Source organism: Tyto alba, unplaced genomic scaffold (genome assembly GCF_018691265.1).
Source record: "Tyto alba isolate M040663 unplaced genomic scaffold, T.alba_DEE_v4.0 Super-Scaffold_29, whole genome shotgun sequence".
Classification (NCBI taxonomy): Eukaryota; Metazoa; Chordata; class Aves; order Strigiformes; family Tytonidae; genus Tyto; species Tyto alba.
This window is the reverse complement of record NW_024881303.1, coordinates 5,965,643-6,107,138: the sequence shown is the minus strand read 5'-3', so window position 1 is coordinate 6,107,138 and position 141,496 is coordinate 5,965,643. Positions and strand designations below refer to the sequence as shown.

The following is a 141,496-nucleotide window of genomic DNA, read 5'->3' as shown; positions in this document are numbered from 1 at the left end:
AAGAAGAGAGCAGCGCTCAAAATAATTGTGAAGTTCAGTGTTGTCACAAGTTTATATTAATAAAAAAAAATTAAAAAATCTCTGTGATAACCCTTTCAGTTTCATTACCCACTCCAAATGTGTCACTCATCAGCTCTCTCTGTACAATTTGCTAACAATATGGTTGGCTGATTGGAGGGTTTTTTTTTTTGCTTTTTAAAATGTTCTGTGCACCCTACAGTGTGTGCCATTTCTCACTACTCTGAAGAGACTCTGAAGTGGATTAGCATCATTACCCTTTGCCAAATACTTTGATACTATGATAGCAGTCATGTCAGAAGAACTTAATACACTCCAAGCTGCAAATTCATTCCTCTTTTTAAACTCATCCAGAAGTAAGACTGTTTAACTCTAGTTAAAATGCCTAGTCCTAACAAACAGGCAGATTAAAACCTAATAAATTACTGTTGAATAACTTGTACTAATTCTTTGATCATTGCTTAACCAGGTTATTGTTACAACTCCAAATTCTCCAGCAGCAATGCTAGAGGTTGTATTCCGTATCAGGTGTGTTAAAGAGGCAATGAAACAGGAACGGAAGACAGGGCGATATCTCCCCACACACATGTAATGTAGTGATCAAAAGGTGTGTTTACAGTGCCACAACATTTATCTTAGAAGAGGAACTTACAATCCCGTCCTTCCAAAGAAACAAGTATGAGAAAGCAGAAGCCCCATAGGTACTACCATTGCCTCATCTTGTAGCGGGCATGCACTTGTTGAGAAATCAGGGTGTACCAGCTGAGTAGTTAGTAAATGTTTCTGGAAAGGGAATGATACATACTAGCCAGGAACCTACATACTACTATTTAAGAGTCAATATAAGGAAGTAAGAATGATAGAAAAGCAATGTTCCTGCTGGCCGGAGGCCTGCCTTCTAAATACATTGCTTAATGACAAACACCAACAGAAGGGAAAAAATATGACTAAGCAGCACAACCTGGAGGAACAGTCTCTGTTATAATCCTTGTTCTAGTCCCAAGAATGGAGTTCAATATGCTCCATACAAAGCATATTTAAACAGTGAAAATAAAATGGAAATTTTCAGAATTCTGCTGCATCCCAATCTTGTCAAAAGTAACAGGAAAGAAACAGTATTGGGGTTTTTTTCTGTTTGTGGAAGCCTAGGCAAGCTCAAGCTATGACAGAAAAACAAAGCTTCCCAGTGGGAATCAGTGCAATGCTTCCCAAAAGTTAGAAAAAAAAAATCCTCTATTTCATAGCTCGTATCTACAGCACGCCCATATATGCCATTAACAAAAATAATACTAACTCTGTCCTGACAAACACAATCTCAACATTGGTTCTCATTTATTTATATAATATTAACAAGTTGACTGATCAAAATAGTTTTTAGGAACTGCGAAGAAACTTACCACAAAATACTGCAGATCAGTTTAACTACATCTTATTTATAAATATCCCTAGGATTTTAAAAAAAAAAAAAAAGGACAACACAACAGGACACCAGTGATAATATCCTCATAATAGTTACAATATTACTTATACACAATCACAGTTACAAGAACAAAGCAGTCCTGTAACAGACACGTGAATAGGAAAACAACCCTCCAGATTGCATCTGCTTGCTAACTTCAAATCCAACAAGTCATGTCACTGCTGCTGCCCAAAGGAGGAAAGATTCTACAGTGCACAAGTAAACATTTGTTTCTCCTTCTCCATCCCATTCAGAAACTTTTAAACCTACTGAGACAATGAATGTAACTACCAAGAAATAAGAACTGCTCCAGTGTCACTATGCATACTTAATTATTTTCACTAGCTGCCTGTCAAAGTAGTCATTTGTGAACTACCAGAGATGCTATCTATGAATGTCTAGATGAATGTACAGAAGTTTTGCAGATTTTTGGTTTTCTGCTGTGGAAGAAAAATAGAAAGTACTAAGAATCATGCAATACTTGTTGAATGACCTTGTAGACAAGGGACTGTACTAACTACTGATTCATCAATGTATGAGGGCTTAAAAGCAAGATTCTGCAGTGTATTGTGCTAGTGGAGAGCCCACAGAACTTGGGGTTTTTTTTAAAAATCATTTTAAATGAGCCTCAGTTCTGAAAACACACAAGTGCAAACTTTGACTACTCACAGACTATCACCTTACAAACACAAACCTACTGTCTGAAACTGTTTTTTCTGAGATGTTACAGTAACCTTACTATTGTTACATATACAGAGATTAGAGAAAAAAAAAAATCTATCTCCTTCCTTTCCCGACAGTATTGTTTGTACACAATTTAAATTTTTTTTAACAGTCAGTCCACACTGTAACAAAGGTAGCTTTATAATCAAGGGCTCTATCCAGTTGATTTGTAACATGGTTCAGTTAATATACTTTTTCACCATCACATCTGCTACTCTACCTGCAGGTTTGCTAAATACATGTAAGCACAAAATGCAGTGCTATTCTTTTTTTTCTAGATACTCCAGAAAGCAACCAACACAGCTATTGCCCAGTTTTGATGGGCCACAGGTGCACTTAAACAATGATATGTCCCATGGAAGGACCCCATGCAAATACAGGGTTTCCTCAAAAATCACTCAAGCAACATTTTGAAGATGAAAAGGACAAATTTATGGCAGGTCAGGGTGGCACACAGCACCAGCAAAGTGGGGGCAACTGGTGGGTTCCCCTGACACACTTGTGGTTTTGGATTCCTGGATGACACATGCACAGCCTGAAGATGAAGTGATGCTTCTGGGATGTAGAACTCAACAGGATGCTGGGAAGAACTGGTCAAACCAGCCACACAAACATGTCTAGTGCTTTGCACATACTACAAAATGCGTGCTGTTCAAGTTATAAAAAGACAAACCAACAGGCCTCTGGCATGGATGAAATCAACTGACCGCAGTGGCACTGCTAGCTCCTATCACCCTGCACGCAAGAACAAGACATGTTAAGAGCTTAAAGTTGTAACGAAGCCAGAACCAAGTCAATTTTTCCTGTTAGCATAGGTACCTCCATAAAGCATCGGAAGAGGAAAACTTATTTAAAAAATATGGAAATATGATGATAAATAGCTCCTGTTAGCAACTCGGCTCCCAAAAGTCCTAGGACATCACTGTTGGTTCATTTTCTGATAAATAATCTCAGAATTATGAACTGGAATTTTCTAAATCCATGCAACCTGAAAGATGACTAGAACCAAATACTTAACACCTCTCATTTCTGTCACCTGCCCTCCTAAACACAGTACCCCCAAGTGATGCTATACTCCATTTCCAGAACAACTCAAGCAGACTCCCCAAAACTTCACTTGCACAAGGACGAGCACTCAAGTACCGAACTCCTCTCAGCACGCACTCACTCAGAATTCCCTGTAAACTGTCACAGTGACTACGTGAGGGGAGGAAGGTAGCACGACATGAGGCCAGAGAGCACCACAAACAGGGATGGAGCTCACAGAAGTGTCTCAGAAGTAGCATCTGGCTTACAGCACAGCCAAAGCTGGGCTGTGTTGATGTACAACACCATACTGGGGCCAAAGAGGAAAAATTCTGTTGGCTTTGCAACCTCATGCAGCGTTGAGAAGAAGGAGATAAACGAATTCTTTACTATTTATGTTAAAATGTTCTGCCATTTCATGGTAACTTTTTGTAAAAGACGTATCTTCTTTTACATAAAAGTACTAGACGAAGCCTGAAAGCCACGATTCAAAAAATAAGGATTCCTGCTCCCTTTCACACTAAACCATATATGAAGTCCTACTGTTGACAGCAATGTCTGCTAGAAACTGCTAATGCCTCTCACTGTTTTGGGAGTTTTCTCCTTATTTCCTACTCATTTCAGAGGAAAAACTACAGAAAATTAATACATGTTTCTTCTTTCTCTCTTCAGAAACACTTTTCCATGATTTCATCTAGCAAAATACAAGGCACAAGGCTCAATGTATTTGATCTGGTTTTTTCTTTTGTTTAAAGTTATAGATATGATTAAATTACGTACACTTAATGAGATCTGGGCACATACAGACTACTGACCTGAGTTTTGTCAAAAGAGAGATGACACTGGTTTTGATGGGGCAATAAAAAAGGCCATTCCAACAGCAACTCTTCAGATGCTTACTCAACTGAAATACTGTTTCTTACCTTTACATAGACAATACATTGCTTCTAGTTCTGTACAGAAGTGATACAAAAGTGTCTCCTTAAAGAACATAAATGTAAGGATTTCTGTTTTCTGAAATTCTGGTAATGCTTGTAAGATTCCAGAAAGAATGTGAAAGAAGGAAAATACAGCTGTACACTTTGTAACACGTGGTCTAGGTTATGCTTTTTTTTTTTTTTTTTTTTTTTAAGATATTTCAGACATTATTTCAGTAGTTACCTGAAGTATTTCACTAGTCAACAGGGAATCAGGTAGATAGTACACTAAGTAAGCCATAATTCAAACCTGGCTCAGCTGAAATCAGATCTGATGGACCATTCTAATGCTATGCAATTCTCACCCACCAATATATTCAGCACTTCAAAAGCACCAATACAGCACTTTAAAATTTGTAAATTAAGTTCATTTTAAAGATTAAGACATCCAGCTGAGCCATTTGTTGTCCAAAGAACTTATACCACTATTACTGTCACCCCACTTTAGATCCAACTGAGCAGATGAGAGGGCTGACTTGTGCAATACCATCTTCCAGACATTGTTAAACTTCCACTCCAAACAGCTTTTGTTTCTTCACCTACTTATACCTAAAAGCTGACTTTGAAAGGTAATGTCTAAAGTATTTCCAAATCACAGCTGAAAATTTCCATATGACTAAATGGCTACAGTAACATCATTATTATGTAAAAATAGGTGAGAAAGTGATTCCATGGCAGCTACAATAAAAATAAATCTTCATTTCTTTTGGGTACTTGAACATCATTAATAGTCAGGAGATACTGTTAAAATAGACTAACTGATCATCCCTGTGGCTCTTTCATTATGTTGGTGGCAAAGTAGCCTATTGCAGCAAACTCAATACCATTTCTACTGGTTCAACTTACTGAACAAAGCAAAGTTGTTTGAACTGACTTTTCCTCTTTAGATACCTATCTGAAACACAGAACCTGATTTGTAAAAGTGAACATCATTACTCCTCACTAGACAAGCATGCAGTTTGTTTTGGTGTATTTTTTAGGTATTTGCATTTAATACTCAGAAAATGTTTGTCGGTATACATTGCTGGTCTCCCTATCTGTATCAGTCTATTTTAGATCACCAAGAAAGAGATCCTACCTAACACAACGTAAATAGTACAAGAAAAACACATACTACTAAACACAAGCTTTCCCTTGTGCTTTCCGTCTCACGCCTGACCACATACAGCAAGACGTTCTAGAAAACTGAAGGCTATTTAATCCACCTCCCTCTCAACTCTTTAGCTTTTACTGAACCAGTCAAGAAGACTGCCAAGTAGTATGGCCCGCAATCTATTAAAAAGGAACCAATTCAACACTCTGCTTCACAGCAACATGAACTATATACCTAAAACGCATCCAAAACTTTCTGCAAAGATACAACAGAAGCAGCGGGGAAAAGATAAGGCTTATCTTTCACACCTCACTGTTTCTGTACTCATCCTAGGATGTCCCCAATTTTAAGAGGAAAATAACCAATTTTTTTAATGACACAAACTTCACGATCTGCTTACTCTGGTCAATGTTGCTTGCGCTTTCATCAACACCAATAAGCACACCACCACATACAACTCACAAAAATGTTCTTAATACAATTGTGTATTCATAGTCATAGATATATATACTCTACATGCTGTATTACAGTACTGCATGTTAACTTACCATAAGATTACTTAAATCTCACACAGACCCCCAGCTCCAAATTTTTTCAAAATCCTAGCAGTCTTAATACATTTGCATATGGAAAACATATGAATTTATTTTCCCTATTCCGCCTGTCAAAAAATATTTTTGGGGGAAAGAAAATTACAATAATAAATTAATGCATTGGTTCAAGTTTCTGAGGAAATGCACTTTAATAAATGTATAAAGTAAAAATCATTGCATGCACGATTTATCTCTCACATTATCAGCAAAAGTTCAACAACTTGTTAAATCTAAACAACAATCCACTAATACAGGGCAGAGCATGTATTCACCATTCAAATTACATGCTCATCAAGTTAAAATTTTTGACAGAAGTATACTGCTCAAAAGGAAAAAAACAAAACAAAAACAAGCAAACAAAAAAACCCCAGACAAAACTCACCCCCAAAACAGGGGATTTAAAGTTCACCTGTCAAATGCAAGAAGACAAATATGCTTGTTTTAACAATTAATAGTTTAAAGCCCTTTTTAATCACTGAAGCAGGAATATGTAGAGTTGGTTTACTGATATAAATATTCTGGTCCAAATTCAAACAGAATTAGCTAAAAATGATATTTTAAAACTGAAATAAATAAGAGTTTAAAAATGGAAGTGCTAATTCATAAACCATGAAATTGTTAGTGCAGGACTGTGTTTCCTATCTCTTCTGTATCAGAAAGTGAACCTCTAAGTCAGTACAAAGCAAAGTTGAAGGTCCAGTGTTCTTCACTGAGTAGTCACATCATAGTGCTAAACCAAGTTGATTTTAAATCTTCTGCACTCCAAAATAATCCTGCCTTTCCTCCCTGACCTGACATATGCTACAATTTTACAGCTAAATCTACAGTTCTACAGCAATGCTATAATCTTGAAGAAAATTGCAAAGAGCAATAAGCTTTGTCAACTGCTAAGTCAACTGGCTTATATTTAAAGCACGCAGCAACAGTAGTAATCATAAAGCAATAAATCCTTCCAAATGATCTGCAGTGAGAGCTTTATCCTGATCCCACCAAAGATGACATGACCTCACCTAACCGCAATGGAAATGTTAGATTACTTAAAGTATCTTCCTTATATCATAAAAAAAGGGTTAATGAATCAAAATATTTGACACTTCATGTGATAGACTCCTCAAGAGTAAAGATAAATACATGTGGTATACAAGGCAGTTAGGAACAGTCAGCTTAAATTTAAAAGTACTATCTCAAAAGCAATGCCAAAGAGTAGCATGTACAGTACAACTACAAGAAGCATGTTCCCCCCATGCTACTATTCATGAAAATAACACTCCACTGCCGTAAGAACGTTGTGCAAAAAAGGACAGGTACTTGCAAAGCTCTCTGATTCAAACACTGCGGGTTTTTATTTGCTTATCTAGTATCACTTCAATGTTGCTGGGTCTTGTCATTCTCCTGTGAAAGCTTTTTCAGAAAAGCCTAGACATCAGAATGAGCAATTCTAATAATTCAAAATAAATAAATTTATCTTGCAATGAATTCTTGTTCAACAGTGAAATTTTGCTGACCCTGCACTGAGGTTTGTATTTCAATAACTGAAAAACACATAAGCCTCCAATATGAGAAACAAAATAGTTTTCTATTTCACTTAATATAATCTTTAATTGAAAACTATTTTAAAGCAAACAGTTATTCATGCTATAAATTAACACCCCCTCTTTTCTTTTTAAGGTGTGACATGTCATTTCTTCTCTTAAAAAAAAAAAAAAAATTAAATCCTGTCTTCTATTATTTCATACAAAACATGACGCTCAACTCTACACAAAACAGAGGAATAACTTCAGATTCCATAGTGGTACTACCAATGTTTTTCTTGTGTACAAGACTGCATACAGTGAAAGAAGGCTTGCATTTCAGTCATTACATGCCTCAGGTTTTCAGCTAGAAGTGCAACTGCAAGCTTTGTCTTAAGAACTGCAAAAATTATCCGAAATTCCACTAAGCAAAATTGACATCAGAATATATACACTGTGCCAAATAAAACTTCGTTGTTCAGCCCTGCGATTACCTGTGCAACAGCTTCCCTGAACATCAAATAATCATCATCCATTTTTAAGTGGAAAAGAAAACAAGGCCTACAAGACTAAGAAGTCCCCTCCAAAATTTATCTCAGGTCTTACAATACAAGATATAATTACTTACATTATTACCTATAATTAAAAATATATTGTGCAAAGATTACAGACCGTAAACGAAAGCTGCTCACCTACAGTATACCAACTGGCATCTGTCAACTTGCTGATAACAGCTTCTTGAAAGGATCCATCAGGCATTTTGGTTTCAACCATTGCACCGACCTGCAAAAAGGAGTATGTCAAGGTTACATGTAATCCCAAACTCATATAATGGAGAAAAATACACGAAGGCATTAATTCTTCCAGCAAGCTAAACTTATGACTTTTTAGACCCATTTTAGCTAAATGTTACTTTAAAATTTAGTTACTTAGCTTCTAAGAACAAAGTTCCTTAACTATAATGGTTGAACTGCAAGTAGACAGTAAAGCAGTAGAAGACTCAGAACATCTAATTTCAGCATGACTTATCAGAAGAAATATAGAAGGCTAATTGGAAATAAATATTCAAAGAAATTATTACTTTATTACTGATATGCATGCAACTACTACTACTCCTTTTAAACACTGTTAAACTGTCAGCTATATCAGAACTACAGTAGCAGCCTACAGCATGCATTGGTGTTCTTGCAGTGGCTACAGACAAAAGACAAATACAAAAAAGACAACTTCCTCTAAAGAGCTCTATCTGTGTTCAGTGTTTAATAATACAGCTATGTATTTTAGCAGACAACCGTTACATATCACAAAAAGACAAATCATCACATATTTTTATACAAAATACACCAACTATTTCAGAACACTGTTAGAGCAATCGTACTTACTATTGTCTAATGGGCTTGAACTTAGCTTTGTAGTCAAGTTCTCGATTACTTATAAGAAGTTTCAAAGCTTCATGACTTATAAGGAGTTTTGTATCTTATAGGAAGATACAAAAATCATCGTGCATGCAGAACTGCATAAGTGTACTACATGGAAAAGCATAAACAGACTCTACAAGCTACAAGAGTTAAGACTAATTACTCAGAATCAATCTGATCTAAAGCAATGAGAGCGTCCTTCTGTTGATGCAAATTCTGCAGAACAGGTACCCATGTAAACAACATCAAAATTTAGAATTTTACAAATAAATTATGTGATTTCAAGAAAAAAAAAAAAAGGCATGCAATATACATACTCTCAGAGGTCCTTTCACTTGGTCATCTTGCACTAACTGAGTTGAGTTATCCCCCTTCAGGACCACCTGAAAGATATTAAAGAGCTTTTTTACATGTATATCTTTTTCAAAATATATTTTCTATCTTCTTTTTAAGAGCATACAAAAAGCGAATGAAAGTGTATTTATAATACTAATCTGGAAAATAAGATCTTTATCAATCAAACTGACTCCAACATTATTGAATGCAAAATACTTGGCATAGACAGTTTTACAGACAGGAAGCCCCAGGCATAACACTTAATATTTAATCTGAAACATCATAATTAAAGAACGGGGCAAATCAAACAGCAGCCATCCCAGGGCAAAGAAAATACATTTTGACTTGAGTTTGGATATTAATGCAAACCAGGACATACCAGGAGTTTGGTCATATCAGAAAATTAAGCAGCTTTTTGTCTCTCTACTTTAACCGTAGCACTTTATTGACAACAAATTGAGTACTATACTACAACCAAAATAAAAAGCTATTAAATACATATAAAAAAAAAAAATCACCAAGCTGATCACAATACCACCACTTCTACTACCTTGAACAAGTTTTTATGGTAAAGATGTACAAGTGTAATGAAAACAAGGATCAGTTACAGTGTAAGTAAACTATGTTTCTCCCTTTAAAATCCTGTTTAAGAAGGTAACACTGATGAGACAGCGTGAATGTGAGCCTACGCAATTTGAATTCCTGAGTTTGCAGAGACCCAGTTTAAAAACATAAAACATGAATATTGAGACGTCAACAGTTAACTGTTCCACTGCTGTCTGTTATAGCAAAACCACCTATGGTGTTTTAATAAAAAATGCCATAATTCCTATTTCTTTTCAGGAAACAAAAGTTCCAGGAGCTTCCTTTCCACCTTTAAAGATGTTCAGTTTTCTGGCTCCCCCAATTATCCCCCAACCATAGTCTACATTGTAGCTGTATTTATAAATTCAACACTAGTGGCATGCTAAAATAGTATTGGTATATTCAGGTTAATAATGCACTTTATGGATTTTTAATTTAAGATTTTACATTAGGATTGAGATGAACAGAGGTTGTCCTGCTATTCAGGAAAATACTGGACTTTTTGGACTCTTTGCACTCTTGGCAAGCATACTGGGGTGTGCCTACACACTCTTAATTACAATATCAGGCTTAGCTTGTTAAAACTTCAATTGTTATAATTGAGATACAGTGACAGGCATTTCCACCAAGTCACAGCAGTCTCATATACTTCCAAATCTTATCATGGAGTAACACAGCATATGATTCTAATGAGAAAAAAACCCTCACACCTATTAACAGTCTTGATACTCTATCAGACCAAAGATACAGATAGAAAATTAAGGACGTCAGACCAGGAAGGGCAGCACAATGCTTCCTACGGAGCTTCTCATTAACACAGATTTCAAAGAACATCACAAATTTCTGTAAGTACTCATTAAGAACAGCAAAAAAGACTCCAATATCTGAATCGGGTGGTTTGGTTTGGTTTTTTGTTTTTGTTTTTTTTTTCTCTTAATGAAAAGCAGTCTGATACAGTGATATATAATCTATATATGTAACTGAAGAGGCTGATAGCTTGCTCTGCTTGGTCTAAGCACCAAAGCACACAAAAACATAGATGTGTAGTTATAAAAAGCAGCTTTCATCTCTATTTACTAGGGGGTTTTGGGTCACTAATGTCCTATTTACATATCCTGGACAGTAGACAAGAAAGTAGGAAGTGAGAAGATTTTGACAAAACAAAGCAGAAGAAAAATTTCTGTACTTACTTTGAATACTTAACTTTTATTTAATTATATTTTATTCTTGTTTTCCCACAGTAGCATTTACAACAGTACTGCAACACCAAAATAATTACTTTCTTTTTTTGGCTGTTTTGGCATAAGACCTATAAATGTGGATGAATCTAATGGGCCAGTATTATGCACGTGTAGAATCTCAGCTACAGCCAAAGCATGCCATTTTAGAAGCAACAGCAAGATGCTCAGAACTTAACAAACATTATCCTGGACATTTCTAAAACCTCGTCTAAGAAAATAATTATTGCCATCTTTTTTGCTGCTACATTGATTTATCCTGGCACTGCCTCTTAAGTTCCAAGCTATAAAATTGAGAACATCAGTTGGAATGAAATTAAACTTCTGCTTCTTATGAGGCTGCTCTTATTCCTTATTGCTCATGTAAAGCCATAATCTTCTATGTGTGACACCAAAACCAATTGCTGTGGAACTGATGCATTCACAAATGTAAGACAACTGTGTTCAGGAAAGAAGTAGAAAGAATAGGTAATCAGAAAGCTCATTCTTGTTCCAGCATCCTCCTTTTAAAAAAAAAATAAAAATCTGAAAACAAACACCACAGCCCTCCATAAAAAAAGAACAAAAGAACCCTCAAACTCAACACCGAAATATGAAAAACAACATTCAAGTGTTCTCTAAAATTCATACAGTGAGGCGATGGAACATTTCCTAGTCTTCAGAACCAGGATCTTCTCTGACAGTCCTTTCAACACAATGCTTTAATAAAACCAGCAATGACCACAGTATACTACCTTGACTTTCACAAGCCTTTTCACTGTCTTAATCTTTGCCTCACAGAAGGCACCACGGTACTTGGCACTGACATCAGTTCCCACTGTCAGGTAGGCAGGCTCATCTGCTGCCTATTAAGAAACAAAAAATAAGAACAAAGTTTAGTTCTTCTTATTTATTTTTACAGCTACATCATTAAGTATTCAATTTTACATCTAAACTTTTAGACCTACTGACTTTCAAGTGATAAGCAATGTCTGCACTTGGAATTGCAATCAGACTGTTCTTTAAAAGAAAAGAAAAAAAAAAAAAAAAAAAAAAAGAAACCAACAAACAAGTTACAGGAAGTTTTGTTTTACCAGACATATTGACCCCCCCATATTCCCGCTCAATACAGCTAGCTTAATTACTCTCCCAGAATTAACTCAGAGTATTGAACAGGTATTTGGAACATCTCCTTATAAAAATGGTAGTAACATCTAGGAGCAATTATTAATTCAAGACATTCCTATACAGCATACAAAAGGAAAGTATTTCAACTTCAAAAAGGCAGTATAAAAGATAGTTGCACTTTTTTCAGCTATAAACAATCCAATGACACTGATTATTTAAAACGTTTTACATTGCTATTATCCCAATACTTACAATTAAGTCTGTAACATGCTATATACAGGATTTTTTTTTCCAGTTGACTAAAGGAAGCATCCATAGAAATCTGCTGTAATCTTTCAAACAGCTGTTAACTAGTATTTTTCTTTCCTGAAAAGCCTTTATCAAATCCTAATTGCTTATGCATTTTAAGAGAGAGAAATATTTCTCATCATGCTTTCCTTAGTCTGGACTTTATTACTCAACATTTCACTTTATTGTGCTTGTAGCAACTGATAAACAGGGTCAAAATTACCACGTTGAAAATGCCTATCAAGACAGAAAATCAGCACAGAATATAAAATAACTGGTGCTTTTTGTTCTTTGGTTTTTTTTTCTTTATTGTTATTTCTTCAACTCTGAAGGTAAAAAAAGTTTTTCTCTCTTTTGTAAATGATACAGCAATTGTTGAGCCTTTGTACTGAAAAAAAAAAAAACGGCAACTAAGGCAGGACAAAAGCTGTGGTTTTGCAAACTTGCAATAGCAGCTGCTGATACAGGAAGCATTTAAAGACAGTAGCCCAAAGGACAACAACTCAAAGACATTGTGAATTTTCAGACTACTACAGCAAGACGATAAGAGCTTAGCTCACCCAGACCTCCGCTGGAAAGCAGAAAGAGGATTTACAGCATGCACCGCAACCCCGGCCAGCGTTACCTACTGTTGCTCAGCCGAGATATGCGATTAAAAAAAATGAAATCGCCAGAGCAGCGAGCGAGGGGGGGAAAGGGAGCCGTTCCCCACTTCGGAGTCAGCTTACCTTCATCTTTAAAGGTTATTTGAGGGATTCCAGCTCAAAGATTTCTCCTCCCCGCGAGCACACGGGAAAACACTGCAAAACAAGATGGGGGGGGGGGGGGGGGGGGGGGGAAGGCTGAAGGCTCAGCCCTGCGAGCGTGGGTCTCCCCGTGCGGGGGAGGCCGGGCTGCGCGGGGAGCAGAGCGCGGGCGGGCGGGAGCCACCGCCTGTCCCAGCCCCGCCGGGCCGCGGCCGCCGCCCGCCGCTTCCCGCCCGGCGGCCCCTCGGTTGTGTCACGTCGCCATTGCTCCCGCTCCCCGCCTCAGGGCGGAGGGGGCCGGGGCGCGCGTTCAACCCCTCCCGGGGTTGGGGAGGAAACCCACCGGCCCCACACGGGGCAGCTCCTCGCCGGGGATGGGGATTGGGAGGGGGGGGGAAGGGGCGGCGGGGCCCGCCGCCGCCGCCTTCCCCCGCCCCTTCCCCGGCCCTCGCAACTTTCTGCGGCCCGCGGAGGGACGCGCCGCTGAGCCCCTCCTCCCCGCTCCCCTCACCCGCCGGCCGGGCGGACTTCTTGCTCCCCCCCTCACCCCCGCTTCTTCCCGGGACACCCGCCCAGGCAGCCCCCGGCCCGGGGAGCTGAAGGAGCGGGGGGGGGGGGGGGTTGGTGGTGCGACGGGGGCGGGCCGGCTCCGCGCGGCTGAGGCGGCGGGGGGGGGGGGGGGGGGGGGGGGGCGGGTTAAGGATGGAGGTCGGCGCGGACGGGCGGTCCCCACCGCCAAGCATCGGGGCAGCCCCGGGGCGCTCGGAGGGGACACGGGGTGGAGTTCGGCGGGGAAGGGAGTCCCGTTCCCCACCCCCCCCCGGCCCCGGCCCCATCGTGAGGGGAGCGGCGGGCGTCCCCGCTCCCTCCCGGGGTGGAAGGGCGCGCTGGTGCGAGGGGAGGATACAAGCGGGGGGGGGGTGTGGGAGGAAACGCCGCTTCGCACCCCCTTTCCCCCCGGGGCCAGGGGGGGACCGGCGGCGGAGTTGCCCGCCACCTTCGCCGCCTCCCTACCTGCAAACCAGGAGCAGAATCGCGCAGCCCCCCAGCGCCGCCCGGCCCGGCCCGGCCCCAGCGCCGCGGCCCCCTCCGAGACGACGACAGCCCCCGCGAGCGGCGGCAGCGGCGGCGGCGGCTGAGCGCGGCCCCGCTCCGCCCCCCGCCAGCCCGGACTCGCACCGAATCACCAGCGCCGAGCCCAATAACAAGCTGTTGAGCAGAATCGGTCCTGCTTGAGCTCCCATTGGCCCTTTCCTGACGCCCCGGGGGCTCTGCCCCGCCCGGATTGGGCGCCGCGGACAGCACCCCCATTGGTCACAGGGAGGCCGGCGGAGGCCATTGGCCGGCCGGCGGCGCAGGTAGCGCCACGGAGACTTTTGATTGGCGCTCCTCCGGATTGGCGGAGGTTGAAGTGAAGTCAGCGTTCCCCCCCTGCCCACCACCCCCGCCGGCTGATTGGTCGGAGCTGCATCCGGATGGAGATTTGAGCGCGGCGATTGGCTGAGACCTGGGGGGGAGGGACGACAGGCCGGGACAGGAAGAAGAGCGGCGCGGTGTGATTGGTACGGGCCGTCTCCTGGAGACGCGGCGGGGCGGGGACGAAGGAGAAGGGGACGAAGGCGAAGGGAGGGAGGCGGTGGCCGGAGGGGAGGGGGGCACGGAGCGCGCATGCGCCGCAGCGCGGCGCGGCCTCCCGGCGCCATTTTGTGTGAGGCTCTTTCCCATTTTAGGCCGCGGGAGGACGGCGGCGAGAGCGGTCGGTACCCACCCCGCGGGCGGAATCATCCTTCCTGAAGCGGCCGCGCCTCGGTTTCTTCTCTGTCAGCGCCATCCCCGCCTTGGCTCGGGGGGCGTCAGCCGCGTCGCCCTCTCTCCGGCTTCGGCGATGGCGCAGGAGCGGCCCCGGAAGCGAAGCGGCGGCCATGGCGGGGCGGCGGCGGCGCCTCAGGGGGAGCCCGCCCCGCCGGGAGGTAGCGGGGGAGCCGGCCGCTCCCCGCCGAGGGGCCGCCCGCCCGCCGCGGTCGCTGCCGAGCGCCCCAGTAGAGACACCGCCGGGGCTGCAGGTAGGGGCTGCCCGCGCCGCCCATTCCCTCCGCCGGTGCGGGCGGGACGCGGGTGGCTGCGCTTCCCCCGGAGGAAGGCGTTGCTCCGGCGCCATTAACCGCCTGCCCGTGACGCATTTGGGGTGAAGCCCGGGGGAGGGGGACGTGCCCGTCTCCCGCCGCCCGGTCGCTTTCTCCACGTGTTGGCGGGGGCCGCCTGGCCTCGCTCCAGGCGGCTGAGGTCATCTCTTCGCAGGAGGATGCAGCAAGGACGGGGGAAGCCTAGCGTTGACGGGGCTCAGCGGTTTTCGGGGCATGTGGGGCGGATTGTAGTCTTGTCCGGTCCTTCCGTACCTGCGATGGATGCTTTCGGAAGGCGCAGTCTTATGAGGCGGGGTGTCTGTGCCTGTTAGAGGTCCTCTAAGAGAATTTGGCCTTAGAGGGTAGCTTTGGCACTACGAAATAGGAGTTACTGACTGACGCTTCTAATAAAATAATGATTTTAACGTCAGTTTCACGTTTTGACTTCTGACAGAAAATATGCCCCATGGTTGACTGTAATGCAGATCTATTATTCTTCTACAAAGTAATGAGCATCTGTTTGTCAGTGCTGCAAGACATATCTTAGTTTTATCTAAAGCAGCAGTGGAGGGACCTACCAATATAGTTGAGCAATCCATTGTGCTAACTTGACAGAAATGGATTGTTAGTTTAGGTATAGTTTCCGTGTAAGTTCTGTTTTGAAGGTGGGTTTTTGGTTTTGTATTTTTATTTTTTGAATTAAATCTGATGCTTTGGAAAACAGCAAGCAAAGGGATGGCTCTCTGGAGAGTTAAATGAGCAGCAGTCTATAGTATAGATAAGTCCCCAAGGTTTAGTAAGGCATAATGCACAGAAGGCATGTTTAGAATTGGCTGTGTGAGATGTCTTCTGGTATTTGGACCTCAGTTGTATATGTAAAGATTCTTGAGTATGTATACAAAACGTTTAAAGGTTTGAGGCATTTAGTGCTGAGGGAACTTTGATTCTGTGCTGTAGTTCCATTTTTTGCAGTGGATAAACTGAAGAGCAAGTTGTTGTCTAGACCATATTAAATCTAACCCAAATGTTAACAAAGTTGCAAAAATTCACTTTGAATGTGACCTTCTGATCTCTCCATGTAATGTATTAGCCAAATCATTACTTAGATTGTGAGCTTTTTTTGAGGCACGATTTGTATTTCTGTACTAAGTGTAGTACCATTCAATAAATAAGTTTGTGATAAAACTAATCAGTCTTGTTTCTGATTTCTAGCAGAAAAAGCCTGTCTACCTGAATGTATCTGTTATAGCTGGCATGCTTATGAATTTCTTGGCACATCACCCATCTGGCTGTTGTGAGCAAAAGGACTCTTTCTGTATAGCCAGTCAGCAGGAGAAGTGACTTGTTCTTTTATGGTATTTAAAGCACCTAAGAATGCTAGCTAGGCAGCTCAACAAAGAGCATAAACACTCTCGCACAACTTGGGGATGATGTCTAGTATAATGGAATGAAAAAGCTCTGCTTTTGGCAAGCCTTGAGAAGGGGTCTAATTTTGGTTTAAAATAACTTTTCAGTGGAAAATGAGCTTCAGGACTCGGAGTTACACCACAATATTGAAATTTTACGTCCTAAATGTATGTCAGTGTTAACTAGCCCTGAGACTTCAAGACAGCTTGGCTATACAGGATCCTTACAGCTGTGCCCCATTCCCCAGTGCAGTTCCTTATAGGGAAACGGTTGGAATGAGTGGAAGAAATGAGTAGTGGACTTTGCAATGAGCCACTCTGTTTAGTTTACAAGGTTCATGCTTCAGAAGTTCTAGAATGAGACAATCATAGTAAGTCCTTTTAGTACCTAATCTCCCTGTAAATAGACATGCAATAAGGTAGAAAATTTTGTAACATCATTGTTCAAAGCAGCAGTACTTGTATTATGTGTACATTCTTGGTACCAAAAGTCTTGTAAATGCAGTACGGGAGGTTCACGTGGGATAGGCATTTTGGTATTAGCTTGTGCAAATCAGTGCAAGGCTTCTTAATTTAGAAACTTCACACGAAAGCATCAGGGCACTCTTAAGTGTGACACGGGTCTTTGGTCATGTATAATTCTAGAGCTTAGGTGATGGCTGCAAGTGACTTAGAAAAAATAATGTACTTTAAAATGTTTTTGGTGTATTAGTTGCAGAATATACAGAAATTTTGCCCAAAGTCTCCCATATATATGGCATTCAATAGGAAAAGGCAAGTGTAGGAATGTCTGTATCTTACAGTATTCTTTGTAAGAATAGCAGAATAAGTAGCAGCCAGATAAAACTGTTGATGTATCATGTGGCTTCCTTCGAGAGACAAGAGATTGTGGGATAAAATGTTTTAGTTCTGTTCAGTAGTCACATGTTGCTCTTGATATACTGTATTTAAATGTAGATTAAAAACAGACTACACATACAGTCACAGCTAAAATATTATAGAAATATTAATATCAATTCTTGTTCTAACACTGAACTTCTTTCTAGGTAATAAAATACTATGCAAGTCTATGTCAGACTTCAGATGTTCAGGAGACTTTTAGCTGCTTTTATTTTTGTCTTGGGTGTTTAGGTTTGTTTTTTTTTTTTTTTTTTAATGCTCTTCCCCTTGGTGTTTCTGTTCCCTAAGTAAATAGGCAGCGTTTTTCCAGTGGTGGTTGAGCAAGCATCTGCCTCGTGGTTCAGAACTTCAGTCTGTGTGGAACTGCTGTATTTCTGTACAGATGAAGGTCAGATGTATGCTTCCCACAAAGCCTTATTATCTAAGTGATTGCAAACTGCTCAGACAATGTGGTAAAAGGTTGTGAAGTACTTAGCGTGCAAGTATAAAGGAAAAAAAATCCCCAAAAATGTGAAGTTGACAACAAAAAAGTTCAGTCAGTAATAGATGGATTATAAAAATGAAAGGTCAATCCTTCTTTCCTAGTCATGGAGAAAACTCTGCTTTGCTGTTAACTATCAGGAGTACCCTCCTTCATATTTATTATGTGTGTGAGAGAAACAAAAACCGGTAGGTATTCTTACCTACCGTTTCCCCAGCTCTGGTACATTTCTGTCCCCACCTTCAGAAAAATGGCTATTTAGTTATTCAAATGTAACTGTGCATGCTAGTGCTCATCATTTCCTTGTGAGTGTTGCTGCTGGAGAAGATAGAAAATTTAGCAACCCTTAGGAAGCCTGAACTAGTGCATTATATCCACTGATGTTTAGTAGTGGTTTCTTGAATCGGGTATGGCTGTGTTCTGCAGCAGTGCAGTATCTCTTCTGGATATGAATAATCACAAAAATATTTATGACATGGAGTACTCTGTTGTAAATATTTATGTGAGAAAAATCTCAGAATTGGGTTTCCTGTTAGCTCTACAGCTGACAATAATACTCACTTTGTCGTTACTTTTTCCACTAACACTAGTAAAATGATGTGCTCAGCTTGTCAGACTAGCTCTTGTTAGCGGCTCCAGAGATCTCTAGGGAGTAGTAGTCCCATTTTTACTGAATAAACTATGTCCAGACTTTGTTGTGCTTTGTGGCTGCAGATCTTAACTACAATCCCATGTGTTATAAAGTGTGTGCAGAAATCAGTGATGCATTAACTGATGTGTGTTATTAGCAGCCTAGTGCCAAGAAAAGAGGTTTTAGTTCTCAACTGATGTAACTGCTGCTTTCATCCTAGCCTGTGTGGGGGTGGTTTGGCATGTATCATGCAATCCTTTAATTCCAAATGTAAAATGTTCCTTTTTTTAAGACTGATTTGGTAATCTTGTGTTTGGACAGAATAAGAGCTGTGTTGTAAGAGACTATTTTTTATTCTTGCTGGTATGTAATTTTCTATTATGATAGCTAACACATTTGTATCAAATGTTAATGTTAACTAATTTAGTCACTATGGAAGAAAGGTGCCCATTGCCAGGGTTTACTTAAGATTGGATTCTAAAACCAGCTTTTTGCATGTTTTGTCATGTACTGTTAAATTATCCGAATACAGACCTTTAATTTCTCTCCTGTTGCCTAGCAAAGGGATGCAAGATAGAGAATTTGATTACAAATGCACTTAAATTTTTGTGTTATTTCTAAGGACTACAAGTTCACATTGGTGACAATAGTGGGGTGGGAAGTCATGCAGTGTTGCAAAACAATAGCACACAGTACTACAGAGGAGCTGAAGCTTTAATTTAGAGGTTGCAAAGGACTTGAGCTGTCATCATCTGCAATCAAGTGATCAGTCTGGTTTTCAAAACTCGAAGTGGTTGAAGTCAAAGGAAAATTTAGTTACCGTTCTGGGTAGTGATGTTCCTTCATGTGACTGCTGAAGGAGAGCATCTTTACATATTTTTCAGAATAACAGTTTGTCTCTGAATGCCAGCAGTAAAGGCAAAGGATTAGTTCTGCCTGTTGTTGGTGGGTAATCAAACCTTCTGACTATGGCATTAGCAATAACTCTGTGACAGGTACAAGACACTATTTAGTACTAGAAATGTATCCCGTGCATGTACACGTACGGGCTGTGTTAGTGCATCAGCCGTTCAGGGTTGTAAGCTTTCATTTTTAAAACTCTCTGTACTTTTTAACTGGCTTCCAAATTATCTCTGCAGCATGCAGATTTTTTTCCTGGCTTCTGGTCTGTAGACATTATTACTGACGTAAACGTTTTATCTGTGGAAGTTTTGATCTTTCAAGGTGAGAAGAGATGGGTTTTCTGCAGGGTTGGGGACGTGGTTTTCTGTGTCAATATAGTCAGTCACCAGTCTACAGAGCAAATACAGGTTTAGTGTTCCTGAAATAAGTTGAAAACATTGAAACTTGCATCTGAATCTCTAAATAGTCTATATTCTTCCTAAGAGTCACAACTTGTTTATAACTTCTCATCTAAATCAAACATACAGTGTAAAACTTGAATGCAAAAAACATGTGTTTTGAGGAGTGGCAATTACATATTCCATTCCTATAAAAACTAACAGAAGAAAAAGTCTTTAAAGTTTTTACATTTAAATGAGGTTGCATGTTGTATTTGAAGAACCTTACTGCAATCTTCTGAATAAGTTAAGCTTCTGAAATAGAAGGTATTCCTCCTTAAATATTTAACTTCGCATACCTACTCTGGAACAACACTGTGGTCACTTTTTCAGCCTTTTGTGATTCCAGACTCTGTTAAATGTATACTCAGTAGGTGTCTAATGATATCCATATCTAAGATGTTGATTGCTGCTGACGTTGGGTACCTGAAAGAGGCTGTTGTTTCACTTTGGCAAAGAGAAGTAACTCGGGTTGGATTAATTTCTCAATATCTGTGTTAGTAGATTCAGGGTTTTCTTGTGTTTCAGAAGTAGCTTTGAGTGATCAGTTGTGGCCAATCTGAAGTAAGCATCTTCCTCGCTTATGCTACCTGCTGCACATTTATATCTTGGAAGGCTTTTTCTTTTCTCCTTCCTGATAAGACTTCTTGCTGCAGAAGTAGCCATGTTAAAAAGTACAAGAAGGAAATAAAGTTGTTAAGAGCTATGTTATCATATACACAAGCTTTTTCAGACACTGGTAAGTGGCATGCTCAGTTTGGATTTTTACTAAAATACATCTTTCCATACTTGTAGAGATAAAAGACAGGGTTCTTATGGTGAGTCCTTGGATGTGGTCCACCTGCCAGCATAGGTGTTACTCTCAAGCTTGTCAGCACTGATAAGCTGTTGATTACAATAACAGATTATTACAGATGCAGGTTGTAGAACAACAGGATCCAACTGAATTGGGACTACAGATGATCGGTCTTTCCTTGTAACTAGTCTCCAGAAAACAATGTGTAGGCCACTAATAGTATGCAGGCTAGCACAAAGAAGCAATCACTACTTCTGCAAAGCATGGTTGCTCAGCAAAAGAAAGCTTGTGAAGCCAGTGGTGACGTGGTCTTTCTTTTAGGGCTTTTGCTTGTCCAAATTACTGTAATCACTTAAGGTTAACTTACTTTTCAGCCTCAGCTAACAAGACTGCAGTTGGTCAGTATTGATTCCTTTTAAAATGTATTGATGTCCTCAGTCTTTTGATTTAAATGTTTTTAGCTATAAGTAGCTGCTGTTAGGGAGAATCTACAGTTTGGCCAGTGATTAAATTCTGATTTTTTTCCCTACTTAGCCGCCTTTTTCAAAAGATACTTTGTGTGTATTGTTTGGAGAATATTACTACAGTAGCTAATTGTCAGGTGGCCAGGGAGTCAGCAGACCAGTCAACACAGTATAATGCACAATTAACCTGTGAATTAATTGCAAGACTGTACTGTTTCCAGGAGGTTTGTCCCTTCAGGGATGTGCTTTCCCCTGCAGTGCTTCTGTGTAGTCTGTCACCCCATTACTGTCACCAGTACAGCTGTAAACAGAACCACAGAAACAAGCTGTGTTGTGTGACATCCAGAATTCTGAATGAACAAAATATATGTCCTTTTAGAGAGTTTAATTATTTGGGATCAATGAAAGATCTTTTATTACTGTGGGAGAGATCTCTTCCTTGCAAGTGGCACAGCGGGGAACAAACTGGTATGAGCATTTGGCTGGAAAAGTAGTTGCTTTTTAAACTGACTGACAGGAAACACATTAAGCTACAACTTGATTTTGCCTCCTAAAACAGTGTTTCAGATTTATTTCTATGCCTGATGCATACAGAAAGGTATTTAGGAAAAATGGCCTTGCAGGTGGTGTGCTTTTAGACTGTGGCAACACCTAGAACTAGAGCTGAAATTGAGCTTTATGTAAGCGTTCTGTTAAAGTCATCTAGCACTTCCTTTGCTGCTCTTGACACTTGTTAATGAAGTCTAATGTAATAGGTCTCTGTCCTTCCCTGAAATAATGAAATTAGCAGATTTCCTGTGTTTCTAAAAGCCCTGTAAACCGGATAAATTTTACTTCTAAAAACTTAGGCATCACTTGGGTGGGGTTTCGGGTTTTCTGTGTGTTAGGAATGTATCAGTTTCTGGGTGAATCTACTATAATTGAACCTACTATTAATCTGGTGAAATTGGAATTTTAACTAATGGATTTTGGATATGTAGACAATACATACACCAAATGATACCTAACTTTATGCAGCAATAAATCACCCCATGTTCCTTCTAAACTCTTACTTTGCTTATCTTACTACATCACCTAAAATGGTATTTTCAGTGGGTAGTTCATATACTGGGACTTTCATTTTTTCCTGTATCTGATTATACACGTGTTTGGACTATAAACTATGTGATGCTGCTGCTTGCTTTATTCTAGTTGTCCATTTTTGGCTGGCACAGCAACTTGTAAGGACCATTTTTAAACAACTATTTCACAGTCCTTTAATAGCAACGTACCGAAGATGAAAGAACACTGCATTGGTGGTTGCTTAGTCCATCTGGAAATGGGAGACTTGCTTCGAGCTTGGTTCTAGATCCCATTCTCAAATACTGGAATGTATTTACTGGACAAACAGTAAGGCTACACTCTTACCTCTTCTGCCACCTGTTTTCTGCTACTGTATAATTAGACTTAATAGATAGCAAGATTTTCTGTGATGGAAAGTTACAAGCAGTTGTGTCTCAAAATAGCTCTCAATTCTTAAGTAAAAGTAACTTCCTTGCTGCATGTAACTTGAAAAACTGGTGGGTGGAGGAAAAGCTAGTTCTTGTCTTATAGGCATACACAACTGAAGAAAATGAGGGGGAGAGAACAGTCTCCGTACTATATTTTTGGTGCTATTACAGTCTCAAAATTGTCATGACAACTAATACTATTTTTCTCTTCGGAATCTTGAAACTCTGCAGTTTATTTTAAGGTTGTCATTATCTTCCAGATGATAAAAGCTTACGACGCACTGTTGAATTCAATGTTTTGTGTTCCCTTGTATGGTTACAGTTTTATCTTTAGGAAGAGACTTGCAAAACAGCACATGTAGTTATTCCACATCTCCTTCCTTAAGGGTGACTTGGACTATATAGCCAAGATAGTATCTCAAGCAGTGTTGTGTCTGTACGGACAGTCACACGTTCAGCATGTGGGGCTTCTAACCTCAGGCCATCAAGCTATTTTTGGTTAGGAGAAGGAAGTAACAAATAACCTGATGCTTGGCATACTTCAGATTTGCATGAGACAAATTGTTTTAAATGTTTCCTTTCTGAGAGTCAGCACCAAATACAGATTAGTATTTCTTTTAGAGATATCCTTATGGATATCAGCCACACAGGAAATTTTACATATAGGTTACTTCTGTGAACTTCTAACAGCTCAGTCTTACCATAATTTCATCAGCAGTACTAGTCAGTTGCAATGAAGATGATACATGGCCATAAAAACTACTAGCTGGGGTAAAATTAGTACAAACAATGAAAATTTACTATTATGATGTAATAGCCTAAACTTAATTTTTGAACTCTGCAATCCAGTTGCATATTCTAAAAATCTGTGCCAGTGCAGTCATAGAGATGCTTGGAAGTAAAGTAGGCACTGGAGCCTATTTTTTAAAATTTGTTATCTGTGGTTAATGATAGCCTCTGCCTTAATTCTCTTGAACAATGCTTCTGTACGTGGACTTGCTGACTGAATAATTGCAACAGGGAATGTGAAATATCCAGCCTTACTAAATATCAGAGCAGTGATTCATCAGGTGCTGAGTAACAGTCAGAGGATGTATGAGACTTAAGGGGAGACGAAGTATCTTGCTGTAGAGCCTACTCTTGTGTCACTGCTGGATGTCTAAGATGCTCCTTGGTGGAGGGATGACTTTACGCTAAGAGATGAGTTGGTCTGTACAGTTTCCCTTTCTGGTGTTCTGTTAAAGCCTGTGTTTTGTGTCTTAAGCAACAGAAGATGCCATCAAAACTCTGAGCTTGAAGTGTTTCAGCATGGCAAGAACTACAGTTATGCATTCCAAGTGGGTATTTGACTTTCTGCGCTATTACGCTATTCCCATAAATGGCCAGTCTGGACTAAGTAGGTTACTTGTGGAGCCTGAAGCAAAACGTGCTGCTTGGTAGGTGTTTTTTTTTCATCTCTTCAAAACTGAAACTTCCCAGTACTTTGGCAGAAATAATCAAAATAAGACTATTAAGAACCACCTCTTGCTCAGATCTCTAATCCGGAAATGTTTACCCTGCCCATCTGTTAGGCCTGCAATGCATTTTTACATTTCAGTGTTACGCTGAAGTTATAGTTGACTGTTTTCAAGCCAATTATAAAAGCGAGTTTTAATTTTAGGGAAGAGGATCCAAGCTCTACTTTGGCAGGACAGCATGCTGTCTCTGCTAGTGATGGCTGGTTCTGGGAGCCTTTGGAGGCCACTGTCACAGGCTGCTGGTAGGGCTGTCACTCTGGGCCATTGTACTGGGCCTGCAGCTCTGAATTGAGTCAGCCAGCTGGGCTGCCCTAGTCCCTTGGCATGTTCTGACACTGTCTGCTCTCACAGTGAGCTTACTCAAAAGCAGTAGGGTTTAGTTAAGTGCATTTGATATTGTCTCAAGGAACGGCTCTTCCAGAGCTGCTACTCTGCAGGCTGAGCACACATACTTTCTCCAGACGTACCCCCACAGCTGAAGCTACAGGAGACTGGCTGGTGGAAGCTTTCAAATCTTTGTTTTGGCTACCTGATCAGTTGTTGTCCTCTGGGCTTAAAGCAAGCTCATCCTCCTAGAGACTATTTAAGACTGAAGGGTAAAAAAGTAAGCTTTTGTTGTTGTTGAGATTAATACTATTTTTTCTAGTTCTGTAACAGATCTAGTCCTCACTTAAATAATCATCTCAGATCCAGCTTGAGCCCTGCTGGAGCTTAGCTTTCACCAAGCATTTTGCCTCAGACAGCTCTCTATATTCAGCAAAAAACCCATGGTCTTCAACATTTCATCAAAGTTCAATGATACTGTGCTGTCCCGCTGCATTTTTAAGTCTTTGTGGTCAGTGTTGCCTTAAGTAGCCACTTCGCTCTTCTTGGAAGATTTCTTCCCCTGCTCAATTTCTACTGTTCGACACAGGAACAAGTAAATCCTAATTCTCAGACACAAAATTCATTAAAGTTGGCATTTAACCCATCAGGTGTGGACTAAATCAGTGAAACATTAGGATGGCTACTGCACAATCATACAATTAAGCATTCTTTAAGTAACTAGCTTCAGATTAGTAAGTGGCTTGTTAAATGCAATGTCATTGCCTCATTGGTTATCCCAGTTGGAACTGCAACTATGCTAAGGCTACAACAATAGTTATAATGGGGAGCTTGCAGTAGTTTTTCTGCTGAAGAGAGAGTCATTATGGACTAGGAATCTCTACTAATGTTCCCTGGGGCTTATTGTTAAAAGGTAGCAATGCTTAATTTCAGATCAAATAGATGCTTGCTAGCTTCCTGATTCTAAAGTTATAGGAAATTTTCAGTATTAAAATAACATACTCAGTGTTTTCTTGCTTTATTCTTTGACCCCACACCCCATCTCCCGAATAAATGCAAGTATTTTTTCCTTGCCTTCTAATGCTCACTTTTTTCTTTTTTCCACAGCTGCAGTCAGTAGAAGTGGAAGTAATAGATTTTTTTTCTTTACCCTAGACAAAGATCAGTTTTCATAAACAGGTTGAGCCTATAGTCTTAGTGATTTGATGTGGAAAAGGCTCCAACAGTAATCATCACATCAGTATTGTTTAACTAAAAGTTGCCATGACAGGCAAGACTGCTGTGTGGCACTTAATGTGCTGCTATCCACTGCAAAACACACACTCTTGAATCGCTTCTCCTTGGACTTCACTCTACATCTTTCCACAGCAAGCAAAAACTCCAAGCATGGCTTTTCAAAGGAGCTCTTTAGATAGCTACTTACTAGGGAACATGGCAACTTGGAAATTCTGAATAAGCAAGCAAGTGGCTTTGTTCTTACCTATATCTTCCTTCTACTTTATCTTGTAAATATACAAGACTGATTTTGCTCTTCTCACTTAACCCTGAAACCTGGCTTGTATAACTTGTTATACTTCCTGTCCCTAATCCCACATGGCTGTCACTGAAAGGATGGGTTGTAGCCATGAGGATGGCTTTTAACTTTGGTTTAGCAGTTTGTCAGCAACACTTTATTCTGTACTTAAAGACAAAGAGAATCAAGTAGTTCTGTCATATACATGAGTGAAAGATCAGCCCTCAGCTAATGCTTAGAATGCTGATTAGTTTCCTGACTGGCACTCACTAATGATGCAAACAGCTGAATCAGCAGTAAGCTTCAGTTGTAAATTCAGTTTGGAGAAATGCACCACAGAATGAAAGGCTGACTCAGGGTAACTGCTCTGCTGTTGCCTCAGGAGGAGACACTGAAGGAGGCCATCTGTCATGGTCATGATTCATGTTAGCTCAGGCAGGCCTGACCAAGAGTTCCAGCAGTCTTTGAAAGCTATGCTCAGCTGGAGAGGCAAGAGTAGCTTGACTCCAGCTAAGGCTTAAGCTTGAAACAGTCACTAAGTACTGAGGCAGACCCATCTATCTATTGATTTTCCTTTGTCACAAAAAGGAAGTAGACCCTGTATCTTGTAATCCCCTTAGAAGGGAGACTGTAGAAGGCCAGATATTTTTTCAAAAGGTCTATATAAAAATAAATAAACCTGTAAGGAAAAGCTTTTCTTTTAAGGGCTGGTGCTCACTGTGTAGTACTAAAGCTGAGAAGTTTGATTCATTGGAAAAGTATGCCTTTTAGATTAAGATGACCATTAGAATTTTAACTGTGGGTACAAATGAGACTTGAATTGAAGACAGGTGTCCTTGTTTTCAGTTCCTGGGAAGGTCAGCAATTGATAAAGCTGATTCATAAGTGATTTAAGAAACTAAACCTGAATGAAGCTGTTTAAAAATAGTTCAGCTCTTTGAGCGTTAATGCCAGTTACAGTGCTTAACAGATTTCACAGCTTTAGAACTTAACACAAGCACTGTTTGAAATAGAATGTGGTTTTAATATTTCCTACTCTTCAAATAAACCCAGGATTAATATTTCAGATTAAAATTCCTTTTCCTGAATTCTTGCTTGTTATGTAGGCTGTTGGGAGTTGTAAGCAGTGCACATCACCTTCACCTGTAACTTCACTGTAAAACAGCTGATACATTCTCATCTCTTCTGCCAAGAGCAAGCACAGACTGGGGCCAGGAATGAATTGCACATTGTTTCAGTACCTAGCCTGGCTCGGAGCGCTGTAGTAAGAGGAAGCAACACCAGCCTGGTAGTATCTTTCCTTCTTAATGTCTGTTTTGGTTTTGATACAGAGTACAGTTGCATCTTGTTGACGCTGGCCTATACTCCTTTGAAATAAAAGCTAACAGACCGTAAAATGGAAAATTTATTAGTGCAAGTTGGTCACTCAGTTTCTTTCAACAAGTACATAACAGCATCCCATGCTTAATACATTATAAACAAACCTGGTCTAACTTAAGAAAAGTTGAACTTGTCTTGAAGTAACAATGTGTTACATATTGTCATCATCTGATTCATCTTCCTCTTTCAAAGATTCCTATTTAAAAAAAAAAAAGTTTAATTAAAAAAATACTTGTAACAGTTGTCTTATAATTTGGTGTATAATAATCAAACCAAGTTTTGCCATAGCTTCACCATCCTCTCAGTCTGTCCAAAGCCTTGTATTCAGCAGGCTAGGTTACATCTTTAGGACATAATGCTAAGCACCACAGTTACTTTTACAACAAAAGCAAAGGTCTTAAATGCTGGAAGTGTAACTTTTTCCAGCTGGCTATCTTTAAGAACTGTGGTTATGGCAACATGACTTACTACCTCTCCTGCTCACTTCTACCACAAAAGAGTTAATACTTTTGAAGGAGAAACATGCCACCGGTGCAAGCTTGCTGAATTACACTGCTTTTGAAAGCAAGAACTAGCCCTAGATTACACTGTAAAACTTCACTATTCTCCCTTCAGAATAACATCAGTTAATGCTGAAGTGGTGGGTGTTGTAACTATACATTTTCCAGTCATCACAACAGTAGAAGCCTAATCTTCACTTAGTTTGTCAAGCAAAGCACTGAAACACCACCAAAGTCAGGCCTTACCTTGGCATATTTTTCTGCTTCTTCCCTAATGTCTTTGGGAACAATTTCATGTTTTCCGTTTGTTACTGCCAATAAAAAGAAGACATCTTAAGTAGAATGTCACAGAAAGACCTTGACATACAGAGAGAATTTAAGAAGTGATGTTTTACTTTAGTTACAAAAAGTTATAAATTTGCTATGGTGTTTACAGAAATTACAGAAATGCATTTACTTTCTCCAACCCAGCTGAGTTCCAGCTCAAAAGCTTTATCCTTTACTTCATCGTGAACTATGTAGATTCTGGAAGGAACAGAGAAAGGACAGATTAGAACACATTCATCAATAGACTAAATATATTTTCTTCTTTTCACAGATTTCTGTTTGAGGTACCCTTCTTGTGGCTAATACAAGCTGCCCTGCCCACACACACAAAAACCATGAGAGAATTTTCCAGGCTGAATTGCTAGTATAACAATACATTAAATGATTACAGCTAAGATGCACATTGAGATGTTCAAGTTACCCTAATTAGAACATTAAAATTCAAATACTGCAGAACCAATGCTACATCATCATCGTCTGCTTCTGCTAGATTAGTTATAATACAGCTAGGAATGTCCTGTATTTCTCCTGTAAATCTTATTTCAGTTTACACTTAAGACTAAATCCCAACACTGTAATATCTTGTGTCTGATTAGAAGCCTGTATATAAATCTCCATCTAGGCTGCCATGCTTATGGCAAACATGCTGGTAATCAGAATTTAAACAACAAATGGTACTACAGCACAGAGAGTATCATCCAGACTAGTAACATCACTCCTTAGTCTGGGGGATGAAGATGTTACACTAGAATAGCCGTAGTGATCTGAATGCATCACAGAATTTAGTCCTCAGTGGCAGAACATGTGAACAAACTATAACACCCCTGAGTTCAGACATACACTCAAAGCAATAGTAGAACTTACAGCCACCTGTGGCTTTGCACATTAATGCTGTATTCCTTAGTTTGTTTCAGAAAGCATTAAGTCAAAAGCTGAAAAGTACCAGCTGCTTCTAGCTAAAATAGAAAGCCTGGAGATAGCAGAATACCTTCAGCACCACACTGAGTACTTCCAGTTACAGTTTGATAAAAATATTGTGAAACAAATAAATGTTGGTGTCCAGGGAAATACTACTGTATGCTTATGTTCTTCAGACACCCTTCTGTCACTGTAAGACTGGACTTACTGATCAGTGCCTATAGTAATCTATAGACCTTTCTTATGTGTTCAGCTAGTTACAAGCATTTTGCAAAGTGTACCATTACAAGCTCTTGAAATCATCATTACTCTGGACTCTGGCTAGAAGTTTAGGCTTAAAAACTTTATTAAAATCTTTGCTAGCTTGCCAGATGATACTAAGGAGCTGAATTTGAGCTGAGAAACAGAACTATAGCTGGAGCTGCTGTTAAGTTTTGAGCTGAGGCAGTATTAAAGGACAGAAGTGTTTTAATTATTTGAAAATCTGTGCCTTATTTGTGCCATTTTAGAACTACTTTGAGGTCCTTGCTAGGTTTTAACAGAGATCTTACAAATTCTTTGCTCTAGCTGCTGCCATGACAGACTGACACACTCTGCAATCAAGCTCACATGCTGCAACACCAACGATAGAAGCATATTTATTACTTCTTTATAACCTTCTAAGCAACAGCCATAAAGTGCTGGAGATTACAGTTTGGCAGCTGCAGATTATTAAACCTGTGACAAGCATAGAACACGTCCCTAAAGCATTAAAATGAAGTGTTGTAGATACCTGAAAGGGTACTTGTTCAAATGAGATACTAATTCACAAAGTACTTTCAAGATAGTTTACTACTGCCCTACCTAGCAGAAAGTCTTCTCTCTTCCTGGTATCGTTTTTCCCCTCACTAATAAATGACTTACTGAATGGTACCTTTTTTCCCCCCTGTAAGCACACTGTCCTCACACACAGTCTGTGGGGTAACAGTAGTGACTACAGGAGGTTCTATCACTATCTTGTTCTAAATTGCATCAGTAAATGGCAAATTAAATACTTCCAGTCTCTTCATGTGGTATCAAGATTTGTCATTTAAATGAGACCAGCTATACCCTATATACATCTTCAGACAAGGAGTTATACTTTGCTTCCTTCCTAAGTGCCTGAGTCTTCTTTCAGGCAGGTAGGAAGGCAGAGTCAAAGACCTCAGCTCTATTTCTGGACTGCTACTTAACATCCGAAGCATCAGTTTGTGGTTCAATCTGCATAACAAAGTGTACAGCTCTTTCTTCAGAACCAGGATGTCAAGAAGTTTCCCCCATCTGTCACCTGTCATATATTTTAAAAGCAGTGACTGTATTCAGACAGTTTAATCCACTGCCACTACAAGTTATACCTATAAGAAAAAGTAGATGACATCAAAAGGCTTATTTTTCACATCCTTCAGCATTTTTTTCAGTGCTGAGTAGCATATCCCATCTGACGAGAAAAAATATTAATAGCAGAAGATACTAGAGTCAGCATGAGCACTAGTAGAAATGAAACCTGGTACCCAATTTAAAAGGAATAGCCTCAGTTTGAAACCACAGTAAGCTCACCAGTACGGTTTTTTGTCGAGTTGGAAAAACAGGTTGGAGACTTACATTTTCGCAACCTCTTTAACAACATCACGGCAGGTCATTTCCTTCATCTGTAGGCAAAAAAAATTAAATACACAGCTTAAGAGAAGATACTGTTTTCCATTTCCACAAGGCCAGAACACGAGTGGCTGTGCACATGCCTAATGAGCTTAGTGTTCAGTGGTGATAAAAGCGACAAAAAGTTAAGACTAGAACCAGATTTACTCTCTAGGATGAGTCTTTCAGCCTGCTATATGCAATTCCATTACAGAATTTTACAACTGAAAGATTCTGTGAAGAAAATGTTACGTGGAAACTTGCCCATTTTAAAGCACTCACCAGCTGGAAAGTTAGAAACTGAACAGATAAACCTTAGCATTGTAAAAGTTCGACTTGTTCTTAAATGCTTTATGATTGACTGACATAAAATCACCACATGTGCAATATGGGGGAAGCACCATATTTTTTTCTATAATTACTATACTACCTAGAAAGAATATGAATATATTTTCAATCTTACCAGCATTTTATGCAAGCCATTTTGACTTTTAAGTAATGTCCTAAGAGGAGAATATTGTTACAGTGTTAACAACCCACTGCATGCCTGAGCAAGGTATCAGCATCTCATTTTCCATTTTCTCACTGTTATATCAGAGTCTTTTGACAGTTTCACAGTTAATCAAAACAAAGTCTTGTGCCAATTTCCATGGCATAATAAACTGTCATGTTTTTTAGGTCAAACCTCATGCCAGTCAACTCTTCTAGACTATGAAGTAGTAATACATTCCACTGTATTTCATTAATGCAGTTTACCATCTCTTCCAATTCTCAAAATGTTTTCAGAACCGTGGCATGGAAGCTGGTTTTGAGACACTGGTGAAGGAATTAAGATGACAACAGTTCTTTGTTCATGCTGAGTGCCACGGCACCTTCTGGGGTGAAGGACACAGAAGCAACTGGGCAGAGAAGCGATGCCCTGTTAGACAGACGTGCCATCACAGTCCCATCCCAAAAAGTTTCCTAAACAGAGAGAGACCGATTGCCCCAGCCCTTGCATTTATGACACTCCATCCGTAGCACACACAGCACTGGCTGCTGTCTACAAATACAACTTGTGTCACACAAACATTTAAATTACTATGTGTCTTGATGCATCTAAAGTTAGTAAACAGTAGACCTTTTGGTCTTCCTATCATGCATATTTACAAGAGAGAAAACTGAAGTAAATTTATTTTTTGCCATTACCCTTTTCCCATCCCGGGTATGTTAATTCAGCTGACAATAAGAGCAAATAAACACTGTAACAGTTTACACAGGAGTTAGTTACAATTATGTCCATATCTCAGAAAGTTGTATGTAGCATTGGAGTGCATGGGAAACACTGTAGAAGAGATTCAAGTACTTTCCACAGGACTGCAGGTTTTCCCACAGCTGAGGATACCAGACATTCACGTAAGATGCAACAGACGTGATCAGTGCAGTGTTTTCTGTTTGCACCCTCAGACACGTACGAGGGTTTCGCACTCTGTCCCCTCCCAGATACAGCATCTGCTCTGCAGTACCTGAAAGGCAGGTTTGAAGTTTTGGCTACCTGCTTGCCTCTTACTTTCCACCTGTAGTCACCTCTTCCACAGGAACAATTCTTAGTTGACAGGCTACTGTAGGTGGTATCACCCCACAAAAGCCTTTGTGCTTCTTTTTTCCCATTTCAGTTTTGACAAATTCATCTCATCAAAATTAACTCTGACCTGGAAACCTGCCCAGTCAACAGTTAACAAAAAGTATCGGCATGCAAGACTGGACTTGCTTCACATTGCTGTGACAAGATCATATGCGTTACTGAAGACACTCTGCAAACAAGCCTTTAAATAACTAAATGCAGTTAGGCTGTATGGCACACCACTGTTCCCATGTACTAAATTTTACAGGCTCTACTGTAAAGTTCAAGCCATATGCATACTTAATAGCTGTACAAAAGTCAGTCAATAAGCCAGAAGTTTTTGAAAATCCCAGCACTGCACAGGAGAGTATTTTTGGGGGTAAATTATACATTATCCAACATCATCTTCCTGCCAATTTGCACACATGGAAATTGAAATTATGATTTCTCAGAGGCCAAGATACCTGTATGATCAGGTGATCTTGTAGGCTTCCTAATTCTGATTTGGTATTCAAGCATCTGACCAGATTCAAGACTGAATGAATCAAGTCTAGAAACACTAATTTTTCTTGTAATTTTTCAGTTGTGATGCTGCAGCACCATAAACAGACTACTCTTAAAAATGTAACAACTGTGCAAACTCTGAGCCTTGCCATGAACAGCTGCAATGTACTTCTGCAGACCAAAACCACAAATAAGATGCTAGCAGAGTATCAAATAAGAATTACACGAGACAGACTAGGAGTAGGATTTTGTCCTGTGTTAACTGTCTCCAATTCCAAGGGTGTCAGATATTAAAACACAAGAGGAGGACAGAAATCTTAGGATTCTAACAGTTCTAAATTAGCTTAAGGCACATTTCAGTACCTTTCAGTCACCTTCTCTCCACAGATTCATCTTACACAGCCAACTGTTTGTACGTTCCTTCAGAACGCTACAAAAAACTTCTTGCTGTGCACCTGCAGAACCTCTTTGTGCCACTTCACAGCTTACAGTATTGTGAAAGCAGGAAATGCTGAACAGAACCAGCTCTTTTTGGTATCAATGGTGTGCTGTACAGTTGTACTCTTCCTAGTGTTCACAGCACTGAAGTCCTTCTCATCAAACACGTAAAGTTGCTTTGAAATGTATATTACAGTCAGCAACAAGCTGACAGATCTTTTGAAAAAAGACACTACCTCAGCACTAGCCAGCTGGGAAGCACTGTCTTACCTGCCAAGGATTTTATTGTTCTCCATTACATTTTTAGAGTCACAACATTCCAGTGGTTCAGTATTCTGCAGTTCTACTCACTGTCCTTAAGACCAATTTTTTTCAACTTTTTAAACAAAAGGTTCCTCTAAAACCTTAGGAAAAAAATAGATACACCACCCTGTAAAATGCTGCCCTCGGGTTTTAATTCAGAACAAAAAACTCAGTTACACTTTTATATTCACTCAATTACTTTGCTCACTGGCATGCACGAGAGTGTATGTTTATGCTTCCTGTTTTAAACATGCACTCCCCATGAACTGCCCGTTGCCCAGGGGCAAGACTTGAGAAATTACAGAGGGTAAAATATCTCCTAGAACGTACAAGGAAGCATTCCATCTGCTTCTTCTTTATTTTGTATATTTTAGACATCCAGAAAGGTAACACAATAAGCTCCGAATATTTGTCTTGAAACAGCAGAACAAAACTGTAACATCATACCTGAAGTTTTTCTATCTCCGTTTTTGCAGCCTGCCTGGCTTTACCAATGGCACACCCCCAATAACCCTAAAAACAAACAAAAAACATGCAAATTTAATTAAATACTTAGCCCTCTACAGTTCTTATTGTCACCTAGCATATGCCAGCCCTCCCCCCCCCCCCTCAAAGAGCAAGAAGGCTAACATACAGTAAACCTTGTTATTGCTCTCTCTCAGAGCACATTTCCAAATTGTTGAACAGAAACCCATTCCTAGATTAAGTACTACCACTGTTGATAGAAAACAGAAGTGCTCACTAGTTCCCAGACAGAAACATACCTGCTCAATTTGTTGCAAGAGATTTTTTTTTTTAATTGTTAATACAGTAAACTGAAAAGCAAACTAGATTTAGAGAAGTTCTACAGGATCAAAACACACCCAAGCCCACTATCATGAAAATGTACTGAAGTGTAAGCACATAAAAATTAAGCACTTCTGTTTCCCTCAAAGGCTATGGTATTGGATATACTGAAAGAAAATTTAAAAAAAAATCAGAACAGTATGAGCGTGTATCGTCCTGTGTGTAATATGCAGCTGAAGAGGCAGCACTAACAACAAATAACAGAAGTATCTTTTGATTGACTTGCTGTTAGCAGCCGGTGTCAGAGTAGCAGCCCTCTTATCCGAAGCGCTTCCTTACCTGAAGTATTTAATGAATGGGGTATCACTACAAAACTTGCCCCTTTTGGGCAGCACGTGGGACTCTTCATTGGATATAACCAGGTGGAATGAACCCCCAAATTTATGAGAGACAAGCTTAAAAACTCATCACATGGAGACAATACTTCCAAGATACACAACACATGTTTAACAAGGACATGCAAATGAGCAAATCCCCACCTCTGTTTATTTTAAGCAGTGATTCACCAGAGATATTCCCAAGAAAAAAGGGAAAAAAAATAACAGTTCTTTTGGAGTGACACTTAATATTTTCCTAATTAGGAACTTTTACATGGGGAACTGAAGCCAAGACGAAATATTTTTGACACACTCACGTATGAAACTCCTGATGGATCAATCATGTACAGTTGTGCACCATCATCATCATCATAGGACCCCAACATGAAACTGGAGGGGAAAAGTGAAATTAGAAACATTTTTTCTACCAGTCCACACTGAATTACAGACTGCACCAACTCAGGTTTCCTCCTTTATTCTTGGAGCAAAACTCCTACTGTCCTGCTACACACTATTAAGCAATTTGTCTGAAGTTTAGTATTGCCATGACAGCCCAGCAGCACCTGCAAGTTACAGATAAGTAAAATGTCTTTGGCAACTAGACAGCAGATTTCAGTTTATTAGTCCCTTTGTACTAAAACTGCATAGTAGTTTTAACCTACTCTTTAGCTACCCGAGCAAGCTGGATGGCTGCAGAGTAAAGTTCTGCTTTCCTCACTGTCACATACTTAATAGCATCAACTCTTCAACTTGAACATTCAGGGACAAGCTAGCAATCATGCAGAAGCCTGCCATACTGCTACGTAAATCTGAATTCACTGCCTAAGGTTTTACACACACAAAAAAAAGAAAGGGGAAGGGAATCTGTTTGTGAGGTGAACTGTAAGTTACTAATTCCAAGTTTAAAAAAAAGACCTTAGAGAACCTAAATTAATTCCAACAATTGTGAAGCAAAACATCCTTACAAATAAGGGTGTGTTTGAAACACTCACCTGCAACCAAAAGGTCTGACAGCACTGTAGAGTGTGTACGCATGCACATACATAGCCACTCTATCAGCAAGATGCTAGGCAGGAAAAAGAAATACAAATTGAAAACTTTGTTTACAGGAGTAAATAAGTGTCAAGTAATAAAATTTAATTCTCCGTGTCAAGACTAAGAAAACCAGAAAATCTGAGTGAACTGCACCAATTTCTTACCTTCAGTGGAATATCATAGCCATAGTTAGATCTAAAGTTAGAAGCCTCTTCTCTGGCTATGTCTGCCAAAGAACGAGCATCGGCCAGAAGTCCTGCTACTGCCTGAAATGAGAATTGTCACCAGCTACGCCACACATACCTTGCAATAACTTATTGACATAATCAGTGTACAGAAGTCTAATTATGTGACCTAACAGTGATCTTTACTGAACTCTATGTACAACTACAAGTGAATTCAATCAAGCTATTAATCTGCTAACAAGCTCAAAACATGGCAATATGATTATATATTAATACAGTATAGAATTTTTCTCTAGGAAAAGTCAATAACAAAAATTATCTTCATGTTAGATAGGGTCTTACGATTTGCCACCCCTACACTAACCCAAACAATACCTCCTATTAAAAATATTCATATTATGTGTGAAGTATTGTTTATTATAAAACTTAATCTAATACTTCAAAAGACAACCATAGCAATATACTTTTTTTTTTCCTGTTTTGTATAACTACTTGTATTAAAAGCAAATCCAACTCTATGCCTGTTACTGACGATGCCACCAGCAGACAGTTTCAGGCATTTCTGTCACACAATAACAACTACTTAGTATCATCCCAACATCACTATTATGGATGAGCCAGTAATCTATCCGCCAGTCTTTACAGATTTCAGCCAACTCCCACTGCTGAGAAGAGAATCTTGTATGCAGCATCTTTTCCCCTCAGCACCTTATCTGTTAATTGCATAAAGTACCACTTTAACACTTGTGTTTATATTTAAAGTTTGAATAACTGCAATGCTGAAAAGCATTTCAAAAAATTTACAACAGCCTCAAAATATACTTATCTTCTATTTTAAATTTGTATTTTGTTTATATAAGTGTGGGCAATTAACAATTACAGAAAACTGTCCAAAAGGCCCACTACCATTTCTGATTCTGTACGCAGAAACATTAACATTACTTTATCTACTTATTATTAATCTCTGATTAATAGTTTCCTACTTTTGAGAGGTGTCCCTTTCAATTTATGAAAAACTAAAATTAAGTAGCACCTTACCATTCCAACATGTCGATCGACGTTAAAGAGACGTTTATTGGAACCCTCTTCGTAAAGCTTGGACAGAACTAGTTTTTCTACTCCAAAGACAACACCATCTTTGCATCTTATCCCAATTGCTGTACTGAAAGACAAGATAAATGTAAGTTCCTCACAGAAAACCATAATGTAAAATACATAGCAGAGAATTATTAACAAAGTACTAGAAACAATGACATAATTTCCCCAGAAGCAGATCTGTTACAGCTCCACTTTAGCCTTTAGCACTGAACACAAAGGGGTTAAAAAAAGCCAAAACTCACTAAACCTACAAATATTTTCATAAATAAAGGAGGAGGGGGCTGCCAAAAGCCCCTACCCAAATAGTTCTTAGCAGACTATATGCGGTGGTGGCACTGCTTGGAGCAATGACATTGCTGCTGCCCCATCTCTGGGCTGAACCACCCTAGTGTGAGAACCACTGACTGCTTAACCTCTCCTTTTAGTAAATTCGCCGTTGATCTAAATGTGACAACTCTTTCTCTAACCCTCAAAAAGTGCATCATCAGGTATAAATTACCAACCATGGCATGAACAGCTACACAAAATACTTCCACTCATCCTTATCTGGCAGCCTGTGGCTACCATCAGACACTTGGGTGATCCAGTCCATGCCTTGCTAATTGATGATCATGCTGCTGCCAGAGCACAGTTTGGGTTTTCACTCTAAAGCATTCCTTTGCAGATACTTGAGGGAAGACAGATACTCTGAGAAGCTGATGTGGCTTCACCAAGAACTCGGATGTCCTCATTTTCTTGAAGAATATGCATGAAGTACATCATCTACCTGGACCTGTGCAAAAGCATTTGACACTGTCCCACATGACATCCTTGTCTTTAACCTGGAGACGTGGTTTTGATGGATGGACCACTCCGTGGATAAGGACTTGGCTAGGTGGTGGCACTCAGAGTTGTGGTCAATGGCTCAATGTCCAACCAGAGAGCACGGACAAGTGGTGTTCCTCAGGTTGATATTGGGACCATCACTGTTTAACATCTTTGTTGGCAACGTGGACAGTGGGATTGAGGGTTCACCAACACCGAGCTGTGTGGTGCGGTGACGTGCTGGGGGGCAGGGATGGCATCCAGAGGGGCCTGGGCAGGCTGGAGAAGGGGGCCTGTGCAAATCTCATGGAGTTCAACAAGGCCAAGGGCAAGGTCCTGCCCATGGGTCGGGGCAATCCCCAGCACAAACCCAGGCTGGACGAGGAGTGGCTGGAGAGCAGCCCCAAGGAGAGGGACTGGGGGTGCTGGTGGGGGGAAAACTGCCCGTGAGCCAGCCCCGTGCGCTCACAGCCCAGAACCCACCCGTGCCCTGGGCTGCAGCCAGAGCAGGGGGGGCAGCAGGGCCAGGGAGGGGATTGTCCCCCTCTGATCCGCTCTGGGGAGACCCCCCTGCAGTGCTGGGGCCAGCTCGGGGGCCCCCAACAGCAGAAGGACCCGGAGCTGCTCGAGCGGGGCCAGAGGAGGCCACGGAGATGCTGGGGGGGCTGGAGCAGCTCCCCTGGGGGGCCGGGCTGAGAGAGTTGGGGGGGTTCAGCCTGGAGAAGAGAAGGCTCCGGGGGGACCTTCGAGCGGCCTCCCAGGGCTTAAAGGGGGGACAGGAAAGGTGGGGAGGGACTCTGTCAGGGAGTGATAGGGCAAGGGGCAAGAGCCGTAAAATGGAAGATTAAAGAAAGATTTAGCTTTGATACAAGGAAGAAATTCTCCCCTGTGCGGGGGGTGAGGTGCTGGCCCAGGGTGCCCAGAGCAGCTGTGGCTGCCCCCTCCCTGGAAGGGTTCAAGGCCAGGTTGGACAGGGCTGGGAGCACCCTGGGCTGGGATCTTTAAGGTCCCTTCCAACACAAGCCATTCTATGATTCTAAGATATTAAAAATTCATGAGGCCCTGAGCACGTCAGTCTTTCAGTGGCTCAATTCACATCCATAAAATGGGCTTTTAGAAACTGCTACAGCAGCTCTGCTATCATAACAGCTAAGCACCTTATCCACATTGGTGAGACTTGCAATCAGATTCTGCCCCAAAGCATAAAATTTTTATTGCCCTTAACACACATGAGTAATTTTATGGCCTTCCTGTGCATTCTCCACAACTTACCTGTTTCTAGCAAACAAAAGTGATTTCTGGCAAGTGTGAAAACTGATTTCTAGCAAGCAAAAGTGATTCTACAACTTTTACACTTAATTTGAAGCCTCCTAAAATGAACCTAGAGACACAGTTGCTCAGAACTAATTTTAACAACATAATTTTATCTGTAATGCCATCATGCTTGTCTAGTCCAATTAAACTGCTTTAAGAGAGGCCAAGAAACAGATACAGATATTTGTATCTTACCTACTATTCTCCACAGCTTTCATAGCATACTCAACTTGAAACACTCTGCCATCTGGGGAAAACGTGGAAGCTGACAGGTCGTACTGAAGAAAAAAACACATTACTCAGAAAAAACAAAACAAAACAAAACACATTATCTGCTAATATTTTCATAAGTTTATTTATTTAAAGATGCAAGGCTGTCAACCGCATGACACCACTGTGTATCAAGTGCCCGAAGCCGGCTGCCCCCCTAACAAAAGGTGCAGGAGCAGCAGCAGCACACACACACACGAACAACTGCAAGAAGCGATCGCATGGGCGCTGGACAGACCCCCAGTTCCACCCCTGCCAATCCAGATGTCGCAGGGTTCCGAAATCGCTGCGCGTTATACAACACCTAAAAACCTGTGGGGCCTCCTTGTGTGCCTTTTACATTTACTGGAGTCGTAGCTCTTCATTAACAGGAATACCTTATTTTAAAGCGTACGACGTGCCGAATCTGCCCACCCCGGCGCTGGAAGCGGCTCAGCCGCCCCCCCCCACCCTCCCTCGCAGGCGGCAGAGCCCCCCGCCCTGCCCCTGTCCCCCCGCCTTTTCCCTCCTGGGCCTAACGGGCCGCGGTGACTCAGCAGCGGCTCCCGGGCCCCGCTGCGGCCCCAACGGCGGCGGCCGCGCTCCCCGGTGGGGGCGAGCCTGTGTGTGTGTGTGTGTGTGTGTGTGTGTGTGTGTGAGGGTGCTCGCCCCGCGCCCCCCGCCCTGCCGCACTCACCCCGGTGCCGATGGAGCTCATGGCGGCGGCGGCGGCGCCCTCAGCCACGGCCGGACCTGAACCACCCCTCCCCCCCCCCCGCCCCTTCCCTCCCTCACGCTCCCGACCGCCCAACAACGCGCGTTTCCATTGGCTGCCGCGCAGCCAGCGGCGAGGCGCAGTCCCAGTGGGCGGGGCGCTGACGTCAGCGCGTCGCCGGGTGAAGGGCACGTGGCGGAAAAACCTGTGAGAAGCGCCCGGCTAGCTCAGTCGGTAGAGCATGGGACTCTTAATCCCAGGGTCGTGGGTTCGAGCCCCACGTTGGGCGGAGGTGCTTTTTCTTGTGCCCCTCCGCCTTCGCGAAGGGGTTTGGGCGGGAAAACACCGCCGCTGCCCCGACCACCTGAGGGAAAGGCCCCCCCCGCTCCGGAGGCACCAGCGGGAGTCCTGAAACAAACGTCCCTGCTGCAGCTGTGGGCTGGAAAATTTTGGTAGTCCCTGTAATAAACATTGTATTGCTAGGGAGGAAAAAAAAAAAAAAAGTTTTTATAAAAAATGCAGGAATTGAATGTACATTCATAAACTAGGAGGAGCTACGGACTGCCTCGAGAGTAGCCAGGTCTTACAGAGAGATCTGGATAGATGAGAGATCTGGGCAATCACCAGCCACATGAAATTTAAGAAGAGCAAGAAAGGGATGCTCCACCTGGGCCGGGGTGATCCCAGTTACGCACACAAACTGGGAGGCAAGAGGCTGGGGAGCAGTGTCCCACAGAAAGAGAGCTGCGGGTTGGGGTTGATGGCAAATTGGAGTCAACAGTGTGTCCTGGCAGCCAAAAGGGCCAACCGTGTCCTGGGGTGCCTCTGGCACGGCACCGCCAGCCGGTCCAGGGGGGCGATTGTCCCACACTGCGCTGGCGTGGGCCCACCTTGGGAACTGGGTGCAGTTTTGGGTGCCTCGATAGAAGGAGGACGTTAAACTATTATTAGAGTGTCCAGAGGAGGGCAACCAAAATGGTGAAAGGCCCCAAGGGCAAGGCTCAGGAGGAACGGCCATGGCCACTTGGCTTGTTCTGCTCGGAGAAGGCTGATGGGTGACCTCAGCAGCCTACAACTTGCCCAAAGGGGACAGCAGAGGGGGAGGTGATGATCTCCCCTCTCCGGTGACCTGAGACAGGACACGAGCAAATGGGATGAAGCTGCACCAGGGAAAGTTCAGGTCGGACATCAGAAAAAGGCTCTTCACGGAGTGGGTGGTCAGGCCCTGAGCAGGCTCCCCAGGGAAGCAGTCACAGTCCCAAGCCTGTCACAGTTCAAGGAGTGTCTGGACACCACCTTTAGTCATATGGTTTAGTTTTAGGTAATCCTGTAAGCAGGGAATTGAACTTGATGATCTTTATGGGTCCCTTCCAACTTGAGATATTCTAATTCAATACAAAGAGAGTGAGGGGAACGAGTTAAATCCCTTTCCCTCAGAGACGAGCTCCCACTGATGCAGCACAGACACCGAGCAGACTGCAACAGTCCATACTCACGAATATTCCAAAATATTCCTCCTGTAAGCAGGGAATTGAACTTGGTGATCTTTATGGGTCCCTTCCAACTTGAGATATTCTAATTCAATACAAAGAGAGTGAGGGGAATGAGTTAAATCCCCTTCCCTCAGAGACAAGCTCCCACTGATGCAGCACAGACACCGGGCAGACTGCAACAGTCCATACTCACGAATATTCCAAAATATTCCTCCTGTCAGCAGGACTCAGCTCAGCTGGAGCTCTCTGCAGCTGGCTAACACCAACCTGAAGGAACTGTACCCGGTCCAGAATCAGGAACTTCAGAGGAAAAAACTCCAGTTACTGTAGGGATTTGTATCTGTCACTGTCCCTCCCGATAAAACATTTGAGTTCACTGTGAACTTGTCTGCTGCAAGGATCCATGGATCCCTGCCAGACCAGGGAAGGAAGAACTACAACGTTTAGGCTGAATGAAAATAAGCCAAATCCCTTTCTACACAGTAACACGTTTAAGGTGTGATCTCTAAGGGCTTTCCAGGGCTAGTCATTTTGAAAAGCAGGTAATAGTCTTTCCTCACCCCTTCAGTGAAGTAAGAATTCTGTTTCTGTCTTTAACAGGTCATGGGACTCTACCCTTAAACTCGCCAGTAACATCGCAGTTAGGATTTCTGGTCATGCAGTGTGGAACAGCAGCTGTTGAAGCTGTTCAGTGTATGCAGAAATGCCACAGAAGAGCGGGCAGAACACACCGGGCTTGTGAAAGATCCCAGAGTACACCCACACGTCAGTACAGAAATACTGCTGAAAAGGGAAAGGCTAAGAACATTCTCAATTTCCTCAGCTGCAGTCTGCTGCAGTTCAGGAAAATGACATCACTGCACCACCATGAACACAGGCTCCGTAGGAGTTTAATCTGCCCTGCATATCCTTCCCACTGAGAACTACTTACAGACATGAGTAATCCCTCCCAGCTCCACAGGACTCGTGCCGATAGCAAACTCTTCTCTCAGGAGCAAGCTTTAGTAGGCTCTGGCTCAGTTCTTACTGAGGCAAGACAATCTGGGTCACCGAGCTGCATCCCAATTATTCACATTATAAATTAAAATGAGCAGCAGAGCTTGGGTCTGAATGTTCTTCACCCAGACCTAAAGCTAGCTCTTGGTGCTTTGCAATGAAACTGCATCTATTTAGCAAGTCTGTAATGGCATCACAGATTGGGAACAAGTTAAGAACCGAGATGTAGCAGGCTGGTCCCCAAAGAGCGTGGTTTTATCCATTTTGCTTTATTAAGCATAACTGTTGCCATCATATATACTTTCTGAAGTCATTCAGAAAACTACTAATACCCCAAATCCTTGCCAAAGACTGCTCCAGATGGGTCAACCTCATGCACTGAGTTTTAGATTCCACCACTCCTCCCCTGCTCAGCCCTGTAAGGAGACCCAGACCTCACCCACAGGTTTTTTTGCCAGAAGCAGTTGGATTCTGGAGCCTCCAAGCCCAGCCCTGTAGATGTTTATGCCTTGGGAGAAAGGCTACGGCAGGGCAGGGCGGCCAAGCACCGGGCCTGCTGGAGGGGGCACTCTCGACTTGCACACAAACCCCATGGTCCTTGGTCTTGCTGCAGGGGAGATAAAAAGGAGTTGGTAAGGGGGAACAAGCGCAGTCAGAGTGAAGGTCCTGAACACTCAAGAAAACAAGAAGAATGATGGTATTTGATGAATCTTCTGGAAAATTACCATCTCAAAGGAAATTAAAGCGTTAATAGTAGGCTTACAGAAGCAATCAAGCACAAGAAGAACCCTAAGATGTAAAAGAATGCAAACAACCAGACACATTGGGAATAGAGGTATCGAGCTATAGCGTTTAATCCGTTTTTCCAAGTCCAGGCCTGACCAATAGAACACAACATTACATTTTGAAGAACCTGTTTCTGTCTCACAGCACACCATTCTCATACTCGGGCTGCCGCAGAAAAACTCTTGTGCATGGTAACTGCGACGTGTTTGACCAGGAAACCCAGAAAGTGTTTGGACTGGAGACTCTCACACCAGGGCAAAGGGGCATTGTCCAAGCCCCACTGTGATTTGAGGACTAAGAAATGATCTCTAAAAGAGCAACCTCATCCCAGGACTAGAAGATCACCATTAACAACTACTCGCAGTTATGCCTGACTGTTTTTCTGTGTAACAGCCACACAGCTCACTTGAGGTAGGAAGAAGGTAATTTAAAAATACACCTGCCAGTACCTCCAGAGAGAAATCATCTGTGTCAATACTATCAGACCACTGTTACCAACAAGCAAAGTCTGGCCTATGACAGACTTTAACACTTTAAGCAGCGATTCTTGTTTTCTGTGTTTTTTTTTTAATCTGAAAACCAGTAAGATAAAAAGGGAGTATCTCCTACCATGTGCCAACTAATGCCATATGTTAAGGTAAAGCACATATAGAATGACAAAATCGTGCAGAAGCTTACTTAAATGCTGCAACACATTGCCCTGTATTAAGTTTCACCACAAGAACATTTCTTTGAATATGTGTTTAACTTCAAGAAATGTGCTTCAGGAACCACGGTGGGTAGTTAGCAGACAGCAAGGGGAAATCAGCCACAGAAAGAATGTTTGTGGCATCAGAAGACTCCACCACCCCCAAGAATTTTTTGTATCTATATATATATGTATGTATATCTCCCCGAATCTGAGATAAACTATTACTCCTCAGAGTAGGATTTAAACATCAGTAACCAGTAGATACCAGCAGAATCACCATTTAGCCAGCAAGTCAACTTCTGCATGTTGGCACCAAGTTTAGCAGTATTTGAGGCCCAGGGAAACCCCTCTCCCAAGACGTGGTGTTGCTGAGATGCACCGGCGCTGCCTGGAGTGCTCACCGGGAGCCACAGCTCTGCACGCAAAGTTAATTCACAGCAGCTGTATGGAAGGATAGAGAGAATCCTGACAAACCAAAACCAGCAGCACTACCAGCAGAATGGCAGTGTATCTCTTTGTCTTCCCACAGGAGCACTCCTTCTCCTTCAATATGAAAAGTTACAGCATTGCTAAGAGCTTATTAACAAGCAACAATTCCAAAATACAGCATTAATACCCAAATGTACTTTTTTTTTTTTTTTTACTAAGCAATGAACTTGGCATTGCATTTTCATTTAATACATATTGTTGCGGGGCAATGAAGTTTAATATTTCTGATGGGGAGAAGGAAGGTGAATAAGTGACTTCTGAACTTGACATTTCAGTAAGAGATTCAAGATTTCCTTGCAACCCTGTTTGTAATTCTTACGTGGTTGAATTCTTTCTTGGAGGAGAGGTACTGGGAGAGTTTTTAGCTCAGCACTATGTGTGAATTACCGGCAGAAGAGTCCTCTGCTAAAACTCTCAAAATAGGACTGTGTCCAGGGAAAATACTGCTCCAGCACCTTTGCTAAAGAGCCCCAAATAATTTCCTCACATATGATTCAAGGGTGTAATATTTTAATATAGAACTTGGCAGAAGAGCTTCCATAGATGTTTCTCATAGTAGTCTGTCCTTCGTTCTTCTAAGCATATTTAAAACCAAAATATCTTAAATTCTCTCAACAATGTCATTAACTGTACAGATAAATAACAAACGACTCAGTAGGCTGCACCCCATGACAGTGCCGAATTTCTTCAGAAGTGGACAAAATAGCATAGTAGTTGCCAGAGTTAAGTTTTTAAACTGGACACGGGTTTAAATAGTCTCAGTACCCACCACAATACTCTCCCAAAACATCCATATTGTTCGTATTTAAGCGTTACACACAAATTACTCAATGCAAAAAAACAAAACAAACAAACAAACAAACAAACAAAAAAAAAAAAACAAAAAAACAAAAAAACAAACCCCAATTCATATATATCTACTTGAAATAGATGAGGAGAATCCTTCTGTAGAATTCCGGTGCTTATTTCTCAGTAGAAAAAGCCCTCTTCATCAACGGTGGGGGTGCTTTTCCAACATCAAACATCATTTCCAGTGGAGGATTATTAAGACAGCACCAGTCAGGTATGCGGCCTGTCTGGCTGTAATATTCTTTGGACACAGACCGGCTCCCAAGTATGTCCTGAAGTGCTCCAAAAATAGCTCCTATATTATTGGGGGGGGGGGGGAAAGTTGCATTAATTTGATGTACTGAATTTCTTTTTCTACTTCTTCCCATCAGGAATCTCAACTATTCTTTTTCAGCTCTATCCCAAAAATTAAAGGAATTAAAGGATCTCGGCACTTTCCTTTCCAGCAGCTGAGCTAGTTCCAAACTCCTTCCATTTATGTCCCTTGAAAGTAACTGAAAAACAATCATCTAGTCTCTGCTGAGAACAAAACTGGCCTAGCCAACCTGCTTCTTACAACAAAGTTTCTTAGAAGTTTCGATTTTTAAGCACTTCAAACAAACCACCTTGCATTTAAGGAAATTTCTTCTCCCCAGAAAGGGTGTCACACAATACCCGTAAGAAGTTTACACAAGCTGTGAGAAGATTCAGACTGCAGCAGCTGACTAGCGTCACCAGTGAAGAAAAGTACCAGAGAACTCGGTGCATATAAATCATTCTTGTTTGCTGATCCTAAAAGCAGACTCAAATGGTTTTAAAACTAAAATTTTACAAACATTTACATTTCAAAGGATATGGAAATAAAATCTACCTTTAAAGTTAGTTCATCATACACACCAGATGGGCTCAAGCTTATAAACTGAAAGTTTAGAAAAGCACAAATTCTTATCTACCTCAGAACCTCCCTTAAGAAATGCTAGCAACAGAAAGCCCTTCTTCCCTAACAGCAGCCAAAATCCACTGCAGAGCTGCCGTTTTCATTATTGGCACTTGCAAACAGCACAGGGAGTTAGCAGCCTCTGGCCTCCCCATAGCTCACAGCTCCACAGACAGTAATTAAACTTGTTTTTTTTCAATAAGCAGATCTTCCTATACCCAGGTCTCTGCTCTGCCTAATTACCTTCCTGGTGCCACCATATGGCAGTAGCCCTGTACTGCACTTGAGTCAGCATCTCCCCTTCCACACAAAGCTCGCATAACCTGCAGTGCCATTCTGCCCTCCAAATGTCCCTGAGGGAGCTTTACTCCATACAATTTCTTCCAGGAGGGCATAACAATTCCACAGAGCTCCAATGCAGTTTGATTTCAATAGTTCACCTGATGTTTACTGCTATTTATTCATTACAAATCCCACCTGGAAGGTTTGTTTTCCACTTTGTACCTTTGCTTAACAGTTTTCATTCTTACCTCCCAGCCAGGCCACACAGTTGGGTTTGGCAGGTGGAGTATGAATTCGGAAGGTTTTAGTAGCAAGTGTTTCCTTGTATTTTGGTTTCTCTACCAGGTATCTGATTTCAGCCATGAGCCTGTGAAGGAATCCTGGCAACATAGCGGTGCCGCCAATAACTACCAAGTTCTCTGCCAGCTGCTTCCTGGTGTCTATGGGACACTAATGCAAACAGGAATAAAAAACCCCAAATACTTAACTGAAGTTGCATGAACAAGCATTCAAAGATCTGCTAGGAACTCAGTATTTCTATGCACTTCAATTGCTGTTTTCTCATATTTAGCTGAAACATAATCAACGTAAGTTTTCCCTCCCTGACTTCCCAAGAAAACCAGGCTTAAGGAACTGCCCAGTTGAGGCTTTTATGGGCACAATGTGAGTCCCTGTGAAGCCCTTCAGCTGAGACAGGCCAAGACAACAGAGGACAGAGGTATCAGTGACAATAATTCCCGTGAGTGCTGGGAGAGGATGTCCCAGAGAGAGGTGAAGCCTCAACCTGGGCTCTCAGAGAGGGAAAACTGTTATATATGACACTGACTCTTTTTAGCTCCATGGGGGAGAAGGGTGCTAGAAAAGTCTCAGTGGCAGAAAAGGTTTCTGCTGGAGCTTGCCTTAGGCATTGGATAATCCAACCAGAAGACACAAAGGCATGAGAAGACCAAGCTTTGTCAGTTCTGCCCCCCACAAACAGATCTGTGCTATCCCTTTGGAAAAAATCCCAGGCTGCTGTGGTCCTCCTGTCCAGAGGAAATAACTGGACACTATTTGACACTCGGAAACTTAACAATGTCTTTCCTTCAGCCAGAGTGATGCAAAGTAAATGTCCAGAGGTACACAGGTGAGGGATCCAGGCACAGATCTTATTAAATAATTTGTTTTCATAAGGAATTCTAATTGAAATGTTTGTCATGTCATTCAAGCCTATAGCTCTCCAATAAATTATGTCTCAGCAAACTAATTTAAATGGCATCAATAACTACAGGAAGTCAGCTTTAATTAACATACATACACCACCACATAATGAAAATTTCCATTTATAGTGGTTTTCTAATGCACTTTTTCACTAAATATAATAAGAAATTAAGTATTTGTATATGCCAAGAAAATCTTCCACAATAAATCTAATATACTGCCTGTAATAGAGCTGTCCAAATTAATTTTTCTCTATCTGAGATAAGCCAGCAGTCTGCAAGACTCAAAGTCTAACTCTGAGCAAAACACCTTGGAAAAAGAAGAAACAGAAATACCTGCATCATTTCAGGTTAAGCAGTGTAATTCCTACAACTCTCAAGTATTAGCTGCTCCTTCATCATCACATATGTAGAGCCCCACCTCCAAATAAATGCAAGCTAGCTTACTACTTTTGGTAAGGGGTGAGCACTATGTTTCTTCTAAAACTGTCCTAGACACATTGCAGTACACCAGAGTAAGAAAACAATCACAGAGTGGATGACACACGGTGACTTGCTACCACACAGAAATGCCTCACATGGTGGCACCCTAGGAGTCATGCTCTGCTTTTCAACCAATCGCAACCTGCAGTCACAAGGGTGTTACTCTATCTAGAACTATTTATAACAGCAGGTTCTCTAAGGCTGGAGGCATTCAATAAATTGTTTCTAATATAAAGATACCTGGATAAGTGAATCTAAGATCAAAGTGGCAACAGATGTCTCTTCATTATCCTGTTCAAACAGTATTTCGACAACAGAGTCTCTGTTGAAAAGACAGGAAATGAGCGTTAAGGAGAAGCAATATTACACTATGAGCTAACACTCATCAACAGCAGAGCTGGAAATTACAGACTTCCTGCTGACAACACATCATCACCACCTCTGCCATGCAGTCCCTGCACCAGGCAGTGCCAGCGGGGAGGGGACAATGCCCTGTTCACCTCACTAAACCTGTCTCACTCTCATGCATTAACATTTCATTTCTGTTTTCCCCCCATCCCTCCAATCTGTTTGCTCTCAGCTTCAACTGTGAGTGCTCTGGCGAGTCTGACACCCCTTCTCACGGGCTTGCACTGTGCCCAGCACAAAGCCTTCACTTAGGAGACATTAAAAGCATATGCAAGTGTTCATTAAAATTCAATTTTAATTGAAAATTTATGTGCTTTTAGAGTTGAAAATACATCCTCCTAAAGATAAATACTCTGCTATGGCATTTCTCACCTGATGGGGCCAACTACATGGAGAATCTTTTCTCCATCTAAGGGATAGTCCACATCTGGAGGCGGTGAAGGACGCTAGAAATAAAAACATACGTGCATTATTTTAGACACCAAAAAGGCTCTATCTACCTCAGAAGACTAGGATAAGCTTCATCATCCACCCACCTCAGCACTGCCATCAATGTTGAACTTTGCTGCTTGGATTTTCAGTCCACGCTGGAGATCACTCACAAAACAAGTGCGGACTTTATAAAAGAAAAGAAAAAGGCAGAAGAGAGACTTCGTTGGATCCTTTCATCACCAATAAGGACAATCATTTTGCTTAATTTAGAGAAGAACACACACTTTTAGGCCCTTGCTGTTCAAAGACACTATAAAATAAATGCAAATTAAAATGGTCTTTACACTTCAGCAGCGGTCAGGTGCCACCTAGACCATGGGTTTAAATGAAGCTGGCACAAAACTATGCTAGGACAAGCAAGATTTCTTTCTCAGACAAGCTACATAAGATTTAAAGACAGACGGATCTTACTAATTGTGGCTGTAGTTACCACAAGGTGCCAGTGGTTGTATTCTGCTGTCAAACACACCACTGCAGGTCTTGCACCGTGGCTTCAAATGAGACATTGCTCATTTTTCAAACAAGCTGTAATCATGCAGTATTTTAACTAGCGCAACTCTTCAGCACCCAAAGAACTCCAGAGGTTTCTTTTTTTTCCTCCAGGCAACACTGACAGAGCACAATTTCATTTGTATCCCAGCTGTTAGTGATATATGCTTAATTATTTGTATCTGGCACAAATGAGTATCTTCTTCATAAATGGCTGTCACAAAGAAAAACCCTGCAACACACAGGCCATGATAATTTCAACCCTAGCACATTGTATCTGGTTCCAAAAGACTGCATAAAAACCAAAACTGATCAGTAAATTGTGTTCAAGCCCAGGAATTAAAAAAGCAACTTCCATTTGACAAAGCACCAGCTGCATTTAAGTTATTTTACATTTGACTGATGGATTTCTTCCGAATTTGTCCCAAGAGATATATACTAGTTTCTATTTTCTACAATTACATATAGTTTTGTATCTGTTGCACATGAAACATTACATCAGAATTCATCCAAGTTCTGCCCAAAGACAGACTATTTTTTCTGGTGTAAAATGTAGTCCTTGACTCATCTAGGTACCTGATTAACACACCAAACTGTCTTTTATACATACTTTTTTTTTTTTTTTTTTTCAAAATTGACTTTAAGGAAAACTGAGCCTTCCTAGTTAATTTATAAACAAAATTAACTTAAAATATTCTTATGACATGATATCAAGACTGCTTAAATGCTGCATTTGCAACCAAAATGCATCTATGATAACAGGTTTTGAACATTAGATCTAAGTCCCATGCAAAGTACACACTGTACACATTCACATGCAGCAAACCAAATGTCAATAGTTAAAAAGCACAGCACAAAGTTAACCTGACCTGCTGATCAGAGGACACAGGCAATAGTGCAATTGTCTTTCTGCCCTAGTCTATCAAATGTATCTATCTACAAGTTACATCTTAATACTCAGGCCAAACCTGAAACTGAACATAGTTTTGGTTTTGTGTTTAAAGAGGAAGAACACTGCAAGTTCTTTCAGTAGGTAAGAACTATGGTAAACACAGAAGAGAAAATAAATTGCTAAATGTAAAGTACTGCACACTTATTATGATATTCTACTGCCCAATTTAATAAACTAGGGTTTCATGAAGCAGAAAATTTTACCTTTTATATCCTCTACTATGTCTTCTGGAACTGAGCCTAAAATAAAAAAATAACTTAGAATAAAAGCTTTTTAAGTAGAAAGAGAATTTAGGAATTAAACTAAGTTGGAATTACATTTAGTGCATTAAAGTTCCAATGAGAGCAGCTTTTAAAGATTTCTAAGGAAGATAGAATATTAAGAACAGAAAGAAAAAGTTTGTCTTCTGTCAAAAGAAACTGAAAAACTACTGCAGAACTTTTATCTCAGCCTTCATTCAAACCTGCTGTTAAGAGTGGCTTATCATAAAAGTAATATACTTGTGAAATACAGAGAAAGAAATCATGAAGGCAGATCACGTAAGAACAGTGAATACTGAACTCATTTCATTCACTGTCAGCATTAATCCACTCTCCCCAGTGCAAGTTCACAGCACATATGCTACATCAATCAGACCTTACCCATCACAGATGGAAGGCTTTGTCCTTTGGCTAATCCTGTATCAACTGTGCACTGCTCCAACAACTGATATTCCAGCTCCCTAAAACATTGCACATTAAGTTAGTCAAACACCGTTATTAACTCAGGCCGATTCTCTATATTATGCTGAAGCAACACTATTTAGTTCCTTCAGTTACATTCTAAATATAAACTGAAGCAGATCTGATTTTCTGCTTTTACTACATCAACAAAAGCCAAACAGTGGTAACTTTAAAAATTGGATGCTGTCACAGCAACAGTTATGATTTAAAGTCATGTTCAACAGGAATCTCTGCTCATTAGTCAGAGACGAACTTTCACAAATAAATCATCAGTAACCTGGTATGTGTAACTGTGAACTTACTTGTGGATTGCCTTTCCTCCCAGAGGAAGAGAACCCCAGCAGCTCAGAATCGGAATTCCCTCATATATCTACATGAAGATCAGGAAATTCTCCTTTTTTGTTACGAGTTTTCAGTCTGCTGGAACTAAATGCTTTTTCCCCTCAACAATCTCTTGCATTAGCTACTGGAAACACTTTCTAACTTTTTTTCCAAAACTAATTTCTAGTGTATAAAGGCTGAAGTTATGAACCACCCTTCCCAAGTTTTAAGAGAGCACAATTTTAGCATGTCAGCTATGAAGAGACTCCCCAGGTCACGATACCTTATAGTCAAAAGCCAGACTGGCTGATCTGTTCCTATTACTGTTTAGCACACTTGAAGTCTATAAAAACATCACCTTGTCACAACAGCTATATTGCTGAAAACTTTGTTTGTGTATTATTAAAGGATACAGGCAGAACCAAGCTTTCTGTATATCCACAGTCTAGCACCATGGCAGAATTGATCCCAAGTGTCAGGAGAGACATCAGATGACTTGGAGCAAACAAAACAGAAGGTACCTACATGGAAACCAAAAGGACAACTGACAGAAAGAGGAAAAGAAACAAACCACCCAAAACACTGATGCTTTCCCTGAATGTCATATTAAAAGGAAAACCCAATCAACTGTATCTTGAGGTGTCCATTGTTAATTTAGTTTTTGAGGTAGCATAGTAACGAACAAAATACAACAGGATTCCAAATCCTACATTTATCTTATTTGGAGTTACTTCAATAATAATCTTGGAATGGACTTGTAAGAAAAGCAACTGTTAACTACAGAGCTCATCTTAAGTTATCGATCAGGTTTCTCATTGTCATTGAAAAGAAATTAAAGAAACTAAAACACAGCTACTTGATATGTTGTATCAAGACTTGAAGATGAGAACAAAGGTGCCAGAAAACCCCTAAAAGCGTGCCCTACGACAACATACTGTTGCACACAAACTCACAGAAGAGGCTATTTAAAACACTCTCCCCAAAGCAATGTGGAAACTCGAGTCAAAATTACATGAGAATTACTTCCTTCTCCCAGAATTCCATAAATCAAGTTTCCTAAACAGTGACAGTTCCTTTAATGGAACACCTTGATGTGTGAATTAAATGAGCAATTTCAATAAATCCTGCATTTAAGGGCAACATTACTGATGCTTAGCCCAAAGACACAAGTTATAATATTGACCCTGTATTAATATGCTGCTCTTATTCTTTGCACCAAATGGTAATACTAGCCAGAGAGAATTAACCTCACATCAGTATTAGCTGGCTTCTTAACAAGTTACAAAATCTCTCCATCAAAATATGACTTTCCAAGTCATTAGTCATTTCCAACAACCAGTTCTGCATGGGAGTGCTTTATTAGATGTTATTTTTTTCCTGTAAAGGAATTAGGAAAAAAAAAAAAAACAAAAAAACAACAAACCAACAAATCACTCAAATCTTTCAGCAATTTCAAGTCATCAGAAAATTTTATCAATAGTAAGAAATAATTAAGCAGAAGTTTAAGATTAGTTGGTAAACTGTTTTGTGGAAGCACAGTGAAGAAGTACTGCAGACAAACTAGTTTCACTACTTCTTATAAATCCTTCACCTTTGTTCTATCTGAATTGAAGTACGGATTCACCTTCCAAAACATTTTCCATTAGAACTAAGGAAGAATTAGGTTCAGACTTTTCTTCAAAAAGACTCGTTAAGCACAGAAGATAATAAATTTCAGGTAAGCTCTTATCTAAATGAGTACAGTCAGAGGTTAGGTCATGTGCTAGGCAAGGATATTGACTCTGGCAGAAGTCATGAGATTTGCTGACAGAGCACTAAAAAGTGTTTAAATATAAATTCTGGCTTCAGGCAGTGCTCAATGGGGATTATTGGATCTGTCTGGAACACCACAACGTGAGCTGTATTTTCCTACAAGCCAGAGAAACCTTTCAGATTCTTGTTAATAGCTCCTGTTTTGTAGCCTCATGAAGAGTCAGAATGGAACAAGAATGGCTTTTAGTCCAATCTCCAAGCCTTACTTCCCCAGGTGACCATCAGCTTTTTTCACCTTCTTTCTGCCTCTCTCATTCTTTTGGCATTATTTTAATTTCTTTGTCCACATCTGATAGTGACTGTAAGTAAATTTCTACCAGTGAGTGCAATGCTGATCACATACAGTAGTTACAGAAAACACGTACCTCAAAATGCTTGAAAAGGACTCTTGTGAGTGTGTCTCTGAAGTGTGTAGGGCACAAGACAGATTCTATGATCACAACACGACGGTCTCTGGGATTCACCAACAGATGTCTAAAAATACCAAAACGTGTAAAACAAAACTGGTAAGTTCAAGTACACATTGTGAGACCTACCTTATCTTCATATTCCATTCTCCTCAAAAACCCTAAAAATTTGCACTCAGATAGCATTTTTTACAGCAGATCCCAAAGTCTTTTCCCCAAATTTAAAAAAAAACACTTTCAGGAAAGAAAGTTAGGAAACTGAGTTACAGAAAACAAGTTATAGAGCTATCTGCCAGTAGGCTGTAGTTCTGAATAGCCATTATGCATTTCTAAATCAATATAAGGAAATGCAAAAATAGGCACGCATAATAGGCATTAATGGCTTGTCCAGTGTCATACAGCATGTCCATAAGAGGAAGAATGATGATACAGTTGTCCTGATTTCAGTGGAAGAGGATAGAATTGTCCTGATTTCAATTACAAAGTGATGAATGAGGACAAGAAATAAAACCAACCACCCACACCAGAAGATCTGAGACACAGGAATTAAGTACTTGTTTCCTTGTGTCAAGTGATGATTTTTACTGTGTAAAAATAAGGATTGGAAGTGAAAAGACTAAGTCCAACTTCACTATTCTCTAATGGTAGTAAAAATACAATTAAAAGATGTATTACTGAGGTAAAAATATTCCACAGGTTAACGTGGAATTTTTCTCAAACCACTGTCACATGCAGGGAGCTCTGCACTGATATAAGGTGAGCTTCAGCCCTATCAGAATCAGTGTAACTTCTTAAATAATGACTTTCCCCTATCAAGTCCTTTATGAGTGCCACAGATAAAAGGCACCTTGCCAAATACTTTTTATTTCTAGAGAGCAACTGATGCTGCAGGACACTACCACTTTGTTATACAACCTGAACCTCAGCACCACTGAGTTTCTTCTGCAAGAACACAGCTAGGCAGTCACCTGCAGAACCTTGTTTCTGTTTTCTTAAGCTGCTAGAGAGCAGACTCCAGTCACATGTGCAATACCTCCTGAAGTACTGGGAAAAGAGCCACAGAAGGACTGAATAACTAACATCCAAGTATCTCTTACCTGAAATACAGCATATGGATAAATTCCTTCAGATATGAATATAGCTCTTCTGTATTAATATTATACTGAACAACTTTGACAGGCTGTAAAGTAAAATATCCAGTCAGCTTAAATACTAGGCAGTGAGTATATATAAAGAAATATATACACGATACATAAAGAAATATATCTATAATAATATATATCTGAACATACATAATCTGACACATATAAAGGAATACATACTCTTGCCTGATTTGCTCTATGTTCTTAACAATGCGTATCAAACTCACTGTATAACTAAACTCCAGAGTTTATTCATGCTAATTTTTCCTACTGGTAACTTAACATTAGTTTCCCAAAACTGCCATCTTCTACTAAAATTAAAAAAAAAAAAAAAAAAAGCACAGCTAGGCTAAGAAATTTCTCAGTAAGTGCCCCAAATATAAGCTGCATAGGTAATAAGTACCAATAAGCATCAACACTGGTATCACACTTAATTACATTCAGTTACAGTCTTTCAATAGCAGCAGTTCCAAGATTGTGAAAAATAGCTTACGATGGACAGGAAACTTATCTGCAAATTCTCTCTATACCATAACACAACAAACATTATAAAGGCAAAACATTTCAGGTAAAATAGTTTACCTTTGCGACATCAGGTTTCTTTATTTCACTAGGAATGATGCATCTTGGTCCTGTTTCTCCTGCAAAACCACACCTAAAAGAAATGTTGAAAACCTTATTATTTGAAGTCGCTATTTAACATACTGGGCCAAGGAATCATTGAAGAGTACTTAATTAGGGATATTTTTGTGACTGCAAAGAGGCGTTTTGCATAAAGCTTTTCTATCAGCCATTTTGAATAAGGTTTTATATCTTTTTCTTTAATCCCTCTCAGTTGCATTGAACAAAAGTTTTCTTCACTTCTATAAGGGCTGTAATGCTCAACTCTGACGTGCCTCCTACCTTACACTAAGTAGTTTTCTGTTTATCACCATTTACCTGCAACCTTCCTTATTGCCTACTAAATTTCCAAAGAAATACCCTCCTGTATCCTGTATACGAGCCCACAGTTTTCACTGAAGTTCTCAGTAAACACAGGCAAATTTAGTTAGCGTGTCCTCTTTAGATCCTCATTTTCTGTGATATTTAGAAAAAATAAAAGACAAAGACGTGATGATCACAATCATGCAGGTCCTGTGGTCTATTTCACTGCTGACTACCAACATCCCACTGACGCTTTTTTGCTATTTCCACCTTTGAAATGAATTCCTTCACAAACATCCAGGGTGATTTAAGGTATTATTGCCTCAAGACTGGTTACTACTCCAGGCCTCCTGAAAAAGCACGAGGGCTCTGCACCCAACTTAGATGTAACAGAATAAAAACAGTAGCAAACCCACACCAAACTTTTCAGAAGCCAATTTGGTTTCCATAAAGTGACTGCACCTTAAAAGACACAAGAACCATGGACCGAAGAAGACAAATTAAAAAGTCAAGATCTGATTTTAAGAAACCCAGTGCTTGACATTTCTTTCATCACTGCCACCCCCTATAAGTACAAACCTCAGAAGAAAACTATGGTAGAAAACACTAGTAGAAAACGATAAAGCTGATGGACTTTGACTACTTTTAATGTAAAAGGTCAACTAATACTTTATTTTAGTATGTGACAACTGTCAATGTGTTTCTTCAGATCATTTCAGAAAAAAATCTTAAAAGAGACATAATTCAGAATTTAACTTTTTCTTTGGTCTCCCAAGCAGACGTGTGCAGGCCCGGTGCGGGTGCGCAGTTGCCCTTGCCCGTCATCCTGACAACAGCTGAACTTTGGGAGAATTTTAGCCTTATTTGGAAAAGGACAGATGTCTCTCAAATAACTGATATTTCTTCTACAAGAATGAAGGCTGGACACAGACTCTAAAAACACACTATTCAGGGAAGATGCTCTTCCATGAGAGTATTTTATTAGACAAATGATGCCCATGAGATAAAACCTCTCAAGCTCTCCGAATCTGGGGAAAGTCTGCAATCAGCAACATGACATGAATCCACAAAAAACCTCTTGTGGAATCTTTTGTTTTCATCCCCAAAGGCTTTGTTAAATCCCCTATAATGATGCTGCAGCGATTTTCAGGTAATGAAGCCTGCCTTCTGGTCTGCAATTACACAGCCACTTGAAAAAATGCAAGTACAACTTAATCCAAAACCAAGTTTCACAGAAATACAAATACAGACCCAACAACTCCTGCCTCTCTGAAGAAGCAGAGACATCCTTTGGGCTTCAAGCAGTTAAATGCATCCACATGGACACAACCACAGGTGTGGGCCTAGCCTAAAGAGAGTGGTATACAGCTGAAGAAACACTTTCCCTGCAATATATAATTCTTCTTTTTTTTTTTTCCCCCCGTGTGCAAGCTGCCTCTCCGAGCAGGCCACGGAAACCCAGGAAGCATTTCCAGAGTACTTTAAGCCTGGATATGGGGCCAGACTGCTTCAACATCCCCTTCCCTGGGTATGTGGGACACGAGCATGGGGGGACGTTGGGGGTTTCTAGCACAACGGGGTGTTGTCATATGGGGCGGGAGGAGGCACGGCTACATTTCTGGTCCACGGCATAAATTACCAAATACTGAGTTACACCTTTTTTTTTTTTTTTTTTTAATCTAAAACACAAGCTTAAAAAATAAAACGGTTAGGATCCGCTTTGTACCACGCAGACCACCACAGAGACGGGGTGAGGAGGAAAAAAAAAAAAAAAACAAAACAAAAAACCCCACGCAATTCTTCATCTCGACGGCAGGCTAGGCCCGCCCCGCCCCGCAGCCGCGACACTGGCTCCACGGCGAAGCCTGTCGCGACAGAAGGAGGGGGGGGTGGGGATAGACGGTTTTAAGGAGCGCGGCGCCACTCACTTGGTGAAGGCTTCGCCCAGGTCTATCACCACGGCAGTCTTCTCCCCGCCGCTGCCCAGACCCTCGTACAGCGGCATCGCGGCCGCCCTTCGCCTCAGGCAGCGGCGGCGCGACGGGGCCTTCCTCCCCCCCATCCCGCCCGGCGCGGCGGGCTGCCCGCGGCGCCTGTCCGCGCACCCGCCGCTCCCCTGCCGCTCCCCTGTGCCGCCGCCCGCCGCTCCCCTCACGCAGCCCGCGGGGAAGGGGCCGGGAGCGTTTTGGCGGCGGCGGCTTGCGCGGTGCTACGCGGATTTCCCTCAGCTCCGCTCCGGCGGCGGGACGGGCCTCTGCGAGGGAGAAGGGCTGGCTGAGGCCCCCGAGGCGCCGCCGCCGCCGCCATGGCCCGGCGGCTCTTGTGAGGGGACCCTGCGCTGCGGCTTCTCCTGCCCCCAGCGAAATGGTGCCCAGAGCCGGTCAGGCGTAAAGCCGCGCTGAAGCGGCAGCGCCGCGGTCATTTACACCGCGCAGCTCATTTCTGAGGGGCCGGGCATCCCCCGTCTGTGCCATCCCGCCGTGCAGCAACCCGCCTCTTGTGTCCTCCTCACACCTGTGAACTAAGATAATTAGAAAATAGATACTTGTGGAACAGAGTTACTGAAAGCAATTTAAGCTCTTTTAACCATTTAACCATTGTGCTGCAGAACAAATACTAATCTTTTGAGGAATGGTTTGAATAACTGTAGGATAAGGAACTCATAAATAATCTTACTTCAGACGGTTCGGCCTTGTAGTAGCCGGTGTAAAGAAACGGAAAGATAAGGAAGATGCAAATTAGCAACAAAACCAGATCAGGCCAGCCTTGAAGGCCAAGATCTACCTGAGCACAGGACTGGGCTTGCACAGAGGTAAGGGTCAACTGGTGAACACTGAAGAAAACTACGAACCTTCATCTAAAGAACCCCCAACGACCACCTGAAGACTCCCAACAGACATGCACAAGAGACATTAACATATGCTAATGAGTTTGCAGAAAAATATGAATATGATAAGACTATGATAAAAATGTAATTAATATTTATGATGACGATAGTATAAATGCTTCTTGATTTCATTCTCTCACACACAGACGTTAGGAGGAGCCATCCCCTGTGTGTCCGGCTCTGTAATAAAGAATGCCTGCTTTCTAAAACTCCAAAATTGAGTCTTAGAGAGTGAATTAATTACCGCTTTCCAGTAACACTACCAGAGCCCTTGTGAAAGCATAAACCCATGGCAGGCCCTGCAGTGCATGCTCTGGCTGCCACAACATTTAATGCGAGAGCAATTTAATATAAGGCTGAAAGTGTAGGTACCCTTAGGGTACAGTATCCTTCCTCTGAAACTGAAATAAAACATCTCAGGGGGCAAAAAAGCCTGATCTCACCGCTCTGAAAGTGTGGTGGTTAGGAGTGAAGTCAGCTCACAAATACAGTGAAGGTAAAAATTATAAAACGCAACACAGTAACCTGTGCTTTCAAGATTGGGTGTCCTGTGTCTGATGATGAGAGAGGTAGAAGAACAGCTGTGGTGGGAGCCAACAGATAGGATGCAAGTGCTAAAAATCTAATCTGAATTAGTTCAATTTTAGCCACTTTCAAGAAAGCATATTGTTCTGTCAATACGGCCAGGTTTTGCCTTTACCTGTCTGGTGTTTGAAGTGGGGAATTTAGCACTGTTCTGACTTCCAAAATCATGGAGCCACACAGCAAGACACCATGTGCAAAGTTTGTGAGGACGCTATATTACCTCAAATCCTCACAAAATAACGGGCTGTTGAAACCTAAATCTCACACAGTTTTGGAGCAAAGGGAAAGCTGTGTTTGTATGCAAGTGTGTATGTGCCCACATATTATAATAAAAGGCTTTGACTCAGTGCTGAGGTTTTAACACCATCAAGGTTAGGAAATGTTAAGTTTTTCTAAATAATCTCTGCATTATAGCTAAACGTCAGCTCTGCTACAGGAGAGGTCTGTCACCACTTGTTTGCAAGTAAGTTATTCAAAGTGTCTGGAATACACAGCCTCACTTAGATGGTATTGACATTTCTGATCTGTAATAGCCATGTTGTGAAAGCACCTTAGCGTGAGTTTGTGGGAATGGGTTCTGTAAGTACCTTAGGGTGTGGATGGAGAGACAGTTATCCAAAAACAGACTGAAGAAAGGAAAAGTACGTGCCAAAAGGCAGCATGTGAAGTTCTCCCAAGAATTAATAAGCCCCACAGGCTCTCAGTCCGGCTTAATCTACCAGAAATAAACTCAGGACACCTCAAGTTTGCTGCACCTGTGCAAGGCTGCCAGCACCAGCCACGGGTTGTCTAACTCTGACTGCATCCGCAAAGGCAGTGGCTGCACTGAGGGAGACAAGCAGACTATCTATGCACCTGATGAAACAAGGCACCCTTTGAGGGACTTGGCAAACACCCAACTATAAGCCACTGGTGCATCCCTGAGAGACTCTGTTTCTGGGTAAATAGCCAGGGTTGGCCTTTCAGCTGTTGCTCCGGCTGTAAAACTGAGAGGGCATGTGTGCGTGAGCGAAGCGTGTGTTATCTGCTATTAATAATAACAGCTGGACTCTTAATAGTAAGAGCTGAATCAATAAAAGGTGTTCTAATGAATATTGTTTGTGACGTGCCTCCCTGTGACTTGATCCCCTAACTGGGAAAAGGGAGTTTGTAACAGTTGTTGGCTGGCGTAATGAAAATTTGGAATCACTTGAGAAAGAGATTGCTAAGGCAATGCTTATCCCACTCCCAACAACCACCTCCTTTTCCCTACCAATCTTCCCCTTTTCCTTTCCCCACAATAACCGCAGCTTTAAAATCAGCTGCTCTTCAGCCCTTTTTTATACATGCCAGGAGTGTGGCCCTGATCATGTCCCCAAAAGATCTGTCGCAGGGTATTGATATCAGCTCTGTTTCCCCATTTCTTCCTCAGGGAAGCAGAATAAATATTGAAAAAGCTATTAACTGCCGAGTTGGGTCTAGACATTTGCTCATTGCCAGACAGGGAAGCCAAGGAGCCTGAGTGCCTACACGCAGGAGGACAAGGGCTCTGTGAAGCAAGAAAATTTCAAGGTAGGCTGTTGTCACACAGTTGTGCTCTGTTGTCACTGAATGCAAACTCCCCAAACTGCAAGCCGCTGTAGCAGTCTATAGATGCTAGGCTTTCCGTGTACTCTGCAGCAGTGAGGTTTGTCCCACATCCACCCTTTCTATTTGAGATCTGTGAAGGTGGAGGCGTGTGGGAGAGTCGGATGATGAGTGGGAGTGATGTGAGACACCAAAATCTGTCGCTGCCACCATCTGCTCTGTCACCTGAGCAAACCTCTGCACTAGCCCATCGTTGGGACAGCCTTGTCACCTTCCACCTCTTCTGGTCTCCTTAAACTCACCTGGGTCACAAAGTGACTTCCAGAGTGTGGAGGTGAGAAGAGAAGGTCCATGTGTATGCGCAGAGCAGCAGGGCAGCCTGGAGGAGCTGGAGCAGATGGGGTATCCTGGAAGGGCTCTGGAGGACGTGCGAGGAATCCCAGGCAGTGCAGAGGGAATGCAAGAAAGGTGTGAAGACGGGGAACTCTGCAGTGACAAACTCAGGGGAGACTCCTCGCAAAGCCCTTCCATCCCTCATAAAGTCCTTCTATCTCTCCTTCAGATACTACCCCACAACTCAATACGAGTCCATGCACTCTTCATACAATCCATTGCCAGCTTCTCATCCTGTCAGCTACCTCTCCTTGGAGAGGAAAACCGAGGAGCAAGAACCAGGCTGTAGTGGTGATGTGAGATGCAGAAACAGTGATGGGACCAGCACAAAACCAGGGGGTTCTGGAGGCGGAGGAATCATTGCCAAGGCAGCAGCGGAGGATGCTGACACATGAAAAAGTAAACAAACAAAAGCCTGTCGCAATTAAACATTCTGACACAGAGTTCAAATTAAATTGCCTTATGATTTTGTGTGGTTTTATGTTTTTAATGTTGGGTTGTTTTGTTTTGTTTTGTTTTTTTTTATAGTTAGTATTTTATGTCCTTCCAGAATATGGAAATGCAGTTGAACTTTAAAGCATATGCAAACAACGATGCCCGAAAATATGTTTAAATGTCATTCTCACTCACAACAGAGCCTTAACTCTGCCATGTTTGAGCAATACCCCAGTGTACCAAGAATACATGCTCAGTGAGAATTACACCCGACTGAGCTGGGAATTGTATTCAAGAATCTTTTCTCTGTTTGGGCTTTCTGTCAGGGAAATGATCCCAGAATTCCCCAAGTTACTACCTGGAGTGCTGTCTGGCATCGCTGGTCCTTTCAAGGACAGCAGGAGGGAAGCTGCACGGTTACTGAGGCTGGTGAAAATATGCCCTTGCTGACGTGTGAATTCTCATTCTTTTAAATTCTGTAAAATGTTCCTGAATATCTCTGTGATACAGGTCTTCTAAAGACATAATACACTTATTGTTGTTGCACTTCAAATACTTAAAGTCTGAAAACTTCAGTAAAAGTTTAGATAATAGATTATTAAAGTCTAAGCACAATGTTTGCATCACCTGTTTCAACCTCAAACCTCACCTGTTTACAGTACCTTACTGTGCCATAATGATGTTTACAACACTATGCTTATGTTTTAAATTCAATGTTTTATGCAAAATAATTACTTGGATATGTTTTACAAAAATCATGGGCCCTCCTTGAAATACACAGCCCATTGCTTCCTGCTGAACATATTATCACTGGGTTAGAAAAGATCAGAGTTTACTGCTAATCACATCACTGTCTTTATAGTCCATTGGAAATCTTTTCTTAAATTACTTTAATCAATCACAGTTAACGTGAGTTCTGAAATGCAAGCTGCAGCTTAAAAGTGGCTTAATTTAATGGATGGTCTTTCCAGAGCCTAGCAGTTATTGATAATAGAAGCCAGAGACTTAGAAATGTGCCAGGGTTTCATAACAAAATCCATCCACGCCGTGCTGGTTTAATCAAGGAAGCTGCTTGCATAATGTGAAAAGCGCTCGTGCTCTCCCAAATATGTAACTGTTGAAGAAACAGATGGTGATGCCAACCCGTAAGAATCAGACTATAAATACATTCAAGATAACAATATAAATTAAGATAATTATTCACAGTCTAAGGAGATCATAGGACAATTAAGCCAGCTAGTAAGCAGAAGGTCGAGGGGAGTAAAAATCAGGATCTCCCTAACACAATAAAATATTATTCCCTGAATGCAGCCAGTTTCTGCAACTCTTGAGAGCGGTGGTATCCTCTGAGAAGCAAGGAAGAGGTCGCATAAGTATATAAAAATACAAGAAATCAACAGTAGCCCGTTGATATCAGTGAAACCTCTCCGATTTATAGAAAATTTATAGGAGTTTCTTTTGGCTAATGCAGTCCTTTTTTTCTTTTTTTTTTTTTTTTTTTTTTTTTCCCAAGACTGTTGGTATCCAAGCCAATGGCAGCAAAAATTCTTTTCAGATCTCATGCAGATGTGTTATTATCACAGAATCACGGAATGATTTGGGTTGGAAGGGACTTTAAAGACCATCCATTCCCACCCCCCCTGCCCCGGGCAGGGCCCCCTTCCCCCAGCCCAGGGGGCTCCCAGCCCCGTCCAACCTGGCCTTGAACCCTTCCAGGGAGGGGGCACCCACAGCTGCTCTGGGTACCCTGGGCCAGCACCTCACCCCCCGCACAGGGGAGAATTTCTTTACATCTAATCTAAATCTGCCCTCTTTCAGATAAAACCGTCACCCCTCGTTCCACCCCCACCCCCTGACCCAGAGTCCCTCCCCACCTCTCCTCCCCCCCCTTTAAGCCCTGGGAGGCCGCTCGAAGGTCCCCCCGGAGCCTTCTCTTCTCCAGGCTGAACCCCCCCAACTCTCTCAGCCCGGCCCCCCAGGGGAGCTGCTCCAGCCCCCCCAGCATCCTCAGAGCCCTCCTCTGGCCCTGCTTCAACAGAGCAGCACTGTGCTCATGCCCGCAAGGAGAGGTGGTGAAGGCAATACTGGTGCCTCAAGGTGGCAGCTACAGAACTATCCCAGGGGGTTAAAAGGGAATATTTTTCATAAAGAAAATTACTTTTCTGTACAAGTCCTGAAATACGGCAGCTCTCAGTTGAATTAATCCCTGCAGTGCACTTGCAAACACTGAAAACATAAAAGAATGTGTCCTGCAGCATAAACACTGCAGGCCCAAATGGGTACAGCAAGGAGGCATCATGCCCAGTTAATATTCTGTTCCCTTTAATGCTGAAATGCCTGTTTGGACCCCTGCAGAGACTCAGATTTCAACTGAACCCTATGCATATTTCAACAGCAAAGCATTATTATTTTTTCTTGGTCATAAAATAAACAGTCAGTCTTTTGTGTCCCTACACTGGATGGCTTAGTATGTGTACTTGCTTTTAAGCCTCCTTAATCCCTATATAAAGGCTAACTAAGGCATGTACCCATTTTTTCTCACAAAATTAGATAGTTGCATACTTAGAGCCGGCTTTAGACGTAATAAAAGCACAAGGCAGCGCTAGGTTAACAGTTGGACTTGATGATCTTAAAGGTCTTTTCCAACCTAAACGATTCTATGATTCTATGATTTGTTGCAGCCTCTGGAGCTCAGAGAGTATCTCTTCACCTTTTCCCAGCACATGGGCTCAAGGGGATCCACTTAGCAGCTCTCCAAAAGGAGAAAGAGGAGGGAAGGCCATAGTCTTTCTAGTGCTTGGGGTTCTGTTAACAGCTGGGCCTGATTCCTGCTATAGGATTTCAGCTTAATTGATTGGAATATTTCCAACACAGAAATGTGTATTTCTCTGCTCGTGACCATCCAAAACATCTGTACTGCCCTAATAATCCTCTCTAAAGTGGAATAATAAAAACATTGGTGCTGTCTGGATGGAGAGCACCGTTGTTTCACACTAAAACACAGTCTGCCTCGCGCCCAGGCGTCCTGATACCGTGTGTTACCTTTGGCAAAGACCCCGTTCATCCCTGTGGTAGGGGCTTTCAGCCCCTCTGTGCTAGTTTAGTAAAGGGCTATACTGTGAGTGATGGAGTGGCAGTACTGAAACTACATTTCTTTAAAACCTGTGGAGTCAGGGGTTTGGTTTATCCTTAAGTTTTGAGAAGCGAAAGCAAGCTAAAGTTTTCAAAGTCCCTCCAGGTATTATCTGAACACCTATATTTAAGATGTTCAAGAAGCTGAGGGCATAATGTCAGAACAGTGCTTAGGGTTAGCTTGCTTTGGAGTGATGTGTTGAGTGCTTTTTTTATTGTCAGCCTAATTTTGTAGTGGAGTATGTGGGACGGGGGGGAAAAAATATCCAAGAACTACAGGGAATTGGCAGATGGTTCACGTTTTAGCTGAGACTCCAATATGCATGGGGATGGCTTCCTCAGCACTTTATTTCAGGGAAAATTGTGATATGCAGTGTACTTTGATATTAACTGCATTGATTTTGTCAAGGGATATGAAAAGGAGCAAGGGCTGTGCCGGTTTCAGTTATGGAGGTGAGCACTGGTCCCCCTGGGCTGCATTCCCAGAGCAACTGCAACTGATTCCCATGACCTTGGACCAGTCAGCAAAAGCCTGGTTCTACTCTGAAAAGTGACTGTGTAAAAATGGCACTTTCCTACTCAGCAGATCTGGTTGCTGTGTGCTCTCCAAGTCACATCTGCTGACTTTAGTGACAAAAATAAGTTTTTACGGCTTTCCTGCTCTGTGAGCACTGCAGAATCGTGAGAGCTGGGGAAGCAGAAGCTGGATCCTGCGCCTCCTCGTAGGAGTACTGACTATAAATCACAGCCAGCAGTGGGGCTGCACTGGCATCACTTGGCCTTGCACAGCTTTTCTGTTAGTGCCAGCAGTGAGGAACATAAAAGAAAGGAATCCAAGTTGATTCTCTTGATTGAGTTTTAATTGCAGATGGCATTTATCAGGTTTGCAGTTGGAAGAGAAAGAAATCTGTTCATCTGTAGCATGATTACATTTGAAATAATTAATTGCCCATAAACTTCCTGCTACCCTTTTCAAAGTGGACTTGTTTTAAACATACTTCTCTCTCGGTAACAGGGGATGCTGTTCTCACTTTCCCTGATTTAGACTCATTGCTGCTCCACTCCAATGGCTGCTGTTTAATGGGAAGAGCAGGTCCCCTTAAAACAGATGCTACCAGCTGATGTAAAGGTGAATTGTGTGATGGAGATATGCACTGCTTTATGTTCTGGATGTCCCCAATATTCAATCTGGGAAAGTCACTCAGCAGCGAAATTAATGGTAACTATTTAAATATTGCCTTTACCTTCTGTGCCATGTCCTGACATACTTAGGATAGCTGATATCATCTCATCACAGATGCCAGGAGTAGCATTGTAAAATGCAGTATTCTGATGTCAGGACAATGATTTTTTAGTTCATTTTATACATACAAAAATACGTCTTCATGTAAATTTTTAAGTGACCCAGTTTCTTAATTAGGACATGTTATTTGTACTTTTTGGTTTGTGCAATAAGCTGCAACAGGAATATCATATTTTAAGGAAATCCACTGTATTATGTTATTACTTTATACAAAAGAGTTTGATGATATAATAATACACAGATCTTATAAGGGACTTTTAACAAAATGTAGGTATTTTTATTTCCATTTTACAAAAAGGGAAATGAAGGCAGAGAGTGGTGAGGTTTAGTTTTGAAAGTCATCTAACAAGTCAGAGCTGGAATTGGGACAAGATTCCCATGCTCTTTACCAGCTATGCTACCTGCATGGAAGAATAAACCATCTTACGTCTGAAGTTAACCTCTGAATTTCACCTGAGGGATGAGAAGTCTTTGAAGGACGAGACCAATTGAGGACTGCACTGAAATGCCTCGAACCAGATCATTGGTAAGAGGGGAATGGAATGGATGTTCCTTAACTTGCTGTGGAAGTGGGGCTGGTTTTGCTCAGGTATGTATATGCTCTGAGGCATACTGAACTGAGTTAAAAATTAGTATTTCCAATTAATAAACCATAGAAATGAATAACAAAACAGTGCTCTCTGGAGATATCTGATTTCTGCCTCTTTCATCAGGCCTCTTTCTTTCAGTCTGCAGATTTTTTTTGTTGATAATGCAGAAGCCTGTGATTTTGGCAGGTTATGCGGGGTAGAGAAACTTGCAGTGTATGGGGAATTTGCAATTTCAGACAGGGAAGAAAACATAGATAACCAGCTATTTTGGTTACAGCGATTATCAGTGAAATATTTAACCTTGAGAGTATACAGTGCCAATCTGGGTTCAGCATCTGTCAAAGACAAGGGGGAAGTGAAAACCTCTCCAATCTATTAAGCGCTCGGCATGCCTTAGAGAGCAGTAGAGCATCAGCTACACATGCTTTACATTTTAAAGAACCTTCCTGATAATTTTAAAGGTTAGATAGAAAAGGCGTTGAAAACAATATCCCTCATTCTGAATCCCAGGTCGTCTGTCAGGGGTGAATTTGGTAGCTCCTGAAGCCAAGCCTCTGGCTCGAGCCTGGCAGAGCCATCACTGACGGCCCCAGGTTCTGGCAGGGGGGTGTCTGTTGTCCTGCCCCTCTCCCTGCACACGGATGACTGAGCGCCTTGGGAATCAATCCCAGACCCGCCACAACGTGCAGTGCTGCACTGGAAAATAAACCCTCGTTGATTTCGGCTTGCTGTAAAATCTGGCAAAATTCAGAGGTGGCACCTCCTTCACGGCCGAGCCATCTCCTCCCCTCAGTCAGAGCCCTCGGCCAGAATAAAACGGGTGGAATGGAAGATGAACCTGTGGAGAGTTTTGGGGCCCTAATCTGGGAGTTAATGGTGTTTCAAATGGCCACAAAGATGCAGCTCTCCTCTCTTCCTTTCTCCCCTGCGCTCTCTCCCTTACAGGAGAGAGTAGACATCCATTCTTCTCACATCTTTGTAATTCTTTTTAGAAAGATGCTGCAGCACTAGAAATACTGATTCATTAATATTTCCTAGATTTTACAATTCATAAGCAAAAACTGAAGGGACTATTCCCATTGTTTTTCCTTAACATTTGCTCCACCAAACCTAACTCTGAAGTTCTTTCTGATGTCTTTTGCCAATGCCTGCCTTTATTGCTGATTTAGGCATTATTACACTTTATTTTCAACTTATGCAGAGGTTAGCAATATTACACTGAAAGAAATTGCCCTGACCTACAACAAATCTGTCTTTTTAAAGTTTTAATATTGGATGCAGAGCGCTACCAAAGTGAATTGGGTTAGTTCCAGTTTAGTGGAAATCCAGTAGAAAACTCTCTATTTCTCTAAAATTAGATAAAACATTGGGGTGAGTCTAGCAAAGAGAGCAAACCACTAACATAAATGTTATTTCCAGTTGCACAACAAACTGAAAAAAATAATAAACGATTTCTTGATAAGGAATATCTCAGTTTTCTTCAGTCAGTTATCTTGTTTATTTAAAGAGCTTAGTGCTTGACATGTACCAGCAAGTTAAATCTCACTTTGTCTGAAAAAAAAATGAGCTTCATTTTATGGATTGCTATTAAAACTAGAAGTACAGAGGGATTCACTGATTTACTTCATGTGGTAGAACACATTCACAGCGAAGTCAAGATTGGGACTCTCCTCTCCCTCTCATACATCATTCCTCTATTCCCTCCTAGCAATTCCTCCCCCCAGATCTCTCCACCCCAGCTGTTTCCTCCTGTGAAAAAGCATTATTTTTGGTTGTTCCTCACCTGTCCCTGCCCACCACTAACGCTCTGCACCTGCTGCAGCACTGCTCTGAATGAGGCCTTGCCCAGAGCAGTGTATAAAATCCCGTGTGTGCCCCAAGACCCTGTGGTGCCCCTTGCACCAGGCTGAAGGGGGAGGTAAGAGGATGCTAAGCTGCTCTCTCCTTTTGCCTCTGTAGGTGAGAGACAGGTTTCTGAGCTGCTCTTTGATGGAATGAGTTGATATGTATGCTGGTACCTGAGGGTGTAAAGGTTTCCTATTTCTGTTAAGCTAGCTGTGGGGGTCCTGGGTGGAAAAACAGGTGGGAGAAGGGTATGATCAGGTGTGAAATTGTTTACTTTCCTTTTTCCCTGGCCAAATAGGTGCTTTAAAAAAAGCAACCAAAAAAAAAAAAAAAAAAAAAAAAAGAAAATAAGCTCTCCTAATACATCTGTGGGCTACTATTTAAGAAGTCCTCCTCCTTTGCAGAGAGAGTATTAGGGGAAGGTGACCTCTACAGCCGAGAATACTGGAGGAGAATCTGTAATAGACGGAAAACTACTAACGGTGCCGTTAGGCCTTGCATCTTTTTGTCAGCCGAGGCAGGGAGGCGGCTTGTGAGGGAGAGTTGGGTGCGTGGGCTGAGGCTCTGACTTAACTGCCAAAACTTCCTTTTCGGCGAAGGAGCGAATGTGAACGGGGGTGGCGGGGAGCGCACACAGCCCCCCCCCCCCCCCAGGCACGGGCAGGCGGGAAGCGGCGCCCGGGCGGAGCGGAGCGGGCCGGCCCCCGCCACGACCCCGCCCCGGCCCCGGCCCCGCCCCGCCCGCCGGGGGCCGGCCCGCTCCGCTCCGCCCGGGCGGCCGCGGGGCGCGGGGGGAGCGCGGCGCCGCGCCGAGGGACCGGCCGGAGGCAGGTGAGGCCGGGGCGGGCTGGGCTCCTCCGCCGATACCGGGGAGTGGGGGGGGGGACTGGACACGGCCAACACCCGCAAGCTGAATTTACCCCGTGGTTTTTTTTCTTGTTGTTGTTGTGTTGTGTGTTTTTTTTTTTTTTTTTAATGATGCTTGGCTGCTCGCGGGGCAGCGCATCCTCGGCGCGGCTCTTTGTTCCCGGCGAGCGGGCTGATCCCTGCAGCCCCGGGGGATGGGTTTGCCTCACTCTCTGTCCTGCGGGGATGGGGGTCCCGGTGTTCCTCCCCCCCCCCCCCCGCCTCCCTCCTCGGAAAATCCTCCGGGGGATTTTTCTCCCGGCGATGGGGAGGGTGTGTTACCAGCGCTGTCCCTCTGTCTTGCTGCGGGCCTGGGCCGGAGGAATCCCTGGGGTGGTTGTTTGCACTTGATCCGTTGGCGTGGTGGGCGGCTGTAGGGAGAGGATGCACTTCTGGCTTTTTAAGCTCACCTGTAAATATGACTGAGGAGGACAGAAGGATGGATCTGTGCCCCGCAAGCAGGCGTGCTGGGCGTAATCAAGCCTTGAGCCATACCCGATCCCATTTCCTTGCCAACAAGCAGGTTCTACCCAAGCTAAAAGGGCCTGTCGAGGTGTATTTAATCTGATTTTAAACCTTCACCTGCAGAGACTCATGATCCTCCTGGAGATCTACTGCACAGCGTTGCTGTCAGCGTTAGGCGAGGCGCCGAAATCTGTGACTGTTTCTTGCCGATTGGAATCTGAACGCTGCCTCTCTGCTCCCAGTCAGTCTGGAGAGCAGCATTTCCACCCTTCTGGGGTTTGAAAACTGCTGCACCCTTTGGCCTCATTCTTATACCTCCCCCCCCTCTATATCCCAATCTTTTTAATCCCTCAGGAATTTGGTAGACCACTGACTTCTGTGGTGCCAGGGACCTGGCATGGGTCAGAAGCCACGAAGAACTGTGCAGTTTTTACTTGCAAATCTGAGTAGGGATTTCCATAGGTGGTCTGCGCTGCTCTGAACAAAGCAAGCGATCACTTAGTGGTTGGGGGAATAATGCCTAAAACATGTCATGTCTCTCGCTTCTCAAAGAACTACAGCTGGAACACCAGTGCTGGAAGTGGCGGTGATGTATTATGTATTAAGGTGCCTCACTAGGACTGGTAGGAAGCTGTCCTTACAGAATATTAATATCTCATTTGTTTGCCTGTAAGGATCTGTCCTCAAAGGCAGAGGCAGATGTGCCCCTCTGATACGTGGTTGTGTCTGTGTAATTTTGCTCATCTGACTTGGGCTGTATTGGTGGCTGGCGTAGAGTTGTGTCAGTGTTGGGATTTCACTGAGAGCTGTTGGAGGTAAACAGACATCAACCAGTTAAGCTATCTGAAGTATGTGCTATAAGAACATTGGCTCTACAATTCACTTGATTGAACTGTGCAAGGACATAATGTAAGCTGAAATGAAGGCATTTCTCAGCCTCTGTGCACAAGTAGGAGTTGGAGCTCTGCAGTGTATTATCTGCTGGCTTTTGTATTCAGCACAAGTAATAAGGCTTGGATAGCATACATTAGCACTCTGGTAACATAGCATTTGATTGCTGGCAGTTGCTTGACTTTGTATGTTTTGGCTAAATCTTCACATAAAAAGACTTGCAGCGGATTTGTCCATTTCCCTTATCAATCAGCGGATGAATTGCGGAGCCAAGCACATCTAGGACTGTTCAGCCAGTCAAAGCTGGCATAATCAAGTTTGTACTTGGAGTTGTGAGAAGATGTGTTCTGCAAAGGCTAGGCAGCGATTTGTCTGAAGCTGACCTGTTAATCTCCTGTGCTGTCTGCTATATGATGCATGCAGCTACTTCAGCTTCAGAGTACAAGTGTCCTCTCTGTGTGGGAGAGGGATTGTTAGGACAAGGTTATTAATTCAAGTAAGTTAAAGGCTTGATGCTTTTTTTTTTTTTTGTTTCGACAATTCAGGAAAAACACAGCCAGAACTTGCCAAAGTTCTGCCAAAAGCAGAAAATAACAGCAGAAGGTTTTCTTGGGAGTTTTTTTAAGTAAGCTGGCTGGATGAATCTCTCAAAAGCTGTCCTAAGGAGTAGCTGCATACCACTGAGGCAGAGAGGAGAGTTTCATCCTTTGGAGCATGAACCAGCTATCGAATGAGGGAAGTCTCCTCTGTGCTTGTCCCCTTCAAGCCTTGCCCTGTTGGAGTGACCATAACAGGCTGGAGTTCCTTCTGAGCTGGCTTTTGTCAGACCTCCCAAGAGCTGACTCTTCAAAAAGGTCTCCAGAATTCACAGGGGGGGTTAATGGTTTAATAGCTGTTGCTAGTGCTGATGGTGTGGAGCAAGGAAGCAGCCTGGCTCAAAGATCCAACCGAGTCTGCAAGAATGCTTCAGTTGGTGACCAATTTGTGTTTAGGGTCCCTCAGCTTAGCGATTTGTCCACAGTAGTAGATGGTTCTTATTCTGATGGGCAGTTTCTGGAGATGCCTTGTTTGGGCACCTGTTTTTAGCTTAGCAGCCCTTTGTGATTCCTTCCAGCCTACTAGGTGTTAAAAGAAAATTTAAGGGTTTTTTTCCATGCTGAAGATAAAGCTCCTTGGCTGTCTGCAGCTGTGCTGCCTTTGCAGCTAGGGGAGCTGCATCTCTTGGGATTTGTTGTTATTAAGTGCAGGAGAAGTAGCCAGCGTGGTCTCTTGCCCCCTGTGTGCACTTCCCGTTTGAAGCAAGGATTAGTTTTCTACCGGGAGCCTGGGCAGTGCTTGGCAGCTGTCCTCCAGAACTTTGGCTTGGAGAGTGCCAGGGGAAGTCTGGGGACAAGGAGCTCCTGCAGCATGAAATACTGAGTTATTCTACAGTTAGTAATGAAAACGCTTAAGCGTACTACAGAGGAGGTGTTTGGTCAGAGCAGTGTGTTCCATCTTGCTTTTATTGCTTGGCTAGGGCTGTAGAGCAGATTGACTATAAAAATAACCAGATGGGAGGACAAATGTATAGCCCAATGCAGCTTGAGTAACAGGCGGCTCTGCAGCCAGCTACCTGCTAAAACCTCTATCGCTTTTGCAGTAAGTGTAAATGCTACAGCAAGGTGTTAAACTCTGTTTAAGATAGCCAGGTCACTGCTGTTCATACACTGTCTAATCCAGCCTCTTCCTAAAGCTAAGTAGATCTTAAGCTCTGACTAATCTTCTTTGAAGCATGAACTTGTACCATTATCCTGCAGCAAGCTCCATGCCACTATCTCCAGCTTTCATTGAATGTAGAGGTCTAGGTTAGCTTAGATCTAGTTGTTATGGATTTCATGAGCAAATAACTCTCCAGTGTTATTTTCACACTTTAGAAATGTCAGACTATGGCCAACAGTGCTTTTCAGACTGGAGAAAACAGTATGAAGCTGCCCAAAGTACCCCAGGAACTCTTGTATGGGACTGGTACTGACTGCTCACACTATCTACTAACCAGAAGTAGAAAAGGCTCTTAATACTTTTTTTTTTTTTAAAATGTTTTAATTAATAGATCTCTAAAAGCCAGCCTTTTAGTGAGCAGCTTTTCCTCTTACTCACCGAGACTCCTGATCCTAAAGATGGAGTAAGCTTCTTGGGAAGAAAGCGATTAATGTTTCTGTACTTCTAACCACCTCCTGAATGTTTTAGGCTGTTTGAGAACCTAGAGCTAGAAACCTACAAGTGTACATACATATGTGCATATGCATAACGTATATGACTGCAGGATAAATGCTATGGCTGTCTTTCAAGTGCAGCTGGAGTTCTGTTTAGGTTTAACTACTGCTAAAACTACTTCTGTAGCCTAAAAAGACTCTAGACTTCTAGAGAAACTGTATTTAGATCCAAACTGGTCTTTATTTAAAAAAAAAACCCACCCCTCTTGATGTTTCAATATGTCTGATCTTAACTGGCACTTGCTAAAGGAGAGTGAAGGGAACATAATTTATATTCATCAGCGTAGCAAGGCAGCTGCATGTCATTGGGCACTAGCAATTTAACTTGTGTAACATACTCTTAGTGCTTTTTAATTACAAAAGTGTCTAAAGGATTAGCCTGGAAAAATAGCTGAATACTGTCAGTTTTCGACTCTCGTGGACAGGGATGGCAGAGGACATAGATGGGTGGCCACCCATCCTGCAGAGAAAGGAGATGCTTGAAAATGAAGTGGAAGGTATCTATGTTGTTGCAGCTGAACAGCTTGGTGGTTTCTGTTTGTCCCTGAGCACCTGGTGCATGTGTGTGGCCTGTGACAGGGATTTATTTCAGCAGCTATAATGGCAGAGGGCCAGGGCTGCAGGGAGAGTGGAAAAAGTGACTTGGTGTGCCCTGAAGGCTCAACCAGATAACAGAGCCTGCAGTAGTTGACTCTGACTTGTGTGTCTCTAAGCTGGTAATGCAGAGGTTGTTTTCTGTGCTACGGCCAGCCCTGCAGATCATAGGGGTCTTCAGCTAGAGAAGTCTTCTTTTTCCCATGTGGCATAAGAGGTATGTGTTTCCAATGGAAATCCACATAGCTGTGTGTGAACAGACCAGATACAAGCTTTTTGATGTCTTAGTTGTGTTTAGTTGACTGGACACATACAGTAGCAATTTCCAAAAGGAGACAAATGTACATAAGCAGCAGGACACAAAGGACCTTTGAGTTAGAACTAGTACCAATGTGGTATTACTGAGTTCCCTCTCCCCACAACGCTGGTTGCCTCTTGCACAGCATCACATGGGTGCGTAAGGAGTTGATACACCCTTGTGTAACAAAGCAGTGCTAGGTGGCTTGCTGCTGCGCTGTATGTGTGCAAGTAATATTTATTTGTGTGCTGTTTGGATGGGGAAACGAGGAGCCTAGCAAGCTGAGGGACTCCTGATGCCCGTGAGCAAGACTGCAGAGGGTGATCTCTGCTCTTCCTTGGAAGACTGAGGACTGGTTCTGACAACTCCAGCCTCTTTCCTCACTGACATTCATTAGTCCTGTGGCTCGAAGGCAAGAGCAGCTCGCTTGTGAAGGTGAGAATGCCAGCCCAAGCAAGCGAAGCTGTTGGTCGGAGGCTCCTTGCAGTAGGGTTTGATTGTGTCATGGGCAGGCTGGAAGGCAGGACCTCGCCAGGCCTGCGTGGTGGAGGGCTCTTTGCTGTGTGTGTGACCGGCCGTCCGGCCTGTGACGGGTGGGATGGCCTGGCCTGCTGCTGCTGCCAGGCCGGGACCGAGGCGGCTGGGAGCAGGCTGCTGCCAGGCCGTCCATCTGTCCGGCAGCCTGAGCTCGGTGGCTGGAGGCAGCGGACCCTGCCAAGAGCGGGCTGTCGGCCGGCTGGATCACTGCTGGGCTACTGGTTCAGCGCTCTCTTGGAAACTCTCAAAGCACACGGTGATTAGACACGTGAAACTTTCTGGAAGTGCCTCTGGTGCAGTGCAGCATAAACACTGTGCTGATGCAGCCGTGCTGGTGTCTGGGCCTTGCGCTGTGGGGACAAGGAGCTCTTGCTGAACAGGACACTAATACAGGCCTGAAGTCTCCTGTGTTGTTTCTTTACAAACCCACCTTGTTCTCTGTGCAAGCTCCTTGGTCTCCTTCTGTCAGTGCACAGAACAGGGTGTGCCGTAACAGGCCTGATACTTCAGTCTGAACAGCCCTGACCAGCATCAATCCTGGACTTGGTAAAGGACAAATGGGTTGATCCTCAACTTAGGCTTGCAGGTCTGATGCCTGCTGAGGCGAGAGCTTGGCAAGGTCTGTCTTGGGCTTCAGATCAAGATTTGGTTTTGTCTGGCATGAGACTGCAGATTGGGTAGGCTAGGAACAGTGAAACAGATGGAGGGACCCACTGCTTGGGATGTGTAGGAGGGATCTGCTCAGAACTGGCCATAGGCTAGCATGTTTGGAACTTGTCACTCTGTTATTTAAGGCCCTGAGTCCATAAGTGCTTATGGATATGTGTAATCTTGGTTACTTTTTCCTTTTCTAGGTCTTCCACTCTGGACTTTTCAGGCTTGCAGGCTTCTGGGCACATCACTTCTCAGCTATGAGTAGATCAATAGGATTGGACATCTGTGTCGTCACCTGCAGCATCCTGCTCTTGTCCTCCAGTCCACCATGCCTTGCATCTCCGCTGCTGGAGGAGAGGGACATGACAAAGGTCCAGCAGGGCTCCTGGGCAGGGAATGGGTTACAAGATGAAAGGACAAGCATGTTGAACTTGAAAAATAACCTGAGCCCGTCTGAGCAGACAGTCTCTGAAGAGCCACGTGGAGTGTCAGTGAAGCCATCTGGGATGCCCTTAAATGAAGCTTTCACTGCAGAAGGAGAAATGCTGCCCGTAAGCCCGAGCCATGTCATCCCAGGCAGCCAGGGCCTGAGTGCTCACACCTCTGCTGTGGCAGTGGCTGCTGTAGATGAAGAGGAGCTTGGTCCCACAAAGTCAGAGCTGGATGAGGATGATGCATTCAAGGCCATGCTGACCACAGCTGTGACCACACTGAACCCTGCTGTCCAGGAGGAGTCTGTTAGCGACCCTATTAGTGAGACCACCACAGAGGGTGGTGTTGAAGTGGAGCACAGCTCTGCCAGCCTCACAGCAACCCCCCTTTCTGGGACAGCTGAGGAGGAGGAGGCAGAGAGCAACTTGCACCCCTTAGCTGTGCCCCAGCCCACACTGTACCCCAGCTCTCCCAGCTGGGAAACAGCAAGCGACCACCCTGTCATCCCAACTCCCCAGGATCATGGTGTGGCCTCTGAGGTGGGAACACCAAGAGCCCACACAGGGAGCCCTCTGAAGTCCTGGGCTGTGCAAGCATCTGTGGCTGCAAAACATCCCCTCGTGGTGACCGAGGCCTCCACCCGTCTGGAGGCAGGGATGGATGTCAGGGGAGGAGAGCTGCCCACCATGGCTGGCACTGTCACCATCCACCCTATGGACACTGTGCCACCTGACTGGGATGACACGAAACTGGGGGACATAAGTCAAGGGGGAAGCACGTCTCATGAGGAGGTAACAGAGGACCTGGGGACAACAGAGCCATCCCAGACCCCACAGGGAGGTGTGGGGGAGGAAGAGGTTGTAACAAGGGTGCTGCCATCCCCAGTGTCCTCTCCACCAACTCCTGAGCTTGCCAAGGAGAGCAACTGCACAGCGCCGGTGCAAGGGGAGGAGTTGCCAGCAGCTTCCACAGGCAGCAGTGATGCTCTCCAAACCGCAACCTTGATGGATGTAGACATGGCTGATCTCAACTCACTGGAAAATATAGATGCAGTCACAGCAGAGGAGGGGAAAAGCATCCTGCCGTCACTGCCAGAGGCTGCTGTGGTGACAGATACACAGTCTGATCTCTCTCCTACTCTGGAAAGCTCATGGAAAGGTAACTTGCCTGTTGCAGACACTTGCCTCTTAAGTGTAGGTTTAGAAGGGATGCTCTTGGGAATCCGTGCTTCCTTTCAGGGAGATAAAGTAGAGAGAGGTGTGAGCTTGATACCTGCAATAGAGGGAGGACACCTCTCCACACACACCCCCTACCTGGAAAGGCTATAGATCTTTGTGGAGGGGTACAGCCTAACCGGGTAATTCATGTGCATGAAATACTGCTTAGCCTTGGCTGTTCCTCTACACAATGTACCTGCATACAGGTAGGCACGGTCTGTTAAGTGGTACCATGTCCTGACTTATGTGAAACAGCTCTACTGAACCGCCTCTTCTGCTCCTCAGGCTGGGAGAGGGCGGCTGTAATAGCAAACAAGAAAGCTGAGACTGGCTTGAAGGGTGTACTTGAGTATGGAGGTCTCTAAAGAATTGGAGTCTCAGCAGCAGAGACTTGGTGCTAGTTAAAAAACTTTCTTTGATAATGTTCCGCGTGTGTGGTGTGCTACCAAAACATGGGCTTCAATTTTGGTGCTCACATGGCAGTTGAGGTGGACAGATGTCTGGTGGTAGGCATCCTGCCTTGACCAGAGCTATGTAAATCTGCTTTGAATAACCCTCAGGTATGCCTCTCCTATGACTAGGGAGGGAGCCCAGCCTCTGACCCACTGGTTAAACTTTATTTTAAGGAGGATAACACTCTGCCAAGTGTCCCTTTGATATGTCAAGTGCAAGGACTCTAGCTTGCTCTGAAGACCTGCAAAAGAGTGGGCTGGTAATTAGCATCTGGGATCATTTGGCTCTCAACTACTAGCTATGGCCACTTACAGTCAGTGCAGAAGATGCAGAGACAGGGGATGGCTGTAAATACTTCCTAAATCCAGGAACAGATGAACTGTACCAGTAGCTTGTAACTGACACCTTCCATGACCACAAGGGTTCTCGGGTCAAAAATCTGTCCAGAGCTCTGTGCTGTCCTTTAACAAAAGCTCCCGGTATTGTCTCCTCACCCTAGAATGAAGCTGTGGCCAGGCTCTGACTGTCCAGTTTCTGCCAACTCTGTTACCAGAAGGTGCAAATCTTTTCTTCCTAGACAGCCTGCCACAGGCTCATAGTGTCACCCTGTACTGTACTCACCTGCAGAGATACCACCTTCAACCTAAAGACAATGTTTCTACTCAGTGTTTAAAACATAGGAGGAATACTAAAAAAGTCTGGTCAGGTGTTGGGCAATGACATGTTCCTAGGCTGATGAGGAACATCAGCTAGGGTTTAAGACTTTTTTTTTTTTTTAATTGCTGGGCGTCTTTAATCTTCCCTCTTAGGCTACAGAGGCAAAAGGACAAATTCCCTCACTGCATTCTAAAAGATGTAGTATTTCCTGTAAAAGGAGGAAAGCTAATTGCATGCTGGTGCTGGAACTTCAGTGATTAATTTATAAGCACTTGACTTGTCAGCAGGTTCCCTGTCTGCCGTTTCTCAGATGTTGGGGAAACAACACTTATCAATAAGACTTGTGCAACACAAACAAACCCTTCTACAAAGCTGAAATCTCATAGCCGTGAGAACTGGTCACTAAAAGCTCTGCTGGCAGCCTCACTTGCTTTAAATGGTCTTTCACACCATGGGCCTGCAGTGCTGTGTTCCCATGGTGTTGCTCCCCAGTGGGTTCACCTGTTCCTAAAGGGCCAATTAAGAAAATGAGGACTGATTCTGCAGCTTTCATTCCTGTTATGCATGCTCTCACATCTGTCTTTATGCTATGCTGCCCTGATGGTACTTGGCTGAACCTGCTGCTTGTGCTGAGGCTCTGGAAATGCATGGAGTTATAATCCTTCAAATATCTGCTCTGTTGCTGTTGGGGTCCTGTGAGTTGGTACTGACACATGTTCTTGCTGTAGGTGTTACTCAGGAGGTGATGACAGTTGCCCAGGAGGCCAATGCTGCTCTGTCAGTTGTGACACTGTTGCCTGGTGCTACCCAGGGTGCAGGAGCTGCCAGTCTTCCACAGGAGAACAGTGGAGAGGACACCCAGATGCCGACTGCTCCTAGTGCCACCCAGATGCTGGTGGTAACTGGTCCTTTCTCTGTGGAGAACACTCCAGATGTAGAAGGTAGGGTTCTGCTTCAAGGACTGTGGGTTCCTTCCCACACAAGGTGAGATAGTACATCTGAAACCAATACCAGTGCTTGGACACCAATGTCTCAACACACAGCATCCATATTCTAAGTGACTTTTTTCTAGCCTTCTGCAGGCTAGCCCTGGGCTGCCACTGCTTTCTGCCCATGCCACCAGACTCACAATAGTGAAATATGCCAGCATATGTTTTTGCCCCAAATAAGTGGGGCAAATAAGAGAAGTAGAACAAACAAACAAAATCTTCACATCTATCCTTGCTAGAAAGATGACTTTTAACCTTTAATATTTAAGCCAGTTTTTATTTATGGAGGGAGAGCTCTTACTTCTGGAGCCAAAGGCAGTTGCAGATTGCTGATGCTCAGTCCAAAGGATGAAAATGTTTCATCAGGGTAACATGAAAGTTGTGATGGGGGAATAGACACCCTCTTGCAAAAGGCTGGGAAGCCCTTGGGTGTGGAAGCCTGCATTGATAGTCATTTCCATTGAGGAACAGTGAGTTCTTCTCAGGTTGATGTAGCTCAAACAAAAATGCTGTATGGCTGCTGCATACTGGCTTGATGTCACCTTGGCAGGTATGTGTAAGAGCCAGTCGTCTTAACAGGAGCATAGCAAGGGTTCACTTAGCACAAAGCTGACTTTGAGCTTGAATATATTTCTGTAGTAGTAGGTATCCACTGTAATGCAACTGCTGCTGGGCAGCTTTTGAGGTAATTCTTATATTGCAGGGCATCAAAAGGAAAACCCTCTTTGCATTGTAACTCTTAAATTAAGGTCCATTTGTAGGGAATAGGAGGCTCTTCAGGCAGTTTCTACTAATTAGTTTGCTTCTGGGATTTAATATAAATTCAAGTAATTTTTATCTTTGCAATAAACAATTGGATCTGTTACTTGGTTCAGATACAAACAGTGTCTCTGTGCTCTGATCTTGCCATGGTGTGGTGACTAGCAGTCCTCAAAGCAGTGGAAGTAAAATCTAGCTGAGTTCTCATTAAGGGGAACCTCCTGTGCTGGCTGTCTTGGAGAAGCTTTCATTGCAGCAGTCATTTCCACATTTTGAAAGAGGCAAGAGTTTTTAATAATTTCTTCCACTGAGTTAAGTTTTCATTAAGGAGTTTATTCTTAAATGATGGGGTTTTAATGTTGTTGTGCCAAACTGCTGCTGCCTCTTGTCTTCTATAGATCTCACAGAGGTGGTCCTGGTCACCAGTGAGAAAGCTGTTCTAGCTCCTGGTGAGTTGTCTGCTACCCAGTCTGGACAGACAGAAGAGCCATCCGGCAGATCTGTAGTCCTGGTAACTCCAGCATCAGTGGCATCTTCTGTCAGGAGGACAGCTCTTCCACCTGTGAGGAGGATCAGTACAGCTGTGACCTATGGGCTGGACCGCCTGGAGTCAGAAGGTACTGCTGATCCCAAGGATAAGAGGCAGGCACTTTCATGTGGAGTGGCACACTTGCCTTGACACTGAGTCCCCAATTTGTCTGTGTAGCACACAGCTATGTGCATATGTTATTGTTCTTAATAAAGTTGTTGAATAACCTGTCCCCTTCTGGGAGGTACAGGAAGCAAGCAATGAACAGTGTCATGGAGGATGCCTGAAATACCAGTGGCTGTGGTGGCAGGGATGGAGTTTTCCCTTGGAGAGGGAGCAGCAGTGCTATTGCTGTTGCAGTAGAGTCTGGCACTGCATGTGTAACTGCTGGTGTGTGCAGAGCCTCTGTACCAGGCAACATTCATGGGAACATGTTCGGACAGCTGGGGGCCCTTGCCTCCCTGCTGCTGAAATTCTTGCCACATGCAATGCAGGGGGATGTTCCGCATGAGATGGCTACCTCAGTGTCCAGCTGGCTGAAACCTTACCAGGACAAGTGGTACCCTATTTACACTCCCTATATGACACTGCTGGGAGAGGTGAAGAATGCATCCCCTATGAGATGCTATTCTAGCTCAGCTACCTGCTAAATTGCTGTTCCATCGCTGGCTCCTCCAGGCTTGCCTCACACACCTGGTCTCCCTTCTCTTAAACTGCTTTTGCCCACTGCCAGTCTTGGGGTCTCTACCTGACTGTCTTCAGACAGTTGAAACCCAGTGATGAATATTCTACCTGGGCAAACACCCAGCAAGAGAGGCTTAGGTGAAGATCCTACTCTGGACTTGGTCTGCACCTCAGATGTGTTACCTCTTCGGCTCATCTGTGATTTTCCTGCAGAGAATTGTTTCACTTCTGCTGCTTGCTTTTTCTCCTACTTTAAACGCTTCCCTGCTTGCTCATCCATCCAGTTTTGTACTCCAGTGTCTGGACTGACACCACCTGGCAGGGATTAATCTTTCTGCCTGTTTTGTTCCCCTTCCTTTATATTGACCTTCTCTTGCATTCGTATTTTACTGCAAAGGTTGGCAGCTCTCCAGGGGTGGCATGCCAGATGGTATTTTTCTTCTGATAGAGGTAGGGTGCCATAGACAACAGCTAATCAGCATCTTTTCTCTGCATGAAGCAATAACTCTCACTCTTGTTAAGTTTAGAGGACAGCAGAAGCTTGGGAGCCCTCCCCACTGCATGTGAGGTGCTGCAGCTCCTGCCCTGTCAGGCTTGCAGCTTGCTCGAAGCCTGCCATGAGCTCTCCAGGCCTTCAGCTGCAGCGCTCACTCCTTGCCACGATGAGTCTTGCATGTATCTGGCAATGCAAGGATGTCGTGCTGATGGTGGGAGGGTGGCAGCAGGGGAGGAAGGGCATGTGTAGGGGAAAACCTGATCTTTCAGCCTGGGAAATGAGGTCTCTGCTTAGCAAGAGCAGTATGATTCAGGAAGCTAAACTGTTTCTGAGCCCTCTGGGATCTCCTTTAGAAGCCTGGCTTTCTGCATAGGAAGATAAGAGGGATTTTTGTTTCAACTGAGCATTGGTCTCTCCCCATTTAATTGGGGCTTTCTGCAGAGGCATTTAAAAATCTGCTCTGACATAGTACCACTGCAACTTTCTTGGGTTCCTACTGAGCTCTCTTATGCAGCCACAGGGCTGTTTTCTCTGCTCTTGAATATGCTCTAAGCTACTCTAAGGGCAAATGTGGGCTGTAGCTAGGACCAGCTTTCCTAAATGATGATGACTCAACTAGAAGGCTGTGGGTTTCTTGGCTCTCAGCTATGGCTCTGCAGGTGCCAGTCATCCAGGGACATGGGTCTCTGCTGTGTGGTTTTGACAACGGGCACAGCTTTTGTGGTCTGAATTTCTTCAGTTCAACCTAGACCTTACTGCAGCGAGCCAGCTGTTTTTCTGGTGTTTGGAATCACCAATCCACACTTTGTAAAATGGGACAAATAACACTTGGGGATAGGCTTTCTGCCCAGGGATGCTGCTGCCCCAGTTAAGCACAAAGGAAGCTTTTGAGCTGCAACTCTGCTCTTTAACATCTTTTTCTCTGTGTAATGTCAATTAGGGGGTACCACATCCTCATGGTGGAGTGGCATTTGGAAGCTTGTTCCCTCTGTTCCATTCTGTTCCCTCAAAACTGCAGTTCCTAGTGCTTAGTCTCAGAAAGATGGTGCCAGATACAAGAGGTTTGGCAGTGCTTTTCTATCAAGCTACACAGAGCTCAAGCTCTTGGGGGATGCAAGGTCAGACATCACTGCTGCTGGAGTCACTGATCCTGGCCCTCTGCAGGGAGGCTGTGCCTTGCTGGCCGGTGGAAGAAGTGCACGGAGCTGAGTGAGCACGGCTGATCTCCGCTGCCTTCAGTGGGGTCTTGCTGACTTGCCTCACTGAGGGCCTGGCTCATCATTAAATATAAATCCCTGCTGTTTAGCTCTGTTTCTTGGGGACCATCTGTGCCAAGCTGCCTGCAGATAATTGCATCAGTATATTCACCTACCTGGCTTGGATGCAACAGTGTTTAAAAAAAATCAAATTGTGCAGGCAAACATGAGGTGCTTTGACTACTTCTCTAGATGAGTTTATCCTCCTCTGTAGTGGACTCTGGAGAGATTAGCTGGGTAACAAATATCCTCCTACATTGACGCTGTGGTGATACTGGTTCTTCTAGCCCTTCGTAGCCAGAGAAATCCTATAAAGGGATTATAGGACATGGGGACAGGACACAGCAGAGGATGAAGCTTACTTGTCTGGGAGACCTAATTATATAATTTGTCCCTGTGCCCAGAATTTGGGTATCTCTCTAGCAAGCTAAACACTGCAGTTTTCTCTGTGGGGCTTCTGGGGTCCAAAGAGAGATAATCTAGTTCATCTTGCCTGCTGAGGACCAATGTGTAAGCCTCCCAACACATTTTGAAAAGTAGCTCTTTTAAAAGAAACCATGTTCCTTTTGGACTAGATTCCTTTGCCATACTATCTGTCATGGCAGGTAGGGGCAGAGATGGCTGCACTCCTTCAGCATGGCAACATTTGGCAGGTATGACTTGTCGGAGTGGCAGGTAGCCTGCCCTGTTCCTTCTTCTTCAAGATCCTTGTAGTGTTCAGTTGAAACCTGGTGGACAGAGCACAACAACTGGCTCTTCTTGGCTGCTCCTTAAGCAGCTCCTGTCACTGTGCCGTAGGGGATGTGCTTGGGGATGCACTGAGGCTAAGCAGGAGGTGGGTTAGCGTACTTCCTGTGAGGACCTTGAAGGTCGTGTCATCCTTAGATGCTAATCTTAATCTAGCAGTTATTATAGAACAAACCTGCTGCCAAGAGTGGAGCCTCAGCCATCGCAGCCTGGGTCACAAGCCAGTTCTGTGTGAACAGCCTACAGCACCATTGCCTGTGGCTGTTGGTGAGTGTGGGTCGGTCAAATGCAGACTTAAGGTTTGGTTTTCCTGTGTGCCACCACCCTGCCTGGACAGAACAAAATCAGCTGAAATGTCTGGAGATGGTGATTGTGGAGCAAGGCACATGGCCTAGAGAAGGGGAAGATGTTTCAGCATTCATCAAACCATGCTAAGATTATTTTCTGACAGATAGGGCAGATGTCACTGTTACCTTCAAAGGCTGCCCAGATACAGCAGTAACAGCTGCTGCTTGATGTACCTGTGGTTCAAACCCCAAGTCCATAGAAGAAGCCCTTCAGCTGTTAGACCCCCACATACTACCCTTGCTGCATCCAATCTCATCAGGAAAACAGTTCAAGCTCAATGCTACCCAGGCCCTGCAACTTAGTAAGCTCCCACTTCAGCATTAACTTGGGATTTAAAGACAGTTTACTTGTGGTGGTTTTGGGATGGAGGGAGGAACAAATAATCTGGCTCTTGCTACTCTCCCATAGGTGTTATGAAGAGAACCAAAAAGAAGTGTTATACATTGGTGTTTCTGATGTGCCTGTCCCATTTTTTGTGTACCTCTTATCACCCCCAAATGCAAAACTACTTTGCAACAGTATGTAAATCCTAAGGCTGGTTCATGTTCAGTCATCTAGGCTTGCTTCGAGCTGTTGTTGCTGGGGGTGAGCTGCTCACACAGTTTGGCTGTCATGTAGGCTGCTGGATATGGAGGGTGCTTAGAGCTTTTATAAAAGCAGGAGACGCTCTACCTGGTGTACAGTGTCAGGAACAGTCAATAGCTCTGAAAACGGGCAACTTAAACTCAGTTGCTCTAGAGGGAGATTTTAACCATGTTGTTCTGGAATGTGAAGTGTTCCTGATTAATCAGGCTGGCTCTCAACATGCAGCTGGCAGAATCCTGGTCATTAGGGTGGAGGAGTAATCCAGGGCTGGGAGAGGCGATGCCAGGTGTCTGCTGCCGAGGACAGCCCCATGCTGGTTCCAGTACTCTGCCTCGTTAGCTGGCACGTCCCCACCTAATGCAGCATTAGCCTGGGGAGAAGCCCGTTGATGCTGAAACACGGCTGGAACTGTCCCTGGGCTCAGCAAATCCAGTGTGGTGCAGCCATGGCAGACCTCCCCTCGGAACCTTGGCTGTGGGCTTCTCTATGTTTGCTTCATCTGCTGTGTTAAAGGCTGGTCCAGAATGGTGCCTCTGTGAAGCTTCAGACTTTGACCGTAACATATTAATGATATTTTAACAATATCCACTTTTATAGGTTTAAACAGTTCCTATTCCTCTTTGACTGTGCTCAAATTTACCCTTCCAAGGAAACTGCACCTTAACTAATTTCAGTAAGAAGTGTTCTCTTAGTCCTCTTCTCTATTCTCTGCTTCTTTCCCCTGTATCTCGTTCTTCTTGTATCTAAGCTACATGTCATACATCAGGAGTGGAGCAGGGGTTGCATTTTTTCAGAAAATACTTAAGAACTTGTAGCCGCTTACATAACTTTATAAATAATACTTCAGATTCTCCTTAAATTTTTCTTCTGAGCTGTGTCACAGTACAAGGAGCCTTTTTTTTTTTTGTATGTGAAGAGTATTTTTTCTGGAAATCAAGGCTTTAACTAGGATTGCCATTTGGACCCTGATGGTATGGTTTAAGGCCTGCCTCATTAAATCTCTGCAACCCCATTAAAAATTAAAATGAGGTTACAGGGGTGTAAATAAGATGGGCACTTATCCCAGCATGGTTAACTAGCCTGATACTATAATTCCTCACCAGCTCTTTAGATATTAGCTAAATTGGCAGGGAACAGAAGATCTAAAACAAAGCACATGCAAAATGAGATAATTATTAAATTTTTCTTTTCGCTTGCTTCCAGTTTATTGCTGCCACTGAAATGGGAACTACTGTCCCTCTGGTATAGGTTGACCTCCAAGTTCTTCAGAGTAGATGGTAGTTCATCCCAGATTCTCTTCCTTTGTAGCAGAAAACTTTAAAAAGATAAAAAAAAAAGTGTGACAACTGTTCATCAAAACCAAGTGTTTTTTCATTCTTTTCTGAAAGTGTTTGACCAAAGACAACATATCTGCTGCTAAATTGGGTGGTGACTTGTTTTGTTTCATTAAATCCATCTGTGAGTTGAGGAAGGATGGGTGTGGAGGGTCATCAAGCCCTTAATGAGTTGGGAGCTTGTGGGGGAACAGCTAAGAGGGTGTCAAGCTAATTAAAGTCTCACTAAAACTCCTGCTGCTTGCAGGAGCTTCCCTGTGAAGGGAGACAGAACATGGTCCACTCACCTACGCTCTGCTATGGAGGCACAGGTAGCTCTAACAAAACTAAAATCACTCTCTCAAGGGGCTGACTATGCCAAACGAGAGGCACTCCGGGGCTTTCTCTCTCAAATACCAGACCTGTTGTGCTTTATGGTTTCCAACAGCACTTCCCACAAGAGTCTCTAGGAATGGTTTAAATCAGCATTGCATCATCTTTCCTGGATGGCTGCTTTCTGGGTGGAGGTGAGCTGCACAGCAGTTTTGGTTTTTGAGAGGGAATGAAACTTCTCTAAGTATTAAGTTCTCTATTCTGGCACTGTTCTGCTTCCAGCAGGTTAGATGATGTAGTCTGACCCACCCTGGTTGCTGTTCCGGACAGGCTGTGCTTGAATTTTTAACTGTATCCAACTTCTCATTTGTCCCCAAAATTAGAATTCACTGAAATAGCACTTTAATGTTCTAGATTTACCATACTTCTCTTTAAGCTTAAACAAAACCAACAGAACCCCCCTACTGTTGCTATTGAAATGTAACTGGGCTGGTTGAGTAAAAATTTTTAATGAGTTTTTGTTTGGGGCTCAAGCAGTTCACCCTCACAGCTCTGGGGAGGTGGATCCAGATAAGCAGGTTTATGGCAGCTTCTCCTGAAGGCTGTGCAGGGAACATTTTCCTCTGGAGCTGCTGATGGCTGAGGTCTCTCAGCCTGTGTGTGTGTGGGGGGGGTTAGTGGTGCTCATGGGGCTTATTTATGGAGCGTTGGGCATCGGGACCAGGGCAAACCACCCTGCAGATTGGTTTAACTCCTTAATTTTTGCTTCCTGCCCTGTGCAGGTGGGATGCTGTCCCTCTTGTCAATCTGACACAGGATGCAGTGACTAGAGCACTGGCTTCTTACCTTGTCTTTTTTTTTTTTTTTTTTATAACAAGCTGTCTTTAAATGGCAGGGGGGAGATCTCATGGTATGTTTCCTCCTGGTTGACATCAACACTTCAGGCCATGTGGGTGCAAGGGCAGGCCAGCAGTGTTGTTCTGAACCTCTATGTGAAAATACCCTGAGGAGAAGCTTGCCCTTGACAAAGGACAGTGAAGACAGCAGGAGGGTGATCAAGGACTTAGAAGCACGAGCTCTGACTAGAAGTGAGATGAGTGGGCTTGCAGTTACCTTCCTTCTGGCACCTGGTAGGACTTGAGCTAAAACCTCAGTACCCTGGAGACAGTTGCCCATAATAACAGATCCACCCCCTCATCTACATCATCTGTGATGGATCCATGTGAGGTTTGTCTAGAAAATGAAGCTTAAATCAAATATTTTCTTGGGCTGTTGGTTGTTCATTTCCCAGGCATTGTGGTTGAATTGGATACTTCTGAAGAGACACCATCAAACAGCTTTTTGCAAGAGAAAATGCCATTAATGTCTCTGCTGGAGCTTATTTTTTGTGATTGGAAAAAAGTACCATGCCCACAGCCCTTTTCTATGTGAAAGCATTTTGTTGAGAGAAGTAAACTCTGTATCTACCTTTGTCTGTCGTGTTCTGCCCTGTCCACTTACGGGTCATGGTCATTAAATCTGGACTGATTTGGATGCCCTCCCTTGATAAATCACCTTTCTTGTCTTGTTGAACTAACCAGTATAAAAATCAACTGCATACCTCAGGTTAGAAGAGCTGTTCTGCAGCAAACTAGGGAGCAAACTTGTTACAGTCCATACTGTGTATTCTGCAGCATTCTGTTTTTTTCCCTTTAAAATAGCCTTGTGTTACTAAACCAACTCTAGTCTGGCTCAGTGTGAAAGCAATTTTGTGGTGAATGCTGCTGGAAATGCAGCTCTTAGGAATGATTGTTTCTGATCTTCATACAGAAGCAGACCTGTGGTTCCTGCTGGAATATCTTTTGCCTTTTTTCCATTTTTTTTTTTTTTTTTTTTCCAAAGCTCTTCAGTGTCTCGGATCCCCTGTGATGAGCAGTGAGCCAGGACTGAAAAAGCAAGTGTGAATCCCCTCAGATTTGCGGTGGGGGCGGGGGGTGTAGGTTAGAATCAGAATCCAAATCTCTCCTTGTACTGTCTTTGCAATGTCGAAGAGCCACAAGCCTTCTGCTGGGAAGCAGCTTCTGCAGCGTTTGGGCTTTGGCAAGCAGAGGCTCCTCAAGAGCTCAGCTCTGCTGCCAGGGGTATGTTCATTCTCCTAGATGTAGCAAGGATTTTCTGCCATTACAGAAAAGCTTTGGCCATGCACTTTCCTCTTCTCTTGAAACTTACATGGTTAGCTTATCTTGCTTTGTGTGGTCACATCCCACCCAACGGATGCGTTCTTACCGCTTGTCCCTTTCCTTGGCTCTGGGCAATAGGCCAGATGCTGATGGTTCCCCTGAGAGGCCATGCTTGATTTGGGTCCTCTTCCAGAGCAAAGCATTTAAGACTACGTTCATGCAGCACAGTCTGCAAATCCCCCAGATGGGTTTGCAGTGAACCTGGCTGGGTTTAGCTGAACGCATCAGTATGAGGGTGTTTTACCCTGATTTTGCTTCTGTGCCCACTGCTTGCTTGGGCATCTCAACCCCAGTACAGCACTCTGCCCAGAAAACTGTCTGCAGATGATCAGAGCCCATCTACGTTCCTACCAGCCGTCTTCTTCCAAGCTGTCATGAGCACTTGTTCTTGGCAGCATGTTGGAAATGTCGGATGGTGACATTATTACTGATCACGTGAAAGCAGCAGATTAATAATAAACGAGAGTTGTTCTAGAAAGGCCTTCCTGACTTGACAGTCAGCTGTGATCATAAAAGCAATGCAGAAAATGAATGTCACTGGAAGAAAGCATTTGGCAGAGACTTCCTAATGCTTCTTCCTCCTGTTCTGGCAAGAGGAGGTAGTCAGACACACGCACATACACACATCCATCCCTAATCCTGTCATTATTTACACTGTTCTGCTTCCTGTACTTTATGTGCACATGGGTGGCCAAGGCCCAATGCTGCTGTATGGGTGTGAAGTGGATGGGAGTAGAAGATAAGCTATGGTGTACAGGGTGAGCAAGACACTTCAGTCTGTCCCTGCTGCCCTGTTTCCCTGTGAGTGGCTCCAGTACACACCGGAGGAAAATAAACTTCTTGAAAAAGTAGATTTTTTGCTCAAGGGTGTGTGTCCCCAGTGCGTGTCACAGTGCAGGTGCGAGTCATCATGCTCCATAGCTCTCCCCTTTCCTTCACGGGCACGTTACCCAGGTAGGTGCTGGGTCTGTGTGCTCTGCAGCCGTCGCTCAGCTCGCAGGAGCCTTTGCTCAGTGCTCGTACGGGAGAGGTCTTGGCACACTCTACCTCTCTGAAGTCATACAAAGAGTGGGCTCGCCACTGGAAACCATTTAGCATCAGCTGCTGATTAATCACAACTTACTTGGCACTCATCAGGTGCTCCTAGGCATTCAGGCCCCACAGTGCTGGGTACTGTATAAAATAACAGCTTAGACTATCATAAAGCATAATGATGTTCCATGTTACTGTCTAGACATCATTGTCCTCTGAGTTTGGTGTGAGGGAAGCTGAGAAGGGGAAGGCCAGAGAAAATGAGACCTCCAGGTTTTGTCCTGCAACCTCCTTTTTATTTCTTTCTTTCTTTTTGCCCACTTTGAATTCAGTTTGTGACTGTGAGTACATCTATCACCTTCTAATGAGAGACTCCTGCAGCTCAGGGCACAGCAAGCTATTTCTCTTGTGCCCTAAACCTGACAAATGATGGTTTCTTGAATCTTCTGAGGAGCAAAAGCATTGGCAAACATTAATGGAAAAATATCCAAAGATAGAAACATCCCGCTTCAGTGAAGGTTTCTTCAACTGAAAACAGAGGCTCCAATCTACCTCTGTTGCCTTCAGCAAGGTTATGACAACAGTGGCTTCAGCTCCAGCTCGTTACCTGACATTGTACCAAAACCCCTTCCTTTGTTGCCGTCACAGCCTGTCTGTAGCACGTTCCCGAGGGCGGTGTTGGTGCCCAGCACTGCGCCCAGTGCCTGGCTGGTGCTGCTGCCTGGGGCTAATAGCACCACTGCCAGTAATTCGGATTTCTTCCCACTCAAGAGGAGCGTGGCTTTCTGCAACTGTGAGAATCCCGACTGAAGCCATCTACAAGGAACAGGTTGTTGGTACTTTGAGTTGCCAGAAGGAAGAGCTGGCCCTGTGGTCCTCTTCTCTGCAGCGTGGGACGGTCCGGAGGGGCCAGGGTCCCTCCTTGCAGTTGGTTTGTGAGAGTCCTGCTGCCATCGTGGGCTTCAGACACTGCTGGTTGCAGGTTCCTGCTGGGTCAGGGAAATACCTCATGAAGGAGGTGTGAGGTGGTCTCATTTCTCTCTGCTGAGCCACAAAAGTCATCATGGATACGTACGGTTTTGTAGTGAAAAATCTGTTTTTTTGAAGCAAGCATAGGGAGCTTTTGTCACCTTCAAATAACAAATCCCATCCTATGGATATCACCAGTGTTGTGAGTGGATCAGTAGAGAGTCCCGTGATAAAACCCAACCATTGCTAATTCTGGTGACTACTAATAAAGCTGGGAACCCCCAAAAACTCCACTAAAAATTTGTTATTTTGTCTCAGACTTGTTTTCTTGGTGCTCTCCTATAGCTTTTCCAAACCTGAAAATGTGAATGCCTGTTACAAGGTTGTCAAGTCCTTCAAAACTAAAATCTTTGACATGTGAAATGGGAATCTCATTTTCCTGAGGATTCCTGCTGCTTGCATCTTTCCTAGGTTGTACCATTGTCACAGCAGGGAGGTGTTATGTTTCTTGGGTTTTTTTGCTTTCCTATTTCAATGAAGGCAAAGCAGAGTATACCTTACAGAATACTAGTGCTTATTTAGTCTGTTAGAGTGTGACAGATTCTGGATTTTTTCACTCTGGGAGATGAGACTTTAACTGCCCTAGACTACTCTCACGTTACCCTAACTGTAGTAGAAAATATGAGCATCTGCTTAGAATGTTTTTCAGTGCTGAAGTGTCCTGGTGTCACCAGGAGAGGAGACAGGATACCATCCCTCCTTAATAGGTCCATGTGGCACGTCACAAGCAACAGCTAGGATTTGATGCATGCAGATAGAATAACAGGATCAGCTTAACATCTTATCAGCATAACGTATGAAGATCTATAGAGCAGGGATGGCTCATGGCAGAAACTGCTATAGGTGCTGTGTATGTGTCTGCTTCAGGGAGCAAAGGGTACTTCTGACCACTGTCAAACGTTCGTAAGTGTTCCTACAGCTGGACTCTAGGTGGATGCCTGATTTGGATGGATTCACATCTGTGGCCAAGAAAACTTTATACTTGCGATTTTTTTTGTTGTTGTTGTTGGAGTCTAGTGCCTTGAATATAAGGCACTAGTATTTTATCATATGTTTTTCTCTATTTTTTAGTCAGATGAACCTTAGCCAAATACATAGTTTGAGGGAACTGGTGGTGTTTAGCCTGGAGAACGGGAGAATGAGGGGAGACGCTGCCACTCTCTACAACTCCCTGAAAGGAGGTTGTGGTGAGATGAGTGTTGGTCTCTTCTCCCAAGTAACAAGTGATAGGATGAGATGAAACAGCCTCAAGTTGTGCCAGGGCAGGTTTAGACTGGGTATTAGGAAAAATTTGTCAAGCATTGTAACAGGCTGGCCAGGGCAGTGGTGGAGTCACCATCCCTGGAGGTATTTAAAAGACGTGTAGACGTGGCACTTAGGGACGTGGTTTAGTGGTGGCCTTGGCAGCGATAAGTTAATGGTTGGACTCTTAAAGGTCTTTTCCAACTTAAATGAGTCTATGATTCTATGATACACAAGGTAGTTCACAATGGGCTGCAAATGCACATGAAAATCTGAATGCTTTCTGAATCTGCTGGGATTTGCACTTTCAGTCCTTGCTACTTTCAGTCTTTTCTCCTTCTTTTCTTTCAAGCTGCCTCTAAGGCCTCCGAAAGGCCAAAAAATGCCAGTTTAGGAGGGAGAACGTGATTTTTATAAAAGGCTCTCATGTGAAACATACTTCCATCTTGAGGTTCAGCTGTGTGATGCTTGCTTTCATTTTCCATGCTATGAGACTACCAAGTGTTATGCACAGCCTGCTTACAGCTGCTGGGCTCCTGTCGCACCTCTGCTTCGGAAATCCAACACTTGTGAAGTTTGTGACTTTTTTAGAAGTGTATCTTCCTCTTTGTGACCACCAAGTGGTGCTCTGCGCTGCACCTTGCAGCAAGGCAAGCTCTTCTCATTTTGGGATGGGGGGTTAAAAAAGCTGTTTTTCAGAAGTAGGAATGAGATAGAGGAGTAAGAAACAAGTTAAGAGCCTTTTCTTTTCCCCCAGCAGCAGTTGTGCTACAAGGACTACATTATTCACATCTTTATGCTGTGGCTGCGTGATGATTGATGTAGCTTGGTGATGATCAGATGTGATAAGTAGTCTTGGCACTTTCAATTTGGGTGTTCAGCTTGGCTGCCTTCTAGACTTCGGAGGTACAGAGATGGCTATCTGCTGCTTCAAAACTAGATCCTGGCAGGTGTCTTTGATTTGGTTTGCCAGAATTGCAAAAAGCTTCTAAAAGCCTTGTCCCATACTAGTTTTTCAGAGATAATCTGATCCCTGATTTCACTTGGTTGTTTTTTCACCCAGTACATCTAGGAAAAAAACCTCTGTTCATGCTCCTCTTCTGTGGTGTCTTTGCTATTAAAGTTTGGAAATGTTTACAGCTGTGTTGCTCTCAGCAGAGGCAAAAGACCTACATTAACTTGTCTTTGCAGGTTTCCTGCAAGCACTCTCCAGGTGCCATGCTCAGGTTTACAGAAGCTGTGTCTTTTGTATGAAAACATGCAGTTTGATAGAGAAAATTCTTATGTTGTTTTGAAATAACGGGCACATTATAAGATAGAAACTGCCTATAAAATGTAATGGGAATTTAAGGGGCTAACTATATCCCTGTAAGATCCATTAGATGCTCTGCATGGTGTAATTGTTTGCAGGAGTGATCATTCCTTTCCAGGTACTGACAGCCATGCTATAGCATGATGATGCAGCTAAATTCAAACAGCAGCTCATTTGTATGAAATGCAGGGCTAGAACTGAAAGGTGGCAAGCGAAATTGTCTCGTCTGGTGAGCTGGAAAAAAACATGCAGTGTTTTAAAGTAAATCCTTGAATTAGAAGGAAAAGAGGTGACATATAACAGCACGGTGAATGTCATGATTTTGTAAAGTGCACTGATTTCCCCAAGTATTCCAGTCTGTGAAGTGGAGGCCAGCTCCCCTCAGTTAATTCAGGTCAGATAGCCACCAATTAAATAGCTTCCCCACAGTTCCCCACTTTGTTTCTCGGATGTTTTGTGGAACAACATTGCTGGAGTGCCTTTGCATCCCACAGCAGAAAGGAGAAAAGTGAAGCATCACCTGCTTTACTTACAGCACGTATGATATGTGCAGCCCCTCAGGTGTCCTACCTCAGCTGTTCCATCTTATTGCAGCGCCTGTAACCTGTGTGAGGTACAACTCCAACAGAAATAAAGGAATACATAGATAACAAATGTTGATTTTGCTGGATCATTAGTTTTTAATGTGGTCTTAGACTCCCAGCTAAACCAGCTGCTCAGATGCAGGGTGATGGGTTCTCCCAGTCTGAGTACATCAGGAGGGAGTTTTTCTACAGCGCTGAGCAGAGCTTCGTGTAAATTAGATAAAATGCATAAATATTATGGTTTAGTTCTCAGCTTTGAAAAACTAACCATGAGAAATTCAAAGCATGTTGTTATTCCAGATACTATATTTTCATGGTGGGTAGCTCCTTTAGTAGTTATTAAATAGCTTGGATGCAAATTCTGGCTGAGGAAGTCCTTGAATCTTTGATAACTAAGGGCTGGGAAGAGAGACTGTGGGAAGACTGGCTCTGGGTGTGCCCTGCTCTGGTCTTCAGCACCCGGGGCTAGCTGTGGTCAGAAATAGGATGTGGGCAGAAAGGGCCCTTGGTGTCATCCAGTATGGTTGTTCTTGTGTTGCCATTTTAGATTTAGAATGAAATATGGCTTAAATATTTATCTCTCTTTACGTTAACAGTACCGTCAGCTTTGGAATAAGACAGGTCTCTGTTCTGATAGAGAGACCGCAAGGGTTTCCTTGGTGTCACATTTATCTGCTCTCACATGAAGTCTTGGCTGTGCTGCCTTCTTTCCAATACTGAATTAAGTCTTCCTTGGTCATGCCTTTGTCTGGTGTAAATCCATTGTGACAGGAGTGCCGGTATAAAGCTGCTGAGGATCAATACCATCACCGCTGTTCTGTACCCAAGAGCTGATCTGCCCACACACATCAAAGCAAGATGCTTTTTCTGGAGGAGGGGCCGTATCAGTCTAATTGGGCTGGAAAGTGACATCCTTTCCAGAGCTGTGAAAGGCTTAATAGTAGAACGAACTTATTTCTGCTTGCAGGATCAGAAATCAGGGAAATCGTTCTCACTTGAGCTGAAATTAGTTGAGCAGAGAGCACTGTAGTTACATACACTCAGATATTTGTACACATGCTTATTTGTACTCTGGTGTTAGGAAGCAAAATAACAGTATTTCACATTAATGCGTTTAACAGTCTACGACAACATCTCATTGTTACTTGGCAACTTTAAACAGTGGTGAGCTCTTCCAAATTACCCCCCTTTGGGTGTGTTTCCTCTTAGAAAACAGGCACAAATTCATTCAGCTGGTCTGAATGAATTTGGAGAAGTGGTATCAGCTGGCTGTCTTCATGCTCACCTATAGAGATGTATGAACCTTCTGTCTTGTGGAATCTTGCCTCATATTCTTTTTGTGTCTTCCTGGCCAGAGGGTGAAGAAGAGGAAGAGGATGAAGAGGAGGAGGAAGAAGAAGAAGAGGAGGAAGAGGAAGACGAGGAGGACAAAGATATAGATTTGATGGACGAAAGCATGGAGGGTGACACAGAGCTGCCAGGTTTCACACTTCCAGGCGAGACCTCCCAGGAGCCCATAGCTGGCCTGGAAAACCCTGTGGCCCAGCTGGCCGGGGTGTCCTACCAGGTTCCTGACACCATCGAGTGGGAGCAGCAGAACCAGGGTCTGGGTAAGAGAAAAAGCCCCTTCTTCCTTTACCCTTACAGAGGACACGTCTCCTGCTCTTCACTTTGCATGGGACAGTCCCTTGTGCTGAGAAGTCTCACAGGTTGGCTCTCAAGCTAAACACAGAGCCAGGTTCATTTCTGAAGAAATTCCATCCAACAGTGACAACTGATCGAGCTGGGGTGGGTCCCAGCGTGGCCTGAGTTTTCATTTAGGAGAGAGCTGCTCTGGATACTTGTCCTGGTTTGGGCTGAAATAGAGTTGATATTCCTTTTCAGGGACTAGATGAGTGCTGTGTTTTGGATTTAGCTTTGGGTTTGGTATGGGAAGAATGCTGATAGCACACTGGTGTTCTCAGCTGCTACCGAGACTTCAAGGACTCTCCGACTCCTCATGTCCTGCCCGTGCACAAGGGCACAGGGAGCAGGGAGGGAGCACGGACAGAGCACCAGACCCAAACTGGGCAGTGAAATATTCCATATCATGGAACGTCATGCTCACTATATAGAAGAGGGGTGGTTGGGAAGGGGCTCTCTCTCTCTCGCTTCCGGGATTGTGATTGTGGGATCTTGGTATCTCGGGGTCGCTGGCCGGGAATGGGCTGGGGATTGGTCAGCGGGTTGTGAGCAATTATGTTGTGCATTGCCTGTTTATATATATATATTTTTTTTTATTTTCATCATCATTGTTCTTGTTTTATTGCCATTATTAAACTGTTCCTATCAGCCTGCGAGTCTCCCTTCACCCCTCTAATTCCCTCCCCCATTCCCAGGTGGGGAGGGGGAAGGGAGGGTGACCAGCTGGGGTGGTTGGTTGCGGAACAGCCTCAAATCACGACAATACTCCCAGATCTGCTCCTTCATTCCCAGAGCGTAGTGTTGTCTTGCTCCACAGGTAGGCAAATAAATAACTTCTCAGATGAGATTTCTGGGGAAATTTCAGTTTCCTTTGCTCAAGATGGGTTGTTGCAGGGATATATGTCCTGTGAGGACAAAACGAGTAGGGTAGTTGGGTAGGTGCTCCTCAGCCCATTTTCTACTTCAGCAGCATTTTTGTAAGTGCCACTTTTCTGGCATTTTTAAGGGGTGTATGGTCCAACCATGGGACCCTATGCTGGCAGCATTAAGCAGGACAAACCTACAAAGCCTCTATAAAGTTTTATACAGTTTATTCCCACTGTACATATAGGCTCTGTGTTTAATGTCTGGGCTCATTTATTCCACCTGCAAATAGATTATCAGTGTTTATATGTGTGATGTCCACCTGATGCAAGTCAAAGCTGGTGTGGGACGAGGTAGAGTTTAGGAGGGAAGTTGCCCAGCTTGCCTAAGGGCACTGGGATCATTTCCCAGCATATTCAATTTCCAAGCCAAGCCCCATCAAAACCAGAGGCAACCTTTCAGGTGAGTTGGTGGGAACTGAACCACATCTGTACAGAAGGTCTCTCTGTGTCTGACTGTTAGAGAAGTAACCGTTTTAAGAAGCTCATAAAATAAAGAAATTCCAAAGCTCTTTTATATGTTGTATTGTAAGGACTATTGCTTCCCCATGATGTTTAATTCTGATTTAACCTGGCCATTCTCCCCCTGTAATGCTGTTTCTAGCCTGCTTTAGTGTTGTTAGCTTCCTTTGAATTCAAAGTTCGTATGTCAAGAAGTCTGTGGGAGGGTTGCTCTTTGAGGGCATATTGAGTTTGCATTAGGTCTGATACCTCCCCGTCCCTGAAACTCCTGCTTGACAAACATCAGATTGGATGGTTGCCATGTCAGATCTGTTTCACGTGTCCTGTTGTCCCATCAGGCTGGACAGGAGCTGTGTGAGGGGAATAATTCTAAGTCTTTAAGGCTTTCTGATTGGCTTTGTCAAGCTGGATTAAAGAGGTATGTGACAGTGCTCAGAGGAAGTATAAGAGATACAAGTTTATGACAGGAGTCGCTTCAGCAGCTTTGTGTCCTTATCTTCCTCGTTTCCTTGGTGCAAGATCTTTGTGGTGTCTTGAGAGAAAGCATGAGAGGAGCAGCGTATTTTCTGCACTCAGGGGTGGAGTGGGCTGGCTTGGTGAGCTCGGTAGGACTGCTAGCAATAGTGAGAAGGTAGTGTTAAGCTGTTAACCATCTAAAGCTATTTGCCTGGTTCAGGATCTTAAGTAGCAGGGTCGATGGCTTGGCAGAGCTTTGCCTCTGAATCGGTGCATCCTGGCTAATGATGCCAGTGCTTTGTAATGTGAGAGAGACAGCATTTTGCAAACTTGGAGGTGCGTCCCCACACACCAGGCATCACGTTGTGCAGCGTGGAGGAAGATGGCAGTGATATCTCCTCAGGGATTCAACCATCCCAGCTAGGGTGGCTGATGCAATGTTATCTGGCTTGTGTCCCCAGAGGGCTCTGACAGGAGTCCTGTTCCCAGAACAGGGTGCAGAGCAATGGTTATTTTGTCTGGAAGGCTGTCTAAAGACTGCTGAAGATGCTGTTGTGTATGATACAGGCTGTTACCGTGAACTTTGGAGCTAGAGAGGAGGTTGTTCTGTGTAAATCATCAGGCACAGCTCTGTTCATAGCTGATGCAGGTCTGAACTGGAGTCAGGGCTGCGTTTCCAGCCCTACCACTTTCACTGCTGGAGGAAGGGGTTCACGGCAGGAGATGCCCATCACATGGGTTCATAAATGAGGCAGGTGAGAAAGCAGTGACCAGAGGCTGAAGCTGTCCCTGGTGTGCAGTAAACCTCTCTGGTTGGAGAGGCTGTAATAATCATGCACAAAAGATAAGCAGGCCTGGGCTTTGAAACCATATGTAGCTTTAACAGTCCTTGTGTAATAGCATCTGTTATGAAGGGTCTTTCCCCTAGCATGGAGCCATTCTGGAGGATGCAATTTGCAGTATCTCTTCCGGAGATCTGATTCTGAACATATGGGTCCAGTTCAGTTTCTGATGTGTAATATTGCATCATACTGCAGCCTTCATTCTCCACTACCTTCTCTCTTCCCTAGACCTTGAAAAGGCCATCTTTCAAAAAATTTCAGACGTGGAATAAATTGACTGTGTGGCAAAAGGCAGGATTTTTCTCCCTAACTTACGTTTTATTGACTCTCATGCAAATTGGAGGAGCCCCCTGTGAAGTCTGTCAGGTTGGGTCAGCTGCAGAGCACCAAGTCTGGGCACCTGAAAGGACTGGGCAGACATGCATTTCTGCATTCTCTGGAAGTGTCTGGCTGAGTTGTATGTCACCAGATCCAAATGGTTTGGACTGCCTTTTATTTTGAAACTGTTGCAGTCTGTGCAGTTGCAGCAAAGATGAGGCTGTGACTGAGCCAAGTTCATCCTTAAGGGTTAGATGGGACTTCTGTACAGTGGTGTTGCAGGCGAGAAAAGAGGAGATGTGGTGGGATCAATCTCTCTGCTTGTGACTCACCCCTCTTATTCCACCAGGTAAACACTTATGTAAAGAGCCATTTATTTATTTTTTTTTTCTGTCTAGATGACCTTAATGGATCTTTTATATTGCTTCCTTTCCCATCTACAATGTTCTGATGCCCACGGTGCTCCTAAGAGGAAAGGAAATGATTTATGTTTTAGAGGCACAAAGGAAACCAAGGACTTCAGTGAGCTCACACTGAAAATCTGAGGCCAAGCAAGGAGTTGAACCCAGGTGTTTGAAGGGCTCATTTGCTGGGAGTGCATGGGGAGTGGGAGCTGCTGTCACATCTCCGTGGCAGTGCTGGGCTCCTTTTCCCTGAGATGCTGCTGTAGTAGTGCAGCCCTTCCCTCCCTCCCAGTTCATACCAGGCAGGAGTTTCTGCCCTGGTTCCCCAGTCCTGGGTGTGTGGGTACACGCTGGGCTGTGCCCATACCTGGTCCTGGTTATGGGTTCCTTTATAGGGTATATTAAGGAGAACAGGAAGGGTGGAAAAAGCGTATAGCTTGTGTCAGCAGGAAAGGGAGAAAGAATAGGAGGAATCCCCCAAACCTGTCAGGAGGGCAGAAGAGCTGCCCACATTGTTCTGCTGGAGCACATGGAGAAACCAGACTCACCGTGAAGGGCTCGTAAAGCTTTAGATCTGCTAGACATGTGCATGGACTATTTCTCTTTGAAACCCTTTTTCTCCATGTGCTTTTCATCTGAAGCTAACTCTTTGAAATCTACTTCCTTTAAGTGATTTTCTTCTAAAGCTAAAATTAACTTGACTTTAATTTTAAGGCAGCTTCATAACCTCTGTACCTCCCCAGATGCAGCCCCTGGAGCGGGGAGCTGCAGCTATTCTGAATGCTCCTGGGTCAGGGGCTTTGTGCTCCCACCCGCCACAGCCCACTGCGTGTGTCTGTGCATCCCGGAGAGGATCTCAGCCAAATAGTGCTGAGATATGCAGAATTTCCCATCTTGTGCAAGTGAAATATGGTTTAGAAGGGGAGGTTGTTCTGCTTGACCTGGGATAGGGCATAGGAAATGAAGACCTGAAGAAAGGTAACGGTACCCAACAAGATGAGGGTACACCATCTGAGCACCAAACTTTTACAGTAGGCATTTTCCATTTTTTAAGTACTTTGCACATATGTCCTTCTCCTGGGGATGTGTCTGTCTTCTGGCTTTCAGAATTTTGACATTTAACACTAAAATCTATAGTACAGAAGAGCCCAGAAGTATTGGCGTAGCTATTCTCAGGTCAGTTATTATTGAGTTTGCTTGGTCTGATGGCTGACACACTGCAAATCCCTGGAGAACAAGTAACTTGATCCACAAACAGCTTGGCAGAGCAAGAGACAGTTTGAATTTTTGTAGTGGTCAATGAGAAAGTGCTGGAGAAACAGAATCATTAAAAATGTCAATTCTGGGAAGTCAGATGTTCCTATATTAACACCAGCTGAGCAAAAGCAATTTATAAGTGCTGGTAATGAGGCAGTCAGTTTTACAGTCCATCAGCTGACTCTCTAACAAGCAATATTCAGACAAAAAGTAAAGCAGAAGATGATGTCATCTGTGCCTTTATAAAAGAGAATTTGACTCTCCAAAAGCTGTTCTGATGGCCTGCAGCAATGGAGACGGAAGGTCTGAACATGCTTTGGGATCTCTTTTGGTGTCCTGTTCAAACGCTTTGTCTTCAGAGGTTGCCAATGAAGGAAATGGCAGTACTTTGGGACCTCTGTATTGTGTGTGAGACGATTTTGACTTTTCTGTACTTGTTTCTTGGTAAATACGTATGTGATGTGTGGTAGGTGAACACTAACTGTTCGTGGAGCATCAGAAGGGCTGGAAACTTGGGCTTTCTGGGAATGAATAAAAATATATAATTTCTCCTGGCTACCTCTTTTGTGATTAAGCATTTATGCATTACAAGGAGAAATGCAGTCAGTTTAGGTGTGTTCAAACATAGTGAACAGTTTCTGGATCCTTTGGTTATTCCTCATGAATGTTAAACTAGATGGTCTTTGTTGTATACCTCCATGGAGATCAAGGTCCTCTGCTTTTCTGTTGGTGGTGGCTACTGTGACTGTGCTCTTCTCCCACTTCGTAAGAGTATTTATTCTTCTAGTGTCTGTGAGAATCCTTATTTTACAAACTGTGAGCCAATACATGGTAACTTAGCTTGAACTGGTCTGGGAACTTTGTGGTAGAGCATGAAAATGTCCCAAAGCTCCCAAGCTATTTGTTAATGCCATAGTGCTTGCCTGCATTTCATGTGTTTTTGTGTGTATTATCTTAGTTCTTAAAATAATGGAAGGTCATATAACTCTCTCACTTAGGTAATGACACAGCAATTGCATAATAAACACTCTTTTGGAATGTGATTTTTTTTTTTTTTGATAAAAAATATTTGCAGCTCTGAGTAGTTACTTAGAGAATAGCTCTAGCTGTATTGAAGATCTATGGTCACAAATTATACTGCATAAACTGTGTAACAGATGCCTCTGGTTAATGACAGTAAGGCAGAGTAGCAGAGACAGAGTACTGGAAGATGATGAATATTTGAAATGTCTTTTTTACAGGAAGATAGGATTAATGCTTTTATGGGCAGAAATAACCAGCATTAGGAAGGCAGAAGCTAAGACTCAGAAGTTAGTAGTATGTTCTTTAATTGCTGCCCAAAATGGATCTATTTTAAGTACTCTTACAGCTCGTGTTATTGGAACATCAGAGTGCCTTTTAATCTTTAATGCATTTATCTTCTTAATTAACCTGGAACGGGTATCCACGTTTTACAGGTGGTAAGCAAAAACACAGAGAGGCCAAGTGACCCCCATTGGTTTCATGAGGGAGCCTTTAGCTGAGTAGGGATTTGAACAAGGGGAATTAAATTAGTTCTGGGACGTTTCCTTTCTCTTGCTGGAGAAAGGACATGCACACCTGCATTTCGCCCTGGAAAGGGAGCAAAGGATCACACAAAATATCACCATCCCAACAGAAGGGACTGAGTCCATAGAAGTGCCAGGAGGGGGGGGCTGGCAGGAACCAGGATCAGAGGCAGAAAATTTTTCTTCCTGTTCGAAGTGCAGCTGCCTGCAGCTATCCTGCCCTCTGTAGCTTTGCCCCGTACATGTTCACGGGAGGTTTGTTGCACAAGGCATTGGCCACGTGAGGTCTGTGTTCCAGACGGATGCAGACTGAAATGAGCAATCTCAGAAATATAGATGATTATTTTTCCTGTCTTCCTGGGTGCTTCAAATAATTTACACGGTTCCATATGTTCCCTGCTAGCTCCCCTTCCCTCTCTCAAGCAGTAATAAAGCTCCCATCGTCAGTCTGTGCCGAAGTCAAGTTTCTGTTCCTCATGAGGGATGTGTACTCTGTTTGGAATGACTTCTTTTTTAACTGTTTTAAGAGACTGTTTGTAGCCGCGTCTTAATCCTGGAGCAGACTCATATTTAATTAGGTTTGCCTTGTCAAAGGAAATTTTGCATCCACATACCTGTAAACAATAACGATCCTCTCTGCCAGCTCGGTGTGACGTACGCTGTTGTAACAACAGAGCAGCTCCCAGGAGGGAACAATTCACACCGGAGATAGCTTTTTCTTTTCATCAAATTTTATCTCAAGGTGTCTCTTTCCCCTCTTTAAATTGCTTCTTTCTTTGACCCGACTTGCTCCTACTTCTGCTCTGAAGCCAGCTGAGATAACGATCCTTGCAGACCAGTCCGGCGCATGCTCTGCAGCGTGGTGCTCAGTGGCGTGGTGAGAAGCAGCCCTGTGCCCCCTTGGACAGTGGGGACCTTCCAGGAGGTGCAAAACCTGGACAAGTCTGAGCCCTGTGGCCCTCACCTACCACCCGGCTCTTCCCTTTTTCCATCCAGCACAAGACCGCCGTGCCCTCGCAAACGAGGTCCGTGCAGTAGAAATGGAAGAAGCTGGCAGTGCGTCTGTTGTGCTGTGGATCAGGATGAGGAGTTTCCCGCCACAGAGTGTGAACCACTAATGGGCTGGAGCCACGTCCTTCCTCTTGGAAGCACCTCAACTTGAAGGAGAAATCAAGACCAAGAGAAGGGAATACTGATGAGTAAAACAGGAGATTGGAGGGTGTTTTGGTGAGTTCGAGCTCTGAAAGCTAGCAGCTACCAGAAGTAGGTGAAATAAAGCCATTGCCTGTGATAAAGGTGTGCGCTTGCAGTTCATCACAAGGCAGGGGAAGACAGCAGGGGCCTTTCTACATGGAAACCTCCAGCAGGAAACTTGGGCTGATATTTTAGCCTGATTTTTTTGTGGACTATATCGAGAAACAGCAGCACTGTAACATCCTCAGGTACATTACTTTGCAATAGCAGGCCTTCCACACAGTTTATGCATTTACTTAAACCCATGTCAGAGGAAGACTGGCTAAGCCCATCTGTTACCAGCCCTTAAGTGCTGCCTTCAGGAGCTGGAAGAGGATTTAGAGGTGTTTGCCCAGGTTTGGCTCTGCCTCCCTCTCCGTGCCCGTGAAGAAGATAGACTCTCATCAGATAAGACGTTAAACTGGGGCTGCTGGCTGCTGCTGGTGGGAGTGAAGAGGTCCTGTCCACCCACAGCACTTCTGCCTCTTTTTCTTCAGTTTGGAATGAGGTGGTGTGAAGCCACAGAGAAATTGTTTGCCAGTTCTTGGGAGGAGAGAGGGGACGTTGGCCACCGTGGCTGACATGGTCGATATGAGAGGTCCCAGCTGAGGTCTAGCTGACCCGGGGATGGTTCTAATGGATGGTGGGAGACATGGATGAAGCCAGGCTTGAGGGCTGCTGTCACTCCTGCATGCCCTAGTCCTTGCTACCCTGCCACGCAAAAATCTCCTGAAATACCCACAAGGAGGGAGCGATGGCTTCTGTGGTGGAAACTGCTGTCTCCCCAGCTTGGGGCAGGGGAGCATCGGGTGATGCTTGTGTGAGGAGAGGGCGTTAGGGAAGTTTTGCTGAAGGGAACTGAAGTCTGGGCCACTGGTTTCCTACAATTTGCCTGGCAGACCAAAGCTGAGCAAATTCACTTTTCTCGGCTTGCCAGAGAGCATGGAAAGGCAGCTGGCCAGCCAGGAGCTCTTAACAGGTTTCCTGCCTGCATCTCCAGTTGCTCTTGTTGGCCCAAGAAAGCAAAGCTGGAAAACTTAAACATGTGGCTGAATGTTTTTGAGCTCCTCTGGTTATCTGGCTCTATCCATCCATTTGCTACAGCCTTTAGAGTTAGGATGTGTCTACCTTGGAGCATGGCTTGGCGTTTGCTGCTCCAAGTAATTTATCTTGTTTCTTTGCCTGGATTAAAGGATAAGGTCCATTAGCCTGTGCAGAGCTCCGTGCTGCGAAGGCTGGACTGCATCTGCTAACCAAGCTCCATCTGGGTTTCTGCACGGCAAGGCAAGCATCCTTCTAGACTGTCAGCTGCCTTGGCACTGTCTGTCTGTCCCCTTGTCTGTCAGCTCTACTGTAATGTAAATCATAGTGTCTTCTCTGTCTTTTTAATCTGCAATAATCCTTTTTTTCCTCATGTCCACAATTTCAGCCTATGTGTGTGTCACATCTCAGTGTGTTTTGCCTCTTCTTCAATCCTTCAGGTTATATGTCTCGGAAAACTTGGCTCCATTTAGACGGAGGAGATGGTTTTCAGTCCTCTCTCCCTTTGGATTTTAGTAATCACTTAGCTTGATTGAAGAACACAGGCAGGGCAGTAGCTTTCCCTGGGTGAGAGTTATTAATTTTTCCTTTATGTGCTAGTCTGGGTGGCCTTTGCCTTGTGAAAAGAGACTTGTCCTTATGTCAGGGAAATCACATTTATTTTCTACTAGTGATCTATACTACGGTGCAAAAGAACTGTTTGTTTTCATGGCATTTCAGCCCTCCAAAAAAAAAAAAAAATGGAGAGAGGAAATGTGAAGGTTCATTGGCCTTGAATTGCCTCTCTCCTTCTGGGGATTTGCGTCAGAGGTTGATCTTTTGGGTTAAAATTCTGGCTCCATTGCAGAGCCGGTAAGAGAAATATAGAGGAAAAGAGCTCATTGCGATGAGTAGCAGGGAAAGAGAGTGTAATTTATTGAGAAGGTAGTTTAAATATTCCTTTCTAATGAGAATGTAAATATGCTTTCTTTCTGCTTGGGCAGTGCAAACTGCAAATGACTGATGCTAAAACTACCTCCCCTCTGGTGTTTGCTCAAATTAAGACCACTTGAGCATCAAAGGAGATCCAAGTTCCTTCCTGGAAGGATGCTCTCTTGATATATATACAAGTCCTGCTCTGCCTGAGAGTGAATTATGAACATATATTGGAAATAAGTAAATTGCTCAGATTTTGACAATAAAATAATTACCTCAAACCTCCAGCAATCATTGTTTTGCAAAAATGCTGGGTATCAGCATTAATCACAGAGAGGGGTCGATACAGTGAGAATTACTAGAGACTTTTGCTTGCTTTTTTTTTTTTTTTCATTGTTTTTGAATAATTCTAATCACAGCCTCATCCAAGCCTGGGATGTAATAAAGGGCTTCAGCAAGGCTGTTCCCCGATAGCCTACCATTTATTTTAATATACTGGCAACACCATCTGTGCTTGAGGCTTTATTCATGTGAAGTGAGGCCAAGAGTTTCTCCAGTTTTATTCCTTTCCTGATTTGCTTTCCCCATATCCCTCCCTGTTCCCTTCTGACAACTCAGGCTCACTTTCTCAGGTTTTTGCACCATCTGGTTTTGCAGGAGTGGATGCTCAGCCTTCTGCCTCTTTTCAGCAAGGGGCTCAGTGCAGTCACTTGGGCTGAGCTCTGTCCTCCTGGCCACCCATTCTGCAGCCACAGTGAGTGTCCCCCGAGGGACCCCTCTGTTTTGTTTAGCAGTGTCCCATGCTGCTCTCCTGTCGTTGTCATCCCTGTAAATTGGACATGCTGTTGCATCCATCATACCAGCATACGGATGCCCACGTGAGGGGATCCGGATGCTGCTCCAAGGTCCCCGTGAGGAGCCCAGCCCTGGCACACATGGCATCATGATGGCCCTTCTGTGCTCCTGCTGCGTGTGCAAGTTACACCAGCATTTCTCTTTGCACACTTGAGGACAGGTCTGATGCCAGTGGAGGATTTCAGAGGCCGGTCAATGGCTTCCCCATACCACCCCATCAACCTGGCATGGGACTTTCCCCCTCTTGAGTTGCCCTGATTTTGTTCCCTTTTAACACAGCTGTCCCAAAACCCAGACTTGAACACGTGCTTTGGTTTAAGATCGAGGAGAGATCTCCATGTCTGCCCTTCCAGACTAGGCAGAAGCCATTTCTTTCTGTGAGTAAGGGGAGTTGCCTTGCTGTGCTCAGTTCTGGCTTTCCTTACAACTGTCTGTAAGCAAGTTCTGGAAAATAAGATATGATTCAGTATAAATACCCTGTCAGGAAAATATCTTCCTCTTGGATTTTGTTATTTCCTGTATCTGTAAGAACTGGTTAAATACAGTCTCTTTCTATTTTTTGGTTGTAGGGAGTGTTGGGTAGAGGGTCAAGTATAAGTATTAGAGCAAATGAACAGTCTTAATGAAGTAATGCTTCCTGATTATATGTGTTCTCCCATAGCCAGAACATGTTCCTGTGAGTGCTGTTTATGAAGGCTAGATTTTATTGAGTGCAAATAACATACTGTTGATTTAGATGATGTTTTGGGGGTTAGCAGGCAAAGGTATAGTCCTCCAGTAGATTTCTACTGCCTGTAAGTGTGTGCAGTTGTGTAACACCTAGGCTGGAGGTGCGTTTCTTAGCCACACAAAATGCAGCTGCATACTGCTGTACCCTTCTCTGTCTTTACTGTAGCCAGCAAATGCGTTCCTGATTGCAGCCTTCCTGGGAGACTCGTGCAGTCTTGTGCCACAGGCTTATGTCAAATTATGGAAGATCAGCGGAAGCACGGTAGCTGCCACTGCGAGATGAGCTGAGCTGGGTCAGAGCACCTTACGTTTCCCATCGGTTGGGAACATGCCTGTGGCTGGTCTACGTGGCTCAGGTATTTTGTGATGACCTCTTAAGTCACAGTTTGCAGTGACTCCATGGTGAGTCAAGCCTGTTCAGCCACACGTTGCATGCTCCAATACGATTGCAGTATGGAGCAGGAGCAGTGGAGAGTTAATTTAAGTTCTACAAGTTCTAGACAAAGTTCTACAAGTCAGGAGCATTTTTTGCTAAGGTGCGTATCTTAACGGAGCAGATAAAGTCAGAATCTCAGCTAGCAAAACTGAGCATCCTTCTGCTGGAGGCTCTGGTCCCACAGCCTTGGACCTGCTATGAGCTCTGTGAAGACCCTTCTCTGGAATCGTCGTACCATTTTGCTTCATGCTTAGCAGGGCTGCCTCACTGACCCCTCGTGTTTGGCTTCAAACTTTGCATCCTGACAAGCTCAGAGAAAAAGCCACAGTGGTTAAGTTTGGCCCAGGTTTAACGTCTCAAACCATGCCAGATCACCTCTGTCCAAGAGGAGGTACCGGCCTGGCCGCAGGCAGGCCCTGACAGCACCGACTACATGGAAATGCCTTCAGGGGCAGCACAGGGCTTGGGGTGCAGCTGCACGGCTCCTTCCCGGGCGCTGCAGGGGAGCCTGTCCCCGGGGATGTCTCCTGGAGCCGTCACTGCCGCCGGCGGGACCTCCTGGGACAGTGCATGAGCATGGACCGGCGCTGCAACGCCATCCCTGCAAACCAGAGCTGGCATCCCAGAAATCGGGGTCATCTGCTCTGGGGGAAGCACTCTTCAACAGTACTGACAGCAGCAATGATTAGTTATTGAGGTTTGATTAGACACTACTGTGTGGGTTCTGAAGCTGAACATGAGGATTTAAAAACCAGTGTGACTCTTAATGCTTAATATATTCTGTCTCTGCTTCAACTTCTATCAACACTGACACTGGATGTATTACATAGTGTGAGTCCTCTTGTCATCATCTCTCTGGGATGAGCTAGGAGAGGTTTGCAGCTGCCTGAAGTGCTGCTGAGGTGCTGGAGTCCCTCCTCTTGGCCTGCCAGCTCAGTTGCTTCCCTCCTCTGCTCTGCACCACTTAAAACCAGACTTTACTAATAGGCGTCCCAGGTGATGAGTACTGGACCCATCCTACCCTGTCCCAGGCCCTGGGTAGTGACAGAGAGGTTTTCTCCACAGTCATTCTGAGCTCGGGATGGGTGGGTGTTAATGCTCAGAGTAAATCTCTCCGCTGGGTCTTGGAAAAAAATAGGACTTATTTATGCCTGAGTGAATAGGAAAGCATAGAAAATGTTTCTGAAAGATATCCTGGAGAAAATCCTAGGAACAGTCAAGTTCCAGGGAGGAATTTAGGCTGAGAGTTATTTTTATTGTTAGTCGTATCACCACAAGAGAGTGAATTTGAATGGTGAACTGGGGACTGTTGGCAAAGAGTAGAAATTAAAGCAAATCCTCTGCTCCAAATCCTTATGAGAGGAGGGGGAGGATGATACAGTAGGAACAGTGTCCTGGTGGGATGTAGGGGAACAAAGGAAGAGAGAAAAATAACAACCATCATTTTCATCTTAAATACTCAGTGCTATTCTGCCCTTCTGCCCACATGGAAAAGGACACAGCAGGGATGGAAAAGGTATGTGGAAGAAGGAGGATAACCAAAAAGATAAAATAACAAGAATAACGAGAGGATAAATGGGATTTTATGCAAGGAGTGACTACGTAGACCTTGATGAGGGCTGGTAAAATCATAAGAGGTGTTGAGCAGGGGAACAGCAAGTGACTGTCCCCTGAAACCAGACCTGGGGAGCATCAGGTGAAGCAGGCAGGAGGAGGCAAGTTCATAACGAATTACGTGAGACTTGGCTCAGTGGATCACTAGCCGTGGGAGGACGCCTAGCCACAGGTTGCTGAGGATGCTCACAGTTTGCGTGTTTTCTTTTCCATTTGGGTAGGCAGCTTCGCAGAGGAAAAATCCATCTGTATCTTTCAAATCCAGGAACGCTGCACCTATCCCTGCGGGTCTCTGACACGAAGCACTGGGTGCCAGGAGGGGGTGTAAGGGGACCCATTCTGCGCCTGAGCCCTGGTGTTCATAGATAGGCCAACATCAATGCTTCTGTAGTGGTTTATTTGTTTAGGTTCTTTCGGGCAGATACTGTCTCTCTTTACGTGTTTGTAGAGCATTTATCACATGAATGTGTCATCTGAGATGGCCTTTCAGCTGTCACAATAATAAAAATAATTAAAAAGAAATTTCTCCTCTTCCTCCCTTTATTATATTTTGCTCATAAACAAAATGTTGACAGTTGCTGAGACAAAAATAAATATTGAAGCCTGTTAAAGAGGAAAGCTGTGACCCTTGGATCAGCAGTAAACTGCCACAGGTTGGAGACTGAGTGAGGGAACTATCAACTGCATGTTTGCCCTGCATTTAGGCTTTTCTGTGAGCCTTCAGAGATGGGCTAAGCTGATCCGGTACAGCCATTCTTCCATTCTCTTCCTCTGACACAAGATTCCCCCTGCAGCCCTTAACCATATGCCAGGGACAGAAACCCCAGAAACTGTCCAGTTTTGTGCACGGGCAGGGAGATGTGACTCGGTAAGTGAAGGCACCTTCCTTGGTACTTATCTGTGCAGGGTCTTTCAGATCCACCAGGTTCCACATAAAGCAGTCGTATACTGAAATCAGAGGTGTGACTTTGCTTTTGGTCCCTGAATTAAATTATCAACAGGCAGCTGAGTACAGATACTAGTGTAAGTCTAAGTCATCCCCTTCCCTTGCTGACTACTGTGCACATTTTCTTTTGCGGCCGATCTGCCCTGCAGTTGTTGTTGCTGTTGGACTGACTTAATTTCCCGCTTGCAGCCCAGGTGGGATCTTATCTCAAGTCTTCAGTGCAGAAAAGCTGGTGCAATAGCACAGAAAGTAACGGCACTTTCAGCAAGGCACCAGATAGGTTTGCTTTGCTCTGTTTCGCAGGGTCTTGTTTGCTATTCACAGATACTGGAATGGCAGTTTTCTTGTATGCGCAAATTGGCTGTGGATCCCCAAAGCCGCCTGGGCTATGAGTCCAACAGCTCATATGGAAATGTGTGGTTTGTTGCTCCTTTGGCTTTGGAAGATCTGTTTGTTATCTCTTAGAAATAGACTTTGAAAATGAAACTTAATCTCCTATATCCCTTGGAGTTCAAGTAAATGTGGACTAATAGCATTTCTCAGTCAAGCAACAGATTTATAAATCAGGGTGTTGTGATAAACTCGTTTAAGTCAACAGTTCTGGTCTGTCAATCAAACTCCTAATTAGGCTTGATCAGTAATTGCCTAACCCATCAACTGATTGACAACAGTACAGGGTATGGCCAGTAATTTCTCTTCCATGTTTAGGACTGAATTTCAGAAGTGCTCTGCAGTTTCATTCTGTACCTACAAAGAATTACAGATTTTAGGTGGGCTGTAGAGGTGTTGTTTGTACTGTGGAAAAGGCAGCCTTTCCCCTGGGAATTCCTTGTGCAGAATATTTGCAGTTATAAACCAAAAAAATTGAAGCTTATTCAAGCACAGCACTCTCCTGACTGATGCACTGTGATACTTTCGAAAGATCCAAAAGAAACTTCTGGTTCCCAGCCTTTTCTTGGCTTTGTGTATTTCTGAAATACACTGTTGGATAACAATTTTCTTCTCAGAGAAGGCTATTAGCATTGCCTTTGAGATTAGAGCTTGCTCACTGACTTGTTTGCAGGATTTTGCAAGACCTGTTGGAAGATAAGCCACCAGCCCCCTGCTTGAAGTCTGATGAGATGCCTGTGTCTTTCTCCAGGCTGACTACTTTTAGCATGTAACATGGAGATTTATCTGCGCACTGGGAGATATAAAATCATGGCAAAAGGTCTCTAAATATTTCATTGTGCCTTCTGCTGCTGCTGCTTCTTGTCAGTTTTGACCTTTGTTGCATCCTCTTACCTTGTAAGTGATGCCATGTCCTACAAACCTTCCAGACTGGAGGTGAGTGTCACCTGCCATCAGTTTGGACTAAGATCTCCCCTCTCCCCATTTGCTTGGGGTGCAGTTCAGTTCTTCAGTGTATCTGCTGTCCTTTAAAACTACAGCGCAGTCAGGTCACTACAAAAATGGGTTCAACAAATGTCCCCTGCTTATTCCTTCCTGGGGGCTCGTCAGTGCTTTCATTGTATGTCTGTCTCTGCAGAGTTTGTCTTCCTAGAGGACATGATATGACACTTGTCAAGTCATCAGAAAACTTTCTGGCCCATTTCACGGGCTTTGGAAGCTGAGCAGCACAGAGTGGCCATCGGCATTTAGATAGTAAACATTTGCTGCTACTTTGAAAGCAGATTAATCTCTGAAGCTTTATCCAGATAATTTTGTGAAGGCTCTCACACATCAAATCATTTCTTCATTATTTGAACAGATGATGGCAGCAAAATCAGGAGTTCGTTCAGAGATACTCATATTCCAAAATGTCTTCTTAGAGCCACATCATATCAGTATCCCTATCAGAGAGTGGTCTGTGACCAGTTCCAATCAGGGTAATGCCCTTTCAGTGTAAGTAAATTGTTACAGATTATTTTAATCTACTTGGAGAAACACCAGATCCTTTAATTTCTGAGAGGAAGGATTGGGATGGGGAATGCCACAGCACCAGCTGCGGGTGCTTGGGGGCAGCAGCAAACACCACAGAAACTGAAGTCACACAGACATTAATCTAGTCTTCTCAGCTGAGCAGGAACAGTGCTCTGTGCTATATGTGAAATAAATGGAAAATGCAGATAGCAGATGACCTGAGGATAAATTAACCCTTTCACTTGCAGCACCATGCAGAGCTGCCTGGGAGGTAATGATGATTTTACAGAGTTCAGTGGGTGGCAGCAAACTTCAACAAGATTTTGGAATATTCATTTGTTTGCAAAGTCTCACGCATAACTGTTAACAGGTGCTGCAGAGAAAAGGGAGGTTTTGTTTCTCTGCAGCCCCTGGAATAACCACTCCACTGCAATTAAACTTAATATATGAGGACCTAGGTTGAAGGTACAAGGCCGGAGGGATGTGGAAGGAAGGACTGGTTTGGAGTTTACTCTCTCAAGCCAGGGCACCTCTCCAAGGTGTAGGTGAAATCTGAGGAGGAACCAGGAGTTGCAGGGTCCAGGTGATGGCCAGGCACTGTACCACTTTGCTGCTCAGTGCTGAATCCCACCAGTATGGTTTTACACCATCAGCCCCGTGGAACCAGGTCTGCCTGTCAGGTTGAATTTGGCCACATGCAGAACAAAAAAAGCCTGGTCCTGCCACGATGCATACCATGAAGTTGCCAGTCTAGCTGGTAACTAAAATTCTCCCTCTCCTTCAGTGCATTTCCCTTCAGAGACTTTTCAGCATTAAGGTGCTTGAGATTGTCCATTTCCCCCTGTGCAAGCTACAGAGGGAGCTGCCTTCTCCACCTTTTGTCTGCCAAATATATTCATGGCTCGTCCATTTGGACAGCCCAGCATCAGGCTGTCACATTCTACTTCCTAGGACGGTTTTTGTCTGTCAAACTCGCTTTATCCTCAGCCAGTACAGACTCTGTGAAACCATTTTGGTTTGATTGCCTTCAGGTGTCTGAGTCATTATTACTGAGAAATACCCACTGGCTTTGAAAGCTCATTGCCTCATGGCCCAACTTTCATTAAGAAGCTTTGCTATTAACTGAATGGGAAGTGTCATCGAGATAAGTTTTGTTATGACAGTAAAATAGGACTTTGGGTGAGATTGGCAGAAGAACTCAGCACTGAGCTGAACCTCTTTATGATGAAATGCAAATTCTCCTACTCAGCTGGACCAGAATTATATCTGTGCTGAAGATATTTGCAGATTTTGCCCCTGCTTTCTTCACTGGCTCCTGCCTCCATTTGGCTGTAAATACAACCTGATGGTGCTTTCAGATCTGGATTCCCAGTCAATAGATGAAGATAGCACTGCTTACTTGTATTAGAGAACTGTTGTGAATGCAATTAATAAAGCTGCAAAGTTGAAAAGTAGTGGAAGAGCTAAATATCATTACATAATGAGACCTCATTCACAGTAAATGATGTGAAAAATGATTTCTTGCAAAGAATAACAAATTGCCATGGCTTTTTAGCCTAATTGTAGATGCTTGATTCTAATTTGTTATTTGTCATTTCCATGTTGATGAAGAGTTTTAGATATAATTACCGCATTTATGGCAAACAACACATCATCATTTTCCAATGCTTGTGAAGCACTGGCTTCTTTAGAAATAGAAGAGCTGAATAATTATCCTCATTGTGCAGCTCTGGGGAGGGCTCTACAAGTCAATAGTGTCCAGCTCCCTCTACAAAACAGGTCTTGTGCAAGATGCTACTTAAAGGCAGTTGATCTCATTAACCCTCTTCTGCATTTGGGGAGCTGAGTCTCAGAGACATGAAGTAACTTCCCCAGGGCACTCGGCAGTGCTCCTGGTGCTTGATCCCTTCTGGACAGCATCTTCTCACGACGCAGAAGACAGCCAGAGCCACCATTTTGGTGGGCACTAAGTGTCCCGGTTTGTCCTAGTTAGCAGTCAGAGAGCTGATCCTCAAGCCCCATTCACTGGCATATTGCAGAGATTTTGCTTGATCAAGGCTCATTTGACTCCCCTTGGTGGTGATGGAAGAGTTTCATGGGTTTCTAAGAGTATCTCATCTAAGGAGAGTCCTAGGATGATAGGAAGCCCGTAACTGCGTTTTTGGAACAAAGCGGTGTAATGGTGTAATGTTTTTGAGTTCCCCTGCCCACTGTGATTGTGGATTTTCACTGCTTTGATAGACATGATAGTTCCTGATCCTGCATTTTAGCTACATCCCTTCTTGTTGTCCTGCCTCGTCCAGTGACTGGGGCAGCCCAATATGTACTTCTCTCCATGGGGTGGCAAAAAGCACTTTTGAGAAGTTTTGATGCATAGCAGTAGGAGGGGGAGGTTCTACCACGCTGACTTGAGATGCTGGTGAATATGTCATTTCTCTGTGGTGGGCAGCTGTACCATACCATCCTCTTCCACTGGAAAGCTCCACCTCGGAGCTACTTTGTGGTTTGGCCAATGTTATGAGAGGAGCCTTGGTGCTCAGATAATGAGAAGTATTTGGCTTTCCAGTCTCAAGTGTCTATGGTCCCTTCGTTCCTAGAACAACATGATTATTTAGCTCAGCTCTTTGTAGCTCTTCTTCCTGTCCTGGTGCTTGCACACTAGGATTTACTTAGAGTGCAGTGCTGCTCCATTTCAGCCTTTGCTGTAGTTGAATGAGCCGAGCGTCTTCTGCTTTTCCGTTTAAGATAGTTTCTGCTTTTGCATCCTAGCACTGAGACAGCCTGAGCATGTCTATGACAAGCATCTCCTATACGTGGCTTTTCCTTAGTTGTTAGGGAAGGTGGATGAAACTCAAAGATGTTGGGACACCAGCAACAGGGGGGTGCATTACAAATATCTTAAGGGTCTGGTAAGTAGTGTGGGCTAGAGGCATGTGCTAAGCTTTGGGGACAGACAGATGTTCCAGCGATGAGTATGAGACTGTGATCCTTTGTGTTAGGATATATGACAAATTAGAGGTTCGCTTCCCTCCAACCCCTCAAGACAGGGCAAACTTTCATGTCTCTCCACACTCTGGGTTCCTCTGTTTTGTAGACCAGGCTCAGGGCCCAGAAGATGGCATGTAATATGTTCGAAGTGGAATAAATCAGTGGGCACCGCTTTCAATTAGCCCAGCCTGAGCTTGTTCGCTGCACAAGGCAGCCTGTGAAATGTGGCAGGACTGACAAGGCGTGAGTGCTGCCAGAGCATTTACGCTAATCTGCAGACAGCCATCAGCACAGTGCCTGCCATAAGCAGCAATCCCTGCCTGTGCTACCGGTGACAGCTCCAGCTACCTTGGTTTGGGGAGGCTGAGCGCAGAGGAGGGAGCTGGAGGAGAGCACTGAAGTGCACTTCTGCCAGCATGCCCTTGCTGAAATCCTCGAGTGGCTTCTGCAGCTCATGCTTAGAGTCACTTCAGCCTTTTCGTTCAAACACGAGATGTCCCGGGCTGCTAGTTTCAAGCTGGCAAAATTGAAAGCATTGTCACTCATCTCACTGTGGTGAGAAAAACACTGCCCTGTAGTAGTAATGGCATTACTGAGACTCATGAACACAAAATGGGGTAGAGGACCTAGCTCCTGCCCGCATCCCAGCCCTGTCTGGTTGGTGGCTCTGAGTTAGTCGCATCTCCATGGCATCTATGGGTTTCCCTGTCTGTCTTGCAGACCTAGATAGCCAGCGTAGGATTGAGCAAGGCAATGTGGGTATAGGATGGGCCAGTGGGAAGCGATGCATGAAGCAGTTGGCACTGGCTAAATCTGAGGCAGAGTTGTTGTTTGTTTACACACGGGACCTCCTGGAGGAAGAGGGCTGAGAATAGACTTCTGTACTATGAAAGGGTCCCTAAGAGCTCAGCATAAGCTTCAGCCTGACTTTGTGACAGCAATAGAGAAAAAAGTGCTCTCTCTGTTGTGTTCCTACAGAGACGTTCTCCTGTCACCCAGTTGTGAGTCTCCAGCTACTTGTAATGAAATCATCAGGAGGGAATGGCCCACAGAGCTGAAGCACTAAAGCAGGAGGGACTTGGTTAACTCGAGCCTGGTTCAGCTGTTTCCTTCAGTATGAGATAGGAATAAAACACTGCTGTTCAAATGATGCAGTGATTTCTGCTCAGCTTGTATTGTTATAAGTGAGCTTATGTTGGTATAAGCGTACATTTGCAGAATAATCGCAACTTGTCTCAGAAATGAGTTTAGAAAGACTGTATTTAGGGATTTTTAGCTTTTCTGGGACCAGATCTTTCCTTCCATCCACGCAGTGTTGGATGGGAACATCCCTAAGCACCTTGGTGGACTTGACTGCCAAGGAGACCTGTCCTATGGCCAGCCCAGCCTGCAGGAGAAGAGGAAGAAGTCTTCTCCCTTTTTACGCTTTGGTGGTGTGGTAGCATCTAGGAGCCAGCTGAGAGTGGGACCTCACCACAGAAGTGCTTGAGGACCATCAGAGCGGCCTCTTCGTGCTCTGCACCATGTCTCTGTAGACCCCTGTGCTGTCACTGACAGCATTTTCTCTTCGTTACAGGTTCTTCTTCTTTACTGCATCATCCTCTTGGTACAGCTATGAGTTTGCATTCACCAGCAAACCACAGCATGGTCAAGAGCCTTGATGGAGAAGTGCTGCCCCCTTTTCCTTGTGCTCACTCCACTGCTGGCTATGGTTCATGCAAGCCTGAGAAACAGGAGGGAAGCACAGATTCCTAAACCTCTAGCAGTGCAGCACATCAGTATTCTGTTTTCAAGCATTCTATCAAAGGGCAACCATAAAAATATAGTGCAGAAGCAGCAAAGCTAGACACTGCCACGTCTGAAACGCCACCCCACAGCCAAACAGCTTGCAAGCTTCCTGCTGGTGAGTGGGAGGTGTACCTGCTGCTTGTTCAGAGCTTGTAGTTCTCAGGGGAAAGTGGGTGATGGATCAAGTCAGGATTTGCTATCATTTCACTACAAATCCCTTATATTTAACTCCTGCCTTACAATGTGGATGACAAACGTGATCCGTCATAACTGACTGAGTGTCTTGAGCTGAGATTTGGATCAGGGTACTGGGAAAGAAAACTGTTTTAGTTGCAGTGGACAACCTATACTGGATGTGTGTTGGGACTCACTGAATACATGCATGCCCAGAGGGACTGTCCATCCAGAGACTGTCTGAGGTCTGGTGGGGTTGGACCAGCCTGCCGGTTAGATGTGCACCTCCCCAAGCACACCGTGGTGTGCCCAGGGTGGCTCCTCAAGAGTGTGGTCTCTGCAACTCTCCTTCAGGCCAAAGACAGCATCTAAAGGGGAGGTGGTGATATGATGTGAATGACTCAAGCATTTTTGGTCTGAATGAGGCTGCTAAAGTTGGCTCTAATGAAAGCTCAGCCAGCTTTCGGCATCCTCCCGTGATATTGTTCAGTGCCTTGGCCTGTTGGAGCAGCAATGTGATTTCTGTTGTAATGTGGTGGTACTTCATAAATGTATCTCACTCTCCAAGCAAGTCAGGTCTCTGCTGTCCCAGGCGCTGCCTTTTCACTGGCACAATTTCCAAGTTCTGGAGTTATAAATCAGAAGACAGAGGCTCTTATCTGGGGAGGCTGCACAGTATCTGACCTTACACCACACCACTGGCATGGGATGAGCCCACATTCCTGTGAAGGCTATGTTGTGGCAAAAGAGTGTAGCATCCCATGGATGCAGCAGTCAGAAAAGAGGTACAAGATGTCACTATGTCAAAAAAAAAAAAAAAAAAGGACTTGTAGTGCTGACTTTCGTTCTGTCCCAGGCACTCTAGGAGTTCAGGCTGCTGCAGCACACAATGAGGTGCAAAGCCTTTGCCTGGGAGATGACTGTTCAACTCTGAAATTGCCTCAAAATGTTACTTAACCCAAGCCCCTTCCTCTGGGGGGTCATTTTAAGACAGCTGCTGGACTCTGCATGGGGCTCGCCAGCAGCAGGGAACGGAGCATGTTCCCACTGGAGGGGCTAATTTCTGCTGCGGATGAGTCCCTCACCCTGGTTCCTGTGGCTGGATGACTGACCGTGGTTACTGGTTCTTGTAGGCACCAAGCAGCCTGGTATGATGAGAACTGCGTTTCTGATTTATATTTCATTTTAGTCAGCACTGTAGTAACACTTTCTGATGCATCAGATCCTGTCGCTCAGCTTCTAGTTGAGCCTGGTCTGACATGACTTCATGGGATGTACACAGAGGACTTTCCTCCCTCACTTCATATGCTATAAATTTAGGGTGGTGGTGTTCATTCACAATGCATTACAGGAAATAGAAGGCATCATTTATGCTGCCTTGGCATGATCCTTCGTGTCATTACCTCCCTGTCTGCCTCGCTTCTAGGCATGAATTATTTTCGTGCCATTGCTTTCCTGGAGCTCAGTGTCTAATCAGTAGTCTCCTGGTACCCTGCTCTCCTGTGACCTTCTCAATGACCTGCCCTCCAAAGAGCACTGTAATTTCTGGAGTTTTTCTGTTTTTGGGGGGATAAAAGCTGCCAGTGACAGAGGCCATTTGTAGACAGCAGGAATAAATCACTTAGAAGTTGTAAGCACCCTTGAAGATCACTGTATTGCTAGTAAGATCCTACCATTTCCATGTTCTCTCCCCACTGGTTTGCTTTGACTTTTGCTCATTCCCTTTCCCTTCTTTGTGATTTCCCCGGGGCCTACTCCCATAGGTCTGTTGTGAACATTACAGGTAGTTGGGAGAGGTTTTGGGAAAACCCATTCACTTTCTTCACCTGCCTAACAAAACTATTTAATTTTTCTTCTCTTCTTCCCCAGCTGGATAAGGATGTTTTGCTCCACAAATTTTCAGCCTTTGCAGTTGTGAGGTTTGCCATAAATTGAGATGGGTATTGACCATTTGGGGCTTAATATATAGTGTCTTTGGTCAGGTTCATGTTGACCTTAGTGGACAGTAGGTAAGGCTTTTTGTGAATTAAACGAAACAGCATCTTTTCATGGACCCTTCATTAGCACTGAGTATGAAGTCCAGGCAGGCACAGGTTTACGAGTATCAATGGGCTGTCACCTCCTCCCTGGAGAGGAGCTTCTCCCAGCACCATGCACGATTTTCCTTACGTCACTAAAGATACCAGTGGACACTACAGGTGTATAATGTGGCAGCATACCTGGGCAGAACATGTCCTTGGGTGAAAATGGTGCAACTCCGCTGAAGTTAATGGAGCTTCACCATATAGAGAAAGGCTGAGTTTGATCTGTTGTCCCACGTTTTGTGTTCCTTCCTGGAGCAGGAGTAAGATCAGGTTCAATTTCTGTTGCAAATACATGCTCAGGGCGGCTTTCTGAGCAGCAGAATTCTTCCCTCTTTGGTCTTATATTTAATTGACAATTTGCTTCTCCTTGCAAATGTTCATTAAAATTTTTTTCTCCATTTCCTGTCTTCAAGAATAGATAATGCAGTCTGAGTGGATGCTAATGAGGGTAGAGAAAAGAGAATATATTTGTTTTTCCTTAACACCCTAGATACTTTGATGCTTAAAATAATGGCCTCCTAAAGAGCATTTGTTCCTAAATAAGACCAGTTTACTGTGATTTAATATTTGTACTGTATTAGCTTCTAGAACACCACATCCAGATGGAGGCCTTATGGTTGGGGCTATTAAAATATGTAGGAGGAGGCCTTGACACAAGCAACTCACAACAGAAACAGAAAAGACCTACTAAATATTATATATTATACCCTTAATATTCTCATGGTAAGGATGGGAAATGGAATAACAGAGATTAATTTACTTGCCTGTAGTTACACAAGAAGTCAATTGCAAGGCTATTGAACCAGCATCAGGAACCTTAAGACCTCATTTGGTGTTTCATCACAAGATCATTGAATCACAGTGGGAATTGATGTTCAGTTCTTGATGCAAGAGGAACGTGGGGTCAGACTTTTTCTGTTAGCAAATATAAGCAAGTGCATTTTTCTTTTGCGACTAGCACTGTACAGTGCTTATGTTCCTAAGTATTTGCATGAAAATGAGTCTCTGAGATAATCAGATTTTATTTCTAGCATCTAATCGATGCTCAGGGCTTTGTGGTTTAATTACTAGAATAATTGTTTGCTGAAAACACAGTTCAATATCTTTTTTTTTTCCTTTAAAGGTCAACTCCATCATTTTCATTTCCAACCATTTAGTACTTTATTGATCTTTATGTCATTTCATGAAGAGTGCTGCGTCTTGCCAGCCAAAATAAAACCCCAAACTTGAAGTAAGAAAAATACATTCTTTTTCTTAAATACAAAAATTGAAAATACCCTATTTCAGCCTTACTTGCTGCAGGCAAATCCTTCACACAGTGTCCTCAGGAAAAATGATTCTGAAAATTACATTTGCTCTTTATAGAAGGAAAAAAGCAAACCAAGAATCTTTTCCGAGCCTGATTAATGTCAGACATAAACTGAAGTACAGAAAGAAATTTTGCAGTTTAGCTGCTGATCCTCTAAAGTAGGTAAGGATGTGAGCTCTGTAAGGAGGACAGGAAAGTCTATGTGGTTTGCATTTAGAGAGGGCTGAATGAGTGGGTTGAGTAGCTGCATGGAGAAATGCCCTCTCCTCTCTGTAGAGGGGAAAATCACATGGCTTCAGCTGGAGATTTGGAAGGTATTTGGTCACATAACAGTAACTGTTGTTTTGCTGCCATCCTGCAGCAGAAATGAGATGCTGTTAGAGCAGAGGGATGTGTGAGGTGCTTTCTATCTGCAGCCTCTCTGGCTTTTTCACTCCCTCCATCACAGCAACTTGACATTTAGTTTTAATTTGCAAAAATGTATCTGTCTTTCCCAGATTATGGGAAAGGGTGCTGGGTTATGGAGCGGAAAATAGGCTTGTTGAAAAATGGGCATTAAAAGGTAGCATGGGACCGATTTCCATTTCGTGTTCTTTTTCTACAAATACACGGGGTCAAATTCTACAGTCGTAGCTTGGGCAAAATCAACGGTGATTTCAGGGGGACTTGGTGCCAGAAAGAGCTAAAAGATTGGCTTAATGTAAGTGCAAAGATCCTCAAACCATTTTGGCAGCTTGGCTCTCAGCATTGGGGGTGTCAGATGGCGCAGCTTCCCAGCCACCGCAGAGCGGCTCCGCGCTGTTATTTGTCGCAGGTTTTTTTCTCTAATCCCCAAGATGACTTGGGCAGATTGCAAACACAACACAGAGCCCGCTGACGATAGGAGGAATTTATGTTCTAGGGCCACATCCTCAGCTGCTGTAAATCAGGAAACAGCCAGCTAAGGATCTCAACATACCTTAAGGCTTTTAAAAAAATCTATCATTAAGGTTGAGATGTACTTATCATGGAAGGGTAATGCTTCCCCCATAGGGCATTGCCCTGTAAATCTGCACATGCATGTGGCTTGCCTGGCAATAACAGCCATGCCAATTATTAAATTTGTTGGATTTATATTTTGCTGTATTCTAGTTCTTGATAACTTTACCAAATTTTAATTGTTTGGACTGAAATTTTTCCATGGTGGTTGCCCCAGACTTTTTAAGAAAATTTTAGCTAAAGTTCACCTGCTTCAGTGTATGAAGAGAGGGGAAAAATAAGCCATCAACAATTTTTTTTACTGGAGACCTCTGAGAAAAAAATAATGGGCGATCAGAAGTGATATCATACTGAACATACAAAATGAGGTGTTTCTTTACTTGCGAGTCTTAACTTTGCAGCTTTAATAACCTTTTAAAGATAGCTTTTCTGTGTTGTTTATTTACATACCAAATATTACTACATAAAAGCAGCAATTGAAGAGCCACGTGTCCTATGAGAGAAAAGCTTCATGGGCTTTTTCAGTGCTTTTTTCAGGGCACTAACATATCTCTTCCAGAGTTCGTGCTAATCCCTGCACTCTGAATTCTTGTAAAATTTTGCTGTACAAATGTTTTGCTCTGTCACCCAGCTGAAGTCCCTCTGCAGCTCCCCCTCCCCTGGCCAAAATCACACTGGGCTAGTCTGGACTTGTGCAAGGACCAAGTGAGTGGTATTAACCCGGACTCTTGTAACCCAGAGAATGGATTAAAAGTCTCCAAAGAGCAGCAAGATGAACCCAAAACTGCTGTGAATGTGCTACCCTGCTTTGTGCATGCTGCTTCCCTTGGAGAGGAGCTGAAGAAATGCAGCGTGAAGACCTTCTGGCAGGCTTGGAAGCCCTTGAGACCTAAATCAGGGTTTGTTTGTCATATCTCAGCCAAAGGAACCCAGGGGTTGGAGTTTTGGATGGAGATTTTCACCATTGCCTATGAGACCACGCTGTGTTTGCTTTTAGCCTCAGGATACTAGATCTTGCAGTCGTGGCACATGTATGTTGTAGAGTGGCCATTGCGTTTTACATCTTTTTAGGAGTTTTTAAGGTATTTTTCTTTCTCTCATTGGTTCAGTAAGACTAATGGTACAGAGACTGGACTACAGAGGGAGGGACAGAAGATAATATCACAGTCAGAGCAGGAATCAGGCAGCTTCAGTGTGCAATAAATCACAATACATGTCAATAGTAGTATTGTGTGTGCTCTGTTCCCAGTCCTCTGGCTTCACCACCTTTGTGCTTCCTCCTTCACCCTCACCCATCTTATCTCTATGCTTTACACTTCTCCTGAGTGAAGCTTTCTGTTTGAAAACATCCAGGCAATTTGGTACAGGAGCCTTCTCTGCAAGTGAAGCAACAGAGTTGCTCAGATGTCTGTATCCAGCAGAAGATAAGGTCTTCTGCAGAGGAAAAGTAAGACTTGGAGTAGGTGGAGGACATTGTGCAGGTGCTGGTCTTTCTCTTGGAGACTCTGGGAGTTGAAGGTACTTAGACTTTTGATTTGGGCATGTCAGGTAAGTGCCTGAAGTTTGATGGAATGCACCTTAAGTCTTGCAAATGTTTTCTCTCTTTCAGGTAGGCAGTGGTGACGTTACAGAGGAAGAGGGCTAGCTACAGGTAGCAGAGACAGTTATCAGCTAAGGCATCCCAATTCAATTTTTAGGAATGCTTTATATTCCCAATATGGACACTGTGGCTATGTCATGAATGAAAGGTGGTGAATATGAACATTTTCAGCACACAAGAAAACATATTAGCTAAAGCAAGGTGGATTCTCACTGCTGGTAGGTCCCTGTGCTGCTCTAGGAGCTGTGTGGGGGCAGAGCTTGGTCCAGTTTGTGCTCCGGTGCCATTTCCACAGGAAAGGTTTGCATTTCCTCTGCCAGAGTACACACAGCTTTCGGACACGGTGCGATCCAGTAAAAATTTAATCATACAGCAAATTGTGACAGCCAATTCACAGCAACGTCCTGTTGACGCCTTTTGGGATACCGAGAGGTTTTCTAACTTGGCTTTGTTTTAACATCTTCCTCCTGTCTGGGATCACTTAGGGAGAAACAAATAGTTTGTCTATGCCAACAAGTGTTTTCAAGGCACTGCAGAAGAACTGAGTTTACAGAGAAATGCAAAGGTAAAAGGGCAGTGCCTCTGCCAGCCTCAGCAAGTGGCTACTTGATGCGGCCAGATCAAAGTGGAAAACAGCTTAAAAAGTGCAAGGGAAAAGGAAAACGAGAAACCTGACCTAATGTCGTGGGGAAGGCAGTGTCAAAAGGATTGATAAGGTCAGGGAAGGAGTTAGGGAGCCCATTTTAGTTTCTGCTTTCTGGGTGAGCATGATGAGTTGTCCTCCTCATCTCCCTTTGTCTCTGAAGAGGTTTGGGTAGGTTGTGGCAAGCGACAGTGTGCAGCCAGGATTGGGTTGTAGCTGGGCAGATAGGGAAAGGGTTGTAGTTGGTACAGTTAATAAACCATGTTGCATGGTAACTATTAAAGTCCACTTTGTTAATTCAGAGTTCACTCAGCCAAATTTTTTTTTTTTGAAAACTAAATGGTAATTGTCAGTTTGACATTTGTTCGATTATCTGGGGGAAATGCATTCATCAAAATTCCCATCAAGTAGTTTTTCTTCCAGAATTAAAAATATGTTGCCTTCCAGCCAAATGCCATTTTTTGTATTATTTATTTGTGCTAGTAAGTAAATCGGCAGTTGTGTTTTTTAAGGAAAAGAAGCTGATGCATCCTTGTGCCATTAACTTGTCAGAGCTGAGCAGATGAAGCATGGAGCATTTCTGCAAAATTGTTCTCACTAGTCTCATTTAAAAGAAAGTCTCACCTGCAAGAGAAAGGGATGAAATCTGTAGTGTAATAGGACGGATTACTTGGTGTATATAGACTGATTTAAAGTAATCGATCTTTTCTTTATTTTTTACACTTTAACCAGCTCTCCTTTGCTGGAATGCGGAATACAGCTTGGAAATTGTACGTGTAAGTGAGGGAAGAGAACTACCTATACAAATGGCTTGCTCTAATGTATATAATGGAGATTGAACAGGTGCTTTAGAGAACAGTAACATCCCATTTTCTCACAGCAGACGCTTACACAGGTGGCTGCTCTGGCAGCGGGGTCTCTGCCAAAGTCTAAACATGAAGGATGAAGTTGATTCCTCCTGACTACCACCAGCTGTTAGCCCCAACCAGAAGCAACACCAAACACCAGCCATTTCGTGTTGGGGGAAGGGGAGAGCAGGGTAGCGGGCTGGCAGGGAAGGGGTGAATGAATTTGTCCTCGGGAGGAAGGCAAAGCTGCGCTGAGCTGCATCAGCTGCAAGGTGCAGTTTCACTGTACCGTGACCTACACAAAGCCTCCTCACCATGTATTTACAATCTCCCCATTCTCGCAAATATGCCAAGCCAGCCTTTTCTTGCCCTACAGCAGCTGTAGCCATGGGTGGGACAAAGACCTTGTCCTGGCTGGAGGAAGGCAGAGCAAACCCAACATCCACAGCAGGCACTGCCAGTGCTCAAAAAGAGCTGCTCTCTTTGCTCCCTGGCTCCATCCACCTTTACCTCCTCCTTCCTCACCGATGCACAGATCACTTGTGGTGGGCACTGTCATCTGCTGCAGCAGGGCCTTGTCTTTAAACAGCTTCTCTGGTTCCTGAGATAGGGATGGCTCTGATTTCAGACATGAAAGCAATTAACAGTAGCTGTTAGATCAAAATCTTTTCGTGCCCTGAGCATATTGAGGTGACTGATATTTTCTGATTTCTCTGAATGAAGCTTGGTGCAGCGCTCTCAGCCTATTGCATTTAAAGAATTGCAGATGCAGTGGTCGGGTCAAGTTAGCTGAGCTCCAGGTTAGCTCTTAACCATAAAACCATCCTTCAGTCCTTTTCTCTCCCCTTTGGAGAGTGTATAGGAGCTTGGGTGCCACATTTTCAGCACTGGTCTGGTGGTCGTGGTGGAGAATTATTAAAAGAGAAGGTGCTGGATATACCTTCATTGGTATCAAGATGAAGTTCTGGAATGAAGATATAAATGCTGGCTTTGAAAATACAGGGAGATGCACAGGGCAGAGGGATAATGTGCTGGTTTTGCCATGAAAAAAACAGACTTGCTTTAGATGATTAAAAAAGGGAATATGATTAAACAAGCTGATAAGATGAAACTAAAGTGACAAGATAAAGCACCAGAGCATCCAAGAGATAAAGGGTGAGATGGAACTGATGGCAGGAGTGCATGAATTATTGATTGAAATCTTCACCAGAAGGTAAAGTCTTTGCATTTTCTTATCTGGAAAGGGAGAGGATGAATGAGAAGTGAACAGAATTGTTAAGCAGCTTTGTCATTGCATTGGAGTGCATAATTAGGCAATTAGGATTACTGAAAGTTGGCAAAGCATGAAGCCTGGAGGACTTGTGTTCCTGCTTTCAGAGGAGGGTGGTGAGGGAAGCAGGGAAAAACCTTTGGCGAGAGATTTGATGGTACTTTATGGTGAGACTTAAAGGCAGAGTCTGGCTCTGGCACCCAGTACCCTGCAGCTTCCAGAACAAAAGTGAGTTCAAGAGACCTGGCTAATAAAAAAGCACTTATTTGAAGATGGGCAGTCCTCAGAACAGCAACAAGAACTGAGCTCATGAGTGAAGGCCACCGATAAGGGTCCAGGGAAGGGGAGCACAGGGAGTTGGACTCAGTGATCCTTCTGGGCCCCTTCCAACTTCAGATATTCTGTGTTCTCTGATTCTAATAATGGTTCACGTGGACCCCCTTTTTTCCTGTGGTAGGGATGCACGGTAGCCATGGCAGTTGCTGTGTAGTAAATATTTTGTGTGCTTTTTCCAGATCTTTGCCCTCAGTTAACATCCCCTCTCCTTTCAGGTGAGTTGTTTGTAGTGAGACTTTGCAGGGCCGTGGGCTGAGGGTGCTGCGAGATCCCTGAGCAGAGCACCAAGAGGTCAGACTCTTCCCTAGGAGCAAAGTGTCAGACTGTGTTTAGACTTGGAGTGAATGCAGTCTGTCCTGCTACCTAAATTTCATTTTATTTGGTCAGAAGTGACAAATACTGGATTTTCCCTGACATAAATCATTCAAATGCATCATTATCAGAGGATCATTCCAGCTGAACTTGGAGGCAGATTCCAAACCTCTTTTGCTTCAATTCTCCCTTGTAAATTATATCTGATCAGCCGCTTTGTAAAGAACAGCTCCACAAAAACCAAATTAACAGCTTGAGTAAACTGGCTGAATCTATTCTTGTAGGGGATGCAAAGCTGTAGGACACAGTGGAAAGGAGAGGGATGGGAGCACAAAATCCGTCTCCCGTGAGAGTTAGTTTGGATTTATATCACTGAAATGTTCAGTGGTGAAAGGAGATATTGGGCCATCCAGTGCTGTATACCACAGACCCTCAAATGTCACCTATTGCCCCTCTCCTGAGCCTTCAGCCTGCATCTGTCAAAACCTGAACTTTCAGAAGGGTTTTGCTCATGGGGCTTTTTGACTGTCCTCCAGGAAAGGGCCAGGCAGACACCTCAGGCTGCTACTTATCTCTGCAAATTAGCCTAATTTCTTTAGTTGGCACCATGGCTTCTTAATAGCTGGCTGCAAATTTTTAAGGGGAAAGCTGGGTAAAAATGACAAAAAATAGCATGTTGCATCTGTAACAGTCTGAATTCATCCTGGGCTGCTCTGATGCCAGTGCCAGACAACTGTGCTCCTCCTCCATGTTCCTGACCTGCTTAACCTTAAGCTATATGTTATTTAAAATTAATTTGCAGAGATGCAGACATTATATAAATCATTGAGGAAATGTCAGATTATGTATGTAATTTTCAGAAGTGCTCCACACTCATCTGACTTAGCTCCCCATGAAACCAAGGGATCAGAATTAAGCTGAAGGAGAGAGTTTGGACTAGTCACCATCCTTAAAATGCCATGAAAGATGAGCCAGCATTGCAAACACTTGTTAGTAATTTCACACCCAGAGGTTGTTGTGATTTGTTTAGGACATTCAGCGATCGGGGAAGGAAAAAAAAAAGGTGATGATGAAAAATACGTGGACTAGAGTATTTGTTACTCATCATTTGCTTGGCCTCTTTGGCAAGTCACCTAGTGTCCTCAGAGAGCGTTGCATTTGTATGGGAAGGTGCCATTCATAATGTTCTTCTGCCAAGGCTGAGTTCAGAATATTAATTATGGATACTGATGCATGCTTAAAGTCTGAAGTCCAGAAATAATTGATGGTAGCCATTTAGCACAGATATCAATTCTGACTTGAAAAAGTGCTTTATCTCCTACCCACAGCCCATAGTGTCCACATACAGGTAAATAGTCGGAGCAGTAAGCGCTCCGCTTAAATGACACAGTGGCTTGTCATTTCCTCAAAGGTGTTAAAACAGTTTTGTGCCTCAGTGGCATTAAAAGTGTTTGGAATTCACGTTAAGCTGGTTCTCCTTGATTTATGGCCCCAGCCTGACTGGCTGCAGAGCCGGGGGGTCTGGGCCCGTGGCTGCGGCTGCTCCGCACCCTCCGTTCCTGCCCAGGAGAGCTGGACCTGCTGCTGCCGTGTACCAGGACACTTTTGCCAGCACGTTGAAGAGCCAGCCAGCTTTTTGACGCCCTGCTGCCTTTACCTCCCAAATTTGGGACCGTTCTTTTCCTCTAGCACAGGTCAGAGGCTGTCACCCAGCCAGCCAGCTTGTGGCTGTGTTAGAGGATCTCTCGGAGAGGCACCCAGTCTTGGAGAAATCGCGTTGTGTTGTTTTTCCTGTGACTTGTGTTGATTCACAAAGGCATCCGACATGTGCTCTACATGGCTGAAAGTGAGGTTGGTTTAAATAATAAGCAATTGTATAAATAACAAATAAAGATTTGTACTATAGAGTCCATGGGTCCCAACGGACATGCTGCTGTTGTGTTGTGGAGCAGAGGGGAATGAAGCCAGAATTTGTGTTTGTTGAAAATAGGTAGTAGAGTATTATTAGATCATCCCCCACGTCTGACTTGTCAGAAATACTCTGAAACTAACTGCTGCTTTAGAGGCACCATTGTTCAGCTGCAAGAAAGTGGGTCGACTGTTGACGAGATTACCGATCCCATACAATTATTGTAAAAGACATGTGAAAACAGGCTTTGAGCTTAGCTTGAGTTAGGGCCAACTGAGCATCAGAGCGGCTTTCACCAGCTGCGTGCACAGCATGTGTACATGTGTAGCTGTCTGGATGGGTGCGGAGGACATCAGTTCAGAGCTTCAAAATGTGCACTGTGGTTTTGAAGCCGTGGCTGTTACTGCGTGACTGTGGATCACTGTCACCACTCCTCCTGGCAGCCTGGAGTAAAACATGATGGCATCGTTAAACGTGAGAGTCGTGAGAAAGCTCTTTGGCAGGGATTTTGGGATGTATTCCTTTGGTTTGCAATATTTGTCTTTTTAAGCAGAATTTTCCCAGTGTTTGGTCTCTCCCGTGCCTGTCAGCAAGGCAGCAGTGCAGGGGCTTTCCTTGAAAGTCTGAGTGACATTTACACCCAGTGTTTGTTTTAGTGTTACATCTGAGAAAGCAAGCCCAGGGGAACCATGCGTTTCCTTCCTCTCTGGTATTCCACAGAGAATGACATTCAAGGTGTTCGGGCTTGGACTGGCAGAGGATGATGACGATGGCACCTTCATAAACTGAGTTTACTACAGCTTAGTCTGTGCAGGTCAGGACTAATGGTGGGAAGAGTTGATAAAAGTAGACCTCTCGTCCTCTTCTAGTGCTGTGGGTGTCTGTCTCCTGGGTAGCTCATTTATTTTCTTAGCTACCTGTCAGAGATAAGTGAGGCTGTGTGCGTGTGCCTGTGCCTGTTTCACACTTTTTCACCTCTCGGTAATTTGGAATCCTTCTGTTTGGGACGTGTTTGTTACTGATAGTTAAAAAGGGAGTATTCAGATCACTTTGAACTTGTTAAAAATATGCAGTTTAATTCAGTGATGCTAATGTCTGGGCTGTGTTTATTACTTCCCAGCTGCTGTGCTTCTCTGTATTGTATCTGAGACATAAAAAGTCCATTTACTGATGGCCCTACTGCCGCACCCTCCCCGCTCACAGCCAGGCTCTCATTCCAGAAGGGTGGTTGCCCAGAGTGATATATGTGCATGTGCAGACTCTAATACTGCTAATGCAAGCTTTGAAGGGAGCTTTTACAAGAAAACAGGCTTGGAAATAGCGTCTCATTCCATAAACAGTGTGTTCATTTGGGATTTAATGCATCTTGGGATAAATATTCCTCAGGAGGACTTGGGTGCATCCAGGAGTCTCCTTGTGCCTCTAGCATTGTCCTCCAGGAGAAATGGGGATCCTTGACCAGGGCTTAAAACACAGTTACTGAACCCTGAAAAAAACCCCAACATTTAACTGTTTACTTGCCTCTTGCCTATGAGCAGGAATTCGTTAAAGTATTAGCAGATCACTCAGAGGCTGAGCACTGTCTGCGGTGCAGTGCAGCCAAATCCAGCAGCCCATGGAGTTAATGAGTCGTGCACCTGCTGCTAAGCGCTTGCAGTTCTTTGAGATTAGCTGAGTATTTCATCCCAAAGTACATGCCATTAAAGACTTTTAATTCTTGGGTATTATATTTCATAAGACTTACATTAACTGCTAGGAAATGAAAGTCTCTGTGACAGCAGTATGAATTTACTTGGTTTAGTAATTTAGCACCTCCAGTGCTGTCCCAGTCCTCTGGTGACTTCTCAGAGCAGGCAGTGGCTGCTTCCAGAAAAGGGGGGGAATAAAACACAGGGAATAATACTTTTTTAGACGTTGTTATAGGCTATGCCAAATGGAAGGAAGGATATCAACGTGGAGGAGGCCAGTGGAAGGGGACAGCCACATTGTAAGGTTTTCTCCCTGTCAGTCATCCTAAGGAGTGTATGAGAAGTGCTGGTTAAAAACCCACAACCTGAAATACTGGTTTTCATCTTTCTTTTTCAATCACTCTTACGATGTGAATTGCACAGGCAAAAGCGAGCTTCTTGCCTGCCAACTCACTTGAAGAGTTTCTCGTGTTGATTTGCCGCATTTGCTCTTTTTCATGAATGAGAAGAAGAAATCTAATGAAAAGTGTTATCAGCTTGTCAAGTTAATTAGTGTCTATTTTAATACTATCATTATAATTCGTTACTGATTAATATAACATAAGTAACATGATTACAGCTTTTTTGTCTTATTTTTCAGTGAGAAGCTGGATGGAGAAGCTGAAAGATAAGGTAGGAGACTCCGTGTTTCAATTACTTTAAAAGCAAAACCATTTTTACTTGCAGCAATAAATAAACTCTTGTCAGTGCAGTTCTTTATCTCTATAAATACAATTGAGAAAGGGCTTAAAATTTTCTCTGGGAGGCAAATGAACCAGATGCTGCTGTTGTATACAGCGGTATAAATCCACAGTACATCCCCAATGAGTAGTAACTAAGAGCAGAAGATGGGACAGGGGTATTTGGTAGATTTTTCTACACTAGAAAATGACCTTCTCTTCAGGCTACCCAAGTTACTTTTTTGATTGCCCTCTATTACCCCTTTTCTCTAAATCCTAAGCTTGGTTCTGGATGCAAATCAAGAGGATCTGGTGATCCTCGCTGGTGAGAGGCTGTGTGCTCTGCCATCACCTCTGAGCAAGAGCTTTCTTGCCTCCACATGCAAGATTTGCTGCAAATTCCTGGAAGGAAAAAGAGCAAACACAGAAAGACTGGAAAGCTAACAGACCCTGATCTTTTCTCCCTGGCATTACAGGGTGGTGGTACGTGGAATCAAGAGTTATGCCAGCCATAAATAGTGATGGCTTTTTAAGTTTTGATTCCCTAGAGAAAATACTAACATTTTGAAATGGTTATGAAGCCTTCCAGATGTTGTGTTGATGACAGGAAAGGCATGAAGCTAGAAATCAGGTGACAGTAGTGTTTTAAGATGAAAACATTTTGTGACTGAAAAGGGCTTGGAAGTTCTTGAACAGGATCAGAGTCAATAGACAAAAAAAAAGAGCACAAAGAGTAATGATTCAATAGGAAACTCCAGCCCCTGAAAATACATCCCTGAGCTTAAGCAGATTGTCACCCAGTAAACCCATCCTTCACACCTGATCCCCACCAGATTTCAGCAGCACCTTACCAACAAGTCTGAACAGAGAGAAGGGGTCTGGGTATCGCTTTTCCAGGACTGGGGAGTGGAAGGGTTTAAGGTGGGTTCCTGCCCAGCCCTTGTTGAGTTGCTTTTCTGCCTACAATAGGAAGGAGGCATGCCTAGTACGATCTATGCTCATAGCAGAGCACCTTGGCCTGGGATTCAGCCAGATCGAATGCTGAAAGGACAGAGAATGGTTTTCCCGATGAAGGTAAAAAGCAGACACCAAGACTGGTTGAGTGCCTGGAGTGAATGGAGCATGCGTGGGTCACCTGCTCATGCCAGACCTGCCCCAGCCAGCACAACACAACCTCAGGGGCATCAGGTGTCTTCCCAATGAAGTCGTAGCTTTCACTTCTTTCCTCTTGGCACCTTGTTGGCTACCTCTGTCCTTCCCCGTTGCAGAGAGGGGGTGCGTGTTCCAGTCTCCAACAGAGTTGCTCTGTAGAGTCTGAACCTTGCGAAGGTGGATGTTGGACTGCATGGCAGTGCCCAGCACAAGCCTTGGTACAACTGCAGATCTGCTAGTGTCCACCTAAAAGGGACTCAGCCGTGAGCCATCTCCCTTCTTTGGGGAACGGCAGACGTGTGGAGGCAGATCTTTCACCTTGCTCATGTTTTCCCTTAAGAAAAGCCCAACAAAAAACTCTTCCCCACCCCCAACCAGGTGCTGGTGTAGTAAATCACTTGCAAATAAACCTGCTCACCCCACTTTCTCCACTTCCTTGTTGAGTTTATCAGCACCAGTCACTTGTGCCCCTCTCATTTGCCGTTGGTGGAGCCCTGTCCTCTGTTTTACAGTCCCTCCACCCAGAAGAATATCCCTGAGAGATGTGTTCTCCTGTGTCCGTCAGGGCTGCTGGGAGAGGGAAGGGTGTGGGGATCGTGGGACCAGGAGCACAGGTCAGCGACAGATTTATGTCTGCTCTCCTGCAAACACTTGTGCAAATGTTGCATTTGATATGCTGAATAATGAGGTTCCTCTGAAGTCCTCTGTTGCTGTTATCTCAAAGTTCAGCAGAGCCAGAAAGGTTGTGGTCATGGACTGGGTACGCTAAAAGCATCCCTAGGATCTGTAAAGAATCTGCATCTTCCCCCTGGGCAGGGGGTAAAAACTTCAGAGCTGCCTGGGAGATGGGGTTTTCTATCAAGCAAGTGCAGAAGCCCTCACGAGTTGGGCTGCATGACACAGAAGGGCTGGGAGAACAGGTCCTGGAACTGCTTTACATTGCAGGCTTTTGGGGTAGAAATCGTTGCTCTGGCTGTTGGGGAAAGCATGTAAAAGGGCATGGGCTGGCCAGGCGTGGTAAAGGCTCACGGACGGGCCAGGGATTTCATCATGTTAGTGATTTCTGATACAGAAACTCAACTGGGAGGCAGCTAAAATGCCATTTCCAGTCCCTCCTCACTGCCTGTGCCAGCAGCAAAGTTCCAGAAATAGAAAAACCCACGCTGCACTAATCAGGTCACGCAATTAAGGCACCTTAATTGCCTCACAGAGATACAGCCTTTTAGCTGTGTTCTCACCTCCTTTTTTGGGAACTGGGGTGCAGGCACGCAGCCCCCCTCCAAGCGCGTGTGCCGGGCAGGGCTGGGTTTTCTGGGAGGGCGTTCAGGGAGCCTGCACAAGGCAGCTGAAGATCCCTCAAGCCTTGGGATCCAGGCTCAAATTAACTACTATTTAAAGCACTGAGCAGGATCTGGAGGGGTTTGGGAGAGCAAACCAGCCCTTGTTAGCATTGTGTCTGCCCTAAATGAAAGCAGTTATTTTCATCCTCCAGGTAAGCACACAAAGCCAAGGTGGCATGCACTGAATAGCTTTTTCCCACCCCCCCCAGTCAGCGGATTATAGAAGAAAAGCAATTACGGTGTAAGCATGTGTTAAGCTGTGTTGCAGTTTGGGAATGCAGATGAAGATGAGTGGTTTTAAGCAGTGAACTGAGGCTTGCTAAGAGCTGTCTGATAGTCCTCTGAATTGTGCATGTGTCCCTTGGCAGGTGTAAAATCTATTTTGGGGGGTGTACATGGCAAAGGGTAAAGCTGTAGTGCCACAGCAGAGGACTTCGTTGCCGCAGTGTGAACAAAGGCAACTCTAATGAGGGAGGGAGCCAGGCAGTACCTGCCACCCTTACACCATTGAGTCTGAATTCGGTGAGGATGCTGAAGCAGTCTGGCACTTCCAAACTTAGGTTAATTTTCATTTAAAACAGTAAAATATAATTAAACAAGCACTTGGGAATAGTTTCCAGAGGATTTAAAATGTTTAAATGTGTAATTTTAAATTAGTCATGCTGTCTACGTTTTTTAAAATGGGCACTGCAAACATATGGATCACAGCAATTGAATTAGAGCTGATTTATGTTTGCTGTGCTTCCCTTAAGGCCAGCGGAAGGTGTGTGTGCCCTCCGTCTACGTCATTGTCCTGCTCATGAAAGTGACCCCTTTCCATGCAAAGCGAAAGCGTTTGGTCCAAAGATTTTGATTACAAAGCCGAGGAGGCTCAGGCTGTGCTGGGCAGGGCGAGGGCAAACTGCTGCTGCTTCTTGCAAGAAGTGAGCACAGCACAGCCTGGCTTTGCACTTCAGCTCCTTCAGAGACCCAGCTGCGGGTGTTGGGAGCAGCTTTTGCCGTCTCCGTGCCGAGATATGACAGTAGTGTCTCAGGACACTTTGCTCTCACATGCCAATGTGTCTCTGGGAAGCGTGGGAGCTGTGTAATACCCTTTACAGGAGGTATATTTAGCAGTTTGGCCACAGTAAGACACACTCCAGCAATCAGAGCTGGGCAGGAGGACACTGAGCCCCTTTCCCATCCACCTCCCACAGCGGAGGTCGGCGTCCCCGCTTCGCAGCGCAGCCTGGCTCCGAAAACAGCTCCTTGCCCATTTTGCCCACTCACTGGCTGGTGCCTTGCTGTCTTTCTCCTGGTGGCACCTACACGCTGGCTCTTCTGCCTGCACCGTGCTCTCTGCCCGCTCCTGCCGCCCCGAGGGCTGCGGCATGGGGGGCTGTGGGCAGCGGGGTGCCGGGGCACTCGTCACTGCCACGCTGCTCGTCTGGATTCGTGTCAAAAAGCAGCTCGCAGCGCTCTGGGCTGAGCTCTGTGGAACGTGGCCAGGCTTATACCTGTGCCTTGATTTATGCTGGCGGTACCTGGGGAGCTCGGAGCAGCACTCAGCCTGCTTTACACAGCAGGTAGTGAGGCTGTTTGGGTGGTCACAGGTCTTTGCTGTGGCTCGAGATTGCCCGCCCTTGGTGGTCAAGGTTTTCCTTCGTGGGTGCACCCGTATTAACAGACACTTCACCCCCAGCACTTGCAACTGCACCAAAATTGTTTCTTCTCCTAAAGGTGGGCAAACACTGCAATGTCTTGGCTATTACAAGGAAATATCATTTAGCAAAAGCTGACAGTGAATGAGCTGTGGTGGTTACCAGCTTGGTCCTGGAGCGGGGCTGGTTGGGGACTTGCTTAGCAGTACTGGAAGCAGGGCAGATCCTATGCAGGCAGGTGATAGGGTCTCAAATACAATAAACTTTGACAAAAGCAGCTTAAGGATATATTGCAGTCCTCGAGTGGTGAGAAACAACTCTGAAAGCATGGTCTTCTGAGTGCTGCTTTGCTTCTCTCTTTCCCGTGTAGGCAGGGTACATGTCGGGGATGCTGGTTCCCGTAGGAGTTGGAATAGCTGGAGCCCTCTTTATCCTAGGAGCACTCTACAGCATTAAGATTATGAATCGCCGAAGGAGAAATGGCTCAAAAAGACATAAAAGAAAGGTATGACAACTGCAAAGGAAACCCCCAATCCCACCCACTCTCCTTTTAACCATTTTGACTGTAGAGTAAGTGAATCCTGCTTATGGTTCGTGTAAGTTGAAGTGCCTGGGACCTCTTGGTTAGAGTATGGGGGGGATCCGAATGCCCTTCGTCTCCTCTTTGCACGTGGAGCTATTTCATGTTTCTTTTCTTCCCTTAGCAGAGGGAATTTAACAGCATGCAAGACCGAGTCATGCTCTTAGCTGACAGCTCTGAAGATGAATTTTGAATCGAACTGCAGTGCCCTTGTGATAGCCCGTGACTTTGAAAAGGAGGGAGTGGGAGAAAAAAAGAACAAGCGACCTTCTGCTGCATCGCTGCTCTCCGCCGCCCCGAGCCACCGAGCAGTGGTCGGTACCACCCCGGAGAAATGGCATGCTATGCTCTACGTGTACCGCGCAGTGATGTTTGTTTTGATACAGTAGTGAGATTTCACATTCGCACCCGGCGCCTCATTCAGATCCACAGCGCGTCTCGTTACAGCTGGAGCTGATCCATATGGATGATTATTTTCCTATTACCCTGGTGTACTGTTTTGGTCCTGGCTGGCAGTAATCTAATCATAACAATAGCTCTCACCTAACCCGGGAATGGAAATCTTTACTGTGAATACTGTGAATGACTTCTGTCCAATTAATTTTAAATGTTACATTACCTGAGCTAGAGTTCATTAGTGCTAAGATTAGCTGCTCTGCTTAATTAATGAGTTATACACTTGAACTATATCCCTTGCCACCTGAGAAGTGCCCATGTACAGTGGTGTTGATACAGTTTGAAGCACATTTCTTCACTCGGTTCCCCAACTCTGACCCCTTCTTTCTTCCTTCAGCTCTGCTCCATGCTTCTTGGAGACGCAAAGGAATGGCCTCAACACTCGATTCACAACAAAAATCCTAGTGCATTTTCAACCAGCACTGTCTGTCACAGCACAATAAATACCAGCGCTCACCTACTGCCGGATAGTCTTGCATGGATCTTTAGCTTTTGTTCAGTGTGCAAGTAGGTAAGAGAAGAGGCAGGTCAGGGGTTTCTTCAGCTTCTGCCTCCTGTTTGAAGGACAACTAGTTATGGGTTCATCTCTTTCACAAGGCTGCATTCACACAGAGGTGAAAACAGAGCATCTGTCTCCTTTACCCACTGGAAATTGCATTTTCAGCCCCTGAAAGCTGCATGAGTGGCAGCACCTTTGGGGGAATCTGGATGGGTCTTGTCTCCAGACCACGGAATGCAGGAAGGCACCAAAGGTTGTGGAGCGAGTGACTGTCAGTGTCAAGGGATTTGTAGCTAATAGTCAGAGCGCAGCAGCAGCCACAGCTGGAGAGATGTCTGCTCTGGGCCGGTGAAACGGTCACACTGGGGACCCTTGGCTGGGGGGGAGAAGGTGAAGTTGTAGGACACATGGCTGTAGAGGGATGTGGAGGTGAAGCCCACGGGTGGGACGGGGTGAGGGCGAGCTGCCGTGCTGCCCGGGCTGCTGGCGCTGGGTTGCACAGGGAGACAGCCCATGACTGAGATGTTATGGAAACCAAGCAGGGGAAACTAATGTTGCTTTGCACAGAAATGCTGTTAAAATAGTTAGAAAAAGGGCTGCGTTACTTTATCTCTGCTTCAGGTTGTAAAATTACTTCAATCTGACATTTATGCAAAACATCCATGTTTCTGAGATGGGAATTACTGTTCTGTGGGGAGTCATCCTTCATACAAGGAACAGCGATGTTGCCAGAGGAGACCTGATTAGACAAATAAGGCCGGACTGTACATCTACAGAAATTAAATCCCACTGAGTCTTCAAAGAAGTGGAAGGGAGGAAAGTTTGAGGAGGGCTGCATGCAGGATTTCGTTCCTTGTCAAGGTAAAAAGGCCTGTCAGATTGTGAAGGGTAGGTGTCGATGATGGTAAGCAAATGTCTTTTGGGCATGTGAGTGGGTTTGCAGTAGAGAGGACATTTGGAAGACTCTCTTGAAGCTCAGTTCTCTCTTGAGAGGGTCAGGGCCTCCTCTGGACATTAAGTCATGAGATGTGATGTTCAGCAGCGCTCTTCAGAGCCCAGGTACTTTCCTGTAGGCCTCACCCACACGTCTGCTGAGTGACCCAGAGAAGGACAGGTGGAACAGCCGGGTTTCAAAATGCTGCTACTAATGCTAGTCTTCCAGTTGAAGAGCGGCGCCTGGTCCCTCATACATTCACCCTGCTGAGTGCGTGGGAAGCAGGTTGGAGGAGACACAGTAAACCCCAGTTCATCAACATAATGGGGAGTCTTCATACCCTAATCCCTCTAGGATAGGCTTTTCCAGCCAGGGCTCCACAGTGCTTGCATCTCTCCCTTTTCATCCCTCAAACTCCGACCAGGACAATTTTGCCTTGGTAGAAGCAGCCCCGTGTGTTTAACAGGCACTGACTGGCAGCTCACTGTTAAGTCCAAGTGCCGCTACCCAAAATTAAAGCCTCCTTCTTCCATAATAAGTGGTCAGTCCAAGCTAAGAAGTTTTCCTTCCAGATTGATCTCTCCCTATTTCCTTCTCACTCCTGAAGTCTCTTGCAGCTTGGAGGTGGTTGGGAGGTGTTAGCAGTCCAGTTGAGCGTTGCTGGCTGTCTTGCAGTTTGGGAATAAGGAGGTGTTGTCCCTTGGTCTCTTTGATGAGTTGTTCCTGGCGAGGTGTGATGAGGGGTTGCAAGGTGGAATGGCTTCTCCTCCATTCCAGTTTGCTGGAGATCATCACCAGAAAGGCTTGTCTTTTGGGTGCAGCGACAAGCAGGCTGGAAACAACACTATGTAGGCAGCTGCGGGTTCTTAAAATGCTTTACCCTGGTCCAGCCAGGGAGGCATGGAGAATAATCAGTGACAAAGGGCATTGACCTCTCTGCAAGAGGGAGTCTGTCTTGGAGCAGAAGGGATGGTAACTGGGCCGGCTGAGTCCTTTCCATGCAGCTGTAACCTGAAAGAGAGATGTGAAATAACACTGGAAAAGAGTAGCTGCCAGCAATACTGCAGAACAGAGCAGATGTATCAGCAAGACCCAAGCAGCTGGAGATCAGCAGGGTTTTGTGCAATAACAGCCTGTGAAGGACAGTCTCCTCTGGCTTCCCTGCTAATGGTACCGTGCCTGCGCAGTGTGTGATAACGGCACAAGTTGCATTAAGTAACGAGCAAAATGCAGCACTCCTGGGCCAGTCAGGGGGAGGAGGGGTAGCTGAGGAGGCTGCTGGTCTGAGTGCAAGCACCCCAGCTCTGGCAGCACAGCAAGAGCTTTATGGATGAGTTGTCGATTTGATGGATTGGGAAGGCTGGTGGGGAGGTGCCGTGGCCTTTCATTTTGCTAATAAATCCACAGTTTGGGAAACACTGACTTTCTACAGTGGCAATCAGCTTCACTGTCTCCTTGTCCTTCCCCAACATAATGAACTTAAGAAATTAAAGGCAATGCTGCCAGTCAGAATGATGAAGGTGGTGTTTTAGTGCATCGGCTGGGTGCTCTCGTGTCCTCAAGAGCCTGGCTTCGCTCAGCGAGGACAGGGAGTGGGTGGCTGGGATGCTGGAAATCAGTGGTGCCACAAGTGAGGCTGACTAACGGTTGCAAGTATCAGTGTAGCTCTGCGGCAAGTGTGGTGGGGCAAGCTGGGCAAGCAGGAGAGTTGCAGCCAAAAGGGAGGTCCAGCTGAATGCACAGTTCGGTGGTGGCTCTCTGGTCTGTGCTGGAGCCAGCCTTGTGGGATAGAAGAGCTGCCCAAAGATTTTGCTTGTGGTCCAGCTTCACTCCCGGGTCTGTCTGAACACCACCAGCCAAGGTGCCTTGGTTGGGAGCTGCTGGTTGGCAGGAGACGACTGCTGGGCAACTTTCAGAGCCACTCAGCAGTGCAGAGAGATCCCAACCGACATCCATTTGGAGAGGAGGTGTTTGTTGAATAGTTTTGGCTACGCACCTGCCTCAGAGCCTGGAGGCTCCCCATGTCTTCAGCTTAGTTCGTCTTAGTGTGGAGGCAAGACCCAAGTCAAAACCAGCGCTGGGTCCCAGTGAAGCTTGTAGGAGCACAGACAGGGTTTTCTGCAGTGCCCCTGGTGTCAGTGCAATTTCTGCAGGTCCTTAAAGCACAAGCATCATTCAGCTCCTTCCCTTCTCATCCAAGGCTAGTAGACTTTGGATTGAGCTCTTACAAATACTCTCTGTACAACTCCTGGAGTTTGATTGATTTGTTTGAAATTATCAGCTTGCAGGCAGGGAGGGGAGGAGGGTTTCAGCTGGGAGCTGAATTCTCCAGTCTCTTAATGCTTTACTGATTTAACCTATACCTCTGCATTGTCAAACAAGCAGATTCTTTTGAAAGAGGCAGGACAAGAAGAAGAGCCAAGAAGGGCCCTTCTCATCCTTCATGCTGGGTGAACTGCAAGCTCCTGAACGTAGAGGTGGGTCGTGACACTGCTAAGACAGCCTTGGCCCTGTGCAAAGGCATGGCTGCGACAGCAACTTTGCTGCAGCAATAATAATCTCTCGACTCAGCACAAGACGAGTCATCCACCTCTGTTTTGGGTTTCCCCGATAGCACAAGCCAGAATTTATTGTAGGCGTCACACAACCTCTTTGCCATCTACAGCCCCATTTCCAGTGGGAGGAACCAGCCTGCCTGATGTGCAGCTCTTGCCCTGGTGAAATGCACCTGCACTATACAACTGCTGATTTTTTAAGGTGTCTCCTGTGCCAGATGTTCACCCTAGGTGAGGTTTCCCTGGACTGCACTGCTTCCATAGCGTGATATTAGCAGTCCTCGTGCTTTCTTGTGGTTTTCTATTTCAGACAAGAACAACTCCTCATACTGTAACTATGGAATGTAGCACTTTGTTAAATTAAAACGTTGGGAAATAAAAAGCTGTCCATCATATCTGACTTTAAGTGCCTCGTCTCCCTGATCTGTGGGTCATGGCATTCACTGTCTCTCGGGTGAAGCTGTGAGGTGATGGCCTGGAAGACTCAAGAATTGCATTTCTTTCTCCATGCTGCATGGTTGGTGCAAAGACTCAGGCTGGGCGGCTTGCAGGGCTGATACAAGCAGCTGGGAGCCTCAGCCCGGGACTTTTTGGGTAGGATTCACCTGGAGGTAGGTGTCAGCCATAGGCTGTGATGAGTAACACCCCAGATTCCCTCAGCTGGGTTTCCACTAGCTGTAATAAACCCCAACACCGACATGTTTACACTGTTGATCTTTACGTACAGCCAGGTGTTTCTTTGTGCATACCAGGATGTTTGTCCTTTCTGGTTTGATCTGAAAGCAAGAGTCTGTGCACAGATCTTTCAAGGCCCCAGTAATAGGGCACTGGTGAGCCCTGAGTCTCAGTTGCAGGTGCTGCAAATGTTTCATAAAATTGCAGCCTTGCTGCAGGTGAACGTTATCACAGACACCTCAATGGACCTGCGATCCAAGCAGAAGAATCAGACTCGAGAGTGAGCACGGGGCGTATGGGCTGGGTTTGTAATTGCCTTCCCGGGCCTGTTTGCAGATGTCCTTGCAGGCATTGCATTACTGGATGCAAGCACTGGATGGGTGTGCATCCTTTTGCTCCACTGTGTATAGGTGGAGGTCCTGGTACAGGTGTGTGAGCTGGGGGGGGACACAGCAGGCCTGTGGCAGTGGCTGCTGGCCCCTCCCCAGGCTTCTTCTAGTCAGAAAAGCCAGAACTGTTTGTCTAAGTGTGTGTGGTTTCTCTAATGAAAAAATGGCTCGTTCAAAACAAGAAATTCCCAAGGAAATAGCCGTTCAGGGATTGCATGAACACATTCTTTGCTAATTGTTAGTTGCCAAAACCAATCTGTATATTCATGAAGCTGCTTGCTGCATTGCTGACTTTTTCCAATGAAAAAAACAAAACCTGCTGGAAGAAGATAAACAATGACAGTGGGTTTTTTCCACAGGTTTAAGGAAATGACTGTGATCACATTGCCTTGCTGTGAGTCTCTGCCCATCAGCCAGTCTCCTCCTGATGCTCCTGACACTGCCAGCCAAGCCATGGGTTTGCGAAAACAGGGGAGAGGAGAGAGATCCTTTTAAAACCCCCACAAGAAAAGGATGTGTGGAGCCATTCTGAGGCTACAGAAAACCTGTATAAGCAAAGGTTACATGTGCCTTGATGGAGGGGATGGGCTGGATATCTCAGACACCTGTTGGGGTTGCTGCCCTGTGTGGGTTCCCTGGGGCTGAGCAAAGCACGAGGTCACTCTGGCACAGGGCTTGGTCTGATTTAATTTCAAGCAGGTGATCAGCCGTGAGGCACTGATCCATGCAGGGCCACGCAGACAGCCTGGCTTGGGGTTGTTTCCCTCAGTGTATTTTGGAAGGACAAACCTGCTTGCTCTGGTGGTGAAGCCACCCACGGGTGGTCGTTGCTGCTGTGCCTGAGTCTACCAAGTTCTGTGCTTGGGTTGAGGGCCTGAGACCAGGCACAAAAATCGCCTTTACTCTGGGGCAAGTCTCATCCTCCACCTGTGCAACCCCCAGTGCATACGGGGGTTGTAAGTGCTTTAAGGTTGGACCTCAGTGGGCAAAAATTTAGTGCACAAGGACATTGACTCACAGCTTATTCAAGGCTTGCAGCGATGCCCACCATGGGTTTCCCCTTTGTTTTTCCTCAATGGTGATGCTCTCCCGGGGGCTCAGGAGCAGGACAGCCCCTGCCTGCAAGGAAAGGGTTTGGGTCTGAGCCAGCAGCTGGGAGTCAGTAGAAATGATGGCAGCATTTCCCAGTGGAAACGTTTTCACCAGTGAATCCCTTCTTAATGGTAACTGCTGGGCACCCTGTGCTCCACTGTACTGATGACCAAATGCCTGTATGTAAGCACACTACATGATTAGCATGCATATATGCTAAGATATATGCACACATAGAAGCTTAACCAGTGGTTTATATATATACACACAGAACCACATGG

The 141,496-nt window shown here is 44.2% G+C and overlaps 4 protein-coding genes, 1 long non-coding RNA gene and 1 other non-coding gene across 9 annotated transcripts; 3 read left to right on the top strand and 3 right to left on the bottom strand.

Annotated features, from left to right (window-relative positions):
* Positions 1-7,637: 7,637 nt before the first annotated feature.
* Positions 7,638-14,288, bottom strand: LOC122154003 (AT-rich interactive domain-containing protein 4A-like). Its single transcript, XM_042799004.1, has 6 exons — positions 14,133-14,288; positions 13,101-13,172; positions 11,712-11,822; positions 9,136-9,201; positions 8,073-8,183; positions 7,638-7,643 (listed from the first exon to the last, which is right to left on the bottom strand). Exons 2-6 carry the CDS (start codon positions 13,104-13,106, stop codon positions 7,638-7,640), a joined length of 300 nt encoding a protein of 99 aa, XP_042654938.1. The 5' UTR covers positions 13,107-13,172; positions 14,133-14,288.
* A 13,207-nt stretch (positions 14,289-27,495) lies between these two features.
* PSMA3 (proteasome 20S subunit alpha 3) lies at positions 27,496-40,347 on the bottom strand. The gene is made up of 11 exons (XM_042799188.1): positions 40,275-40,347; positions 39,524-39,606; positions 37,151-37,274; positions 36,092-36,193; positions 35,885-35,958; positions 35,210-35,282; positions 34,177-34,242; positions 30,849-30,895; positions 28,441-28,508; positions 28,230-28,294; positions 27,496-27,679 (listed from the first exon to the last, which is right to left on the bottom strand). Exons 1-11 carry the CDS (start codon positions 40,293-40,295, stop codon positions 27,635-27,637), a joined length of 768 nt encoding a protein of 255 aa, XP_042655122.1. The 5' UTR covers positions 40,296-40,347; the 3' UTR covers positions 27,496-27,634.
* A 161-nt stretch (positions 40,348-40,508) lies between these two features.
* On the top strand, positions 40,509-40,581 carry TRNAK-CUU. Its single transcript has one exon. It is a non-coding gene; the product is annotated as a tRNA-Lys (tRNA).
* Positions 40,582-43,611: 3,030 nt separating this feature from the next.
* On the bottom strand, positions 43,612-58,214 carry ACTR10 (actin related protein 10). The gene is made up of 13 exons (XM_033009769.2): positions 58,074-58,214; positions 55,804-55,876; positions 55,177-55,259; positions 54,038-54,146; positions 52,274-52,381; positions 51,842-51,909; positions 51,459-51,538; positions 51,021-51,056; positions 49,421-49,500; positions 49,257-49,330; positions 48,717-48,798; positions 47,043-47,244; positions 43,612-45,891 (listed from the first exon to the last, which is right to left on the bottom strand). Exons 1-13 carry the CDS (start codon positions 58,205-58,207, stop codon positions 45,710-45,712), a joined length of 1,311 nt encoding a protein of 436 aa, XP_032865660.2. The 5' UTR covers positions 58,208-58,214; the 3' UTR covers positions 43,612-45,709.
* A 61-nt stretch (positions 58,215-58,275) lies between these two features.
* LOC116965624 lies at positions 58,276-62,048 on the top strand. Of its 2 annotated transcripts, none has more exons than XR_004409504.2 (3): positions 58,276-59,528; positions 61,029-61,168; positions 61,746-62,048. It is a non-coding gene; the product is annotated as an uncharacterized LOC116965624 (long non-coding RNA). The 2 variants fall into 2 exon arrangements; XR_004409503.2 differs by having other exon boundaries at positions 61,029-61,651.
* Positions 62,049-69,656: 7,608 nt separating this feature from the next.
* Positions 69,657-139,459, top strand: ARMH4 (armadillo like helical domain containing 4). 3 transcript variants are annotated; one of them, XM_042799020.1, is made up of 9 exons: positions 69,657-69,712; positions 75,679-77,068; positions 78,966-79,178; positions 80,384-80,602; positions 95,050-95,304; positions 129,825-129,856; positions 130,873-130,977; positions 134,406-134,540; positions 134,743-139,459. In XM_042799020.1, exons 2-9 carry the CDS (start codon positions 75,736-75,738, stop codon positions 134,806-134,808), a joined length of 2,358 nt encoding a protein of 785 aa, XP_042654954.1. In that variant the 5' UTR covers positions 69,657-69,712; positions 75,679-75,735; the 3' UTR covers positions 134,809-139,459. The 3 variants fall into 3 exon arrangements, with proteins under 3 accessions (XP_042654954.1, XP_042654953.1, XP_042654955.1); XM_042799019.1 differs by having other exon boundaries at positions 134,740-139,459; XM_042799021.1 differs by lacking the exon at positions 130,873-130,977 and having other exon boundaries at positions 134,740-139,459.
* The last annotated feature ends 2,037 nt before the right edge of the window (positions 139,460-141,496 follow it).

Excerpts from the sequence above, each read along its gene's own strand:
- ACTR10 (XM_033009769.2), bottom strand. The coding sequence starts at position 58,207 with ATGGGGGGGAGGAAGGCCCCGTCGCGCCGCCGCTGCCTGAGGCGAAGG. Across the intron at positions 55,260-55,803 it reads AGAAACCTGATGTCGCAAAG|CCTGTCAAAGTTGTTCAGTA; the intron begins GTAAACTATTTT and ends TTTACTTTACAG. Across the intron at positions 48,799-49,256 it reads CATGTAGTTGGCCCCATCAG|AGACTCTGTTGTCGAAATAC; the intron begins GTGAGAAATGCC and ends TCTTTTCAACAG.
- ARMH4 (XM_042799019.1), top strand. The coding sequence starts at position 75,736 with ATGAGTAGATCAATAGGATTGGACATCTGTGTCGTCACCTGCAGCATC. Across the intron at positions 79,179-80,383 it reads GAACACTCCAGATGTAGAAG|ATCTCACAGAGGTGGTCCTG; the intron begins GTAGGGTTCTGC and ends TGTCTTCTATAG. Across the intron at positions 134,541-134,739 it reads CAAAAAGACATAAAAGAAAG|CAGAGGGAATTTAACAGCAT; the intron begins GTATGACAACTG and ends TTCTTCCCTTAG.
- LOC122154003 (XM_042799004.1), bottom strand. Across the intron at positions 9,202-11,711 it reads AAAGGCTTGTGAAAGTCAAG|GTGGTCCTGAAGGGGGATAA; the intron begins GTAGTATACTGT and ends AATATCTTTCAG. Across the intron at positions 8,184-9,135 it reads AAGTGAAAGGACCTCTGAGA|GTCGGTGCAATGGTTGAAAC; the intron begins GTATGTATATTG and ends TCCTTTTTGCAG.
- PSMA3 (XM_042799188.1), bottom strand. The coding sequence starts at position 40,295 with ATGAGCTCCATCGGCACCGGG. Across the intron at positions 35,959-36,091 it reads GCTATGATATTCCACTGAAG|CATCTTGCTGATAGAGTGGC; the intron begins GTAAGAAATTGG and ends TTTCCTGCCTAG. Across the intron at positions 28,295-28,440 it reads ACTCAGCTGGGTTGGAGAAA|TAACAAACGGAAAACATGAA; the intron begins GTAAATGCATTT and ends TTTTATTGGCAG.